Source organism: Dreissena polymorpha, chromosome 6, assembly GCF_020536995.1.
Source record: "Dreissena polymorpha isolate Duluth1 chromosome 6, UMN_Dpol_1.0, whole genome shotgun sequence".
NCBI lineage: Eukaryota > Metazoa > Mollusca > Bivalvia > Myida > Dreissenidae > Dreissena > Dreissena polymorpha.
In genome coordinates this window covers 57978978-58123156 of record NC_068360.1, presented here as the reverse complement: position 1 = coordinate 58123156, position 144179 = coordinate 57978978, and the positions used below count along the sequence as shown (strand labels likewise).

The following is a 144179-nucleotide window of genomic DNA, read 5'->3' as shown; positions in this document are numbered from 1 at the left end:
CTATCCGAAGGTAAAGCCTCGTCATTTCGGATGATGACCGAGTATGGCATATGTAAAACACAATCTGAACTATATTGAAAAAATCGAATTATTTTGTCGATGTCGAATGAACAAGAGATATTGTTTCAATGTTATTTTATTTATTTTGGTATGTGTGATTTAGTTATGCAATAATAGCGAAAATACACATTTTCTCGGACATGATCATCTGCTGCGCACTCGGGCAGGAACGGATTTTTCGAGCGCCCGCAGATGATCATGCCCTCGAAAACGCGTATTATCCCTATATTAAAACCTGCTAACCTGCTATAAATGTTATACCAGGCACCATTGTATAAAGCCGATAACAGCGTAGAGGTATGATACACACATACTTTGCACATTTTCATTTATTTTCATTGGTATGCACATTTTGAAATTCCTAAGGAGGACCACTTTATATTCTACATATTAAATATCAAACAATCAGACCATGCGGTTTCCGAAGTGAATTTTTTGTAATGTCCCTATGCGATTTAAGTTCGTTAAGGCCATATACCCTCTGTGATGTGTTTTTACCCATTTGTTTATAACATGAGAATGATTAATAAGTCTTGCATAGACAATTTGATATGCCTTTGCTTCATTTAGTAAGAAATGTATAAACAGACCTCTCTTACGTGCCAACCTTGTTACCAACGCTAGATCTCCTCATATCAACGCGATATATGAACGATATTTAACTGCAATTGGTCAAATTTTAATTCTTGTATAATTCTAAGCAGAAACTAGGGCTTAAGTTTTCAAAAAACCAAAAATGTACACGTTTTAGGAATGAATGTGAGGTTGTTTGATAGGAATGAGATCAAATGAATCACACAGTCACGTGTTTAATCGTACATGTAAATTATATTATATTATGGGTGCAGATACTTGATATTACTCGAACATAAGCTTTTTTACAAACAATTTTTGGACATGTATAGGCCTTATTTTTTAAATAATGCTTATACTATTTCTTATATTAATCTCGCATAAAGTACAACACAAATGACATCTTTGTATGGCATAATTGTATGCACGTTTCAATAAATTTGATCCATAATATATAAGAGACTAAATTTAACATAGTTTGAGTGTCACTTACAATATGAAAAAAATGAAAATCAGAATATAAATACTGGTCTAAACATGTTGTATGTGATTGTCCAACTAGAATTATACAAGCCTATATCCATAACTGTTAAAAACGCATAAATAAAAGAAAACACAACTAAAACGAAGTAAAATAATTGGTTATCAAATATAGCAATTACAAACATATATTCAAAATATTTCAAACAGTGACATTAACATTGAAGTTTAACAATAATATTAAATGTGTCAATGTAAATAATAAGTTTCTCCTGGTTCCCGAATGAATACTGTATATCAAACGGATCGTCAACAATGCCGGTCGCAAGATTTGTGGAATATAACTTATTTTGTCACAAATCATTTATGCTATTATTCGTTAGAAAAACACGTTTTAATTAACATAAAAGAGGACAGCATAAAATAAAACGCTTTTTTACAAAGGTAGAGTATTGACTTTCTATACACTAAAGTATTGAGAATAACAGGTTACTGCCTTATCGATCTGTATATATCAAGTGATTCTTTGAATAAAAAATGCGCGGCTTGCGGGCATTAACCTCTTTGCCGACATTTTGATTTGATCGCTACGACACTGCATTACATAAATTAAAAAAGAAGCTATCTGATTAAACGGCATGTGTTTGTGGAAAGTAAAAATGACATGAGAGCGGCTCAACTAGGGGACTTGATGATTAAGCGTCTTGGTAAACTTAAAAATATGTACACTGCTGGAATGAACAACTTTGTGTATTACTAAAATGCAAATACTTTGATATGAACGATATAAAGTGGATTCCTTTACCGATTTATGAACCTGTAGTAAGTGTACTGCTTACCGAAAATTTGGCTTTTTTTATTTGGAATTATTTTATTTTAGGCTATATATGCAAGTGTTTTTGACAATAATTCATATACATATCTCAAGTATAACCGAGGAATTATAATTGACAAAGTCACGGTTACATTCAAACAACATATACATATGTTTACATTTGATTAGCATTTTAACTACGTAGACAACGTGAAAGCTTTAACATAATTAAAATGCAAATTAAATGTACTGTGAACAACTCTAAAATATTTGGTTTCAACATTAATAACGGTTGCATCAGATGCTTGTTCTGAGAATTTTTAGAGGTAATTATTAATTTTCACCGAAGGATGTCTTTAACCTTAGCAATGTATAAACAAATAAAATAACGATTTTATGCACGTTTGTCGTATATTTAACCAATACAGGGATAGGGCAGGATGCTTCACTGAGCCCCATTTAGTTAAAGGGGCCTTTTCAAAGATTTTGGCATGTATTGAAGTTTGTCATTAAATTCTTTATATTGATAAATGTAAACACTCGATCTAAAAAGCTCGAGTAAAAAACAACAATACAATGAAAGAAAGAAAAAAAGTAACCCTCAACTGGACTGTTCCACTGACACCTGGAGTAAAAGTCTATCGCTTAGACCACTCGGCCATCCGCGCTCATAGAATGAGTGATGAATTTTACACTATATAAAAGCAATTTCTGTAGTATCACAAACTATAACGGCAACAACAAAACTCTCCAAATTATTCAATCGTTTTGCGATGCAACGCTTTATAATTTTCAGCGTTTTAAATCGTCAAAAGATGCATATAATGGCTATTTTAGAGCATGGTAAATGTTTAGTATTACTGTTTCCTCACAAATATAATAACTATAATGACAATTTTTGACTCTGAAACAATTTTTGTTTTAATTTTGTCAATTAACCGAAACGAGAAAATGCCCCTTTAACGACGTGATGTTCCTGAAACACCTCAACTTGGTAGTGTGTCATACGAACGTCGAGTAAGTATGCAGACTGTAACGTTGCATTGAACACATGACGTCGGTTCTGATGAATACCTTGCGTTACCACTAGATCACATAACAGCCTTTCATCATATACAACTGTAAAAAACTTGTGCAAAGTTTCAACGAGCATGATCTGCTTAATCATAATAATAGTCAAGTGTGCAAATAAAATAGCAGTAGGAGGTTGGCTGTATAATGCGGAAAAATATTTTGTTAGGAACAAATAATCAGAGAAACACATGAAAATGAAACCAATAATTCATAAAACTGAAATTATACACATTTTCAATAATATACAGGCGGTGCGTCCCGAGTGGAATCTGTAGGTGTAATGGAACATGTTTAAAGAGAACTTTGTCCCACAGGATAGCATATTCTTACAAATGAATTATGACTGTTATAAGGGTGGCCACACGCCAGTATTAATCAAAATACAAGCTATTAGTAAGCATTTAAATATACCAATTTAGTAAAGCTAAGTTCTCATTATAAGATATGTATTCTTAAGCATAAGATACTTAATCCTGAGTATTCTAAAATCTCAATATTCTCAAACCTTAACAAAGATAGACAATTCATTGAAATAAGGAAGTGTCACCCATGGTAATTACCTGCCTTGATTGCGACACTCACTCATTCACTATGGTTACTACAGCTTGAAAACATTTACCTGAATCTCATCAATTCAATTAGCCCGGTTGAATGCTATACTTTTACCGGTTGTGTTTGTTTGCTTGATTTTTCAATTAAATGACACGATAATCATACGTCAATGGCATATTCTTATTATTTTACATGGTTTAAATACGGAAACTATATTCTACGTTTTCAGAATTGATGATACTTGTGTATGCAGTAATAGGTTGACATATGTCTCGATAATATAGTTATCTTTTTAAAGATTATGAAGACATGAAACCTTATGACATATTCGTTGATGCATTTCGAATGATCAGCTTTTGAATAATTAACGTACCAATATTAAGGTTTCTGATGAAATGTGCTTCTTGAGGTGAACACTTTCAAGTTAATTAAACAATTGTGATACAGTACACTTCTTTAACTAAAGTTCTGGCAAAAGAATTATGGAATGCAACTATCTTATCCAGCAATATCAGTATCAAGTATGAATGGTACATATTCTACTTATTTTATAGTATGTAATCATTAGACACCGAAACATTCTATTTTCGTTTTTAAGTGCATATATGAATGATTTAGCGACGTTTTTGTATAACATTTGTGGTCTTATTTTTTAATAGAATGAACTGGTATCCAATTGACTTCTAAAATTGTTTACAATTAATTTAAGGACAATACTATATATAAATATAATTATTTTTAGCCTTTTAGCATCTTTTTTAAATACATAGTGTGGCTATTTCAAAGAAAATGAATGTGTGTACAAATAATGCTTAAGCCACAGGGTAAGGACATATTTGTCGCTTTTAGTCTTAAATGGCTGCAGTATACCACGTTTCATTATCAATCCAATAAATTATTCGCGTGCAATCATAATGCTGCTGATATCATACGCGTGAACATAGAAAACATGTTTGAAATAATATAGCACGTGTCTCTTTTCGTAGAAAATCCACTCAACTGAAGGATTTGGATTATTGAAAACTGATTTGAACCTCCATTGAGTTTGCATTGACCGTTCCAAGGTTATGGGCCCACTTGTGTTCATGTTTGTGCGTTTGTTATGTACATGTGTGTATTGTATAGTGTCTTAGTTAAATGCCTCAGTGTTTTGCAACTGCTTTTTACAATAAAAGTACCAGATTCTATATAAAAAAAACTTTCTTTTCTGCTGATGCAGCTTAAGTTTCGCGTCATGTGTATTTTATAAGATGAAACAAGAAAACATTACATAGTGTTTCTGCGGTCGGTTTAAGCCGCTAAAATAAGTATTTTTTCGATCCGCGCATAGTTGTTTTCAATATTCTACAATAAGAGATAACACATTTGCTAATGTGTTTTTTTTCTTCCGGGTTTGTGTGATATCAACGTAAGAATTTAACTCACCTGTTGTGACGTATCTTTCACCTGTATACCTAATCTGACATTGATAAAATAGCTGTATTTAACCTTGCTTGGGTTAGGCTTGTGTCATAACTTGACGAGGCAGCCACTACAATCGCCGATGTTGCTTTAGTCTGAATACAGATTGCATCAATTATGGTATGTGCTTGTTTTCCTTTTATATTATTCATTATGTATCATGTAGGTTTTATTCAGAACTAATGCGTGTTTGCACGGTTTCAGTCAGTTTTAATACAAATCATACACAGGCAAATATTGGTCAAATCTAGGATGCATATGAAAGAATTTTGAACTGTTAATATTGACATGTCGTTATATGCATTTTTGTCGCATTTATCCCATAATCCCATTTATCTTAATATCATTAAGGCTAATCATTGCCATTTCATAATAAATCTGAATCTATTACAGGCGTGGCTGTTGCTTGCATTGTCGGTGTCCATGGCGACTGTGAGCGCACAAATACCTTGTCCTAATAACATGGTATGTAGCTGCACGGATACGAATATTGAGTGCCACGATAGGGCGTTAGTAGCTGTACCTGTGTTCACGTCAGATTCGCACTATACGACACTTCACCTCGAAAACAACATGATTGAAACTCTACCAGACGATGCCTTTAAAAATTTGCAAAAGGTGATGATAATCTTTCTGAGGAACAATACGATTAATACCGTCAGTCGTAACGCGTTTCGAGGAGTTGAAGCTGGAATCCTGCACCTTGACCTAGCGCAAAACAACCTCACAGAATTTCCACTTGCGGCGGGGGCACTTGAAAATCTCATGCGTATTGACGTATCCAACAATCCAATTGATGAAAACCACTTTGATGAGCATACGATGTACGACATAGGAGACAAACTGACGCGTTTGGATTTTGGTTCAGACAGCCTCCATCAATGGCCAAATACTTTGCGACATCTGCAAGCTCTTGAAGTTCTTAATGTAACGGGAGGGTCGTTTTATACGCTGCCCCCAACGGCATTTCATGGGTTTGAAGGGACGCTAAAAACACTGTCCATACAGCACACACAGCTGATTGCGCTTCCATTTGCCCTGTCAAAGCTCCGTTTTCTTGACCACCTGTACTTTGACCACAACCATGCAATCGGAGACTCTGGGATTCTTATAACCTCTTTGAGCAACGACACTCTCACCAATCTACAATACGTTTCTCTTGTTGACGACAACCTCACATACTTCCCTTCCCTGTTGCGGTTCCTTCGCAACGTTCACACTCTCATCCTGGATTCTAACAGATTGGCCTTTGTAAGTGATTCATCGGTAGCGGTGGCTGTTGGAACAGCAATAACCACCCTGAGTCTACGCAATTGCTCGTTGTCAAGAGTTCCAGGCGCTTTGTCAAAGTTGACAAACTTAACGAAACTGGACCTGACCGACAACCAAATTCGCAGCTTTGAAAATAGCGATTTTCAAAATATGGGAAGGCTTACAACTTTGACAGTCACCAGGAATCCTTTGGAATTCATCGCCAACGAAACGTTTAAGGACCTAAGGTGTCTCCAACAGCTTGACATCATGGAGTCCAACATTAAGACAATGCCAGAAGCAATAAGATTTCTCCGAAACCTTACGACCCTTACGCTGCCACTTGACAAGATAGAATGCACGTGCAACATTGTCTGGCTTAAACAGTTCATGGAGGTCTGCAACACGAACCTAAAGATAGCCGGGTCCTGCGAGACCATAGATTCTCCCGTAGCAGACTATTTGAGAGCACACATCCCCAACTGTCCTAACTACGCCAGTCAAACCCAGTGTGTTAGCTCCACATGCACTTAAACATAACGCCTCTGTGCAACAGTAGCATCAACACATTGCATTGATTTAAATTACATTCGAACATTGAATTAAAGAGTAGCATTTACATATGTGTTTGTATATAAAACGTTACTTTGTGAGATTTGTAGTTGTTTTTTAAGCATTGCGACCATATGCAATCCGAGCTTTGGTTGCATAATAAATAGCATATTTTACTTTATCATGTTCTGTGCAATTACGAAGTCATGCTTCTGAAAATGCTGCCTTACATATGATTTCTCGAGAAGTATAGCAAATTCATAAACATACGTTTAGAACTTTGCAATCAAAACTGAGGTACCCTTTCTATAGAAAACATTTTAATGTATGAATAAATTACATAAATATTACTTTTATCCGAGCCAGTTTAAATGCATCATTTATCTGTAGCATCAGTATGTGATGTGTTTTGATCATTTTCAAAACGTTTGACCTCTAGGGAAAACTCGGTGGAGAATTCGCCTCGCATTGTTCTTTATATTCATACTCTTTTATAATAATACACAATGTACTGTTCTTTTAATTCAACTTAAGCAACGAGGAGAAAAATACTTGCGTGTAGTTTCAACAACACGATCAACTGACTTCAGAGAAAATAAAACGACTGTGGTAAAATAATTTCTATGGTAATGAACATATCTTATGTACTTAAAGAGAACTTTCAATTTTTGGATGGTTGCACAGAGAGGCGTACGAACTATGGCTGCGGAAACGAGTTATGAGACAAATGTCAGATATAAATTGCATTATGTACACCAAAGTTAATTATCATATATTATGTAACTTTTAAGTTGTTTTATTACTATTCTTATTTGAAGGTCATGTGCTCTGTGATTGGATTTCTGGTTAAGAAAGGAACCGCATTATCCCCACTTTGCCGAGTTTAATTATACCAAGTTTTATGAAACTATGTTTTATACTTTTTGAGAAATCGTATTTCCAAGTTTCACTAGCCTCTCTTTGGCTTCACAAATAACCACTCGTCCCTCGGTCGAGTTTTCGCCATTTTTGCGTTATCAAAGTCAATGCGAGAAGAATATAAATACAAATTACGAGGTCTAATTAAAAAGGACTACATCTATCACATTTATTGAATTACGCAAAGCTGTGAAACTGTTAAAGTGTATACAGTATTCTATGTAGAAAATACATTCTTCATACCGAGATGCGGAAAGTGTGTCTGAAGAGGCTTAGAAGAAATAAAGTACTGCATCCTTTAGCGAGCTCTACTTTTCTTTTCGGGCCTTACCGTTTAAACTATCTCCAACTGGGCATCTTCCATGAATTCAATAGATCGTATTAATTTACATTTTTTATTATTTATTTTAACATTTCAATCCAAGGAAAGGACTAAAATTAATCTGAACATAAACTACACCCCCCTTTAAGGGCATATAAACAAACTATATAATACATGTATATGAAGTTAATGACACATTATCGGTATGTGTGCATTTAACACGCATACATTGGATGTTTATTGATGTATTGGTAGTTTCGTAAGTTTATTGAACTTTAATTTTCAGATGTGAATTAGTTGACGGACTTTTATTTACGTTTTTAACTTGTTAAGATCAAATGATATGACGCATCTGGAGTTTGATAAATGGTTCAGAATAACATCGGCGTTTCATATTTAACATTAAAATGTCGATGCCTCATAAAAAGTGGTTAAAATATGTTTCAACTTAAGTATATATTAACCTAGGAAGTCGCCAACGATGACATCAAAAGTTTTTAAACCTAATTAAATACATTATATACCGTGTGTTACATGACACGTAGAGTGTCGTCTTCTATCAAGAAAAATACTATCGTTAAAATCAGCAAATTATAAAGCAACTTCATAAATAATATAATCAGGATTAGCCCGTTTGTGCGGTCAGTACGTAAGCTGCATTAACATATTCCGTATTGCAAGCAGAGAAACTTCAGATCATAAGTTGTCATTATATTTCTAGACCTCGAGCAAGTTGACGTCATTGACCAATTCAACACACTTATGTGCTCAATGGCATTACTTTGACGGTGACGTGCTTAACTACACAGTAGTTGTGCTTAATGTTCTATGGGGAAAAACTGTTAACTTTTTTATACATTTACATTTACTACCGCTGATTTATTAAACAGCTCTTCATCACAGAACGTATATTGACAGGAGTTGAATCATTGCTGTAGTAAATTCAATTTCATGCAAAAACTAATCATCCGATTTATTGGTATATACGTTATCTTGTTGTTTATTAATTCCTCTTTCAAAAAAATATAATTTCTAGTATATTTCCGTTGTTATTAATAGATTTATTGCGCGTAAAACACAAAAAATAAACATTTTATGTTTTACCCCCGCGCGTTTAACCGTGTCGTAACTTAGTCACGTGACCGGTAGCTATCGATGAGCGTACATCGAAGCGCCGAGGTTATACATTTTGATGTACCCACTAACGTATTTTTTAAAATTATACCTTCATTTCTCGGCCGATTTTGACAAATTATATATCATTAGAAAGCCTACGTTTCGTAGTTTTCAGATATATAAATATATTTGAGGGTTTTCTTCTGATTTGGGCAGCCCGGCGAGTTATAACTTTACTTTTGCAAATATCATACCGTTTAGTATCTAGATTTACGGTTAACATGTTCGTACTTTATACCGATTTGTAGCGTTTATATTTGGAGTTCAGTTTTTTAAACTACATCTTGCTTAGAAGAATAAATTTCTGTATACGATAGAAAAAAGGGTTTAAAAATGAAAGTAAATAAGGAATGAAAGCGTACGAAAGAAATGCGCGATCCTAACGCTCCGAACGTTTGGAGTTTTAGAATCTAGATTGACATGTTCGTACTTTATACCAATTTGTAGCGTTTATAATTGTTGTTCAGTTTTAAAAATTACATATTGCTAAGGAGAATAGAATTAAGGAGAATACTTTCAGCAAGGCTGCTGTATTGTTCTCTTTTTTCAAAGGAACGGCTCAACGAATTCAGCTCTTGTTTATAACACAGACAGGGTGTTAATTTTATGATGAGACAGCGTATATAGCGGACCCTCTTGATGTTTACAATTTACATGCTGCAATCATAAAGTTGTGAAGGCAAAAAAATAAAGTAATTATTTTAAGAGCGAAAATATAAGTCGTATCGTATGGACTGGAAAGGCATCGCTTATATTTTTACAATTTCAACATAAAAAGGCACTTCAGTTATAGCCTATACTATATTATATTACAATGCAATGTTTGTTACATTTATTAAAACAAAAACAACAACATCCATCTTAATTTAATCCATTAAGACGACAATTACTATAGGTTGAATGTATACCTTTGAACGATCAATTCATAGCAGAGCGTCGGGGCTTAGGTTTGGGAGCGCCCAAAGTACAAAATTGGTAAATACACGTTTTATTAATACTGGAATGACAAAAAATATCTTATGTAATCACAATTCAAATCTCAAGCTTAATTTACTCGTTGATCAAAGTGTTGTTGAACATTAAAAAACGTATGTCTTCCGTCAAAATCTACATAAGTTAAGTTTGCAAATGCAATGTTACTGAAATGTTGATATTTTTGTTTTAAGCGCTTTACTATCATACAAATGTATTCAGCTGTCTTTTGTCCGGGCTTCATAGTTTGTACAAAATCATTATCTAACAGATTTGTTTCGGTATGATCTAAGTCACTTTAAATATGCCTCAATAAATTCATTTTGATAAAAATCTATACTTTCTTATTTAATTACATCGTCACTTACGAACACAACAAGGTCTACAGTTTACAAACGCGGTTCTCAGCAGGAAGGTTTAACAGGAAACGGATAAAACTGCGTTACAGTACGTGTCGTTGTATTTGTATTTCTCTACATATTTGGTTACCATTAACGTTCCAATTCATGCGAAGTGGAGTCACCATATGTTTTAAGAATTGTCTGGTAGAATAATTTCCATTTACTCGTATTAGTATTATCTAAATATCTTTTAACCCAACTGCATTTGATTGCATTCAGAAATAAATCTATATCTGTTAGTCAAATACCTCCATATTCTACTGATTGAATTAATCGAGTTCGCTTTATTTTATCAGGTTTACCGTCCCATATGAAATTAAATATTTCTGATTTTATATCTTCAATGATATCATTTGGTGGGTTTGGGAGAACTGTCAGTGTATAAATTAATTTAGGGAGTGCAAACGGAGTGTAAAGGTTATTCCTAACGTTGTTGCTTCATCTGATGTCCAGTTGAATTTCATTTCTTTTTAAGATAAATATGCCTACGCGTAGTACAGTGCATTTACTTTTGTTTAAGTTAAGATTGATGCCATTCCAAAAAGGGTTAGCGAGTCTATAAGATTATTGAATGAGTCACTACTGTCATTTGAAAACTAAATTGCATCGTCAGCAAATAGAGACTGTTTAATTTCTTCGTCAGGTTCTAGCGATATTCCCTTTATATCTTTACTTGTTTGGATAGTGGTGTGATAGATACTCGATGCATATAATAAATAGCGAGAATGAAAGTGGACATTCTTGTCTTACCCATCATTCGATATTAAAACTGTTTGAGAAAAAGCCATTTATAATTATTTTCCTTATAATATCGGTATAAAATAGTTTAACCCATTTAATTAGACTTTCACCGAAATTCATATTTTCTTAGCAAGAGAACATAAACGAATGGTCCAGTGAATCGAAAGCCTTTTCGAAGTGTGCAAAGAAAATAAGGCCAGAATTGTTTGGTTGGTTGAAATAATTTATGCATTCTTGTATCAAGAGTACGTTTTCACCAATGTAACGTCCTTTAATGAAACCAGATTGGGATCTTGAAATGATTGATGGTAATAGTTTGTTTAAATTCTGTTTGATATACCTTTAGTTGCAATTTTACAATCATTATTCAGTAAACTAATCGGGCGCCAGTTTGATAAGGATTCTAGTTGTTTTCCAGGTTTTGGAATGAGTGATATAATACCTTGTTTTTGTAGCGTAGTTAAATTGTCGTTATTAAATGAATAATTAAGTAAATTAATTAACTGTATTTTAATATAATTCCAGAATATTTTATAAAATTCGATTGTGATGCCAGCAGATCCTGGACTTCTGTTATTTTGCCTTTCTCCTAGTGCTAATCCACATTCATATTCATTAAGTAATCCGTCGCACAGTAGTTTTTCCTCTTGATTTAAAGCATGATGTGTATTTTTAAAAAGGGTGTTATTTTCAACATGTTTTCGTTTATAGAGGGTTTCGAAAAATCATCGTTGTTCTTCTAGTATTTGAGTTCTGTTGGTTATATCTTCGCCATTGACTACTAATTTGTGTACAGTGTTTTGTTTCACTTCTACGTTTTTCGATGTTTGCGAAGTATTTTATATTTTTTCATTGTGTTCAACATGCTGTGCACGTGCTCGTAGTAATATTCCATTGATATGTGTATGATAAATTCCTTCTAATACTTGTTTTTTTATGTTATGTCATTTTAATGGCTTCGGTATCGTTTGTGTTTGTTTCATGTAATTGTTTTTCAAGTGTTTCAATGATTTTGATGGTTTCGGTTTCCAGTTTGTGTGTTTCTTTTTGTTTAAATGATGTGTATCTAATTGTTGTGCTTACGTGTATTTTCTTTAATTACTTCCCATAAAGTGTTTGGGTTTGCAACTTTATTAATTTGAACTGTATTTAATGTTTCTTGTTTTATTTGCGTTTGATATTGTGTATCTAATAAGGTGCTGTTATTGATTTTAAAGTCTCCCGGGCCTCTTTCAGGTTGTGTTTTGTGAAGTTTAAGTTCAATTAGAGAGTGGTCAGTCATAAATCCTGGTTTTTTGCTACATGTGTCAATAATGTTGCAAAGTGACTCAGATATTAAGAAATAGTCTAATCTACAAATTTTTTGATGGTTTTGTGTTTGAGTGCCAGGTGAATTTGCTTTCGTTTGGATATATTGTACGCCAGATGTCTATCATATTGTAGTTTGCAATAATGTTATTTAAAATGTTTCTATTTTTAGAAAGAGTGTAAAGGTTTCCCTTCTTTTTATCTAATAATGGGTTAAAAACAGTATTGAAGTCACCACCGACTATAATGTTTTTATCTTGGTTATTAATTATAAAGGATTGTAATGTTTCGTAAAAAGTGGAATCTTCTATGTTAGGGCCGTAGACGTTGATTAATGTTATTTGTGTTTCGTGTATTTTAATATCTATACTTGCTTGTCTGCCAATTATTATTTCCTTAAAGTTATCGACTGTGACCCCTATATTATTTTTTATCAGAAAGGCAATGCCTTGTTTGTTAGTATGTTGTCCACTGAGAAAGATGTCTCCGTCCCATTCATCTTTCAAGGTTTGTGCTAAAGTAGGTGTCAAGTTACTTTCTTGTAATAGGCATATACTATATGTTTTTTCGTCTAACCATTTGAAGATTTTTATGCGTTTGTCTTTATTATTAAGCGCTTTTACATTCAAAGTACATAATTTAATGATTTAAAGAGATGAAGGGTGATGCAAATTTGTGTGTGCTTGTCCAGTAAGTTTCTATTTTAAAACGTGTCCAGTTGGTTTCTATTATCAGACACAAGATGTCCATACAAATAAACAAAAAAAGAAAACAAAAATTAGGGATACAAAAAGATGAATATTCCATAGCAATGAAGAAGTAAAAAGAAATAATCACAAAAATGAGAAACAAGAGTGCCAAGATGGCCCTAGTTCGCTCCCATGAGAGGAGTCAGTTCATTCAATCTTTACCAAATGTCAAACTACCTAGATATTGTGCAGACAAACATCCTGGTCAAGTTTCATCATTATTGAACCAAAACTCTGGCGCATGCAGTGTTTTTATTTTTGTAAGATTTGACCTGGTGACCTATATTTTGAGTTGACCCCCCGAACTGAAACATCAAACTTTGCTTTCAAAAATAAATATGACAAGATTCATAAAATCAGAAACAAAATTGTAACCTCTAGTGTATACAAGGATTTTGTATAATATAATGAAAATTTGGACACTCTGAGTGTTTACAAGGATTTTGTATAATATAATGAAAATTTGGACAATCTAAGGGCAATAATAATGGCATTTATTATGTGATTTTGCTCATTATCAAACTTGACTGAGATCTTTCAGCAACTTTGATAAAGAATATTTGAGAAATATGAATGCTAGAGTGTTTACAAACCAAATGTGGACGGACGGACGGCGGACAAAGACCAATCCTAAAACCTCACCAGAGCAATCAGGTGAGCTAAAAATTGTGTTTCACCGATCTGAGCCATTTTTCAAATTATCCGAGAAATCAATACAACCAATGTATTGACTAAGTTTCACGATGATTAGGCAAAAAATGTGACTTCTATAGTGTTCGATCACAAGGTTTCTCTCTAGTAACATAAGGAAAACTGCCCCACCCCCTGGTGGCCATGTTTTTTGACTGATCGGGACCATTTGCGAACTCATCTGAGATATATATAAAACCAAGTTTCATGACGATTGGGCGAATAATGTGACTTCTAGAGTGTTCAAAAGCTTTTTTTACTATATAAATATAAGAAAACTGCCCCCCCCCCGGCAGCCATATTATTCAACTAACCGAAACCATTTTCGAACTCAACTCTTGTATCAAGGAAACCAATGTTCTTACCAAATTTCATGAACATTGGGCCAAAAATACGACCTCTAGAGTATTCACATGTTTTCACTATATACAAATAGAGAAAAATGCCCCGCCCACTGGCGTCCATGTTTTTTCACCGATCTGGACCATTTTCAATCTCGTCCGAGATATCAATAAAAACAATGTTTTGACCAACTTTCATGATGATTGGGCAAAAATTGTGACTTCTAGAGTGTTTACAAGGTTTTTCTATAGTCAAATGAGGAAAACTGCCCCGCCCACTGGCGGCCATGTTTTTCAACGGACCGGAACCACTTTTGAACTCAACCAACATATCATTAAGGCAAACATTTTGACCAAATTTCATGAAAATTCGGCAAAAATGTGACTTCTAGAGTGTTCACATGTTTTTACTATATATATATACATATAGAAACAAATGCCCCGCCCACTGGCGGCCATGTTTTTTCACCGATCTGGAATTTTCGAACTAGTCCGAGATATCAATAAAACCAATGTTTTGAGCAACTTTCATGATGATTGGGCAAACATTGTGACTTCTAGAGTGTTAACAAGGTTTCTCAAAATTCAAATACGGAAAACTGCCCCGCCCACTGGCAGCCATGTTTTTCAACGGCCCAGAACCACTTTTGAACTCAACCAACATATCATTAAGGCAAACATTTTGACAAAGTAACATGAAGATTGCGTATGAAATGTTATTTCTACAGTGTTTACAAGGATTTTTTTTGACCTGGTGACCTAGTTTTTGACCCAGCATGACCAAATTTCGAACTCGATCGAGATATCATTGGGGCAAATCTGCTGACCAAGTTTCATGAAGATCTGACAATAAATGTGACCTCTAGAGTGTTAACGAACAAATGTGGACGGACGGACGACGGACGGTCGGACGACGGACAAAGACCGGTCACAAAAGCTGATCAGAGCAATCAGATGAGCTAAAAAAACGACTGGTCACCAATAGAGACATAAAATAAAGCATGGGCATAATCTACATATAGTGGAATGAAACAAAAAAAACAACAATAAATTAAGGAGAAAATAAAAGTAAACAAGGGCTGTTTGTAAAACATGCATGCCCCCCATATAGACTGTCAGTTGTAGTGGCAGCCATTGTGTGAATACGTTGACCTGAAAATTAATAGGGGTCATCTGCCAGTCATGATCAATGTACCTATGAAGTTTCATGATCGTAAGCGTAAGCATTCTTGAGTTATCATCCGGAAATCATTTTACTATTTCGATTCACTGTGACCTTGACCTTTGACCTAGTGACCTGAAAATCAATAGGGGTCCTCTGCCAGTCATGATCAATGTAGCTATGATGTTTCATGATCCTAGGCGTAAACATGCTTGAGTTATCATCCGGAAACCATTTTACTGTTTCGAGTCACTGTGACCTTGAACTTTGACCTAATGACCTGAAAATCGATAGGGGTCATCTGCTAGTAATAATCAATGTACCTTTGAATTTTCATGATCCTAGGCGTAAGCATAATTGAGTTATCACCCGGAAACTATTTTACTATTTCGAGTCACTGTGACCTTGATCTTTGATCTAGTGACCTAAAAATCAATAGGGGTCATATGACAGTCATGATCAATGTACCTATGAAGTATCATGATCCTAGGCCTAAGCGTTCTTGAGTTATCATCCGGAAACCATCTGGTGGACGGACCGACCGACCGACCGTCCGACGGACCTACCGACGGTCCGACATGTGCAAAACAATATACCCCCTCTTCTTCGAAGGGGGGCATAAAAAGACAAAATGTGAAACGGTAGCTTAACTAAACATTACACGGATAAATAGACATATGCAATCAGTAAATAGTAAATTTCAGAATTATTTTTCGAAAAGTTATGTTTAAATTAAGTATTTGTCCTAGTTTTTTTAGAGAAGATATCAATCAATATAATATTATTAACATTTATTAAGTTGATTAAGTTTTCAACTAAAAGTGTGTATTAGATTTTTAACGTCTCATTCGCCCTTTTTTTAATGCAGATATAAGCTTCTACAATGTTATTAAGTAATGAATAACTCTTTATTTAGTTAGATAAAAAATCTTATAAGCTCATACAATGTAATTAAGAAAAGAATAACTGTTTTGTATTTATATAACAAGAGATGTGTTCGTCAGAAACACAATGCCCCCTACTGCGCCGCTTTGAAATAAAATTTCTATTTATCATTTGGCAGGTATAGAAATCATCTACCTTTAAAGCTTATTACTTCCCTTAGATTTTGTCCAATCCAACCAGGGGGGGGGAGGTCTGTAGACAGTCAAAATGACCAAGTCAGACATCACTGACAACCAAGGCCTGTGGTTTATCAAAGAGATCACAGCCAAAGTTCATCATGTAAGTCCAGAGGTATGTAATGAACCCTACCATTCACAAATGTGTACAGTAAAGAAATGTTAATTATATCATTTAAAAAAAATCTTTGACAAATCATTCATTTGAGTTATATCATCGAAATAAAAAATCTGTTCAGCAACTGTGAAAAGAAGTTAATTCTTGGTAAGGAAATATAAAATATGAGATTTATAATTATATAAATTACTTCCCTTGATAATAATTGTCTCTAACAAATCTCTATTTTTAGTAGCAAATAATTAAAATCCACTCTCTATTTTTAGTAGCAAATAATTAAAAGCCACTACCGTGACTGTAGATTCACCACTTAATGTGCAGCTCCATGAGATACACATGCATGCCAAATATTATTGAATAATTATCTCCCTTTAAAGCTTATTACTTCCCTTTGATTTGTAATCTTGACCTTAGACCTTGAAGGATGACCTTGACCTTTTACCACGATTTGATTGTCAAAAACACAATGCCGCCTACTGCGCCACTTTGATTTATTTAAAAATATATATAATTTGGCAGGTCAGATAATTATGTCCATTTAAAGCTTATTACTTCCCTTGGATTTGTTTTTAAGATCCCTATACCTGGACCGATGATGTTCATCTTGAAATGTTACCACTCAAAATGTGCAGCTCCATGAGATACACGTGCATGCCAAATATCAAGCTGCTATATTCAATATTTAAAAAGTTATGGCCAATGTTAAATATTTTTTCGGACGGACGGACAGACTGACATACTGACTAACGGACAGTTCGACTGCTATATGCCACCCTACCGGGTACTGAAGGTACTACTGTTTGAATTCTTATGGAAGATTATTGTTATGTTCATGTGATCATAAGTGCATAACACTAACGTATAATTGACCTAAACTATTTACAAAATTATACATGAAATAGTAGCATTTACTAAAACATCGATAATGCGCTTGTTAGGACAACATTTTTTATTTTCTGTTTTACGGGATATTTTTCAAAAAAATTGAGTCGGGGGGATACATAAAATAAAAGCATGAAAAGTGAGCAGTCGACCCAAAAAATAAAACTTAAACTGTCTAAGCATATATATATTTTTTTTAATTTAAAATCTCAGCCAATTTAACCTTATGTATACTTGCATTTACATTTAAGTGTTTTATATATCTCATTACACTGTTGTAGAAGCTGTTTATAATAATATTAGACATACTTTAATATATATTTATAGGTAAAAGCACCTTTTGCATGTATATAACTTTAATAGAGACTAAACACGCCAGGTGTGTAGTGTAGTATATGTGCAATGTACATATATACATACAATATTTACAACACAACAGTTACTATAGCGGTGTAGAGAAAAAATTTATTAAGATCAAATAAAATGTCTAGACCACACGTTATAGCCGAGAAGTCCATGGTTTCCGGGCAGTAGTTTATAGAGTTTACCGGTATATCTTTCAGTGTGTAGAAGGAAGAACAGTCTTCTCACATGAAATTCCAGTGCAACCTGTTTCTCTTTAAATCGGGGTTGATTTGGGACAATAGTTGACCAGTCGATAAGAGCCTGTGCCAATAGTGTAGGGGAGTATATGTTTGTGTTTGCACCAATAGAGTTCAGAATATTCCATATTTCACACATAACTGGGTCTCTCACATGTTTTAACGACGGACACTGTAGCAGAAAGTGTTCTACTATTTCGTCAGCCTCTTTACAGTTCGGACACACTGGCTCAATGGCGTATTGATTAAAACGGCTCCTCTTCACCTGAAGTATGTATGTGCCAGTAAGAAGCCTAAAACTCACTGGTAGTCTGGTAATTTCAAGTGCAGAAAGACATCCAACTTGTAGCACAGGGTGAAGCTTGCCAGGGGTGTATTCAGTGTTCATGAATTTGAGGGTGGTAAAGGTGTAGGCTATTTTGTCAATATATTGTTTCCAGTAACTGACTATAGTTCTATGAATTTTACATCTCCACTGCGACTTGTTAAGGGGCTTTTCTAGATACTCATCAGCCTCTCCTAGTTCATACTTCGCAAGCAGAGGTCGCACACAGTTAGCATTTGATGCTGATTTTCCTGATTTCACAAAGAGCTGTCTCAGAAGAATTTGCCGTTCAATACTTGTCTCACTTTGACCACATATATTGTTAAAAAGTTCAGGATTTTCAAGTGGTAGATGGCTTCAATTGGCAAGAGCCCTGTGAAGATAAACACACAGGGGTCAGCAGTGTTGTTTGGACGAGACAGTAATTGTTTAATTGTTTTTCGTTGGAAGAGTTAAAGCTGGTTAATTAAAGTACTTTTTGGGGATAATATTTCTATGCCATAAGTGAGGACAGGTAACACGAAACACTTGTATATATCCAGCATTGACTTGAGGTCCAGTCCATTGTGAAAATGGAGACCAGCTCCAAAGAGACTACACAGTGCTCGCCTGGCCTTCAAAATGCTTCCTTGAATATTCACTTCAGCAGTCTTACATACTCATGTTGTCCTAGTAATTCCTAGATGAATCGACAAATGTCTTGTATTGCAACAGTTGTTCTTTCAGAATATTGAATATTCAGAGCTGCGGTTTTAGTGGGTTGGAGAAGGTAACGTTCTTCATTCACAAAAGTGTGGGACAAGTCTATCAAGAGCTGCACGTCTCCATAGTCCTTGCCCATCAGACACATGTCATCTGCGCGCGCAGAACTGTTGACAAGTACAGTGCCAATGCGTCCACCACGTCCAGTGTCCGCTAACCTGTCTAGCAACGGATTGACATACAGTTTATAGAGGTCTGTTTAGAGGATCCCTCCTTGTCGCACGCCTTGTGATATACTGAAGGGTTCGCTAATGTATGCCGTGTACTTGATAACACTGGACGAGTTTTCGTGAAGGGACTTCACTTAGACCTGCATGATAGATTCTTCGCAAAAGTTGTGAGTGATCTACCACGTCGAATGCAGACTAAGCGAAAAGAGGCACAACATGGGCTGGTGTTTTCATGTCAGTACACTCGTGGTAATACTCCTCAAGAATAAAGGCTGCATTTAGTGGTGAGGACCCTGATGTAATGCCTCGTAGCGTTGGGTTTTGCACATTCAAAATACAGTCCTGAATCATGTTCCTTATGATAGTCTCCATTACTTGACACAGAGATGGCAAAACTGTTATTCCTCTATAATTGCCCACCTCCATAGGAACAGCCTTCTTGAACAGCGGGGATAGAATACCTCTTTTTAAACATGTACGTATATCTTTGCTCTTTAAGATAGAGTTGACGATTGCAAGTATACGAGTTTTTAGGATATCTGGGCCAAATGCAATATGCTAAATGTTCACACCAAAGATGTCTGCCGCCTTGCCTTTATGTACAGTTTTCAGGGCTTTTTCAAATTCATCTATTGTCACGGGATTTACTGGACAGTTGCATACAATTCTGGCTATGGCTGATATATCATCTTTCACCTGGTTATGGAAAGTTTCATCAAATTCTGTATTCTCCGAGTTCTTTGCTAATTGCTCGAAATGCTCTTTAAAACCATCTAAAATGCCCAATGTTCCAGAATATCTTGTCTCACCTACGTATAAGTCTTGTTTTAGTGATCCTCTTTGCCTGTTTATCAGCTTATAAAAAGTTTCTTATCGCTTGATCTAGAGTCTATGATCTCTTGTTTTTCATCAGTTAGTTTCTTGGCTGTACTTATTCTACACAAACGTCTAAATTCGTTTTTAGCCTGCTTTCTTTCAGTAAATATTTGGTCATGTGGGTCGCTTTTAATTCCATTTTCTTTCCACTGTTTGTTTATTGTTCTCAAATTCTTTAGGCACTGCGAGATTTCTAGGTTCCATACAGCTTATTTGGGCTTTGTATTTCTAGGACGTTTCTTCTCTCCTTTTACTTCTATTGCTGCATCACGCATTATGTTACAGATATCATTGAGACCAATAGTCTGACCAAATTTCATGAAGATTGGACAATAAATGTTGCTTCTAGAGTGTTAACAAGGCAAATGTTGACGCCGCACGATGGACAAAAGGCGATTACAAAAGCTCACATGGGCACATCGTTCTCAGGTTAGCTAAAAATATTATTGAAATAATAGAATCTCTTAGAAGGTAAAAAAATAATGTGAATAAATTACTCTATTTTTTTTTATTAAAGAAAGAGCCTTAAGGCGAGATTACATTAAAATGTTTACATAGTTTTTTCCATATCATATTTCTAAGGCGGACCAAAATGATGGTCGTTTCCTATTCTACGGCAGAGTATTACTAATAAAACCGCGTGGAATTGATCAAATGAAGCAATGTTATATTTGTTTTAAATTGATACAGATAATAACGCTTGATATGATATGGCAGAATTTCCATAAACAATATTGAAACAAAATTTTAATATTTATAGCATAAGTAAAGCTTGAATAATATGGGTAATCTTGAGACATTTAATAAACAAGAGGGCCAAGATGGCCCTAGTTCGCTCACCTGAGAGGAGTCGGTTCATTCAATCTTTACCAAATGTCAAACTTTACCTAGATATTGACCAGACAAACATCCTGGTCAAGTTTCATCATTATTGAACCAAAACTCTGGCGTAGTGTGTTTTTGTTTTTGTAAGATTTGAAATGGTGACCTATATTTTGAGTTGAGTTGACACCCCTTACCAAACATCAAACTTTGCTTACAAGGATTTTGTATAATATAATGAAAATTTGGACAATCTAAGGGCAATAATTATGGCAATAATTATGTGATTTTGCTCATCATCATCCTTGACTGAGATCTTTCAGCAACTTTGATAAAGAATGCTTGAGAAATGTAAATGCTAGAGTGTTTACAAACTAAATGTGGACGGACGGACAGCGGACAAAGACCAATCCTAAAACCTCAGCTGAGCAATCAGGTAAGCTAAAAAGTGTGTTTCAACGATCTAAGCCATTTTCCAACTTGTCCAAGAAATCAATAAAACCAATGTATTAACTAAGTTTCGCGATGATTAGGCAAAAATGTGACTTCTAAAGTGTTCGATCACAAGGTTTCTCTCTATATAGTCGCAAAAGGAAAACTGCCCCACACCCTGGCAGCCATGTTTATTGACCCATCGGGACCATTTGCAAACTCATCTGAGATATATATAAAAACAAATCTATTCACCAAAAGTCATGATGATTGGGCAAAAAATGTGACTTCTAGAGTGTTCACAAGGTTTTTTTTACTATATACAGCCCACTCTCCTTATCTCGTCATCGGATATCTCAATATTTTTTCTCGATATGTCGAAGTAAGCTCAATGTCCCAACGTTTTTCCTTCTTTATCTATATAAATAAACATCGCATATCTCGATTTTCGTTATGTCGAATAATTCGATATGTCGATATAAAATTTTGTCCCCGAGTCCCGATTTTACATGTATTTACTGTGGTTTATCTCGAAGTACGAATAACTGTTCCAGTGTCGGCAAAAGGTGAGAAATTTTGTCTTTGATACTTCACCGTCCCGCTTCGCCCGGCTGCTCCCGATACTGTGCGGTAGGAAATTGATCCGTTAATTGCATCAATGATCACACGTGTGTTATTTCGTTAGGCATTAACACTTGAGTAAGGCCTGTCACTTTAACAGTCACTCTGGGGATATTAAGTAATAAAGACAAGACTCAAAATGGCTTTTCATTTTTATTTGATCATGGACTAATAATCGATTTAACTTTGCATTTCAAACTACAAACTGTACATGTACAGTTCAGTATTCAGGAACGTGATTTACGCATGTTCAGATGGAAAACCCTCGTCTTGATTGGACGTCAATTGCATCATAACTTTAAATAGCAACATTACCGGATGTTTACTCGACAGTTTAGAAAAATTATAACCGCATGTGTTCATGCAATTCTGTAATACTTAAAACGTCATTTTAAGCATTTAAATAGCAAAATTAATCGTGCCTCGTAAAAACGCGTATATATCAGGTAGAGAGTATTATGCCACACGGTGACGGTTTAGTTAGACCACTAAGCAGGTATTTAGATGTTAAAAACAAGGTAAATGTTCGTCTCATTTTTTCTTTGAAAACGCCTTATCGGATATCTCGAACTCTCGTTATCTCGATATTTTTTCTTGTTCCCGTCGACTTCGAGATAACGAGAGTGGACTGTAAATATAAGAAAACTGCCCCCGGCGCATGTTATTCAACTGACCGGAACCATTTTCCAACTCAACTCTCGTATCAAGGAAAGAAATGTTCTTACCAGATTTCATGAAAATTGGGCAAAAAATGTGACTTCTAGAGTGTTCACATGTTTTACTAAATACATATAGAGAAAAATGCCCCGCCCACTGGCGGCCATGTTTTTTCACCGATCTGGATCATTTTCAAACTCGTCAGACATATCAATTAAAACAATATTTTGATTAACTTTCATGATGATTGGGCCAAATGTGTGACTTCTAGAGTGTTTACAAGGTTTATCTAAAGCCATATAAGGAAAACTGCCCCGCCCACTGGCGGCCATGTTTTTCAATGGACCGGAACCACTTTTGAACTCAACCAACATATCATTAAGACAGACATATAGACAAAGTTACATTAAGATTGGGCATTAAATGTGACTTCTACAGTGTTTACAAGCTTTTTCTTTTTTTTCACCTAGTGATCTAGTTTTAGACCCAGCCTGACCCAGTTTCAAACTCGATCGGGATATCATTGGGACAAATCTTCTGACCAAGTTTCATGAAGATCGGACAATAAATGTGGCCTCTATAGTGTTTACGAACAAATGTGGACGGACGGACGGACGACGGACAAAGACCAGTCACAAAAGCTAACCTGAGCAATCAGGTGCGCTAAAAACAAGAGCTGTCACCATAGGATGACATATGCCCCCTATAAATGCTTTGATAGAAGTTATAGCATTTTTCGAAACTTAAACGCAGATTTCGAAACCTAAACGCGGACCCTAAGGTCAAGGTCACAGGGGTTAAAATTTGTGTGCGTATGGAAAGGCCTTGTCCATATACACATGCATACCAAATATGAAGGTTATATCTCAAGGGACATAGAAGTTATGAGCATTTTTCGAAACCTTAACGCTGATTTCGAAATATAAACGCGGACCCTAAGTTCAAGGTCAAGGTCACAGAAAGAAAAAAATTGTGCGTATGGAAAGGCCTTGTCCATATACACATGCATACCAAATATGAAGGTTATATCTCAAGGGACATAGAAGTTATGAGCATTTTTCGAAACCTAAACACAGATTTTGAAACCTAAACGCGGACCCTAAGTTCAAGGTCAAGGTCACAGGGGTAAAAAAAATGTGTGCGTATGGAAAGGCCTTGTCCATATACACACGCATACCAAATATGAAGGTTATATCTCAAGGGTCATAGAAGTAATGAGCATTTTTCGAAACTTAAACGCAGATTTCGAAACATAAACGCGGACCCTAAGTTTAAGGTCAAGGTCACAGGGGTAAAAAATTGTGTGCGTATGGAAAGGCCTTGTCCATATACACATGCATACCAAATATGAAGGTTATATCTTAAGGGACATAGAAGTAATGAGCATTTTTCGAAACTTAAACGCAGATTTCGAAACATAAACGCGGACCCTAAGTTCAAGGTCAAGGTCACAGGGGTAAAAAATTGTGTGCGTATGGAAAGGCCTTGCCCATATACACATGCATACAAAATATGAAGGTTATATCTCAAGGGACATAGAAGTTATGAGCATTTTTCAAAACCTAAACGCAGATTTCGAAACCTAAACGCGGACCCTAAGTTGAAGGTCAAGGTCACAGGGCTTAAAAAAATTTGTGCGTATGGTAAGGCCTTGTCCATATACACATGCATACCAAATATGAAGGCTATATCTCAAGGGACATAGAAGTTATGAGCATTTTTGGAAACCTAAATGCAAAGTGTGACGGACAGACGGACAGTCCGATCACTATATGCCTCCTTTTCTTCGAAAGGGGGCATAAAAACATCCAAACTCGAATAACAATTAACACATAAATGAAACACAACTACACTGTACTATTATGAAAACATTAATAATCAAAGGGGAGTTACTACTGTAAACTTAAATGCAATATTTTAGAAGAGTTGTCTCGCATGTTACATGACCTTAATTCATGATTGTTTGCAAGCCTTTTTACTATATAAATATAAGGAAAACTGCCCCGTACCCCTGGCAACCATAGTTTTCAACAGACCGGAAACGGTAACCATTTTCAAACTTAACTCACGTATTTAGGAAACAAAAGTTCTGACAAAATTTCATGAAAATTGGGCCAAAAATGTGACTTCTAAGGTGTTGACATGTTTTCACTATATACATATAGAGAAAAATGCCCCGCCCACTGGCGGCAATGTATTTTCACCGATCTGGACCATTTTCGAACTCGTCCGAGAAATCAATTAAACCAATGTTTTGACCAACTTTCATGATGATTGGGCAAAAATTGTGACTTCCAGAGTCTTAACAAGGTTTCTCTATAGCCAAGGAAAACTGCCCCGCCCACTGGCGGCCATGTTTTTCAACGGACCGGAACCACTTTTGAACTCAACCAACACATCATTTAGACAAACATTTTGACAAAGTTACATGAAGATTGGGAATGAAATGTGACTTCTACAGTGTTTACAAGTATTTTCTTTTTTTGACTTAGTGACCTAGTTTTTGACCCGGCACGACCCAGTTTCGAACTCGACCGAGATTTCATTGGGACGAAGCTTCTAACCAAGTTTCATGAAGATCATACAATAAATAAACAGACGGACGGACGTACGACGGACAAAGACCGGTCACAACGAATTTGTACGCATGATTTTTAAGCATAATCTTATCAATACGTTGCGAGGTTTTCGCTTTTATGAAAACAAATCTAACAATCCTAAATATATATTTCTTACTCATCCGGCAACGTGCCTTCTTAAACTAGAACCCATTAAAATAAATTGTACTATGAATTTGATGGGGACACAGCGATGACGAAAACTTGTATATACAAAAGTAAAAGTACAGAATTTTATAACATGTAATAGCAGTTGCATTTATGGCATTTTTGGCAAACATTAAGGAAATATATTCAAAACATATCAAAACTAGGGATCAGTTTACAGCCTGCAAGTGTTGTTTGTGCGAACAATTTATGAACAAAGGTTACGCATACCTAGCTTTGTGTCCCCTATTTTGTTCAATGTCTCAAGATGATTCCAGTATACCACATTTTTTCGTATCGAAGTGTTTACTGACACAGAAGAAAAGTTCATAAAATATTGATATTCTTAACAAGTGGAACAAATGCCCCAACGGCGCTTCTCTGAGTCCCAAAAAACTGAACTGTTTTGAGCTTGTATTGTCTCATATAAGAAAAAATAGCAAGCCCATCTCCATCAAATCTGATGAAACTGAACCCTTTTCTTACGGCACCGAACTCATAAGATCAATATGAACGTTCTAAGTAAAATGTACGCTATACATTGACTGAGCAGTAAATACGACTTCTTAAATGTTCACAAGGTTTCACTAGAGATATATAAGGAAAACCTTTCTGCACCATGGCAGCCTCGTTTTAAACAGACAGAACAAGTTTCCTACTCGGTGGAGATATTATAAGAACACATATTCGGAGAAAGTTTCATTATGAGCACTAACAGGACTATGAGAATGTACAAAAGCTTCATGCTGTACAGTACTTTGTTTGTTAGAAAAAGAACACAATTATTAACTTTTATGTAAAAAAAAACCGTAGGAAAATATAGGAAAGTTAAGAGACAAAAACGAGGAGGTTTAAACAGGTAAAACATTCTTTGCAGCATTTTTTAAGTTCTAATATCCGACATAAATCATCAAATGTGTTGTTATCTCACTGGAGCAAAATAGTCCCTTAGCAAATTATAAGTCAGTTAATAATAACTGCCCAATGGCATATACATAAAAGAGAAGCAATATGCTTTATTTTATTCAGAGTTAGCTCTTCTTACATTTTTTTTGTAATCCTATACATACTGTGGCAGCGATAGTTTACAAAATTTTATATACAAATACAAACGATATGAGCTTCTTATGTTTATATGTTGTTAGATTTTTCACGATCCTTAAAAACGTTTGACATTATAAAATAACTCAAATAAATGTGATTAAAAAGTGTCGTGAGACGTACATTTCTTTACTTAACAATACACATGTACAAATGTTAAGTTAGAAGACACAAATGTAGTTCATGCTATACTAAGATGCAGACTAGGGGTACGTTTTTTTGCACTTTCAATCGTCTCAGTATGAATGACATATACATCACAAACATTACTCAAGACATCCAGTCAAGTAAGCAGTCGTGTTCATCCTTAAAAGAAGACTGAGGTGGGTGCTGGAGACGAATCCCTTTCCGCAAACACCGCAAAAAGTGTATCCGCTCTCTACCGTTACTCGCCATATGAATACTGAGCTGCAGTCGAATGCTCTTCAAACAGGCAAATTCATATTCGTTGAATTGATATTCTCCGCCAAATCAACTGTGTGCATGGATCAGCGCAAATCCTTTGATATACATAACAATCATTACATCTATGGTAATAATTAATAGGTAATAATTAAGATTAGTGTACCTATCTCCTTTAAACACAAGATGCAAATGTGTGGATCATCTCCTGTGTGAATCCTCATAATTATGCTTAGTGAGTTGAGATCTGCAAACAAATCCCTTTTCACTTAGGCTTCAACTGTGTGGCTTCTCTCCAGAGTGAATACTTATATGCCTATTGAAACATTGGCAGTAGCGAAAGTCTTTTCAACACAAGCTGCAAATGTGTAGCCGTTATCCGGAGTTAATCCCAATATACCAATTGAAACATTGGCAGTAGCAAAGTCATTTCCACACATGCTGCAAATGTGGGACCGTTATCCCGAGTGAATCCTCATATGCTTTGTGAGGTGAGACCTTGTGACAAATCCCTTCCCACAAAAAGTGCAATTGTGTGGCCACTCTCCCGTGTGAATCCGCATATGCCGAGTAAGATGTGAACTGGTGACAAATCCCTTCCCACAAACACTGCAAATGTGTGGCCGCTCTCCCGCGTGAATTCTCATATGCTCATTGAGTTGAGTTCTGGAAACAAATCCATTTCCACAAACATGGCAAATGTGTTGCAACTCACCTTTGTGAATCCCCATATGCCTTGTGAGTTCAAAGCTGGAGACAAATCCCTTTCCACAAACACTGCAACTATGTGACCGCACCCCGTATGAATCCGCATATGATCAGTGATATAGGAACTATTGACAAATCTCTTTCCACAACCGCAACTTTTGGCCGCTCTCCCTAGTGAATCCTCATATGCCTTGTGAGATTATAACTGTCGACAAATCCCTTTCCACATACACTGCAACTGTGTGGCCGCTCTCCCGAGTGAATTCTCATATGCCTTCTGAGATGAGAATTGGAGACAAATCCCTTTCCACAAACACTGCAACTGTGTTGCTGCTCTCCCGTGTGAATCCTCATATGCAATGCGAGTTGACATCTGGCGGCAAATCCCTTTCCACAAACACTGCAACTGTGTGGCCGCTCTCCCGTGTGAATACTCATATGCAAGGTGAGTTGCCATCTGGTGGAAAAGTCCTTCCCACAAACACTGCAATTGTGAGACCGCTCTCCCGTGTGAATCCTCATATGCCTTGTGAGATTAGAACTGTCGGCAAATCCCTTTCCACATACACTGCAACTGTGTGGCAACTCACCTGTGTGAATCCTCATATGCCTTGTGAGTTTAAAGCTGGAGACAAATCCCTTTCCACAAACACTGCAACTATGTGACCGCACCCCCGTATGAATCCGCATATGATCAGTGATATAGGAACTATTGGCAAATCTCTTTCCACATACACCGCAACTTTTTGGCCGCTCTCCCGAGTGAATACTCATATGCCTTGTGAGATTAGAACTGTCGGCAAACCCCTTTCCACATACACTGCAACTGTGTGGCTGCTCTCCCGAGTGAATTCTCATATGCTTTCTGAGATGAGAATTGGAGACAAATCCCTTTCCACAAACACTGCAACTGTGTGGCCGCTCTCCTGTGTGAATCCTCATATGCAATGTGAGTTGACATCTGGTGGAAAAGTCCTTCCCACAAACACTGCAATTGTGAGACCGCTCTCCCGTGTGAATCCTCATATGCCTTGTGAAATTAGAACTGTCGGAAAATCCCTTTCCACATACACTGCAACTGTGTGGCCGCTCTCCCGAGTGAATCCTCATATGCAAGCTGAGTTGCCATCTGGTGGCAAAGTCCTTCCCACAAACATTGCAATTGTGAGACCGCTCTCCGGTGTGAATCCTCATATGATTAGTGAGGTTAGAACTGGAGACAAATCCCTTTCCGCAAACACTACAACTGTGTGGCAGCTCACCCGTATGAGTACTAATATGCTGGGTGAGTTGCCATCTGGTGGCAAAGTCCTTCCCACAAACACTGCAATTGTAAGACCGCTCTCCCATGTGAATCCTCATATGCTTAGTGAGGTTAGAATTGGAGACAAATCCCTTTCCACAAACACTGCAACTGTGTGGCCTGCTCTCTCATGTGAATCCTGATGTGCTCAGTGAGATTAGATCTGGAGACAAATCCCTTCCCACAAACACTGCAACTGTGTGGCAGCTCACCCGTGTGAATCCTAATATGCTGGGTGAGTTGCGATCTGGTGACAAATCCCTTTTCGCACACGTTGCAACTGAGTGGCCACTCTCCCGAGTGAATCCTCATATGCTCAATGAGATCAGAGCCATGCAAAAAGCCCTTTTCACAAACACTGCAGTGATGCCGTCGATTGCTTCTGTGAATCCGTATAGGCTCAGTCAGATTGCTTGACACAATAAATCCACTGTAGCATACCTTGGACTTATGGCCCCGTTCACTTTTCATCATTTCCTGTTTGACTTGTGGAGAGCTTCCATTGGGAGAACTTGTGCCGGCTCCACTGTGGACATGTTGGTGTCTTTTAAACTCCTGCATCTCTAAGAACACTTCCCCGCATACGGAGCATGTACATGTATATTGACTCTCAGCAATCTGATAGATGTCTGGAGTACCTTAAAACAACAAACATGTAATTAACAGAATGTAATCTCTATGAAGGTAAAATATTAACAATCCTTTTTATTAAATATTGCAATGACAGGCAAGGTCAAAGTGAAATGTACAAATAGTTTGTATATTTCCATAGCATACAACTGAGGCAGACAGTTTTGCCAAAAATGGAAGTCATTTTCATTTCTCAACCAGTACATTCCTAAGGAAACCCTGATGAATTGGTTGACATAATAATACTTGTTAAAATATGACAAAACTTACATAAAACAATTGATACAAAACTGGAATATTTTCACTTAAAACCTTCGACAAGTATCAATAATTTAGACAAACTTAAAAAAATACTTAAAAAGAATTTATACGCATGATATTGAAGTATAATCTTAACTGATACGTTGTTTTGTTTCTTGTTTAATGAAAACTATTCTTATATGCTCAATATGTTTTTCTTTACAAAAATCCTACCAAGACAATCATTAAAAGGAAAATAAAATTTGAATTTTATAGGAGTATATGGAACACAATACATGTTATCGTAAAAAAAATAAATCAAGAAGTTAATAAAATGAATATCAGTTGCGTGTAAGGCCTATTTTGCCCAAAATAAAGGAAACAAGAAACCGTCGGAGACGGGTGATTCTCCCCAAAGGTTTTTTTGTCACAATATTGCACTGTATATTCAGATAAAAGGAAACGTCTTGAGGGCACAGTAGTTGTGGGGACAATAATTTATTTAAAGAAAATTTTCAAAGGGCCATAACTCTGTGAAAAATCAAACGACCAGAACCCGCTGATAATATGCACATCTCCTATTGGTAGTGAAGCTTCCCATAAAGTTTCATTCAATTCCGGTCATTAGTTGCTGAAAAATAGCCCGGACGAAAATTGTGCACGTACGGACAGACAGACAGACAGATGCACACATGGACAGACGAAACGGCAACTATATGCTCCCCCTACATAAATTTTAGGGGAGCATAATAAGTTAATAACATTCGAAAATAAAAAAAACGGCTCATAAGAATCAGTTGACAGCCTGCAGTTGTTGATTGTGCAAACAATATGCGAACAGAGGTTCAACATACCTAGGCGTGTGTCCCCAATTTCTATCTTGACATCGTCATCTGTAATAGGTTTCTGGTCAATCAAAAGGCCTGTATGAGAAGTGTGGCTGACATGGGAGTCATTTGTGTTCGCCATGGAATCAACAATGTGCTCTGAAATATGTTGTGACAGGCTACCCAGGTCCGCCAGACCGTGCCCGCAGGTGTCGCACCAGAACTTTCCCTCATCTTTGCTAAAACAACTGTCATATGATGTTAACATGCCTGGACTTTTACAGTAGCTGCCAAGTGATACCAATATCTCTCGATCGTCACAGGGGTTTCCATTTGTCAACATATCTCGATCAACATTGGGATTTGCATGTGTCAACATCTCTTGATCAACACAGGGATTTGCATTTGACATCATCTCTTGATCAAAACAGTAATTTTCATTTGTCAACATTTCTTGATCCGCACAGGGTAAGCTTGTGATGTCCACGTCTCTCGATCAACACAGGGGTACACATTTGATGAAAACGTCTCTCGATCAATACATATGACAAGTGCTTGTACGGGTGCTTGTGATGTCAACTTCTGGATAAGACGAAAATAGTACAATGATAACCAAACGTAAAAGAAATTTTGCACTCACCATCATATTAAATGAATATAGTTGGAATATCAAATACCTATCACACTAAAGATATTATTTCATGATGGAAATTCCATGTACAAAACTTTTGATTTTTGACAACATATACACATTTAAAAATATCAAATAAGAAAATTAATGAAAATATTAAAGAAATCTGCGAGCAATACGTTTAACTCAAGAATCAGGCAGCCCTGTTGACCCGTACTTTGTTGTTGATATATTACTTGTTACCCTAGCAGTTCACATGGTGTCAACCAGTCAATGACCATAACATCAGTCTAGAACAATAATGTGTTTTTTCGGCGTAACTGTTTTACCAACTTGACCTTTACATAACACCAGCAGACACGAATGACTATATTCGAATATGGAATATTCGCTACATCATTTCGTATGTGCATAGCGTAAAGGATGAAGCACTGTTCAGTGTAAGGAATTCCAGACTACTCTCTGCATGTTCAAACAGCGCAAATTGTGGCCCATTTAAATTTACGCCTTAAAATCCATTTCGCAGATTTCAGTGTCTGTACTCAGTCACTAATTAAATCGTCAGGGGAAGACATAATTGACAATCAATAAACACAGTTTTTCTCTCAATATGATAAAAAACAAACACTACCGAAATCATAGTGTCAGGATGAGAGGAAAACTTTCAATTATCTAACCACAAATGTTTGCCGTACTCGGTCAGAATGTCTGGAAATCGTTCCTGAACGCCTGGATAGGCTACCCTTATTTGCCAGTTTGCTATATTTGCTTTTTGGAATTCATTTTGTTTCGAAAAGCATTATGCTAAAATGTGCTATTTACACTTTGCAATGATATTTTTAAAGACCCACTTCATGCGAAAAAGGGTCTAATGCCATATGCACCCATCATATCTATAACCCACCCAGCCTGTGCATCTCTCAGTCAGGTCAGGAGATACATAATGAGACCATAACACCTTAAGTGATTTTATAGCAGACAGCAACGCCTCTGACCAGACTGTGCAAATGCACAGGTTGGGCTTGAGCAACGCTAGATGAAAATCAAATAAGACCCATTTTTACATGACGTGGCAATGAAATTGTGATTCAAAGGTGTCGAAAGAAAAATGTGTGTTAGTCAAATATAATCATACAATATATTTCGATGGTGAAGAAATAAACTAAAACAAGAGATGTGTTTCACAGTCAGAAACACAATGCCCACTACTGCGCCGCTTTGAAGCCATATATTTGACTTTTGACCTTGAAGGATGACATTGATCTTTCACCACTCAAAATGAGCAGCTCCATGAGATACATATGCATGCCAAATATCAGGTTGCTATCTTCAATATTGCAAAAGTTATGGGCAATGTTAAAGTTTTCGGACAGACAGACAGACGGGCGGACGGACAGTTCAACTGCTATATGCCACCCTACCGGGGGCATAAACAAGCCATATGAGGACACATACATGTACATTTATGATGTGAATTCCTGCAGTATCATTTTTATCTACTTCTACTAATGTGTGGTTTTACTACACATAATAACACACATTTCATACAGTGAATATGCGACTAACAAGTGAAAAATCCCCACAATAGTTCAACTTTTGCTTTCAATTTAATTTTTCAGAAACAAAAATTTCAAACTTTATTTTATAGACAGCATTTATGCCGAATATATTTTTAAAAGATATTTCTTGTTTTAATAGTTGTTTTTTTATATTTGGTTTAAGCGATGATAAAGCATTTTTGTCCTTGGTATACCTGTAGTTATTGGTGAATTCATGTTCAAAATGTTATAAATGGAGAACTATTAATATAAGCAAACTTAACCTTATACTATTGCGTTATCATCACCCTTGCAATTGAGAATACACGAGAGAGATTGCCGCTACCTGTCGAGAACAAAAGATCGTTTCCCAGACATATCAAATTTAACCCTGCTGTACTAGCAAGCACTACCAACGAGGTTACGCAACAGACGCGTGATAGTGTATTGTACACTCGATATTCCACTATACTCAGCAGTACTTTTAGTTTCCTATATCTATTAATAGCCTCAGATTTTGAATAACCTGTGCTTCGCAAAAAAAAACACGTAATTAAGACGCAGCAAAAAATGAATATAGCTATTTTAATCATTCATAAACATTCTCTTCCGTTCCACGTATAAATAAAAAATGGTTTATTGATTTTTTACTATGTATGCTCCGTTCAAAAATATTCCATTTAACACATTATGTGTCAATAACAGTTGAAGAACTGAAACCTCTGGCATAAATTATACAACTCTTTCTCAGCGGGGATGTGGCAGTGATCAGGTTTATTGTACATAACGAAACTGGCTTGAAAAATATAGTATTAACCTTAGTTGTTCGCAAGCGTACAACTAAAAATGACTAGAGCTATTTTATGTTAATTGAAATATCATGTTTACTCCATTAAATTTGATTATGTTGGATTGTCGAATTTAAATTTAAGCGTGGTAATCAATGTAATGGCTTAGTCATAAACAAGAGGGCCTGAAAGGTCCAGAGTCGCTCACCTGAGATATCAAGATATTATTCGGACAAATCTCCTGACCAAGTTTCATGAAGATCAGAAAATAAATGTGGCCTCTAGAGTGTTAACAAGTTTTACTATAGCCTGTATAAGGAACAAGGGACAAAATTGTCACAAAACCAGGTTTTCATTGTGAAAAAAAAATCTGATAAAGGGAGAAAACTCAAACTGAACTTTTGAAATGACCAACAAAAATTAACCCCCTTTGTAATTTTTTTTTTTTTTAAATCTATTTTTAGTCGTGGCGACCTTGACATTGGAGATATTGACGTGATTCTTTCGTGGGACACACCGTCCCATGATGGTGAACAAATGTGCCAAATGATTTTAAAATCTCACAATGAATGACATAGTTATGGCCAGGACAAGCTCATTTATGGCCATTTTTTACCTTTGAACTCAAAGTGTGACCTTGACCTTGGAGATATCGACGTAATTATTTCGCGCGACACACCGTCCAATGATGGTGAACAAATGTGCCAAATGATTTTAAAATCTGACGATGAACGACATAGTTATGGCTCGGACAAGCTCATTTATGGCCATTTTTGACCTTTGAACTCAAAGTGTGACCTTGACCTTGGAGATATCGACGTAATTATTTCGCGCGACACACCGTCCAATGATGGTGAACAAATGTGCCAAATGATTTTAAAATCTGACAATGAACGACATAGTTATGGCCCGGACAAGCTTATTCCGCCAGCCCACCAACCAGCCCGCCCGCATTCGCCAATCTAATAACCAGTTTTTTCCTTCGGAAAACCTGGTTAAAAATGCCCCGCCCCCTGGCAGCCATGTTTTTTCAACCAACCGGCATCATTTTTGAACTCATCCAAGATATTATTGGGATGAATCTTCTGACCAAGTGTCATGAAGATCGGACAGTAAATGTGGCCTCTAGAGTGTTAACAAGATTTTACTATAGCCATATAAAGAAAAATGCCCCGTCCCTTGGAAGCCATGTTTTTCAAGCAAACATAATTATTTTCGAATTCATACAAAATATGATTGAGACCAATCTTCTGACCAAATTTCATGAAAATTGGACCATAAATGTGTCCTCTAGAGTGTTACCAAGGTTTTACTATAACCATATATAGCCATATAAGGAAAAATGCCCCGCCCCTGGTGGCCATGTTTTTAAAGCAACCAAAACCATTTTTGAACTCATCCAAGATATTATTGGGACAAATCTTCTAACCAAGTTTCAAGATGATCGGAAAATAAATGTGACCTGTAGAGTGTTAACAAGGTTTCACTATAGCCATATAATAGCCATGTAAGGAAAAATGCCCCGCCCCCGTGGTAGCCATGCTTTTCAACCAATTTGCATCATTTTTATCTTGTCCAAGTTATTATCAGGATAAATCATCTGACCGAGTTTCATTAAGATCAGACAATAAATGTGGCCTCTAGAGTGTTAACAAGATTTCATTATAGCCATATATAGCCATATAAGGAAAAATGCCCCGCCCCTTGGCAGCCATGTTTCTCAAGCAAATGTAACCATTTTCGAACTCATTCAAGATATCATTGAGACCAATCTTCTGACCAAATTTTATTAAGATTGAACAAAAAATGTGGCCTCTAGAGAGTTAAAATGTTCACGTCGCACAACAGACAACGGACGACGGACTAAAGGCGATCACAAAAGCTCACAATGAGCACGTTGTGCTCAGGTAAGCTAAAAAGAAGAATGTTTCAGTAATGCTTTTTTTTGAAATTTTGCAAGTATTTATTACTACAATCATTGAAGTTGATGACCCTTACATTTTTTGCTGTCTGCTGACAATTCTGATGACAAATAGCACTTGCCCAGCAAACAAATTCCTAAGTTGGACAGGAAGGGCATAGCAATTCAACACCCCTACAGTACAGCCAATGCGGAACAAACATAATCCTTGGTCACACCACGGCCAAAATGTTAGTACTAGGCGGCGGCTTTGTGTTCATGCGACGTATCGCCGAGGCACACGGCACCGATCCGCACAACAACGCCGAGTCTGTATTAACCTCGCGTACTTTTGCGGCATAAATCCGCCGCTTATGTATGCGGCGGATTGAGTGCAAAGATATACACCTATATGTACATTTGCTTAGCGTGGAAACCTAGATTTAGGCTACTGTAATTATTTTCACGTTTTAATAAGCGGATATGATTTTTATATGATGCTTTATAGACTTTTTATATGATATATACTAGAGTTGCGACACCTTAAGGGTTTCGCCGGATGGAATGAGTGGAGAGATCAAATCAAATTGAAAATCGATTATTTCTTTTAAAAAAATTGTTACCGAAAAATATGTGGGTACAAAAAAAAAAAATTTGGGTGCGAAAACAAATTTGAGTACGAAAGAAAGAGTACAAACAAAATAAGGGTACGAAAAACTATTTAGGTACGAAAAAAATGGGTACAAATAAAAAATTAAGTACGAAAAAAATTGGGTACGAAAAATAATTGAGTATGTACAAATGGGTACGAAAGATTTTGGTACAAACAAATGCGTCCGAAAAAAATGTGGGTAGGAAAAAACAAATTCTGTTCTGAAAACAAATTAGAGTACGAAAAAATATAGGGAACAAAAAAATTAGGATACGAAAAAATTTGGGTACCAGACAAAAAAGGGTACGAATAAAAATTTGGGGAAGAAAAAATTTGGGTACGAAACAAAAATTGGGTACGAAAAAATATTGGGTACGAAAAAAAAATTGGTACGAAAAAAAATTGGGTATGAAAAAAAGAATTGGGTACGAAAAAACTTGGGTACAAAAAAAAATTTGGAACGAAAAAAAATGGGTAAGGAAAAAAATTTGGGTACGAACACATTTGAGTACGATAAACATTTGGGTACGAAAAACATTTTGGTACGAAAAAAATGGGTACGAAAAAAACTTGCGTACGAAAACATTTTGTTACCAGAAACATTAAAATCAAATTTAAAATTACCTAGCGCGTGAATTGTCTCTTGGGGGTGAATTGTCTTGGGGATGCTATTAACGCTACATGTACATGTACTTCCGGCCAAGCCAGTGTTTATGGCGATTGCGCAAAAACACATCATTTTATCAAAAACTAGTTTTCCCAGAAATGACGAATATGCCATCATGTAGATAGCGTTCTGGTCCATATACATGTCAATTTTCAGCAAAAGTTATCGGCCAGTTTCCAATGAGTCGTCAAATCATGGCTGTAACCAGGAGCTTAACGAATTTTTGTCACCATTATCATTCTTTCAATTGAATGTCATCAATAGATGACGTCCAATATATCACTCATTCCATACGAAAAAATGTGGGTACAAAAATTTTGGGTTCTAAAAATTTTTTCCAAAACAAATTGGGTAGGAAACAAGGGCTGTTTGTAAAACATGCATGCCCCCCATATGGGCTGTCCGTTGTACTGGCAGCCATTGTGTGAATACGACTTTTGTCACTGTGACCTTGACCTTTGACCTAGTGACCTGAAAATCAATAGGGGTCATCTGCAAGTCATGATCAATGTACCTATGAAGTGTCATGATCCTAGGCAAAAGTGTTCTTGAGTTATCATCCGAAAATCATTTTACTATATCGGGTCACCGTGACCTTGACCTTGTGACCTAAAAATCAATAGGGGTCATCTGCGAGTCATGATCAATCTACCTATAAAGTTTCATGATCCTAGGCATATGCGTTCTTGAGTTATCATTCGAAAATCATTTTACTATTTCGAGTCACCGTGACCTTGACCTTTGACCTAGTGACCTGAAAATCGATAGGGGTCATCTGCAAGTCATGATCAATCTACCTATAAAATTTCATGATCCTAGGCATATGCGTTCTTGAGTTATCATCCGAAAATCATTTTACTATATCCGGTCACCGTGATCTTGACCGTGTGACCTAAAAATCAATAGGGGTCATCTGCGAGTCATGATCAATCTACCCATGAAGTTTCATGATCCTAGGCGTATGCGTTCTTGAGTTATCATCCGGAAACCATTTTACTATTTCGGGTCACCGTGACCTTGACCTTTGACCTAGTGACCTCAGAATCAATAGGGGTCATCTGCGAGTCATGATCAATCTACCCATGAAGTTTCATGATCCTAGGCGTATGCGTTCTTGAGTTATCATCCGGAAACCATTTTACTATTTCAGGTCACCGTGACCTTGACCTTTGACCTAGTGACCTCAAAATCAATAGGGGTCATCTGAAAGTCATGATCAATGTACCTATGAAGTTTCATGATCCTAGGCCCAAGCGTTCTTGAGTTATCATCTGACAACCACCTGGTGGACGGACCGACCGACCGACCGACCGACCTACCGACCGACCGACATGAGCAAAGCAATATACCCCCTCTTCTTCGAATGGGGGCATAATAAAATTTGGTAAGAAAAATATGTGTACAGAAAAAATTGTGGGTACGAACATTTTGGGTACGAACAATTTATGCCAAAAATATTTTGGGTACGAAAAAAAATGTGGGTATGAAAATTGTGGGTAATAAAAAATGTGGGTAGGAAAACAAAATTGGGTACAAAATTTTGGTTCCAAAAAAAATGTGTGCACTAAAACAATTGGTTATGAAAAAAAATTTGGTACAAACTATTTATTTTGGTACAATTTTTTTTATTCGGAAAGATGGGGTACCTGTAAGTATATCGGGGTGCCCAAAAGTATCATTTGAAAATTGGTGTACGGTGAAGTATATTTCAAAGTACCCGGGGTACGGGGAAGTAGTATCTGGGGAAGACCTTGACCCATTCAGTGTTAGTATCCCAACAATGAGACCATGGGCCCAAACTGAGCATAACGGATGCCGACACTCGGCTGCGGCTGCAGTTTTGAATAATGCAAGCTTTTCAGAATATTTTTTTAATAGGTCACAGTGACCTTAACCTCTGACCTAGTGACCCAAAAATGGGTGTGGCGTGTAGAACTCATCAAGGTGCATCAACATATGAAGTTTCAAAAATGTAGGTGGAAGTACTTTTAAATTTTAAAGCCAATGTTAAGGTTTTAGCATGGCGGACCCAGGACGGCAGAAAGACACGATGGACACGACGAGCTGGCTATGACAAATACCTATGGTTTTCTCCGAAAACAGCCGAGCTTAAAAATGAAAGTACTTTATGAAACATAAATGCTTAATTAATATGCCCAATGTTAGTTTTGAAGATAAATATTCATAAACAAATCAGCCAAGATATCGTTAAAACAAATGACCTGACCAAGTTTCTTGAAGGATAGAAAGTAAAGGTGATTTATAGAGAGGTAAAATGATTTTACTATACCCATGTAAAGAAAACTGCCCTGCCGCTAACGGCCATGGTTTTAAGCAGACGGAACGATTTTTGAACTCGACCCAGGTATAAGATTAAGTTATCAAAATATCAATGAAATCTGATTAGGAATTAGTATAACACTGACAGATATTAACATTGTATTCTTTTTATTCTACAATCGATAATAAAAGGTTCATGAGGCCATCCTTAAAAATTCTTTTGTTTGGCATAACCCGACCGACCCACTAAAATTGGCCCGACTTAATTTTTTGTTGTCACTTTCAAAAAAAATTTTTTTTTTGCTCGCCGAAAATTCTTTCCGCTAAATTTTGCCTTTCAGCTTTTTATCCTTTCCAGTTATTTGTGTCATTTAATTGAATTCTCTTTCAAGGATTTCTAGAATAGCAATGAACAAAACGCATACCGGTATTTATTTGAGTCGCCTATTCATTTGACATATGCATATGCGATTAATAAGACTTTAAATACAATTAAACCGCTCCTGTTTTTCTCGTATTCCCTTTAATTAAAATACGTTGCTGTCGTTCAGGATAGTTCGCAAGTTAAAAACAAATTGATAAATTATCACTGTTCAATTTAATTCGGCAATCGGCAGAGATGTGTAATATTATCGCCATATAACTAATTATTTTATTATACTCTTTAATTCAGACCGGTAAATATTCGGAAGAAAGATGAAAAGTGGTCAGCTTAGAAATATTTATTGATGGGTATTGTCACATTTTTGTTTCATTTGTTTATCTCTAGCGACTGGCCGCCATTTTGAAGGCAGACTGCGATATTTAATGTGTATTCAAATTATACAACATCTGCGCATAAAGGACCCAATATTATCCGACTGCTCCACCCTTTCTCACGTTTCATTCTACAACGTCATGTCATGTGAAAGCAAGTTCAATGTTGATTGGCCAGCTACCATGTGCACTTCAATAAAAATAAGGTCAGGTCAAGCGATGTCTAATCATGTACAGACCGGGTTTTGTTTAGTTAATTGTTCGAATTGCGAACACTTTCATTGAAACAAAGAGACAAATACAGGGTTTTCCCCAGGCCATTTAAGGGCCCCTTGCCGGGGCGCTTGAATTTCTAAATCCGAGTCCCCAGGGCGCTTGATATTTTCCGACCTGTGTGTTTTTCAGTGAAAGAAAGTGGAGATTGTAAAAAAACAAAGGTTCCTCTATCAGTGTATCAATATTCCCTGTTTTAAAAGAGCACACGGTACCTACTTTCACAAGTAATCGCCATAAACACCACATGGGGTAATGGATAATCCACTGATAAGAGAATAGCATGACGCGCGTATAGATTATTCTAGCCAAATTACACAGTCATTTAAATGCTGCCAAGGATGTATCAGGTAACTTTCCAGTCGTCAAACTGTTATGTTCATCGTCCAATTGGTTACGCTAATGCTTATGAGGGCGGGGTTAACTATCGACCATTATTTTTTATTGACGTCCGGCACGATGTAAGTTTATCGCAGCTTGATTAGCAAGAATTTGTACCATTTACGTAATAAAAAAGTACATTTAAGATGGTTTCGGGCATCATCATCACACCTTTTTACTGAAAACAAGTGTTACCTATGACTCTTGTAATTAATACAAGAAATTAACTGAAAGAGGTAAAGAAATAATTACTTATAGCGAGTAAGTTGTGCAAATAACTCCCGGTTACAATTATGCGATAACAAATTAATTCCAGTACATGTATTTTTCATCATGTCCATTTATAACGTTTTGCTGGCATTTATTCGACACGTAATGCTTTAACAAATTTTCGTTGAATTAATTACGCACACTGGTAAATTTTTCGTCCGATAATCGATACTTAGAAGACTGATGATGGCAACCAGCCGTAATCCTCGTGAATTTCATGCATAATTCCGTCAAAACATTTATTTGACTTAAGTGTTTAAACAAATTATCGTTAAATTCATAACACAACTGTTAATATTTATTAAAATCTCAAATGGGAATAATTAAATTTGTCATCCGATACCCTTTCCCGTATGTCGACGTTAACGCGTTTTTAATCCGAAACACACTTCCGAATGTAAATGTTACCGCAACGTTAAAATATTCTTGCTGCAAATTTATTTTGTGTCGAATCATTTTCTCAATTAAAAAGAGCGCGAAAATTATGCAGCATGTACAACGTCGCGTGTATTGTTATAACAAGCACACAACACGTCAGAGGATTGACGCATGTTCAGAGGCAATATTTCATCAAATCTATAAAAAGTCACTTAAAATTTATTTGATACTATTGAAAAATGGCAAGGTTTGTTCAAAAGAAATAATTGAGAGCTTTTATCGTAAATATTTACCAGAAAGTGATTTATAAAAACGGAATAAACGGGATTATCGGATAATAAATAAAAACTTGAATAGTAGTATGTATGCAGTAATAGAGTCGGGTTGAAACGGATGTATTGGAGAATCGTTCGAGTCAGGATTTTACTGTCAGTACGGGAAAGTTTTAAAACAATTCAACAATATAAAAAAGTATATATATTTTTAAATGACAGGGGGATTTTTTGAAGAGTCATAGCGCACCAAATGACGTCTTTCGACGCTGTTTTTTTTTTAGTTAAAACGCACCACAGAGCGTTAAATGACACGTTAAATTTTTAAAAAGTCAACGTCGGGAGGGGATGCCACTCCTGAACCACCCCTATCAGCCCCGGGGCGCCTGACAAAAATCCTGTGGAAAGCACTGAAATATAGAAAACCAGTCCGGATTAAAATGGTGGATGTTTTCAACCAAATTTTACTAGATTTTCGAATTTTTGCATTTTAGATTTTTCTTCAGCCAAATTCTCAATATTTTTGCAAATGGCGCAGATGGCGCAAATGGCGAATGATAGCACTAGCATTGCGAACGTGTTATTATTGGAATAAATGCTCACTATTACAGGGCTCTCGCTGTCGTTCCCCATTTGCGAAAATATAGCGAATTTGGCTCAAGAAAAATATCATTTGCGAATATGCTAAAATCTCATTAAATTTCATTGAAAACATCCACCATTTTAATCCGGATTGTTTTTTTAAAACTATTTTTCTCTTTGTTTCCATGAACGTTTTGAAGCGCATATGGTAGCTGGCCAATCAACATTGAGTTCGCTATGGGGTAATATGTAATTAATGCGCAGATAATGGAATACACAGTTAAAATTGTCGTCTGCCTGCAAAATAATGGCTGATGGCAAAAGTAGTATAAAAAAAAAGCAAATGAAAATAAGTGTAACACTCAATAAATTATTTTAAAGCTGATCACTTTACAACTTTCTACCCGCTATCGATCTGAATTAAAGGATGATAATTAAATAATTAGTTACATGTCGAAGATGTTACACCTTTCTGTTCTTGATTGAAATTAATATGTTATTATTACTTTGTTGATTTTTACTCACAAACTATGCTATTGTAAAGTAATATGTCAACCAAATAGTAAATCTATTACTTATTTGCTAGGTCACTTGTTTTCATTTTCTGTAGTCAAACAATATGCACATTTTCATGTGCAAAATGCGTACAATTTTTCGGACTCTCGTTTTCCGATAAAGTATTTTTTGTCGATTATATTATATTTTCGATGTTCTTTATACAAAAAATAGACTTAGGAATACACTTGCGGTGATACGGACGGAAAGAAAAATATTTAACTTGGAGCTTTATTTGATAATTACCTTTCAGTTTGGTATATGTTGGAGATCAATTTCAGAAAAAAAAATACTAAAAAAAAAAAAAATCTCTACCTACCTACCCACCCAAATTTACCTGGGTCGGGTTATGCCAAACAAACAATTTTTAAGGTTGGCCTGAGAGAATCACAATATAATCGTTTAATTAATAAAATCATAAAAAATGTGGGCAACAAATCATTTTTGTTTCAAAAAGAATTATACACTGTAATTATATGTAGCACACAATTGGAATTATTTCAATATTGATTGCAAATGAAACGGTGCTGTACATTAAGATTGTTGACACTATTTCAGCTTTTATAGGAGTCATAAACAAGATGTGTTTGTGAAACAATATGTCCCCCATATATTTGACCTTCGACCTTGAATGATGACCTTGACCTTTCACCACTCAAAATGTGCAGCTCAATGAGATACACATGCATGCCAAATATCAAGTTGCTATCTTCAATATTGCAAAAGTTATGGCCAATGTTTAAGTTTGACGTAAACAAACAAACAAACAAACCAACAAACAGACAGGGCAAAAACAATATGTCCCCAAGTATAGACTGGGGGACATAACAAGAGCTGTAAGAGGACAGCGCGCTCAACTATTAGAGTCCTTGACAGTATAACAAAACCTATCATGGGGAAATTGTTCATTTTAAATAAGGTCAATGTAATATAGTCATTATGTAATTGGAAGAGGACCATGCATGTAATCGAAACATATTGACAGGCTTCCTGAAAAGACTGGACCGCCGGTCTTGTCCGGCAAAATTCTTTATGGGCGGGCGATGTTTCTAATATCGCCGGTCCTTGTGACAGGCCAAAAAAAACTATGACTAAATACCGAAAAGTCTAATACTTGCCATAAGAACAAATACATCCCATTAGAATATCACTTTTGGTAAATTTCGAACCTGTTTTTCTTTATGGAGTGTTCTTATACACAGGCTGCACATTGCAATAAATATGAGTTAAACTTTACTTAATTCTTCAGTTATAAACTCGCGGTGTTAGATCAGGCCAATTTTTGTACGGACAGGCTAACTTTCCCATCAGCCTGTCCGACTGACAGGCGCTTTTTGGGACTTTTCAGGAAGCCTGTATTGATTGTTTATGTTTTAAAGAAGTTGTACTTTATAGACGATTCTGAGTTCAGGTATATTTTCCACAATCAATTGAACATTTGTAAAGACATAAAACAAACTAATAAGATTTTATTTCAAGTTTGGGTGGTGTCCATTGTGGTATGTCAGGTTAGGGTTGTTTTGTCAAAGCATGAATCAAATTGATGATAAACAAGAAACAATCGGAGCCAGGTGATGCTCCCCAAATTTTTTTTGTCACAATATTGCACTATATATTCAGACAAGAGTTCCGCGGTCGGAGATGACCGCATTGAAGCCGGATTTTTGATTTAAATGACAGGAAAGTACCTTTTGTGTTTTTGTCAATGCAATACTTAAATTACTGAAATATTGTTCAAAGGTCAAAATGAAATGTAAGTACTTTTCAAGGCATGAGCAAACCTTGTGTTATGTTTTGAATGCATATAAAAAATTTAACATTTTAACATTGAAGGTCACAGTGACCTTGACCTTCAAATGAATGACATTGAAATGAGCAGTGGTGATCTTCTAGTACTGGCCAACCTTTATGTCAAGTTTGAAGACTCTAGGTACAAGCATACCAAAGTTATAACATGGAATAAGAACTTTAACATTTTTACCTACCAAAGTTATAAGAACTTTAACATTTTTACATTCAAGGTCACAGTGACCTTGACCTTAGAATGAATGACCTTGAAATGACCAGTGGTCATCTAAGTGTGCTTGCAAACCTTCATGTCAAGTTTGAAGACTCTATGTCCAAGCATACCAAAGTTATAACAATTTTAACATTTTAACATTTAATTTCACAGTGACCTTGACCTTCAAATGAATGACATTGAAATGACCAGTGGTCATCTTCTAGTACTGGCCAATCTTTATTTCAAGTTTGAAGACTCTAGGTACAAGCATACCAAAGTTATAACATGAAATAAGAACTTTAACATTTTTACATTCAAGGTCACAGTGACCTTGACCTTCAAATGAATGACCTTGAAATGTCCAGTGGTTACTTACTAGTTCTGGCCAACCTTCATGTCAAGTTTCAAGACTCTAGGTCCAAGCATACCAAAGTTATAACAACTTTAACATTTTTACATTCAAGGTCACAGTGACCTTGACCTTCAAATGAATGACCTTGAAATGTCCAGTGGTTACTTACTAGTTCTGGCCAACCTTCATGTCAAGTTTCAAGACTCTAGGTCCAAGCATACCAAAGTTATAACAACTTTAACATTTTTATATTGAAGGTCACAGTGACCTTCACCTTCAAATGAATGACCTTGAAATGACCAGTGGTCATCTGTTAATCCTGGCCAACCTTCATGTCAAGTTTGAAGACTCTAGGTCCAAGCATACCAAAGTTATACCATGAAATAAGAACTTTAACATTTTTACATTCAAGGTCACAGTGACCTTGACCTTCAAATGAATGACCTTGAAATGACCAGTGGTTACTAACTAGTTATGGCCAACCTTCATGTCAAGTTTCAAGACTCTAGGTCCAAGCATACCAAAGTTATAACAACTTTAACATTTTTTATATTGAAGGTCACAGTGACCTTGACCTTCAAATGAATGACCTTGAAATGACCAGTGGTCATCTGTTAATCCTGGCCAACCTTCATGTCAAGTTTGAAGACTCTAGGTCCAAGCATACCAAAGTTATACCATGAAATAAGAACTTTAACATTTTCGAGCACGCCGCCCGCCCCCCCGCCCGCCCCCCCCGCCCGCCCGCCCGACAACATCAATCTATAAGCCGAGATTTTTTCGAAAAAAATCCGGCTAATAAAAGGAAACGTCTTGAGGAGCATAACTTTGGACAAAATAAAACGATGGATTGTTTAGCAACTTAAAAATTTCAAAGGACCATAACTCTCTAAATAAATCATCTAACCAGAACCCACTTATAACATGCGCATCTCCTAGAATTAGTTAAGCTTCCCATAAAGCTTCATTGTATTCCAGTCAGTATTTGGGGAGAAATAGCCCGGACAAGAATTGCATGACATGTATATGTACAGTTTAAAGAAAATTTCAAAAGGCCATAATTCTGTGAAAAATCAACCGACCATAAACGGCTGATAATATGCACATCTCCTGTTGGTAGTAACATAAATTTCAGGTTGATAAACGCAAGAAGGTAAAGGTAGTCGATGAGATATAAGAATAATACAGTTAGTAAGGCTCGTACCCTGGGTACGGTAAATATACTAAAACGTACCCGGGAATTTTAAAACTTAATCGGTTGTTGTCTGCTATTTTGTAAAAATTAATTATGTTCACATTTATGTCAATTTTCTGTTAAATGGCCTTTATATTATCAAAACTCATTGTTAAAATCATTAATGTGATTTAATATTAAATCTTAAATTGTTTAAAGACTCGTCATTGTATGACGTCGTCAAGTATAATATTATTCCGCGACGTCGCACGTTCACGTTTTACAGTCATAGATTTTTTTAAAGAAACATTATTTGGTTTGCGAGGTCTGTTAAATGGGGAACACCATATTCGGTATTTATATTATGTTTTAACAACTAATTAATGCTGTGTAATAAATATTGTATAAGATATTGATTTAAAATGTTTCAAATTTTTATTTATGAAACCTTTTATTCTAATGAGTGTATGCTATTATATTATAGTATACTTTGAATAGCATATCTGTTGTACTATAATCTTATTATTCATTTTTTATTGTTAATTTCATTTATTGTAGAGAATAGTCAATGTTAGTCGTCAATACTTGTCGTCAGTGTTAGTCGTCAATGCTTATGATCATTGTCGTAAAAGTAAGTTAATAATCCTTATCGTCATTATACATGAAGGAAATAAAAGCAAAACCAATGACGCATTCTTGATTACTTGATTATTACTACAGAGTCCTCGCAACACTCATACTCAAAAAGCATGTTGATGCAGTTTTTTTAAAAGAAAAGTTTGTTTAAGGTAAACAATATCGTTTTACGTTAATGGGTAGCATGATTTACAACATCGGGTTTTGGGCAGATATACAACTCGGATACAATCTAATATTTGCGGGTATGTTTAAGTTTATTTACCGTACTCGGGGTACATGTCAGTAAAGTTAAGAGTACCCGGGTTATATGTAAGTAGTACCCGGGCCGACATTGACCAATCGAGCCTTAGTAAGTGAGTGATGGTGTATTGGATAACATGCACTGAGGGTGTATACACCATCAGTTTCTAACAGTGTAAGTTATAATTAAAAAAACTCATCCTTTATATAAAAATACTAGTTAGTCATTAGCATAATTATAAATGTGGTCTAAATACTTATAGCTGTCAATGTACCATAACAAACAATAAATTAGCAGTTAAAGAACTTCAATATTTTTTAATATAAACATATTTTTATACCGTTAATTAAAGTTATCAAAGGTGTGAGTGTGCTATATACATGTACAGTGTGCTTTATTTTTCATGAACAAGTCAATTGAACATGTTAGAGGTGCATTGATCCATAAGATTAAAAAAGGTAATTAACCACAGGGCTTATTAAAATTCAAAGGATGACATTAATCAATTGTAATTACATTGTACCAGCTTTTTATTGTTGTACTGTGTATATGATGATGGTATAAAAAGTGATTTCAGAGATTCTAATAATCACTATTTAAATTAATGCTTTTTTCAGACGTCAGGTCCCTTTGCCGTTTGTTATTGTTCATATAATTTATAATACTGTTGAAAGTCAATATGAACCCTAAGCTTGCAATATTTTAAATAATAATAACCACTTACATTGTATTAAGTTGTCACTTTGTTGTCTGGTGGAGAAACTTTTAATACTTATTTCTGTTGAGCTGCACTGGCTGAACCAAAAGAATAATGTAGTCGTTTCTAAATAATCACGAAACAACCTACTAATGCATATGTTTGCCAGTTAGGCCTACTGAGTTTGTTTATTTTCATTCATATATTATCGGCCTTGGCAAACAGCGTAGACCCAGATAAGACGCCGCGTGATGTCTGCAATTTCGTACGCTGAAGATTTCCATATCCACAGGTGTTTTTATGTCAATTGTTAGTGTTTTTTTAATAGATCGTATACTTATCTACTAAACAACGTAGTAGGGTTCACTTTACATCATTTTTGATGATGTTATTTTGTAAATACTTTCTCGTGTTCTTTTCAAACGATTATTGGCAGCCATTTTGATTGTAGGTTGTATACTTCCGAAATTATGTGTTTAAATGACTCTAACAAATGTTTTTAGTTCAGAAATTGTAATTTTAAGTATCGATTTCTCCATCCATTTTTATATTTTGTTAATTTTTTGCGTTTAAATTTGATTGTTTGTTGCTTACTTGTGAACTATTTTTTAATGTATACGCTAGTGGATATGTAATCAGGTTACTGTATCTACATCAATGAAATTTAACGGTTGTTTGTTTTTGTTTGTTTTGTTAATATTTTCTAAACGGGTTCAGCTCCGTATGTTAAACGCAATATGAACTTATTTATTAATTTGGGAATAAAATCGCAATATGTATTATTTAAAATAAAATTTGAAGTGTCTAGCGCGTTAATTGTCTTCTGGGGGTGAAATGTCTTGGTGTTACAATTAACGCTATTAACGCTTCCGACGCGAACTCATTTAATAGCATTTGCGCAATAAAAAACACCACTTTTTCGTGATTTTATCAAAAACTGGATTTCCCCCAGATATGACAAATACGCCATCGTGTAGATCGCGTTCTGGTCCATATACATGTCTAATTTCAGCAAAAGTGTTGGGCTAGTTTCCAAGCGCCTCAAATCGCAGCTATACGCCAGAGCTTAACGAATTTTAGTCGCTATTATCATTCCTTTAATTGAACGTCGTCAATAGATGACGTCCAATGTATATCACTCATTCCATAATATCAATCAAATATATTCGACACGTTATGCGCCTTAGGATATAATCACTGAATTAATCACGCACAACTGTTAATGTTTCGTTTGATTCTCAAATGAGAATTAGCCAATTTGTAATCTGAAGCACGCCTCCCAATTTAAATGCTAACGCGACATTGACAATTAAATTATAGACTCAAATAAACAGTGCTTAATCCCTTGTCTCAATAAAAAGCGTGCAAAAATTATGCAGACATGTAGAAAGTCGCATGGAAAGTATGGGTGTATTTTGTGTTGTATAAACACATGAACATCACATCAGGCGATTTACTTGTGTTTAGTGGAAAAAAAAACGCAGCTATTGGACGTTATCTCATCACATCTTTAAATACAAAACAAATGCTAAAATTTATTTGACACTTAAGAAAATTGGCGAATGTTTGTATTTCTTGAAATTCATGAGAACTTTTATCGTAAATATCTAGCAGAATTTGCTTTAAAACTGGAACAGGGTTCGACACTTAGGCACGTCCGACAGACATTGTCTAGTAAGATCGGTGGTCGGGCTAGTAAAACTGCGGGCTAGCTTGTCCGACTGGTCGTATATAAATAAAAAAAAATCTATACTGATTCATATAACTATAAATAACTGCTGTGAAAACCTTAACTTTTAATGTGTAAAATTACTCTTGTATCCGTTATTTACATTAAAACAAAACTAGTATATTTAAATAAACGCAGAGCATTCACATGATTCATCGCTATTTTTAAATGCAAAGGAGAGCTTCCTGCAGAAATTGCTTGTTTCAATTGGTCAAGTTGTCATGAATATTAATTAATTTCTGCAGTGACGTAAAACTGTAAAGCATGATTTTACGACTTCTATCGAAAATCAGTATCGTCAATTTAAACATTTTTGCGTAGCAGACAAGATAATGTAATTTAAAGAATGGGTGTGTTCAAGTTCGGATTTTTGTCCGACAAATCAGTTAAAAAAAGAATCCAACGCTTAACTGACACGAAACGTTAATATGAAGAAACACGAACACGTCAATTTTATCCTAGATGGAAAATCGAGTCAGTTCCCATGGCTTGAATTTGACGAAGAAAAGCAAAAAAAGGGTTATTTTATTGTTTTACTATATGCATAAAAAATCTGGTGTTCACTGATTATTTACTGATAAATCCTGATTAAACAGTTACATGACACAATTATGTTCATTTGCTATGTCATTTATGGTCTAGTAGACAGCAGGTTCGGGCTAGTACATTTTAAGAGGAGCTGGTCCGACGGTCTTGCTGTAAAAAAAGTTAATGTCGAACCCTGTGGAATATACGAGATTATCAGGTTATGAGTAGCAACAGGAATAAAAGTAAGTATGAAGTAATATATACATTAAATTAATTATGATTTTAAATATTATTATAATTGTTCTTTTAAAATTTATTGACTAGCTAATCACTTTTAAAAGATTTTTATTTTATGATACGAATCCACTTCGCGTCATATCGCGGATTGCTTAGGCGGAAAGATGCGAAGCATCGCGGCGAAATGCGCCACGCCTCCGCATACTGACGCGGCATCAAGGGCTGACTTGGCATCGACTTGTTGCGCCTTGACTCCGCGGATTGAGAAATATGTTTGTTCCGTGTTGGCTGTACTGTTTTTCGTGTCTGCGTTATCTGTCTGCATGTTGTCGTTGCTGTCCATATTGTTTTTAAATGGTTTCATACTCTTTAAAGTAATAGACATTTTTTTTAAAGTAAGAAAAAAGGTTGAAGATCAGCACATTTTGCCACCTTACTTTCCCTTTCAATATTATTTTAATTAATACGTTATACATATACTGAAAACAGGGAAATAGATTCTAATTATTTTATCCCAACAAGCAAGTATTATTATTTCTACAATTTTAATAAGCTTTAAAAATAAAATATGATATTATATTATAATATAATACTGTTTTAAACAATATCCCACCCATAGCTATGAAGAGGGGCCGAAAAAGCTTGGTGCTGAAAGAACTGTCACCCGTTTAAGGGCCAGAGGAAAAAGGAATTCAGCTTGTGACAAGCTAAAGATAAATCCTTAAAATTCACTATATGTAAAAAAAACTAGGGCGAAACGACCCGGGGCGAACGGGTATTAGGGCGAAACGACTCAGGGGCGAACAAGAATATGGGCGAAACGGGGGCTGTTGGGGAGGTATAAAACCCGGAACTATCCGGAAATCTTTATGGTAAAACCCGGATCCGATATAAATGGTTATAACTTCATTATTATTCGTCCGATATTAATTATAATGGTACCGTTGTAAAGAAGATCCTCTACAGATTCTAACCATATCAAAATATTTTATGGCAGGGTCGTAGTCGGCCTGTAAATCGCGGACAAAGTCGGCCTGTTTTAACGTTTTTTTTTACACACGCAAATGCCGAAAAGAAAACCCGGATCCGATATAAATGGTTATAAATGCATTATTATTCGTCCGATATTAATTATAATGGTACCGTTGTAAAGAAGATCCTCTACAGATTCTAACCATATCAAAATATTTTATGGCAGGGTCGTAGTCGGCCTGTAAATCGCGGACAAAGTCGGCCTGTTTTAACGTTTTTTTTTACACACGCAAATGCCGAAAAGAAAACCCGGATCCGATATAAATGGTTATAAATGCATTATTATTCGTCCGATATTAATTATAATGGTACCGTTGTAAAGAAGATCCTCTACAGATTCTAACCATATCAAAATATTTTATGGCAGGGTCGTAGTCGGCCTGTAAATCGCGGACAAAGTCGGCCTGTTTTAACGTTTTTTTTTACACACGCAAATGCCGAAAAGAAAACCCGGATCCGATATAAATGGTTATAAATGCATTATTATTCGTCCGATATTAATTATAATGGTACCGTTGTAAAGAAGATCCTCTACAGATTCTAACCATATCAAAATATTTTATGGCAGGGTCGTAGTCGGCCTGTAAATCGCGGACAAAGTCGGCCTGTTTTAACGTTTTTTTTTACACACGCAAATGCCGAAAAGAAAACCCGGAACCGATATAAATGGTTATAACTTCATTATTATTCGTCCGATATTAATTATAATGGTACCGTTGTAAAGAAGATCCTCTACAAATTCTAACCATATCAAAATATTTTATGGCAGGGTCGTAGTCGGCCTGTAAATCGCGGACAAAGTCGGCCTGTTTTAACGTTTTTTTTTTACACACGCAAATGCCGAGAAGAAAACCCGGAACCGATATAAATGGTTATGACTTCATTATTATTCGTCCGATATTAATTATAATGGTACCGTTGTAAAGAAGATCCTCTACAGATTCTAACCATATCAAAATATTGTATGGCAGGGTCGTAGTCGGCCTGTAAATCGCGGACAAAGTCGGCCTGTTTTAACGGTTTTTTTACACACGCAAATGCCGAGAAGAAAACCCGGAACCGATATAAATGGTTATAAATGCATTATTATTCGTCCGATATTAATTATAATGGTACCGTTGTAAAGAAGATCCTCTACAGATTCTAACCATATCAAAATATTGTATGGCAGGGTCGTAGTCGGCCTGTAAATCGCGGACAAAGTCGGCCTGTTTTAACGTTTTTTTTTACACACGCAAATGCCGAGAAGAAAACCCGGAACCGATATAAATGGTTATAACTTCATTATTATTCGTCCGATATTAATTATAATGGTACCGTTGTAAAGAAGATCCTCTACAGATTCTAACCATATCAAAATATTTTATGGCAGGGTCGTAGTCGGCCTGTAAATCGCGGACAAAGTCGGCCTGTTTTAACGGTTTTTTTACACACGCAAATGCCGTAAAGAAAACCCGGAACCGATATAAATGGTTATAAATGCATTATTATTCGTCCGATATTAATTATAATGGTACCGTTGTAAAAAAGATCCTCTACAGATTCTAACCATATCAAAATATTTTATGGCAGGGTCGTAGTCGGCCTGTAAATCGCGGACAAAGTCGGCCTGTTTTAACGTTTTTTTTTACACACGCTAATGCCGTAAAGAAAACCAGGAACCGATATAAATGGTTATAAATGCATTATTATTCGTCCGATATTAATTGTAATGGTACCGTTGTAAAGAAGATCCTCTACAGATTCTAACCATATCAAAATATTGTATGGCAGGGTCGTAGTCGGCCTGTAAATCGCGGACAAAGTCGGCCTGTTTTAACGGTTTTTTTTACACACGCAAATCTAGATGACAATATACAATATACGCACCGTGAAGAAACTAACTCACAACTTATATACAGAAAATATTTGAATTAAATCATTAAAGGCACTTCTAGCAGAAGAACCTGGAGTTCGTAAAGACTTTTATTAAAAAGTAAGGAAATGAACTTTCAATTATTACTTTAATCAGCAATTCAACAACAAACGGGCCATATTAAAGGGTTTCATGTGACCTAATGAACTGAACTGTTAGCCCAAAAACCCCGCCCAAAACAGATTGTCATCCTATTCGTTGCCATCCTTGCAACCACAATTTACCTACGAAGGTCAGATCGGGATTCGAACCCGAAACCACCCATTAGCCATCTAAATAAGATATGATTCCGGCCTGGGTTGCTCTACCAATTAAGCTATTCTGACCTTTTGAAAAATATATGGGTAAACTGCAATGCTGTTGAATAGCATGATTAACTTGCTTAGAAAAACGTTTCCAAAGAATTACATGTACATTTCATTGAAATTGTTTTATGATTTAGAACGATATATTTGCAGTTTAAAAGGTCACACGAGGCAATGTTTGAAAAGCCCACAAAAGCTTCCGTTTGTAAAATGGTGATAATTTGCCGACCGTGTAGTTCATATAAACCCTTATTTTGCACAAATCGGGAAGAAACATTTATGGATCGAAAACCAACTGCAGATAAGAGCAACATAACAGTCCTTGTAACTAAGTAACTTTTTTGTTTTAAAATCGCACAAAAGCTGCTGTTTGTAAAATAGATAAAATCACCTTATGTCTGCACTCATCTGAAGTATATATGGTTCGAATACCATCTGCGGATAAGAGCAACTAAACAGTCCGGGGCAATTGCACTTTACCGGTACGCACTATAACCCAAGCCCTTATAATTAGTGTTAAGTTGCGCAAATTTCGGAATCCATGATGGCAGCGTACCGGTAAAGTGCAATATAGCCAACATAAATAAGGAGTTAAAGCGGGACTGCACGATTTGTGTCAAATATGTTAATCAGCAATTAAACAACAAACAGGCCATATTAAACGGTTTCATGTGACTAGACGAACTGATGAACTGAACGGTTAGCCCAAAACCCCGCCGAAAACAAATTGTCACACTATCCGTTTCCAGCCTTGCAACCACAAGTTTACCTACGAAGTTCAGATCGGGATTCGAACCCGAACCCACCCATGAGCCATCTAATGATACCGGCCTGGGTTGCTCTACCAATTAAGCTATCTGACCTTTTGAAAAATATGTAGGTAAACTGCAATTCTGTATTATAGCATGAATGACTTGCTCAGCAAAAGTTTACAGTTATTCGCACATCCCTGCTCATAGCAAAACACAATTGACTAACATAAAATCTTTTTCCGTAAATTTATAAATCTTTAATCGAAACATCTTCATTCATTTTCATAAGATAATGTTTTATTAATTTTGCATTGCCTTGTAGCTTTACATTTAAATTAGGAGATTTGTGACGTATATCGTGTGTGGTCATTTCAGTGACGAAAAAAACTAGTTTAACCTCAAAATATTTAACATACAGTCCACACAGGCTAAACAGGGTCGACACTCTTCGCTGTTATGACATTTTTCGTTTAAATGAAGTCTCTTCTTAGCAAAGATACCATTAAGGCGGAAAGTGTCGTCCCTCATAAGCCTGTGCGAACTGCACAGGCTAATCTGGGACGACACTGTACGCACATGCATTATGCCCAGTTTTCTCAGAATACGACACATAGTTTAAACGCATTTTCGATAGAATTAGCGACGACATATGAACGTGGTTTGTTTTTAACAGTTAATTATTTATTCAAAGCATCATCAAATGCAAAACGTATTTAGGATTGTTTGTTTGTCATGCATTATTGTAAACTTCGATAAGATTAAAAAAAGAGCAGACATGTGTATGTGGTTAAAAAAATGTAAGATAAATTGAAAGAGAGCATAATGTGGATGTGCATTTCGTTTGACTCTCTGGATTTTAATGACAAGTCGGACGTGGCATTTTAGTTAACAGTAAAATATTTGTTAAAAATTCGAACGAGCCCAAAACGCATTTTGGATCTTGTGTTTGTCATGCATACTAGAAAACTTCCATAGGCATAAAATAACTCGCTTCTACGTGATCGCGGGTTTGTAAAAAAATGGTCAGAATGGTTAGCGTTCGAAACAAACGTTATCAATAATGGTGTGGTTTAAATTAAATTGCGAAAAAGTGACTGAAGTACAAAAATGGTTGTGCATATCATTGTAAATATACCTTTAGACTTTTTTTCGTTGTATATTCGGAGTCCAATGCAATCAATGACGATTTGTCCAGTATACTTATTGAATTATCTGTCTATTTGTAAATCCAGTATGAAATTTATCAAACCCATTTTGATACTTAAAATACTTTCAAATATATATGCATTTAAATACAAGCAAAGTTCGGATTTCAATACACATATCTATACTTAGATTCTCAAAACCATACCCATATCAGTAATTTTAGTCGAAAAACTCACCCCGTATTTTCGGCACATCCCTATATACCCGTATATAGGAAGTTATCCCCCCCCCCCCTTTTTCCGGGGCTGGATGTCGAAGGCATAAATTGCATTTTATTGGACGAGATAGATTAATTTGTTATAATGGAAATGACACCATAAAAGTAACTGTACTGGAGGATATCATTACATTATATCTAAATAGATATCATATTTATAAACATTAAGATATAATTGTTGTACCATAATCACATACCTTTATCTCAGTGCTTGTTCATCTCAAATTACCATGTGCAGTATGGACACAACCATTTTTCATCTTGGTTTGTCATTGTGTACCCAACACATCTTTTGTGAAACCATCTATTCATTTTGCATCTTTTATTGTCACATTCCACCATATCGCCAACTATATCAGGCAACTTACAAGCGCAAAAAATCTTAATAGAACAACTTTTTGCTACTTTACACGGCATTTTTGGCATTTTTTCTATTTTTGGAAATGTTGTAAACTGTTGTTTAGTAATACATTCTAATAAATGTGCTCTCATTCTTGGTATATCATATCTGATAATTGAAAAATCTACATCATAATTGTTGTGTAACACCTCAGTAAGATTGGCAATAGCAAAAACACCACAATCTGTGTAATTAGGTTGACGTTGTACGTCGGGTATTTGTACTTGTACACTGCGCTCTCCATTTTCATAGATTTGAGCGATTTGAATTGAAATACTACTGTTTAGAGTTCTTGGAGATTTTAAACTGTCCACCACAATAACATGTCGATCTTTCTGTGATTGGTATGATAATACCCAGTGATTACTGGCGTTGTAATGTATTTGGGCGGACGGGGGATTTTGTTTCGTTAAACGTTTATTTATATCCCAGGTACCTAAATCATGATTAAAGTACGGAGCAAGAAGTGTGTTCTGCATCCCACTGTCAAGCGCGAATTGTTCTTTTAGCATTTGCTGACATTTGTTTATTATTGGGTCGTTCAGCCACCCGGATGGATTTTTAACTAGCTCTAAATCTATTGTAGATATATTTGCAATTTCTACATTATCGTCTTCCGCGTCATCAATGATCATTTGATTAAAACACGTCTGTTCACTGGTAAATGAATCATCGCTGCTTATATTTAAATGGTTTTCTTCTTCGAGAACGTCTTCTGCAATTGAACTTAAATTGTTGTCAAACTTTATTTGTTTACAAGAAGTGAATGAATTGTTGGTGTTCCGGCTTCTTTTTTTAGACGTTGGTGTTTTTGGGGTTGATGCTATTAAATTGGCGAGCTTTTGTTTCAGCGATGTGTCGCATGATTTTCCAGTTGGTGTCATGAGTATTGAATCGGGTGCTGGGTTAATTTCGAAGTCGGCTTTTTTCGGTTTCTTTTGTCCCGTTTTTTTGGCAACACGCGGTTTGCTATTTTTTCGAAGAAGCGTGAGATTTTTAACCGTGCGTTTATCACAGATTCCATCAATATTCAGAGTCATTTTAACCGCTAGTAGGTGATAACAAAGTCCAGTTGACGGACAACTACATGTTTCTTTTGGCATGATTGTCACCAAACGTTTGGAGCCATGTATTCCCTCAACAATAAAGGTTTTCATGGATGGGATTAATTTTATTTTATCATTATTTATAATAAATTCCGCCAAAGCTTTTTGGGACATATTCTTTTCAATACCCTTCCTTTCCCCTAATTCCTTATCGTCAATACAAGTAATGTTTTTATCTTTAAATATTTCCAAATTATTTTTTTCTCCGTCGATGACATTTTCTCTTGTTATTAAATTGGTTTCAATCGGTTTATCAGTAATTTCACCTGATTTTTGGAAATGCTCTAGTGCTTCTTTCGCTTGTCTTAAAATATCATCCGGTGTACCGGATATGTGGGGTACATTAATTTCACTTCTGTCTAATCTGGCGTATTCACAGTCTTTTCTTAATTTAAAATTACCAAATCCTGCTCGACCACATTGTATGTCTGCATAAACTGATTTTTGACACATTAGTAAGTTTAAACATATTAAATCTACCGGTAGCTCTTTCCTGTGTTGTATTGCTTTTATCATATTATTAATTGATTCGGCGGGGTTACTGGTTATTCCTGAGTAGGGATTGTATATGCCTAATTTTTCTAACACCCAACGACCAGAATTATTCAAAATGGTTTGATGCAAATGTCTGTCAAAATAGTTCTTAAATTCCTGGCTCCACTCTTGTTCTATTTTAGATTTATGGTCAGTGTAATCGTCTTCAGTTGCACATTTCATTAAGTCTTGCACATGTTTAGTGTACACGGAGAAATCATCACTTTTTGCATTAGTTTTCTTAAGCCAAGTAGTTACGTCTGTTCGTATGTGATTCCAGCAGTGAATAATTTGTATGTTGGGTAGCGAATTCTGAATTGCTAATTTTATTCCGGCCTCGCGATCACAAATTAGCGGAAAATGTGTTCTTTTTAAATTTGGAATATGTTCCTTTAAAACACTGAAAAACCTTTCATGGAATTTTGCGTCTCGCCGTTCGTGCATCATGAATGCTACGGGCACTATTTTATTGCCTTCAAACAAAATATGTTGATATGACAGAACACTAACAAACAAGTGCCCCATTTTATAAGTTGTGTCATAAAACATTTTTAGGGGTGTATCGGAGTCGAACATTAGTAATTCATTGAATTCTGTCAGTATTTCTTCCAACCCCGATATGCACACCAGGGATGGAAAGACGTCAATTTGTTTGTTAAAATTTTCTAAATCTATTGAAATTTCACAGAGATTATATATTTCGTCGTTGCTATAACGTTTTTCACTTCTACTTTTGTATAAATGATTTTTTACCTGGCGAACGTTTCTTGCTGTTTTTACACCAAAATCTGTACCTTTCTCAGCTTTGCATTTCAATTCTTTGTCTATAAAATTAGCACTAACGGTTTCATCATCAGCACGTGACTTGATATGTTCAATAACAGAAGGATTTGTTCTTATAAACACCGTTTCCTTACTCTTAGAATTCCCATGTGCTAGTGGTGTATATATGGTGGGGTCTCCAAGGTAATGTATAATTGCAAATTTTCCATTTTCTAAGCGTTCGTATATATGCTTTTGAAAAGATTGTGAATGTTGGTTTTCGACTAATTTAATTTTGAAAAATGACTTAAACATCGTTGGTTTTTTCTTTGGAAAGCGTCTGCGACCGTTATTTACCCACATATATTTGTCCACGCGAACGTCTTTTTTCATTGCTAATGAGTCTAAAGCTACCACATATATATCCCCACCACTTATGTTGAAAGGCATGTCAGTTGATACCTTACCTTGCCCAGCCTCACAAGCACCCATTATGTCGTCAACAATCTGTGCAGACAATGGTTCCTTCTGGTTTGAATGTACTACTGCAGTACCGCCCCCACCGGACTGTCTTTTTCTACCGTGCGGAACTTTGGTAGCATCTTCAATCCATCGGACTATCTCATCAAGTTCGAGATGAGTATATGGAGAAGCGTGCTGCTCGTGTCGCGTCTCACCACCACCATCACCACCACCACCACCACCACCCCTTCTACCACAACCCCATCTACTACCACCCGTACTACCACCACCACCACCATCAACACCCCTACTACTACCACCACCACCACCACCACCACCCCTTCTACCACCACCCCTTCTACCACCACCCGTACTACCACCACCACCACCAACAACAACATCACCGCCACCACTACCACCATCACCCGCCACCACCACCACCACCACCCCTACCACCACCACCACCAGCCCTACCACCATCACCGCCACCACCACCACCACCCCAACCACCCTTACTACCACCACCCCCAACACTACCACAACCACCCCTACTACCACCACCACCACCACCACCCCTACCATCACCCCCAACACTACCACAACCACCCCTTCTACCACCACCCCTTCTACCACCACCCGTACTACCACCACCACCACCCACCAACAACAACACCACCGCCACCCCTACCACCACCGCCACAACCACCACTACCACTACCACCACCCGTACTACCACCACCACCAACACTACCACCACCGCCACCACCACCCGTACTACCACCACCACCAACACTACCACCACCGCCACCACCACCCCTACCACCACCAACACCACCACCAATACCACCCCTGCTACCACCAGCCCTATTACCAACACCACCACCATCACCACCCCTACCACCATCAACACCACCCCTACTACCACCACCCTATTACAATACCACCACCATCAACACCACCGCCACCCCTACCACCACCACCGCCACCACCACCACTACCACCACCACCACCCCTACTACCACCACCACCGCCACCACCACCACTACCACCACACCTTCTACCACCACCATCCCTACTACCAACACTACCACCACCACCACCATCAATACCACCCCTACTACCACCATCCCTACTACCAACACACCACCCCTACCCACCACCACCGCCACTACCACTACCACCAACACTACCACCACCCGTACTACCACCACCATCCCTACTACCACCCCACCACCACCCACCAATACCACCCCTACTACCACCACTCCTATTACCAACCACCACCACCATCAACACCACCGCCACCTCTACCACCACCACCGCCCACCACCACCACTACCACCACCACCACCCCTACTACCACCACCACCGCCACCACCACCACTACCACCACCCTTCTACCACCACCATCCCTACTACCAACACTACCACCACCACCACCATCAATACCACCCCTACTACCACCATCCCTACTACCAACACCACCACCCCTACCACCACCACCGCCACTACCACTACCACCAACACTACCACCACCCGTACTACCACCACCATCCCTACTACCACCACCACCACCACCAATACCACCCCTACTACCACCACTCCTATTACCAACACCACCACCATCAACACCACCGCCACCTCTACCACCACCACCGCCACCACCACCACTACCACCACCACCACTACCACCACCACCACCCCTACTACCACCACCACCGCCACCACCACCACTACCACCACCCCTTCTACCACCACCACCACCCCTACCACCACCATCCCTACTACCAACACCACCACCACCACCACCACCACCACCACCACCAATACCACCCCTACTACCACCAACCCTACTACCAACACCACCACCCCTACTACCACCACCACCACCACCACCCCTACTACCACCATCCCTACTACCAACACCACCACCACCACCACCAACGCCACCACCACCACCACCACCCCTACCACCACCACCGCCACCACCACCACTACCACTACCACCACCGCCAACACCACAACAACCACCACCACTACCACCACCACCCCTACTACCACCACCACCACCACCATGTGACGTTACGCCCTGACCTGATAGAACATCACTGTAACGCCGGGGTCCATATTCGTATGTCGGTGTTGTATGTGTAGGCGCGGGACGGCTGGACTGAGTATCAGGCCCTGGGTAAGTCGGTCTAGTTGGTTTCGTTAGAGACGTGACGGCTGTTTCTATGTTGCTTGCAACCGTGTTCGTACCATCTATGGTCAGATGCAGACCATCTCTGCTGAGGAGATAGACATTGGCTCCTGCAATGAGACCAAGCTAAGATTGTTAAAAAAATGAACAACTATTGTTTTTAGAGAAATGTATAGATAAACAATAATAAGAATAGCAGTTAAGTTTTTCTTCAAAATTTAAAATTTCGCATTGTTTACGAAACACCCATGTGTTACGAATTTGCGTTGTTCGCCATAATTAAAGATGATGGACATTTAAGTCGAGGTCGATATTCCATGATACCACCATAGTTATGTTGAATACATAATATATAATAACAGTGCCACAAGATTGATCACCAATGTCAACATCTATATTTTTCCAATGTGTGTTAGCAAAATAGTTTTTGAATGTCAAAACATCCTGATATTGGCGGTCTTCGAACCCATAACCTCCCGTTCTATATGCGACCTCTCAAACTCTGCCGCACGGAAGCTTGATGTAAGTAGGCCAATAGTTAACAAACTTTAAGAGAGCGTAAAACATTAGCCAATTGTAGCGTCTTTTCATATTACATATTCAGGGAAAATTGAAGTTACTTGCGGGCGAAAGAATAGTACTATCAAACTCAAATATCCAAAAGCATTATCGATAGTTAAACGTGTGGATCGATATTACGGGTTCACATAGTATAAGAAGATACAGTAAAACGTAAGTTTGTTTACCGAACATGGTGTGGAATTCCGGATGTTCAATGACACGAACCCACGGCACCTTGCTGGCAAACTCGCGTAGCAGCTTGTTGACAACGCCAGCATCGTAGTTCCAGTGTTCTAGGAAGTCTTGTCGATAACCGTTGCCATTGAAGCGGTTCCGTGCCCTTGGGAGTAGTTCGGATATAAGGATAGTCGCGCTTGGTGTAGCGTTGTGTACCCCTTCACAGAGTGCCACGATGTCCTCAAAAACTCGAACCGGGGTCTTTGTGCCGATGTCATTTGCACCGACGACGAAAACAACAACCTGTAAATATGGTTTAATGTACAATGAACGGGATTTGATGTGAAGAAAAAACAATATATTCATGTTCCGTTCATACAAGAGAAATTGAGAAAAATAAGATTCAGGTGAGATGGGGACAAAGAAGGATGAAAATTCTTATCGCGCATGCATACGACCAGTTTCTTAGGTTTTACCTTAAATTGGTGGGGTCATCACAGGGGAGGGGCTCAGGCGGGCACAAATATTGACCAAGCGTGACCAAATGACCGTTACGAAGGGCATTCATAACGTTGCATATAAGTGACACGAGTGTGGTCCTTTATGAAAATTTAGGTTTAGGGGACTCAGAAAATTTAGTTGAAAATCCTAACAAGTATTATTAAAGTACGGAATCCGGATAGTGCTATTAATAATCTCGCCCTACTTTATATACGATTGTGATAAAACAAGTAATATCAAGAAACATGATAATTATAATGACGATTCTATAGTGTGCGGTCATTTATTTTTCAATTACAAATGTTTCACTATGAGTTGTGTATTAGGCAGCAGCGAATTTACTGTGTATCTCATTTCTGGAGAAAATCATATAATGAATTCACTGATAAGGATCTTGTGTATTCATTTAGGATACAATGTATTCATGGCTCAATTCTCACTATTACAGGTTTGGCACACCGTACTGTGTACGAATAAACAATGCATATTAAAAACTTCAAAAACAGAAACACAGTTGAAAGCGAGTTGATACGGATTTATTTGTATTATTCAGTATAATACTTACAAATATACACAATCAATTTTTGCAAAAGATGTTATTGAAATTCCGTAGTATGGTTCTGATATTCTAGATGTGGTCAGAAGATATGACCAAACATTTACAAGGGTGTTTTAATGATATAATAGAATAACACTAACACATACAAGCGTGTTTGTATTTACATTGCCTCGATCAAAATGCTCAACCTTATTCAACATATGAATATTTTTTTTTCTTAACCAAGGAAACATACATGCTTTATGAAATGAACACTTTTTCAGATACGGAATACTATATAAATACTGTGTTTGACGGTAATAGCCGTTTTACTGAGACAGTGAATTGTTATCATGAATAACAATTTACACATAAATATTAACCTTTGTATGGGGGAATTAGGTATTCAGATTCAGGAACAATTGGGGTTAATAGAATCAGATATTCCAATGGCCATAACTTTCTACATAATAGACAGTACATAACTTTCCGCAATTACGCACAACTGCATGTCGCCCTGAATAATGTCCATGAGTTGAAAGAAAATCAATTGAAATTGCAAGGAGATGCGTTCACACAAAAATTATTCTTATACTAAGTATATTGAAGATATAATCATAGGGTCATTATTTCAGTTTAATGGCATGCGATGTTTAAATTTCCGAATAAATGAAGTGTAAAAAAAATGAAATTATTGAATACTAACTATTTACTACATTTAATCTTTAAAAAATCACAATTTGGAAAACTCACGTGTTTTCGCAAATATTGCAAGTTCGCGACTCATTTTCACAATTCTGAAGAATTCGCGACTTCAGAAATTTCACAAATTAGGCATGTTTCTTCAATGGCCATTATATACTTTCTTTAGCGCGTTACATGACTTAACGAGTGTTGGTTTCTATTCAAATCTGCTAAATACTGCGCTCTTAATTAGAATCGCATAAACGGTTTTGGTGGCATTGTTGATGACGTAAATTACTTAGATTATAAGACTTATACTACTAAATGCTGATTGAGCAAATACGACGTAAACAGATCATAATTTCAACAAAGTCATAATCTTGATGCAATTTATGTTTTTATGAACGTGTTTACACGAGCATTAATTTGTACCCGCGCTTTCGGTAAATCTAGTAACCGTTGATAGATATATAAATATATTTACGTAAAACAATGACACTGCGATAAGATGCACTAACGCGCATAATATAAAATGGTTTAAGAAATCAAGTATATTATGACCAGGTCGGAAATTAACTCATTAGCAATGGTTACCCACGCTTGATTTATAACTAACAGACCCTAAAAACAACGACAATATTTACATAGCTTACAATTAAAGACTATATCAGTTATAAATTATGTCAACCCTCCTGAACATCAACATACAACGGACAGTGAACGAGTACATGTATTTCATCCTCGATCTTATCTGTACAATGAAAACAAGTTCTGTTACATAGCTCATTATTTTCATTCCGGTCGGTCTCTAGCCTGACTACTGAACATACTAATATTCGCGAATAAACCTGAGTTCACAGAAATGAATGCTATTTACATTATTATTTCATGTTTCAAAATTAGTGTGCACTTAATCAACTAGATCTAATAATTAGCACTTACTCATTCGTACAATAACAAAAAATCTGTATAAATTAAGACTCGTTTCATGAAGACTGAAATCAAAATCATGATGAGAGCTCGAATATACGAATTTGAGTTTGTTAGTGAATTTTACTTTAAACGAGAACATTGCACTATGAATGCATACTAATTCGTTGATTTTGGACCAATTCGTACAAGTTTTTACCCGCAGCCTTGGAGCGTTCAAGTCTCTCTCTCTCTCTCTCTGGTGTTAAATGCAATATACGTTTACAATCTCATATTTTTGTGCAGTTATTTCAGCTTGTGGTCTTGTTTACATAAGACGTTTAAAACGATTTTACTACTAGCGAAAGGCAAGTCAGTCTTTCGTTGATTTTTTTGTTCTAAAAAGTGCTTTCTGCAATGCGTGCTTATACTTTTGTAAGATACGCTAAAGAGAAGTACAATTCCTATTACCAAAATATGAATCATTTTCTGCACACGTGAAATGCAAATTATTTCATTGCGAATGAGATGCTAATAGACTGATGTAATGACAGCGATGAATTTAAAGAATCTGTTTGTCTTACATGTACACTATACATGAAAGGAAGGTATCATTACTCTCGTTTATTTTATATATATTATTATGAAAAATTATTTCGTTAAAGGCATAGTCAAACGGAAATACTTTTCATGGTTATTATAATATATCATTCCTTCACTAAAATGAATGATATATCTTTGGATAATTGTCAATTTTGTGGTTTAAATTTGAAATGTCATAATATGTAACGTCTCTTACAGAGTATATTATATATACGATTTTGTAGTGACTGTCATGTTTTATACATAGCACACACAATGCACCCATATCCGATTTTTCGTCATTTAAAGTCAAAAGTTTCAATTGGTTGCATCAAAATATCACTCACTACAAGTTGGTTTTTAACTACTTCAAAAAATGAAAATGCCCCTTTAATTGACTATAGAGGATTTGACACCATTGAGTTAATGCTGTTAGTACAGATGACATAATAGTTTCAGATTTTAATTCGCACCGTTCGCTTAACTCAACGTTCAATGGCACGCGAACTTATTATTGTAACTAATGCAAGCTAAAAATAATATGTGAATATTTTCTAAAAAAACCACTATCCTGCGAAAATGGATCTTATTTAATTGTGGTTCCCTCTTATGTTGTCCGTCGACTTTAAGAATAATGTGTCAGTAATAAAAGTATTGTACATATTCACATGCTTTGTAATAAATGAAAGATGCAAATGTGTCCAATTCATCTTTTTCAGTGCGCTTAATGTAGCTTCTTTAATATCCAACTTAATTAGCGCCGTCTTTATTAAGGCTATGTCTATTTTAAGAACAGATTACGGGGCGCCTAGATTACAGTGAAGTTTATACTAATGTGCAACAATGATGTGGGTCCACTCTCGTTGTTTATTTTATATGTACATAACAATTTGGCAATAAATGACATCAGTTATTTTCAGTAAATCCAATTTGTTCATAACAGTAGCCAGGTGCCTGAGATAGAGCTGATAAATAGGGATAACCACAGCAGGTGGCTAATACACAGTGTAGACTTCCCCTGTTGTATTATTGGAATTGTTTTTTATCTGATTGGCATTTATGAAGTGTATTAATTCGGGTCTGTTGGCGATCATTTTATGTGCAAAACTGTGTTTCTTACTGACTTTCAATCGTTATGCTTTTAAACACAATTTCATGAAACCATTTAATTAAATACATTGGCGCGTTGGAACATGAATTGTAAATCAAGCTGAGTGGTATCAGTTTTTAAATCGCATAACTCGCTTAAATCTACGTTCAATATCACGCACGCTTAACAAAATTATAAAAACATCACGTGATTCATTATATTGGTTTAAAAAAGTATGTACACATATGATATGTATTGTTATATTTTGTTTTTGTTTTTAATCAACAAGAAAAAATAAAACATTGTCATATATATAGCGCTTTACCTTTGCAAAATTCTACATTACATAAAGAAGTATCGTATTTGTTAAAGTGAACATGCTTGACATATTTATAATGCATTATTACAAGTAATATAGTGCACACGGAATGTGACCTTTAACTTTATGCAATCCACATTTTTAAGCGTCGTATTGTAACAGTAGCAGACAACAGGCATCAGGTTAATAAGAATAACTGATGTATTTATAGAACGTGAATAAAATCACCAAGTAACATGTTTTGAAATTACAAATAATAGTATAACATTATTCATCTATCAATAGTCATTAAAAGCTATGTTTAAAAGCAAATAATATCAAAATGTTTGCCGAAATAAACAATTGTGCTGTGTTTGTGTCACGCTCTATTGGTATTTAAGTCGGTCCATACAATCACCGAAAAGCACCGAAAGGCACTCAATTTCTCTCTCTATATATGCAATATATCGTTTCTAGCGTGTGTTAACGGGTTTAATTAGTTATTAATGGTTATATGAATGTATGTCTATACTACATTTTGCCCAAAATTGGATTAATATCGGCAATATACCGACCGAATAGCAATTCATGTCAAGACCGAAAAGCAATCAATTTCTTGTATATAAATGAAAAATTGCGTTTCTATTGTGTGAGTAACGGATTAAATGAGTTATAAATGGTTATATTTTATGCATACTTATACTACCTTTTGTTTATTATGATGTATTAATGCCCAAAATTGGATAAATATCGGCAATATACCGCCCGAAAAGCACTTCATGTGACGACCGAAAAGCACTCAATTTCTCGCTATATATATGAAAACTTGCGTTTCTATTGTGTGTAAACGGACTAAATTAGTTATAAATGGTTATATTTCATGCATATTTATACTACCTTGTGTTTATTATGATGTATTAATGCCCAAAATTGGATAAATATCGGCAATATACCGACCGAAAAGCACTTCATGTGAAGACCGAAAAGCACTCGATTTCTCGCAATATATATGCAAAAATGCGTTTCTATTGTGTGTTAATGGACTAAATTAGATAAAAATGGTTATATTTCATGCATATTTATACTACCTTGTGTTTATTATGATGTATTAATGCCCCATATTGGATAAATATCGGCAATATACCGACCGAAAAGCACTTCATGTGACGACCGAAAAGCACTCCCGCGACAGCACAGAATCACCGAAAAGCACTCAATTTCTTCATATTTTCATGAAAGTAAGCCATAAGTGCCGTTTATAATGGATTGAAAACATGTACGTATTAATTAAGTAATTAATCACTTCGTTAAATATTGATTTAAGTGTAAAGATCACGCACAAAAGTATTTTTATTTGCAACCGAAAAGCACTATCGCGCCAGCATAGAATCACCGAAAAGCACTCAATTATTCTATATATACATGAAAGTAAACTATAAGGGCCGATTTTAATGGAGTGAAAAAATGTACATATTTATTTAGTCAATAATGACTTCGTTAAATGTTGATTTAAGTATAAAAATAAAAAAGGCAGTTCTTCTTTTCATTTGCATCAAATTAAAGGTTAAAGACCGAATGTTTAAAAAAAAACTGCTATTTTATGAATATATATCAAGCACGTACACTTAACCAAAAAATACGATATTTCTTTATTTAATGTAGAATTTTGAAAAAGTAAAGCGCTTTATACATAACAATGCTTCTTTCTGGTACTTCTTGAGTAAATAAACAACAATGTACAGCATATTATATTTGTACATAATTTATAAAAAGAACTATGCGCGTCCCATTGAACGTTGAGTTAAGCGAGAGTTGAGAATTAAATTACACATTCATTGTTTCATTATTTCTTTTTTACATTGAAATGATTAAAAAATTAAGTCAGAAAACCAGCTTTGCTGCATTAAATGACCTTTAACAAAACGCCATCAGACCCGAATGAATACACGTCATTTATTCCAAGCAGGTAAATAACAAATACTATAATAAAACAGGGGAAGTCTACACTGTGTATAAGCAACCTGCTGTGGGTATCGTATCAGCTCAATACACAGGAACATGGTCATAATGGCTACTGTACTGGAAAAATTGGATTTACAGTCAAAATAACCAATTTCGTTTAAGTCTACACTGTGTATTAGCAACTTGCTGTGGTGATCTTATCAGCTCAATACACAGGAACATGGCTACTGTACGGAAAAAAATGGATTTACAGCCAAAATAACTGATTTCGTTTATTGCTGAAGTGGTGTGTATTTAAATTAACAACGAGCATTGATCCACCTCACCGTTGCACATTATATTAAATTAATTAATTTAATGAACTAATTAAAGGCGGCGCTAATAAAGTGTGAAGGTGGAAATTAAGAAATAAGATATATTTTCGCATGACACTGAATACACACGATACATGGATAAAATATAAATAAGACACATTTGAATCTTTCATTTCTCCAACAAAATAGCACGTAGTCACATATATCAGATAGCTTAAAGACCAGAAAACAATATAAGTTAGACACATTTGCATCTTACATATCTTAAAAAAAACAAACATGTGAATCTAAAGCAATACATTTATTACTGACACTACCTTTTCTATATGTTGGCGGACAGCATAAGTTCAAAGAAGGAACCACAATTAAATAAGATCCATTTTCGAATGATAATGATTGTATAGCAAGAAGTCATATATTAATTCTAGCTAAACTTGCATTAGTTAAAATAATTGTGTTCATTAAGTTCACATCAATCTGTTCTGTAAAAAGAGATAGAACAGATTAAAGACGGCGCTAATAAAGTGTGAAAGTGCGCGTGCCTTTGAACGTTGAGTTAAGCGAGAGGTGCGAATGAAATTACACATAATTAAAAACTGATAATATTGTGTCACCTTGCATTGTGCTAACATCAATAACTCAAAAGTGTCTCGATGCTCGCGCAATAAATGGTTTTAATGGAACCATTAAAATCGCTATTATTAATACAAAGCACATGAACTAAAATTCATGCTGCAATTTCTATTTAAGAGTTTCACGTCAATTAGAAAAACTTAAAACATTTACATCAATTTACGTATAAGATGATAAACAGCATGAAGTGCTTTTCGGTTGGTACATTGCCGATATATTTATAACTTGCTACCAGTTGATTATAACTATATATTTTATTTGATATTTTACATGACTGTCTTAGTCCTCTAAGCCGAAATGATCCGTAAACTAAAAAAGTTTCTTTGTGTCGTATTACTTAAACTAAATTTTGATTCACATCGTGCATCGAATCATTTCTGTCGGTCATGTCGGTTGATATTCATTATTTTTCTGGGATTGTTTTAGTATGATGCTGCTGCCTTTGCAAATATAACAGAATAGTTTATTTTTGACTTAAGCATGTGAAGCTCATCGTTATTAACATACATATAAATAACAGCATGCGTTGAAGTACACCCAAAAACACACATAATTTTAAAGAATAAATAATCTAAATAAACACGAAATATATTTCGTGAACATATTTCGTGAGAATGGTACATGGATGGGTTTAATACACAGTGGTCACACAATGTTATGCATATAGGTTTACAAAAATATAGATACAGTTACATATTTCTGACCTTATTTTTTTTTGTGAAAAATGTACTTCTATTTAACACTACATATATATGACATTTTCTCTTATTTTAAAGCATGTTAAACAATACATGGCTAGCTTTCTTAATACAGTTTTGTTTGTGCTATTAAGTAGTTTAATAAACATGAACATATTCGGTCGGATTCTATAATATTTCGGAATTAATGCATTCCTAACATCATTATAATAAGGACATTTAAGAACAAAGTGAAATTCATCCTCGATGTCATTTAGGTTACATAATATACATTTGCGTTGATCTCTGTCAATAAGTGTATATTCAGTTATTATCCTTTATAAAAGTGCGGCTCGTGTGAATTTGTGAATAGCAGAAGCATTTGTCTGCTTAATTAAGATCCGTGTTAGTGTTCGTGTGTCGTATGAATAGATATCGTTGCAGGAAATTACAATGATCCGTAAATTTAAGATCTGTACAGTATTGACGAAATCAGAATGAAGTATCTGGCTTATTTGGTATTTTTCCACACATGTTTTTCTTAACTTTTATTTAATTTAAATCCGTTTATAGGAACTCTATATATATATATATATAGCGAGAAATTGAGTGCTTTTCGGTCTTCACAGGAAAAGCATTTCGGTCGGTATATTGCCGATATTTATCCAATTTTGTAGTATAGACATACAATCATATAACCATTAATTAACTAATTAAACCCGTTAACACACACTAGAAACGATATATTGCATATATATAGCGAGAAATTGAGTGTATTTTCGGTGCTTTTCGGTGCTATTCGATGCTTTTCTGTACTTTGCGGTGATTGTATGCACCCGTAAATAACTATGTATAGACATCGTGAACAATACATAGTGAGCAATCTACCCATATATACAATATATAATCATATCATAATATATATATATATATATATATGTACTGTGCACGGTACTTACCGAAAAGAAAGGCGCAACTTCAAAAACGTCCCTCTCGTACATAAACTGGAGCGTTTTATATCCAGAATACGAGAACACTGTGTACGATCCCTTACACAAATAATCAGACAAGTACTTTGTCTGGCTATGTCCCACTACTAAAGGCATTGTAAGTAAATAAAATCAAACACAACAATTCGAGCACAAGGTCAATTAACACACTTTATATCAACACCGATTCATAAAATGTTTATATGATTTATATCGTGATCAAAGCTAGACTTGTATTGCAGTTATGATTTTTTTCTTAACAAAAAACTTCTTATTTAAGTATTCGGATCGGAACGGTTTGACAACAAGCTGTATATCTACCCAAGACCCAAATCTTCGATTGACAGTAAGTAAGAACAACATGCCAAGAGCAGATATACAAGGGTGGCACTAACCTGTGATCGCGACCATTGTATCCTTAATTGGCAGTTGTTGTTACTGTGTCCCCGGAAAATTTCAGGGTATTGCATGAACCATGTCACGAAATTGACATTTAACTGGTAATATCAATGTCAAAAGTAGCAGTAACAGACATAGTTACCGTGACTTAGTGGTCTAAGGTGCCCATCTACCTACCCAGGGGTTGTGGATTGATATGGCATCTTTTCATATTGGTATTAACACGGCCGTAGGAATAGGTCCATTGTTTACATTACAATGGTATCAAATAATGTATGGTCGGTTGGGAAAGTGATGATTTTATCACCTTTTCCGGGTAGTCCTATAGGCATTTGCGCGTGTACAAAACGTTAAAATAGGCCGACTTTGACCGCGATTTACAGGCTGAATCTGAACCTGCCTTAAAATATTTTTAGATGGTTAGAAACTGTGGAGGTTCTCCTGTACTACAATACCATTATAATTAATATCGAGTCAATAATACTGTTTTATAACCCCGTTTACCTTCTCCGGGTTTTCCTTAAGGCATTTCCGTGTGTAAAAAAAACCGTTAAAACAGGCTGACTTTGACCGGGATTTACAGGCGGACTCTGACCCTGCCATAAATTATTTTGACATGGTTAATAACTGTGGAGTATCTTCTTTACAACGGTACCATTATAATTAATATCGGACGAATAATAATGCATTTATAACCATTTTCGCTTTGATGCTTCGCCTTATTTCATATTATGCTTTCTCACAATATTTTTTACATATTTAGAAACAGTGGAACAATACCGTAACAACGGTACCAAAAATGTATGGTCGGCTGGGAAAAGGATGCTTTTATAACCCCTTTTAGCTTTTCCGTGTTTTCCTCAAGACATTGTTCTGTGTTAAAAAAAACACGGTATTTTTCGGTCAACTTTTACCGCACAGCGATTTACAGGTTAACACTGTCCCTGCCATAAAATATTTTAACATTATTAGAAACTGTAGAGGATCTTCTTTACAACGGTACCATTACAATTAATATCGGACGAATAATAATGCATTTATAACCATTTATATCGGTTCCTGGTTTTCTTTACGGCATTAGCGTGTGTAAAAAAAAACCGTTAAAACAGGCCGACTTTGTCCGCGATTTACAGGCCGACTACGATCCTGCCATAAAATATTTTCATATGGTTAGAAAATGTAGAGGATCTTCTTTACAACGGTACCATTATAATTAATATCGGACGAATAATAATGCATTTATAACCATTTATATCGGTTCCGGGTTTTCTTTACGGCATTTGCGTGTGTAAAAAAACCGTTAAAACAGGCCGACTTTGTCCGCGATTTACAGGCCGACTACGACCCTGCCATACAATATTTTGATATGGTTAGAATCTGTAGAGGATCTTCTTTACAACGGTACCATTATAATTAATATCGGACGAATAATAATGCATTTATAACCATTTATATCGGTTCCGGGTTTTCTTCTCGGCATTTGCGTGTGTAAAAAAAACCGTTAAAACAGGCCGACTTTGTCCGCGATTTACAGGCCGACTACGACCCTGCCATACAATATTTTGATATGGTTAGAATCTGTAGAGGATCTTCTTTACAACGGTACCATTATAATTAATATCGGACGAATAATAATGAAGTCATAACCATTTATATCGGTTCCGGGTTTTCTTCTCGGCATTTGCGTGTGTAAAAAAAAACGTTAAAACAGGCCGACTTTGTCCGCGATTTACAGGCCGACTACGACCCTGCCATAAAATATTTTGATATGGTTAGAATTTGTAGAGGATCTTCTTTACAACGGTACCATTATAATTAATATCGGACGAATAATAATGCATTTATAACCATTTATATCGGATCCGGGTTTTCTTTTCGGCATTTGCGTGTGTAAAAAAAAACGTTAAAACAGGCCGACTTTGTCCGCGATTTACAGGCCGACTACGACCCTGCCATAAAATATTTTGATATGGTTAGAATCTGTAGAGGATCTTCTTTACAACGGTACCATTATAATTAATATCGGACGAATAATAATGCATTTATAACCATTTATATCGGATCCGGGTTTTCTTTTCGGCATTTGCGTGTGTAAAAAAAAACGTTAAAACAGGCCGACTTTGTCCGCGATTTACAGGCCGACTACGACCCTGCCATAAAATATTTTGATATGGTTAGAATCTGTAGAGGATCTTCTTTACAACGGTACCATTATAATTAATATCGGACGAATAATAATGCATTTATAACCATTTATATCGGATCCGGGTTTTCTTTTCGGCATTTGCGTGTGTAAAAAAAAACGTTAAAACAGGCCGACTTTGTCCGCGATTTACAGGCCGACTACGACCCTGCCATAAAATATTTTGATATGGTTAGAATCTGTAGAGGATCTTCTTTACAACGGTACCATTATAATTAATATCGGACGAATAATAATGCATTTATAACCATTTATATCGGATCCGGGTTTTCTTTTCGGCATTTGCGTGTGTAAAAAAAACCGTTAAAACAGGCCGACTTTGTCCGCGATTTACAGGCCGACTACGACCCTGCCATAAAATATTTTGATATGGTTAGAATCTGTAGAGGATCTTCTTTACAACGGTACCATTATAATTAATATCGGACGAATAATAATGAAGTTATAACCATTTATATCGGATCCGGGTTTTACCATAAAGATTTCCGGATAGTTCCGGGTTTTATACCTCGCCGGCGAAACGACCCGGATTGGTTAAATGATAACAAATAAATTTAAAGTTCTAAAAACTGCAGATATATTAAAGAGAGATACCAATGCTTATTGACAGGAAATGCTTTTACAGGCATGTTTATAACTGCTTACCGCATCCCACAGATAAAACTGCTTGTATAAATGCTTCAATATTAAACGTATTCGATTGCCATTTGTTGTTTGGAAGCGGTCAAACGGTAAAAGGATTTGAAGTCAAAACGGTCTTCTTCCCATTAGTGCGGGGCTCCTCTGGAGCATCGCACTGTGTCGAGGCTCCAGAGATAAAATGGCCTCAAAGATAAGATAAGATAAGATAAGATTTATTTTGAGTCGGCAAGGGTTAAACAACAAACATAAGCTCAGACAGCTTGTACAACCGACTATAAAACATGATGAATAATAAATAACAAGTGTATAAAAGCTGAAAGACTGGAAACAATTTGTTCTACAATTAAAAGGCAGATATACACATAAATATATAGCATGATATTACAACATCAGATATGGTACTAAAAAATTTAGATTTGTTTACATTAAAAGTCAGATAATTTTTTAAGAGAAAGAATAAAATATCAACTAAGACACAGCATGCAGAGCATAAAAAACATATCAAGCATAAAGAGCATACATAGCATGCAGAGCATACAAAGCGTACAGAGCGTACAAAGCAACCTGAGTATACAAAGCGTAGGGCACATAAAGTATACATAGCATACATAGCAATTCAACGCAAATAAAGCACATAAAGCATGCCAGGCATACAAAATATACTAGGCATACACAGCACACAAAAATACACCTAGCAAACAAGGCATATAGAGTATATAGAGCAAGAAACACATGCAAAGCACACAAAGTATACATGCAAACAATGCATATAAAGTATATAAAGCACACAAAAAACATGCAAAGCACACAAAGAGTACAAAGCATACAGATCACACAAAGCATATAAAGCATATAGGGCCTACAAAGCATATATAGCATGCAAAGCACACAAAGCATACAAAGCTAAGAAAAACACTAACAGCATATAACATTTAAGTAAAAATAAAGCATATAGAGCATGCTAAGCAACCAAAGCACACAAAGCTAAGCAAAACTGACATTATATAACATTATAGCAGAAAGTGTACTTGAAACTAAGTGATGTGATGCTCCCTTGCTGTGGAAATCCCATTCAGTCTACAGCATTTGCACCTACAGATTGCTTAGACGGCAACACAAATAAAGTGATTTTTTCCTAGGAGTTCGTGGCAACTGACGAGGCGAGTGACGTTATAACAACGTGTTACATTTCCACTGCTCTTTAAGTCTGTTCAATATAATAGCATTAGTTATGAGCCATAACAATTAGAACGACGTTATTAATATCCTTTAATGTAGATACCAACTTGCCAGTGATGAAGCATGAGAAAGTTTAGAAAATCAACGATTTATCACAATGATGATAATCAAATTTTAAATTAGAAACGATAACCTGTTGAACTTTTCATAGACGCACAGACACGGAAAGCCGCGATGTATCAGTCATTAATCGACATAAAGTTTAAAGCCACTGACGCTCGATTTGTCATTGTCGGCTTGGATACTACTTACATGTTCCCCGGGTACTCTTAAGTATACTTACATGTACCTCGGGTACGGTATATATACTTAAATGTACCCGGGCGATATTAGACTGTACCCGAGTTGTATTCCCGCCCAAAATCCGATGTCGTAAAACGTGCTACCGATTACTGTAGAACGAGATTGTTTATCTTAAACACACTTCTCTTTAGAAAAAACACTACATCAACATGCTTTTTGAGTATGAGTCTCGATGATATAGAGGCCATTTTAAAGAAAATAGACATTAATGTGAACAAAATTAATAAAAAAAATAGCTGACAACGGTCGATTTAGCGTTCAAATTCCTGGGTACGTTTAAGTTTATTTACCGTACCCGGGGTACATGTAAGTATACTTAAGAGAACCCGGGGTACATGTACGTAGTACTCGAGCGGACAGTGATCAATCGAGCGCCACTGACAGGTAACTTAACAAAGGGGCCAAACTAATCACCCTGACACATTCCTAAGATGGCAACACAGTTTATCAATAGTGATTTGCAATGTACACCTTTCAAAAAGAAGGAATTGTATATTTTTTAAACATATCTTACATAAAAACATCTCAGCATCTTCATTAATTAAAACTTAAATGCAAACACCAAGATACTTGTGTTGTTTGTATTATGTTCTCGGTATATTGCATTACAGCTAACACCTCATGGCTAACATCTGATTAATAATAAAACATTGCGAGTGTATAAATCTTTAGCTACAATGGCCGTTTGCAACTGTCGGAGATCTCGGTACCAAACGAATCATACATTTTTGTATTTTAATCCTGCTACAGTCTAAAAACCTTTAAGGTGATTATGATATTGCTTGGAGAATTTTCGTTTATATAGGTTGAATCATTACGGAATTGCTCCAGCAGAAAGCTAAAATCTGTCAACATTCGTGTGATGTGATTCAGCTGATAACTCCCGATAATATTTTGTTAGCACCATTTGTAGCTTGTTCAGAGTTGTATGACGTAAACCACTATGCACGAAGTTAGCTACAGTACTCAATTGAGCATTGTTCTGAGAAAACTGGGCTTAATGCATGTGCGTAAAGTGTCGTCCCAGATTAGTCTGTGCAGTCCGCACAGGCTAATCAGGGAAGACACTTTCCGCCTAAACTTGATTTTCGGTAAGGATGGACTTCCTTGAAACTAAAAATACCATAAAAGCGGAAAGTGTCGTCCCTGAATAGCCTGTGCGGACTGCACAGACTAATCTGGGACGACACTTTACGCACATGCATTTTGCCCAGTTTTCTCAGAACGCGACTCAATTATTTACGCAATAAGGGAATTAACAAGAGTTTGGTTGTATCTACGATACGATTTTGTCTGATATAACCTAGTGTGCGTTACTGGGCTTAACACGAACTGCACACAGAATTCACACGTTGTTCAATGTCCGTTTCGGAATCCGGAGAAGCCCATAGAATTCTAATACATGATATTTTGTTTGGCTTAATATATTACACGTTAATTGTTATGTCTGATAGATAAACTGCATGGTGCTTGGATTTAAACTGTATAAGGTATGTTTTGGCTGCGTTTTGTTTCAGCGTATTGTGAAGAATTCAAAGAATAATATCATTGTGGAAGGCTTCAACACGGGTTCGAATGATAGGGTTAACCCATAGTGGACTCTCCCATCCTTCTAAATTAGATAGTCATCCATCCAACGACGACCCGTATAAAACATCTAACGATATAAGTGTACATGATTGTTTCCAATGTATCTGGAACAAATGCATGCAACAATTGAATATCTTCCAAAAAAAAAAAAAAAAAACATAACCCGCTTCGAGATCATTGATAATTATTTTTTAGTATTTCATAAATGATGCATAAACAATTACATTACTTAGAAGAATGCACCGTTCTAACGGAAAGTGTTTTAATCGGTAGAACTTATAAGTATGTAGCGGAAAGCCTAATTACACTTTTTAATACGTACGTGGGACATCATATTTAACATGCTTTTTCTAATGCGGCTCATTACTTCCCCGGTTCAAACAAATGTCACTTTGAGCAAGGCAAAATATGTTACCTTTATTTAATTAATTAGACACGTGTCGTTCTTTTGATCCGAAACACTGCTTTGATCCTGATTTTACGATTTAACTTCAAGGTTATATAGCAAAGAATAAAACGCCCGTTTTTATATGCATTACTTTTCAGCTGTCAATCAAACTTAGTGATGAGCCAATCAGATATCATCGACATTTTAGTCGCCAATTAAATACGGTATGAATAATATAGTATGAATAGGGCATTTGTTTATAGAGTTCACAAGGATGCCAATCGTGCCCGGAAAACATTTAGCGGGGAAAATGCGAGAAACAGGACCTCGTTCCAGAGACGACTGTTGGTTTTTAAGTACCCTGTTGAGGTACCAAATACTCATTGGAAAGATGAGTTAATTGGTAAAGGTTTATTGGGAGATCAACTTCAAATTAAGCGTTTACAAACCATAAACTGCAATGTAAGATATCCATCACTGATTGTATTTCACCATGGGTAGATGAATTACAGTAGGTCATACTGTGCATTAAAATTATGTCCATTCAAGAAGATAAATGCACTAAAATGCAACTATTTCGACAAAAAGTACTCTCGCTCATGACTTACTAGTAACTAGTTAGGTAAATACTATCGAACCTCTTCAAACGTCATTAGTTGACCGATTTAGTGTTGGGTATAATTGTGATCGGCAATGTGTTGATCCGCATCAGTTTCTGCATAGCAATGTAGCCTTATATCAAGTGAATTTTTGACGGAGTTTTTTTAGTTTATTACGTGTAGCTGAAAATTGTTCAAGGTTATGGCATCGTTAAGTTAAAACTTGTTACATTAAAACGGTCTAAATGACTTTATGAGCAGTCTTAAAATAGTCGGTTATAATGACAGCAATAACATTAGCATCAGGGGTCGCATTAGTTCATGTTCAACCTTATTTATGTTCAAACGCTTATTTGATATCCTTTTATGAGGATAAACTAATACATAATAGGTTATAATTGCATATCGGCGGGTATTAATTTTCTTTCGCCATCTACTGTGGACATAATGTATATATAAATGTATGCACCTACTGATTTGAAGATCTTCAAAACAATATCGTATGTGGATGCTGCAGGAAATTCGAGAATACTAGTTATATGAATGTCATTGTCGTCTAGCTCTAGACTGCGTGCCATACGTTCGAATTCACTTAAAGGGGCCTTTTCACAGATTTTGGCATTTTTTAACTTATTCATTAAATGCTTTATATTGATAAATGTAAACATTGGATCGTAAAAGCTCCAGTAAAAAATCAGGAATAAAATTAAAAAAAGGAAAAGAACATTGCCCGGAGCAGGTTTCGAACCAGTGACCCCTGGAGTCCTGCCACAGCCCTGAAGTAAAAACGCTTTAGCCTACTGAGCTATTCCGCCGAATACACATTCTTGACGTATTTTATACCTTATATAAGCAATATTCGTAGTTTCACAAAATTTAACGACAAAAACAGAACTCTCCAAATTATTCAATCGTTTCGCGTTGCAACGCTTTATAATTTTTAGATTTTAAAATCGTCAAAAGATGCATATAATGGCTATATTAGAGCATGGTAAATGTTCAGTATTACTGTTTCCTCACAAATATCATAACTAAAACGAAAATGTGCGAATCTGAAACAACTTTTTTCAATTTTGTCAATTTACCAAAGCGTGAAAAGATCCCTTTAATGTTTTCCGAAGGGTTGTGGTTCGCACTCTGTTTTATACTTTCTCGCGAAGCTCATGTAGCGACTGTTCAACACATAGGTGATTTGCTGTTCAAACGCTTTATAAGGACATCGGATATCGTAGCAATATCGCTATCAGAGAGGCTAGCAGGATGATCCGGTTGAGACTCGGTCGAAAATATACGTGTCTTTTTGAAGTCAGCCTGTAAGACTACTACTAAGAGCGGTCCTCTTAGAGGTATCATGCGAAGTCACTGCAGGCGTTTTTAACGCCACATGAGTACTTACTGCGCGTTTTACTCATACTTTTAGTGTATATATGTTGTAACCAGTGGTCACAAAGAGCTCCTATGTCTAATTGATATCGTGGGTATACATGTTCAACAAACTGCATTTCGACTAAGTTCCTTTTTTGTGCAGGTCGGATACGTACTTCTGCAGTACGATACATTTCATGGTAAAAATGGAAACATTACATTGTGCATAAAATAATGTGTATGCTCTCTACGCCTGAATCTTTACATAAAATTAAGGTTTAAATGTGTCTCTGTATGATTTCAAAGAAGCAAGACGACGGTGGCAAAACCACTGGCGTTATGGTATTTTTTACCCTTGTGTGTTTATGCATATTAAACATTGGACTTATTTGGTAAATAGGGTACTTTTTATTTAATTTTACAATTCAAGCCCACGTCAACGTGTTTATAGGTTGACAAATACGCGTTGAAATGTTTTTATATGCCGAATAACGCGGGAGCTGGTGCCAACGCCTTCTCCACAAACACTGCAACTGTAAGACTGCTCCCCCGTGTGAATCTTTTATTATGTATGTTCATGTTAAAATCACAATTCATTATATCTCGTTTGACTTGCGGGCAGCTTTCATTTGGAGAACTTGTACCTGCTCCACTTTGGACATGTTGGTGCCTTTTGAACTCCTGTATCGCGAAGAACTCTCTCATATACGGAGCAGTCTGGTGCGAGACGAGATCCCATTGAAACAAACAAGAGAGCATGAAAGGCCAAACGTCGCCCAGATTCCAAAGAACTGACCTGCTCTGTGCAGCCAAAGATGTCATTAAAACGAATGTTCTAACCAACTATCATGAATAGTAAACAACCTGGCGGCCACGTTTTTTTCAACAGACAAGAACAATTTTCATTCACATCTAAGATATCATTAAAACAAATATTATGACCAAGTTTCGTGAATATTGGAAATAAATGTGCATTTAAGAGAGTTAACAAGTTTTTACAATGGCCATATAAGAAAAAAGAGGGCAATGATGGCCCTATTTCGCTCACCTGAGAGGAGTCGGTTCATTCAATCTTTACCATATGTCAAACTTGACCTAGATATTGTCCAGACAAACATCCTGGTCAAGTTTCATCATTATTGAACCAAAACTCTGGCGTATGGAGTGTAATTGTTTTTGTAAGATTTGACCTGGTTATCTATATTTGGAGTTGACCCCCTTACCAAACATCAACTTAATTGCTTACAAAAATAACAAGGGCTGTTTGTAAAACATGCATGCCCCCATGAGCTGTCAGTTGAAGTGGCAGCCATTGTGTGAATACGTGTTTTGGCACTGTGACCTTGACCTTTGACATAGTGACCTGAAATCAATAGGGGTCATCTGCGAGTCATGATCAATGTACCAATGAAGTTTCATGATCCTAGGCGTAAGCTTTCTTGAGTTATCATCCGGAAACCATTTAACTGTGTCAAGTCACTGTGACCGTGACCTTTGACCTAGTGACCTGAAAGTCAATAGGGGTCATCTACGAGTCAAGATCAATGTACCTATGAAGTTTCATGATCCAAGGCCTAAGCGTTCTTGAGTTATCATCCGGAAACCATTTTTCTAAGTTGAGTCACCGTGACCTTGAGCTTTGACATAAAAATCAATAGGAGTCATCTGCAAGTCATGATCAATGTACCTATAAAGTTTCATGATCCTAGGCGTAAGCGTTCGTAAGTAACATGCATCATCCAGAAACCATTTTATTATTTCGGGTCACAGTGACCTTGACCTTTGAGCTAGTGACCTGAAAATCAAGAGGGGTCATCTGCGAGTCACGATAAATGTACCTATGAAGTTTTATAATCCTAGGCATAAGCGTTCTTAAGTTATCATCCGGAAACCATTTTACTATTTTGGGTCACCGTGACCTTGACCTTTGACCTAGTGACTTGAAAATCAATAGGGGTCATCTAGAATCATGATCAATGTACCTATGAAGTTGCATGATCCTAGGCATAAGCGTTCTTGAGTTATCATCCGGAAACCAATTTACTGTGTGGGGTTACCGTGACCTTTGACCTAGTGACCTCAAAACCAATACGGGTCATCTGCGAGTCATGATCAATGTACCTATGAAGTTTCATGATCCTAGGCATAAGCGTTCTTGAGTTATCATCCGGAAACATCTGGTGGACGGACGGAAATACATACGGACGGACCGACATGTGTAAAACAATATACCCCACTTCTTCGAAGGGGGCATAAATATTATGGCCAAGATTCATAAAATCTTAAACAAAATTGTGACCTCAAGAGTGTTTACGTGGATTTTGTATAATATAATGAAAATTAGGACAATCTAAGGGCAATTATTATGGAATTAATTATGTGATTTTGCTCGTTATCAAACTTGACCGAGATCTTTCAGCAACTTTGATAAAAAAAGCTTAAGAAATGTGAATGCTACAGTGTTTACAAACCAAATGCGGACGGACGGATTGCGGACAAAGACCAATCCTAGTACCTCACCTGAGCAATCAGGTGAGCTAAAAAGTGTGTTTCACCAATCTAAGAAATTTCCAACTTGTCAGAGAAATCAACAAAACCAATGTATTGACTAAGTTTCACGATGATGAGGAAAAAATGTGACTTCTATAGTGTTAGATCACAAGGTTTCTTTTGTCATGTAACAGCTTATAACATATCGTTTATTCTTATGAGTTGTTTCTAATGATGGAAATTAATAAGGGGTTATTTCAATAATATGCATATGCAATGTTAGAATGAAGTTTGAGATTTTAATAATACATTTTTGGGAGATATTTGTTATTTACAAATAATTTAAGAGTACATATAAACCAAGCCCTGGTTTAAGATTTATTTCAAGTTAGAACACAAATGCGTTTACACCCTGGGTGGGGTATAATTGGGATCAATAAAATGAAAAGTCAATTAGATAAAAGGATCGAAGGACCATATACTTAACAATGAGTTCAGGGTCAGGATATATAGACACGAGGTTAATTGTACCCACACATGGTCATTAAAATAGCACAGATGAAAGGGTCACCAAAAAGCCTTATTTGCATGAGATACACAAGTTATGGCACTGACAAATATAACGGGATTACTCTTTACCAATATAAATTAATTAGATTTCAGTATATTATGCAAGCAAGTAAAGACATGAATATAGTGATCCTTCTAGAACATTCTGACAAGTCAACCAATAAATAATTAGCACACTAGCTAAGGACCAATCAAAGTTTTAAAAGGAAATACATGTATATGCAAATTAACTTAAATACAAAATGTAGATGTTGAGCGAGGAAAAATAAAATCTGCGGTTAGATTTGAAAAAAACTTGGAGAGTTGTCACGTCTTCTTGACGTGGCGGCCATGTTGGCTTCCGCGCTGTAAAATTGTATTTCGTGTACATAAGCAAGCGTTGTGTTAAAAGAAATATTCGACATAAATAAATCGTGATGAAATCAGAAATGAACTTTGGTTGTTACTGTGTGTTATCAACGAACAACGTGTAATTACGTGACACTCTCTAGTCACATAAGGAAAACTGCCCCACCCCCTTGCGGCCATGCTTTTTAACCAATCGGGACCACTTGCGAACTCATCTGAGATATATATAAAACCAATCTTTTCACCAAGTTTCATGATGATTGGGTAAATAATGTGACTTCTAGAGTGTTCACAAGCTTTTTTTACAATATAAATATAAGAAAACTGCCCCCCGGCAGCCATGTTATTCAACTGACCGGAACCATTTTTGAACTCAACTCTCGTATCAAGGAAACAAATGTTTTGACCAAATGTCATGAAAATTGGGCCAAAAATGTGACTTCTAGAGTGTTCACATGTTTTCATTATATACATATAGAGAAAAATGCCCCGCCCACTGGCGGCCATGTTTTTTCACCGATCTAGACCTTTTTCGAACTCCACTGAGATATCATTAAAACCAATGTTTTGACCAACTTTCATACTGATTGGGCAAAAATTGTGACTTCTAGAGTGTTTACAAGATTTCTCTATAGCCAAATAAGGAAATCTGCCCCGCCCACTGGCGGCCATGTTTTTCAACGAATCGGAACCACTTTTAAACTCAACCAACATATCATTAAGGCAAACATTTTGACCGAATTTCATGAAAATTGGGTCAAAAATGTGACTTCTAAAGTGTTCACATGTTTTCAATATATACACATATAGAAAAATGCCCCGCCCACTGGCTGCCATATTTTTTCACCGTTCTGGACCATTTTCAAACTCGTCTGAGATATCAATAAAACCAATGTTTTGACCAACTTTCATGATGATTGGACAAAAATTGTTACTTCTAGAGTGTTTACAAGGTTTGTCTGTAGCCAACTAGGGAAAATTGCAACTATATACCTTTAGAGAAAAATGCCCCGCCCACTGGCGGCCATGTTTTTTCACTGATCTTGACCATTTTCGAAATCGTTCGAGATATCAATAAAACAAATGTTTTGACCAACTTTCATGATGATTGGGCCAAAGTTGTGACTTCTAGAGTGTTTACAAGGTTTCTCTATAGCCAAATAAGAAAAACTGCCCCGCCCACCTACGGCCATGTTTTTCAACGGACAGGAACCACTTTTGAACTCAACCAACATATCATTATGGCAAACATCTAGACCAAATTTCATGAAAATTGGGCTAAAAATGTTAGTTCTAGAGTGTTCACATGTTTTCACTATATACATATAGACAAAAATGCCCCGCCCACTGACGGCCATGTTTTTCACCGATCTGGACCATTTTCGAACTCGTCCGATATATCAATAAAACCAATATTTTGACCAAATTTCATGATGATTGGGCAAAAATTGTGACTTCTAGCGTGTTTACAATGTTTCTTTACAGCCAAATAGGGAAAAATGTCACAATATACATATAGAGAAAAATGCCCCGCCCACTGGCGGCCATGTTTTTTCACCGATCTGGACCATTTTCGAACTCCTCCGAAATATCAATAAAACCAATTATTTTGCCAACTTTTATGATGATTGGGCAAAAATTGCGACTTCTAGAGTGTTTAAAAGGTTTCTCTATAGCCAAATAAGGACAACTGCCCCGCCCACTGTCGGCCATGTTTTTCAACGGACCGGAACCACTTTTAAACTCAACCAAGATATCATCAAGACAAACATTTTGACAAAGTTACATAAAGATTTGGCATGAAATGTGACTTCTACAGCGTTTACAAGGTTTTTCTTTTTTTTTGACCTAGTTTTTTGACCCGGCACGACCCAGTTTCGAAATCGACCGAGATTTCATTGGGACAAAGCTTCTGACAAAATTTCATGAAGATCGGACAAGAAAAGTGGCCTCTAGAGTGTTTACGAGCAAATGTTAACGGACGGACGGACGGACATATGACGGGTCACAAAAGCTCACCTGAGTAATCAGGTGAGCTAAAAATGCGACGCCCCAGGTGGCAATGTTTTTCAACCAACTAGAACAATGTTTGAACTCGTCCAAAAATATCACTGGGACAAATCTTCTGACCAAGTTTTACGAAGATCAGACACTAAATGGCCTCCAGATTGTTAACAAGGTTTTACTTTAGCCATACAGCCATAAAAGGAAAAATGCCCCGCCCTCTGGTGCCTATGTTTTTCAACCAACCGAAACTTTTTCAACTCATCTGAGATATCATTGAGAAAAAACTTCTGACCAAGTTTCATGATGATCGAAGAGTAAATGTTGCCTCTATAGAGTGTTAACAAGGTTTTACTATATAGCCATATAAGGAAAAATGCCATGCCCCCTTGTGGCCCTGTTTTTCAACCAACACAAACCATTTTAAACTCGTCCAAGATATCATTAGGATGAATCTTCTAAGTTTCATGAAGATCGGACAATAAATGTGGCTTCAAGAGTGTTAACAAGGTTCAACTAAAGCCAAATATTATATAATATTATACCATATAAGGAAAAATGCCCCGCCTCCTGGTTGCCATATTTTTAAATGAAACAATAACATATTTCTAAGGCGGACCAACAACGTTTCCAATTCTACGGCAGAGTATTACTTATAAAACCGTGTGGAATTGATTGAATGAAGCAATTGTCATAACTGTTTTAAATTGATAATAACGCTTGATATAATATGGCCGAACTTCCATAAACAATATTGATACAAAATTGAATATTAATAGCATAAGTAAAGCGTGAATAATATGGGCAAAATTGAAACATTTAATAAAAAACGAATTTTTCGAATGATGTTTAAGCATAATCATATCATATACCTTGTAATGTTTGCGCTTTTATAAAAAACAAATCTTATTATATTAAATATATTTTTCTTTTTAATCCGGCAACGTGCCTGCTTAAACTATAATCAAATACAAGATTGTACTATGAATATGATGGGAGCATAGCGATGACGAAAATTTGTTTATACAAAAGAATACATAATTTTTTTACATGTAATATCAGTTGCATTTATGGCCTTTTTAGCAAATATATAGGAAATACATTCGAAACATATGAAAACTAGGAATCGGCTGTTTGCCTGCAAGTTTTGTTTGTGCAAACAATTTGTGACCAAATGTTCCGCATACCTATAGCTTTGTGTCCCCTTTTTTATCTTTTCATCTCCAAAAGTTATAGGTGCCCGGTAACTCATTAAACCTGAATGAGATGAGTGGCGTACATAAGAGTCATTTATATTTGCGATGGAATCAACTATGTGCTCCGCAACATGTTTGTTCAAGCTAACGAAGGCAACCAGATCATGCCCGCAGGTGTCGTACCACAACAGCTCCTCATCTTTTCTATAAAAACTGTCATGTAATGTGATGTAAACATGTCTGGACCTTCACAGTATCTGTCGATTGAGGCCAATACCTCCGGATTGCCACAGAGTTTTGTCAACATCCCTTGATCTAGAAAGGGATTTGCATGTATCGACTCGATCAACACAGGAGCTTTTATTATTCAACATCTCTTGATTAACACAGGTGTAAGCATATTATGCCAACGTCTCTACAGCAACACAGAGGATTGCGTGTGATGTCAACTTCTGTTTACGACAAAAAAGCATTTCACGTCTTTGCTTTTTTTTAACCAAACAAGAGATGTGTTTGATCAGAAACACAATGCCTCCTACTGCGCCGCTTTGAGTTTTTTTATCACTTGACAGGTTCATATAATTTGCTCCCTTTAAAGCTTATTACTTCCCTTAGATTTGTTTTTTTACCTTTGACCTTGACGGATAACCTTGATCTTGACCTTTCACCATTTAAAATGTGCAGCTCAATAAGATACACATGCGTACTAAATATCAAGTTTCTATCTTCAATATTGCAAAAGTTATTGCAAAAGTTTAGCCAAGGTCAAAGTTTGTGACAGACAGACAGACGGACAGACAGACAGACAGACAGACAGACAGACAGACAGACAGACAGACAGACAGACAGACAGACAGACAGACAGACAGACACATACAATGACAGTCAGACACGCCAAAACAATATACAACCGATCGTTCGATTCGGGTGCATAAAAATCGTGCGGATAAGAGAAACTATTTAGTTAGTATGTGTTGACGATGCCTCTGCTGATGATTATAATGATGATAAGGGGGGATGATAATAATAAGGTTGAAGAGATAGAAGAGATGTGCATATAATTTAAGTTATTTTGCTTTTAAACTATACATGCTCTAGTTGTCCCTGTTTGGGTTAGGCCAGCTTTGTTTCAAGGAATAGAATTTAACGAAACAAAGTAGAGGGCAAATATGCAATCTTAAATACCAAACTTAACATATCTGGACATTGTTGTTTAAGACATATGTTTGGCAATGAAAGCTACATAAGCGATAAGAAAAATTCGAAGATAAAAAGGGGCATACATTGTGTACGTTGAAAATTGTATGAGAACTACTGAAACAAATATGCATCTACGACACAGACGGTCAGACAGCCGGACGGACGTTCAAGATGATTCCAGTATATCACATTTATTTCGTATCGAGGTGTTCTCTGTTCTGTGCAGCCCAAGATGTCATAAGAACAATCCGACGGACAAAAGTCGATCACAAAAGCTCACCATGAGCACATTGTGCTCAGGTGGGCTAACAAAATCGAAGAAGTTTAAACAGGCAAACACTTTCTTTGCAGCATTTTTTAAAATTCTAATATCTTACATAAATCATCAAATGTGCTGTCGCACTGGAGCATAATACACCCTAAGAAAATTACAAGTCAGTTCATAATAACTGTTCAATGGCATATACATAACAAGAGCTGTCAGAGAAAAACGCGCTCGACTATTCGAGTGTTTGACAGTTTAACGTAAGCCATTATGGAGAGGGGGGTATAATGTGGGTGTGTGGTTATTTAAGTGATGATCTTTCAACAAGGAAAAAATAAAAAAAAATTGGGGGAGGGATTCTTGGGTGGGGCATGGGGGATGGTTTGGGTGGAGTGCATTGTGGTATGTCAGGTGTTTTGTCAATGTATGAATAAAATGTGATCATAAATAAAGAATTTATGGCAATTTAAGCAAAATGTTGAATTAACTAAGTATAAAGGGGCCATAATTATAAAGGGCCATAATTCTGTCAAAATGCTTGATACAGTTGTCTGCTCTTGTTTATAGATTGAGGTCATGTTGGCAAATAAGTATTCAAAATATACAAGGAATATGTCAAAGGACATAGGAAATATTTGGGGTAGTACGCAAACTTTAACATGATAAATCTAAGTATAAAAGGGGGCAATAATTCTGTCAAAATGCTTGATACAGTTGTCTGCTCTTGTTTATAGGTTGGGGTCATGTAAACAATTATGCAAAATATAAAAGCAATATATCAAGGGACACAGGAAATAATTGGGGTAGTACGTAAACTTTAACATTTGCACACTCACGCTAACGCCAACGCCGGGTTGAGTAGGATAGCTCCACTATAAATATTTCACATATAATAAGCGAGCTCAAAAGATAAACAATATGGCTTTATTTTATTCAGAGTTAGCTCTACTTACATTTTTGTTTGTGTAATCCTTTACATACTGTAGTAGCGATAGTTTACAAAATTTAATATACAAATACAAACGATATGAGCTTGTTATGTTGTTAGATTTTTCAAGATCCTTTAAAACGATTTGACATAATTACTAAACAAATGTGATAAACAAGAGGTGTGTTTGTCAGAAACACAATGCCCCCTACCGCTTTGAATCCATATATTTGACCTTTGACCTTGAAGGATGACCTTGACCTTTCAACACTCAAAATGGGCAGCTCCATAAAAAACACGTGCATGCCAAATATCAAGTTGCTATCTTCAATAATGCAAAAGTTATTGGCAATGTTAAAGTTTTTAGACGGACGGCCAGACTGATTGACAGATATACAGACTGACAGATAGTTCAAAAACTATATGCCACCCTTCTCATGCCTTTCCACAGGCCATTTACCGATCCCTCGCCGGGACGCTTGAATTTCGAAATCAGAGTCCCCGGGCGCTTGTAATTTTCCGATCAGTTTATTGTTCAGTAAAAAAAGTGGAGATTGTAAAAAATCAAGGTTTCTCTATCAGTGTATCAATATTCCCTGTTTTAAAAGAGCACTCGATACCTACTTTCACAAGTCATCGCCAAAAACACCACATGGGGTAATGGATAATCTTTTTATTCTAAATGCTTTAATCGAGAAACAGCTACAGAATAAAAATAAACTCTTCTGTTGTTACATCGATTACCGGAAAGCATATGACGTCATAAATAGGGGTCATCCTGGTATAAAATAAGTCGATTAGGAGTTGATGGCAAGTTAATGTCTATTATTCGTTCGATGTACAATTAGGTGAAACTCCAAGTTAAACACACGAGTTCCCTTTCTAACTTATTTAGTAGCAACGTTGGCCTTTTGCAAGGAGAAATAACATCGCCGATCATGTTCTCACTTTTCGTGAATGATATAGAATTCAGTCTTCAAAACGGATTAAACGCTGGTATAACACTTGATCAATTATCGGTTTATCTACTCCTATTTGCGGACGATGCAGTTATTTTCTCCGAAACCAAATAAGGCTTACAGGAATCTTTAGTCAACCTAGAAATATATTGTTATAAGTGGAACTTACTGTCAACATTTTTTTTATTATTCAATATAAAACAAATAATGTAAACATGTGCATAAGCAAGAACAAAGTTATAACATGCAGCAATGATAATGTTAAACATATTATACAATATATGCTAATATTTATATTTTTTACCTATATATAATAATTAAACTATATATGAGTTGCATAAAGTGGGGTAGATAAACAACTTGACTAGATTATGAAAGTTTAATGTGTTTCCAATTTTGTTCAAAAATGTTAAGTGTATCGTTGTTGAGGGCTATTTCCTTTTCAATTTGGATCTTTAGTTTTAAATAATTTATAAAACAGTTTAAAGTAGGTTTTTGTTTTTTATATTTCATGCTGAATATAAAATATTTCATTAATATAATAATGTGGTTAACAGTGTTATTAATTTCTGGTATTTTACAAGTATTTACACCGACACTGATATTTGAGAGAGACAGTTTTATTATTAATTGTTGTTTCCCTAGAAGAGTTGTCAATTGATTCCATAGAGATTGAATTTGTTTACACACCCAGAAAAGGTGTTCTATTGTTTCAATATGTTCACAACACATATCACATAGATTTGTGTTGGATAGTTTGCACTTAAAAAGATATTTACTTGTAGCTATGATTCTCTGGATGTATTTATATTGAAAATTTCTCAGTGTGCTACCAGTAAGTGATTTATATGGCATGACATATATTTGTTTCCAATTAAAATCTTTTTCTCCAAGAAGGTTTTGCCATTTAGTTTGAGCTTTGGGGATTTCGGCAGGGTTTTTAATTTGAAGAGTGTAAAATCTTTTGTTCGTTTTGTTTTGTTTTGCAATTATGTTTTCTACGAATGTTTTTTTAGTACATGGTGTGTTATTTGTATTGGTAGCAGCTTTAATATGTATGGGTATACTTTTGATCAATGTGTAGTACATCAGGAAATTACTTGTAGGTATTCCGTATATATAGCATAAGTTTTAAAAAGAGTAGAAGTCGTTTATTCTGTTGTCGTATAATTGATCTACATATTTAATGTTTTGTTCAAACCAATGTCTATAGAACAACGTTTTATTGTTAGTAGTTATATCTTTATTGTTCCATAAAATGACTTTACTGTTTATTTTGGTTTCTAAATTTTGAGTAACTTTACACCATGCCGAAAGAACATTCGATAGAAATATGTTTTTGGTTGAAATTTCATCTAAGATGTTATTGTCGATATTACATTCAAAAAGTAGGGAGTCACCATATGTTTTTAGAATTTTTTGGTAGAATAATTTCCATTTACTCGTATTGGTGTTATCTAAATATCTTTTAACCCAACTGCATTTGATTGCATTCAGGAATGAATCTATGTCCGTTAGTCTGATACCTCCATGCTCTACAGGTTGAATTAATTCAGTTCGCTTAATTTTATCACGTTTACCGTCCCATATGAAATTAAATATTTCTGATTTTATATCTTCAATAATACCATGTGGTGGGTTTGGGAGAACTGTTAGTGTGTAAATTAATTTAGGGAGCGCAAACGTTTTCAACACGGTGTTTTTTCCGATTAGTGTTAGTTGACGATGCTGCCATGATTTTAAACATTTTTTAAATTTTTGTAATTTAGGCAATATGTTTTTTAGAATTGTTTCATTTTCATTGTTTGTAAAGGTTATTCCTTACGTTGTTGCTTCATCTGAAGTCCAGTTGAATTTCATTTCTTTTTTAAGATGAATATTACTTTGTTTAAATTTACCTACACGTAGCACAGTGCATTTACTTTTCTTAAGTTTAAGACCCGATGCCAATCCAAAAGCGATTCTATAAGATTATTGAATGAGTCGCTACTGTCATTTAAAAAATAAGTTGCATCGTCAGCAAATAATGACTGTTTAATTTATTCGTCAGGTTCTAGCGATATTCCCTTTATATGTTCATTTGATTGGATATAGTGTGATAGATACTCGATGCATATAATAAATAGTGAGGATGAAAGTGGACATCCTTGTCTTACCCCTCCTTCGATGTTAAAACTGTTTGAAAAGAAGCCATTGTTAATAATAATGCTGTTTATATCGGTATAAAATAATTTAACCCATTTTATTAGACTTTCACCGAAATTCATATTTTCTAAGCAAGAGAACATAACAGAATGGTCTAGTGAATCGAAAGCCTTTTCGAAGTCTGCAAAGAAAATGAGGCCAGAATTGTTTGGTTGGTTGAAATAATGTATGCATTCTTGTATCAGACGTACATTTTCACCAATGTAACGTCCTTTAATGAAGCCAGATTGAGATCTTGAGATGATTGATGGTAATACTTTTTTTAATTCTGTTTGATATACTTTTAATTGCAATTTTAAAATCATTGTTTAGTAAACTAATCGGGCGCCAGTTTCATAAGGATTCTAAATTTTGTCCAGGTTTTGGAATGAGTGATATAATACCTTGTTTTTGAAGCGTACCCCGGTAGTTAAGTTTTTGTTGTTAAATGAATAGTTAAGTGAATTAATTAAATGTGTTTTAATATCATTCCAGAAAATTTTATAAAATTCGATTGTGATGCCATCAGATTCTGGACTTTTGTTATTTTGCATTTCTTTTAGAGCTAGTCCACATTCATATTCATTGAGAAATCCGTCACACAATAACTTTTCATCTTGATTTAAAGCATGATGTGTATTTTTAAAAGTGTTGTTATTTTCAACATGTTTTCGTTTATAGAGGGTTTCGAAGAATAAACGTTGTTCTTCTAGTATTTGAGTTCTGTTTGTAATATCTTTGCCATTAACTACTAATTTGTGTACAGTTGTTTTGTTCACTTCTACGTTTTTCAATGTTTGCGAAGTATTTGTATTTTTTCATTGTGTTCAACATGTTGTGCACGTGCTCGTAGTATTATTCCATTGAGTTGTGTATGATAGATTCCTTCTAATACTTGTTTGTTTGATGTGATTTCATTTTCAATGGCGGTGGTATCATTTGCGTTTGTTTCATTCTATTGTTTTTCAAGTGTTTCAATGGTTTTGATGGTTTCAGTTTCAAGTTTGTGTGTTTCTTTTTGTTTAAATGATGTGTATCTAATTGTTGTGTAACGTATATTTCCTTTAATTACTTCCCATAAGGTGTTTGGGTTTGCATCTTTATTATTTTGAACTGTGTTTAATATTTCCTGTTTTATTTGTGTTTGATATTGTGTGTCTAACAAGATGCTGTTATTAATTTTAAAGTATCCTGGGCCTCTTTCAGGTTGAATGTTGTGCAGTTTAAGTTCAACTAGAGAGTGGTCTGTCATAAATCCTGGTTTAATGTTACATGTGTCAATAATGTTGAAAATTGACTCGGATATTAAAAAATAGTCAAATCTACAAAATATTGTTGGTTTTGTGTTTGAGTGCCAGGTGAATTTTCTTTCGTTTGGATTTACTGTACGCCAGATGTCTATCATATTGTAGTTTTCAATTATGTTATTCAAAATGTTTCTATTTTTAGGATGAGTATAAAGGTTTCCATTCTTTTTATCTCTTGATGGGTTCAGGACAGTATTGAAATCACCACCGATTATAATATTTTTATCTTGGTTATTAATTATGAAGGATTGTAATTTTTCGTAAAATGTGGAATCATCTATGTTAGGACCGTAGACGTTCATCAATGTTAATTGTGTTTCGTGTATTTTGATATCTATACTTGCTAGTCTGCCAATTATTGTTTCGTTGAAGTTATCGACTGTGATCCCTGTATTGTTTTTAATAAAAAAAGCAATGCCTTGTTTATTTGTATGTTGTCCACTAAGATAGATGTCTCCGTTCCATTCATCCTTTAAGATTTGTGCTAAAGAATGTGTCAAGTGACTTTCTTGTAGTAGGCATAAAGTTTTTTTTTCGTCTAACCATTTGAAGATTTTTATTCGTTTGTCTTTATTGTTTAGCCCTTTTACATTCAAAGTACATATTTTAATCATTTAAAAAAGTTGGAGGGTGATGTGAGTGATAATTTGTGTGTGCTTGTCTAGTTGGTTTCGTTTTAAAAAATAGAGAAGAGCTATTCATCCTAAACAATTTGTTAAGTGTAATTGAGATATGGGTCTTTTGAGTACACTGTATGCGAAAATTCATGATCCAAGTTCCAGTAATGAATGTTTCATAAACAATACATTGTATTTTGCTTGACAATATCATTTGTGAGAACGTATTTTTCTCTCTATGCAACCATATAAAGATTAAAAAGAAAAAACAACAAAAAATATATATACAAAAAAGGATTAATAGTAACATATAAATAATGAGAGATAGATTGGAACAAAGACCCATTCGGGTCAAACTATAAATTTCCATGGAGCAATATAAAAACAGTTAATATGTACTGTAAGGTATATAAACAGTGAGACATAAAGAGTCGCCAAAACAATAATACATGCAAATGCATGTTGAATAATAATTCTCAATATAAAAACAAACGCATAGCTGAAAAAAGAATAAAAATTGAAATTAAGACAAACAAAACACAAAAAGATCTGTTTTGTATAGCTCAATAACATTGACCCAGTACTCGTGAACTAGATTAGTATTTAACATTTTACGCAAAATAACTCCCTTACTTCACAGTCTGTTTTATTCGTGCACGTTTTGCGCGAGTTTTTGTGGCAATAAAAGTATACTTAGTGAGGATAGCCACACATGATTTAAAATTGTTTCTAGTTCACTTCGTAAATAAATTTGACACTTCGTAACGGCATTTTATATATTAATATAGTAAGGTCAGTGGCAGATTTATCTATAATGCAACAATAAAATAACATTATACATGTACTATAAACTATTTGTAATGTGCGACAGAAAAACTCACCAAACACATTTCAAAATGCATGCACATCTTTAATGCAACAAAAAAATAACATTATACATGTACTATAAACTATTTGTAAAGTGCGACAGAAAAACTCACCAAAAACATTTCAAAAAGCATGCATATCTTTAATGCAACAATAAAATAACATTATACATACTTTATACTATTTGCAATGTGCGACAGAATAACTCACCAAAAACATTTCAAAATACATTGTACATGCACATGCCCATTGAATGATATTTATCGGTATACAAATAAACACCGTTGTAATATATTTGACAATATGATATTTCGAACGATATAGCATACGAAAACACTGTGGATAGAAAAAACACTGAAAACTAACAGTGCATAATGACAATTGTCAATTGTTCGTATAGCTCGTAAAACTTACTCTGGCATTCGTGACCTCCATTTGCATTTTGCTTTTCACGCAATAACTGATTTCTATATTTAAAAATCTGTTTATTCGTGCACGTTTTGCACGAGTTGCACGTTACAATAACAGTACGCTTAGCGAGAAAACGTATCAATTGATAACAATTGCTTCTAGTTCGCAAATTTATTTGATTTTCTAAACGGTAGTATATTTATACAATTAGATCAGTACCAGATTTATATTAGCGAGCAATGGGCCACAGTATTAATTTCGTTTGCATGTAAGTATGGATGTACTCAGAATTGGGGGGTTATATATCCTGCCAAGTCGATGATTATGTAAGTGCGTATGAAATAATGAACTAAAGATATGTTGGCAGGTAAGTATGGATGTACTCGGGGGGGGGGGGGGGAGGAGCCGGAAGGTGGGTGCGTAAGAACATTTGACAGGTAGGAACATAAAATTACACAGTAAGTTAGGTGCTTTCACAAATAACATAAGCACATCCGGAGACGTACAAGAAGGTTAGCATTCTAAACTAAATGAAAATGATCGTTAAAATAACTCCGATTTGCGTATTTTAAATTTAGTTATGAGTACATGTAGTGGGAAATATTTTATATATGTGTGTGTTAACACAACAACATGAAAGATTAAAATGTAGTTAATGCTTTGAGACGCAGGGACGCAAGCACCTCTGCGTTTGTTTTTGTTAGGTCGTCATTGACGTAAATGTTTGTGCCCTTCAAACGATTTGCTCGTTGCATGACATCGATTTTGGTTTGACGTCGAACAAATTTCACAATCACCGGACGATTCTTGTTCGGTACGTATTTTCCGAGCTTGTGAGCAACATCTAGGTCTTTGGATACAAGCTGGATATCAAGATGATGGTTTATCATTCTCGCTGTTTGTTCTGCCACTGCCATAGATGATTGGTTTTTACTGGATTACTGTCAATATTGATAAAACAAAGATAATGGTTTTTCGAAAGGGAGGTGTCTTGAACAAAAATTATAATTGGACATTCAAAGGCAATGAAATTGAAATAGTCAGTGACTTTAATTATTTAGGTATCGTTCTATCTAGTGGCGGATCATACATACCAGCAACAAACACCTTGTATGGTTAAGCGACAAGAGCAATGAATAGATTGTTCTCTATAACAAAAGAGATGGAAGTCCCATAAAATGTCATGTTCAAGTTATTCGATTAATATGTCGTGTCAATGTTGAATTATAATTGTAAAGTATGGGGGTTTATAACTGCCAATAATATTGAACGCGTTCACAGGAAATTTTGTAAAAGATTATTAAATGTAAAGATGTCAACTAATTCATTGTCATTGTATGCAGAAGTTGGTCGTTTCCCTTTAATCATTGGACGTTATTTAAGAATTGTTAAATATTTTCGAATACTATATCAAACAAAGCAAAGTAACTGTATTCTACACACTGCTTTAAATATGCAAAGAGCAGAAATTGCTAATAGAAATAATACAGTGAATTGGTCACCAAAAGTGCGCGATATACTCAACCACTCAGGATTTAAAGATGTATGGTTATTCCCTGAATCTATAAATATCGACAAATTCATCCCTTTATTAAAAATAAGATTGCGAGATCAGTATGTAGCTGAAACAGAGGACTAACATTCATTCTTCAACGTCGTTAAATATGTATAAAGAATTTAAACCTACATTCGAAAGTTCGCCGTATTTAGATATACATGTAATTGAAAATAAAAAACATAGGATTATTGCCAAAATGCGTCTCTCATCCCATAACGTGTTAATTGAAACAGGCAGACATCATAATATTGACAGGAACGAAAGAATATGCCCCATGTGTAACTGTAACGATATCGAAGATAAGTACCATTTCATACTAATATGTCCGCAATACCTAGAAGAAAGAATCAAATATATTCCAAAATTCTATTACAAGCGACCTAGTATGTTCAAACTTATTAAACTCCTAAATAGTATTAAGAAAACGACACTTAGAAAATTAGCCATCTATTGTATAACATGTTTAAAAAAAGGGGATAACAATTTGTTTATTATCACATGATATGTTAAGAAGAACTATAGCTTGTACTAACAATTGAGTGTACTATGCTTGTTACATGTTGTTTGTTAACCATGGAAATGTCACATGTATTCAGAGCTCCAGATAATTTTTTCAGCCGAGGGGTATTTCACTCATGAAGTTTTTAATTGATGGGTAAAAATCGAAATTCCATATTTTAAGGAGTACTTATGTTCAAAGGATCAGAGTCAATTTGTATTGTTAACTCGCTATAACAAGCAATCTTGTACACAATAAAGCAATCACTTTTGGTTTTATTTAACAGTTTTTCAGTTGTTTTGCCCCTGGCTTATAAGCAACCATTAATCTTTTTTTTTCGTTTTGACCTTTTTTCCGTCATGTTTTTTTCTCTGCACCGATTTTATAAAATCTCTTAATATACTGTCAATAATAGGGCATACTATTTTTTTGTTGTTGTTACTACTGACGATGTAAACTTAAACAATCGACCATTTTTAACTTGCTCGCCATACCTTTTTGGTTTATTTACATGACAATAAAACACAAACTCATGCAGACGCTGCGGCATACGTCACAAAATGAAAAGCGCTTTCGGGACAGAGACTGCCAGTCAGGACGGCACAGATCGTGACGCTCATATGAAAACAAGCAAGCAGCAAGCTTTCGCATTCAAATCAGGGACCAATACATTTGTTGTATAGGTCCCTGAGTAGATACATTGATTGCAAACAGGATTTCAATATATCTAACAGGCTAACAGGTTTAACATGTGCTAAGTCACGTTATCTGAATAGTAAGCTGGTGGTATCCGTAAAACTTGTTTATTATATGTGTATTTTGGCTGTAAAAAGTGCTTGAAGAAAAAATAGTTTTCCATAGTGCCACACAAGAGATGAACTAATAGCAAAAATTATATGCTTGAAGTTGGGCGATTCGGGTTTTATCGAATGAGATGTCAAATGTTTTCACCACGAGGGTATATCGATTCTCAACAATGCAGCGGTGAGTCCTAGGTCAACATCGGCCTTTACCGTGAATCAAAATGAAATGATACCGTTCTGAATGAGGAGTAAATCAGGTCGGGAATCACATTCTATACGCAGATGGTGATGTCACTTCGCGTTTTCAGATGTGGACGCAATGACGGAAACCAGTCATGGTAACATGGAGTTATATGCATGTATAAACGGCTAATACGCATTATAATTGCACGCGATACGTATTCCGAATTTAGTCAGGAGTTTTTTTACTTAACAAATTTTAAAGTCATGCGTATTTCCTTTTTTTGCATGCGTATTTTACGCAAATACGCATCTTATCTGGACCCCTGCATGTATTGATACCTATATATGTATTCCATGTCACATTATAACTTGTAATTTAGAACACTCTCACTCTCCAGTGATAAGTGATTTATTAATTGATGTATGTAATTTGAACATTGTAATTATTTATATTCAGCACGCATGTCTGTAAATTTAACATGCATTTGTATATGACGATAAGCTTGTTATGCTTAAGTCAAAATAAATATTCTGTTCTGTTCTGTTAATCCGCTGATAAGACGCGCGTATCGATTATTCTAGCCACATAACACAGTCATTTAAATGCTGACAAGGATGTTTCAGGTAACTTTCCAGTCGTCAAACTGTGATGTTCATCGTCCAATCGGTTACGCGAATGCTTATTAGGGCGGGGTTAACTATCGACAATGTTTTTTAATTGACGTCGGGCACAAAGTATGAGTTTATCGCAGCTTGATTAGCAAGGAGTTGTACCATTAACGTAATATAAAACCGGTAACTAGAACAGTACACTAAAGACGGTTTCGGACATCATCGACATCACACCTTTTTACTGTTAACAAGTGTTACCTATGACTCATAAATAATACGAAAAATTAATTGCAAGTGGTAGAAAATTAATTACTTATAGCGAGTAAGTTGTGCAAATAACTCCCGGTTACAATTATGCGATAACAATTTAATTCCAGTACATGTATATTTTATCATGTCCATTTATAGAACTGATTCACCTCGTTTTTCTGACATTTATTCGACACGTAACGCGCTTTAACAAATTTTCGTTGAATTAATTACGCACACTTGTAAAGATTTCGTCCGATAATCGATACTTAGAAGACTGATGAATTATGCAGCATGTACAACGTCGCGTCATTTGCATAGATAGCGTGCATGTATTGAGCGTTTTAACAAGCACACAATACGTCAGGGGATGGACGCATGTTCAGAGGCAATATTTAATCAAATCTATAAATAGTCACTTAAAATATATTTGATACTATAGAAAAATGGCAAGGTTTGTGCTAAATAAATAATTGAGAGTTTTTATCGAAAATATTTACCGGAAAGTGATTTATAAAAACGGAATAAACGGGATTACCGGGTAATAAATAGAAACTTGAAAAGAAGTAAGTATACAGTAATAGAGTCGGGTTGAAACGGATGTATTGGGGAATCGTTCGTGACGGGATTTTACTATCTGTGCGGGAAAGTTTTATAACATATTTTTAAATGACTGGGGGATTTTCTTGAAGAGTCATAGCGCATCAAATGACGTCTATTGACGCTTTTTTTCTTTGAGGTATAACGCACCACAGAACGTGAATTGAAAAGTTAAAAATCTACGTCGGGAGGGCACACCCCTCCCGAACCACTCCTTTCAGCCCCGGGGCGCCTGACAAAAATCCTGTGGAAAGCACTGCAAGTTCTGCATCATAAAGTGTCATGAGACATGCTTTACGTAACAATTAAAATGTTAAGTTAGAGGACACACAATTTATGTAGTTCATGCGATAACATGATGCAGACTAAGGGTACTTTTTTGCACTTTCAATCGTGTCAGTATGAATGACATAAACATGACAAGCATTACTCATGGCACCCAGTGAAGTAAGCATGTCGTGTAAATCCTTAAATGAAGACTAAGGTGGGAGCTGGAGACGAATCCCTTTCCGCAAACACCGCAAAAGTGAATCCGCTCTCTACTGTAAATCGCCATATGAATACTGAGGTGAGAGCTGGAGTCGAATCCTTTTCAAACAAGCAAATTCACATTTGTTGAATTGATATTCTCCACCAAATCAACTGTGTGTATGGATCGGTGCAAATCCTTTGATATACATTACAATCATTAAATGTATGGTTCTAATCAATAGGTAATAATTAACATTAGTGTAACTATGTCCTTTCAACACAAGTTGCACATGTGTGGATCCTCTCCTGTGTGAATCCTCATAATTATGCTCAATAAGTTGAGATCTGGAAACAAATCCGTTATCACGTACGCTGCAACTGTGTGGCTTCTCTCCCGAGTGAATCCTTATATGCCTATTGAAACATTGGCAGAAGCAAGGTCATTTCCACACATGCTGCAAATGTGTAGCCATTACCTCGAGTGAATCCTCATATGCTTTGTGAGGTGAGACCTGGTGACAAATCCCTTCCCACAAACACTGCAATTGTGTGGCCGCTCTCCCGTGTGAATCCTCATATGCTTTGTAAGATTCGACCTGATGACAAATCCCTTCCCACAAACACTGCAATTGTGTGGCCGCTCTCCCGTGTGAATCCTGATGTGGTAAGTGAGATGAGAACTGGAGGCAAATCCCTTTCCACAAACGCTACAACTGAGTGGCCGCTCTCCCGTATGAATCCTCATATGCTCAGTGAGTTTAGAACTCGAGCCAAACCCCTTTTCACAAACACTGCAACTGTGTGACCGCTCTCCTGTGTGAATCTGCATATGCCTTGTGAGTTTAGAACTGGAGACAAATCCCTTCCCACAAACACTGCAATTGTGTGGCCGCTCTCCCGTGTGAATCCTCATATGCTCAGTGAGGTTAGACCTGGCGACAAATCCTTTGCCACAAACACTGCAAATGTGTGGCCGCTCTCCTGTGTGAATTCTCATATGTTCAGTGAGTTGAGTTCTGGAAACAAATCCCTTTCCACAAACATCGCAAATGTGTGGCAACTCACCTGTGTGAATCCTCATATGCCTTGTGAGTTTAAAACTGGAGACAAAACCCTTTCCACAAACACTGCAACTATGTGACCGCTCCCCCGTATGAATCCGCATATGATCAGTGAGGTAGGAACTATCGACAAATTTCTTACCACATACACCGCAACTGTATGGCCGCTCTCCCGAGTGTATCATCATATGCCTTGTGAGTTTAGAACTGGAGACAAATCCCTTTCCACAAACACCGCAACTGTGTGGCCGCTCTCCCGTGTGAATCCTCATATGCTGAGTGAGGTTTGAACTGGTGACAAATCCCTTCCAACAAACACTGCAACTGTGTGGCAGCTCTCCCGTGTGAATCCTCATATGCTTAATGAGGTTAGAACTGGAGACAAATCCCTTTCCACAAACACTGCAACTGTGTGGCCGCTCTCCCGTATGAATCCTGATGTGCTCAGTGAGTTTAGAACTGGAGACAAATCCCTTTGCACAAAAAGTGCAGCGATGCTGTCGATTTCTGTTGTGAATCCGTATAGGCTCAGTCAGATTGCTTGATACAATAAATCGACTGTAGCATACCTTGGACTTATGGCCCCGTTCACTTTTCATCATTTCCTGTTTGACTTGTGGAGAGCTTCCATTGGGAGATTTTGTGATGGCTCCACTGTGGACATGTCGGTGTCTTTTAAACTCCTGCATCTCTAAGAACACTTCCCCGCATATGGAGCATGTATATTGACTCTCAGCAGGCTGGTTGATGTCTGGAGCCCCTTAAAATAACAAACATATATTTAACAGATTTTATCTCTATGAAGGTAAAATATTAATCTGAGTAAACAATGCTTTTTATTAACAAGGGCTGTTTGTAAAACATGCATGCCCCCCTATATGGGCTATAAGTTGTAGTAGCAGCCATTGGGTGGTGGTGCAGTTAGCCTTATATTTGGTAAAATTTAAATAAATTACAAGGGAGGCAAATGCTGTAACAAAAAGAACATGCATAAACGGTAGTTGTTTTCCTTGTTTGAACCATGCTTAATCCTTAAAATGCCTATTTCAAGTAAATGTGACCTTCACCTGTGACCTTGACCTTTTACACAGGGCCCTCAATCCATTTTAGGGGAAGTGGGTCGCTAACCATAGCAGGGGGAATTTTCGCGACTTTCCCTTTTTGGGGGATTTTTTACTTACTATCTAATTATTACATTTGTACATGTTTGCACTATATTCATTGCTTATTTCATAATTAAGTATGTTTGACAAGATTAAATTAAAATAGAATTGAGATATAATAATCATGAGACATCTATTTATAATTTTTTTTTTTTTTAAGGGGAATTTTTTCCCCAAAAAGGGGAAAAAAGTATACTTTTCAGGGGGGAATGCGGCCGAATTTCGGCCGTGGATTTGAAAAATTGAGGGCCCTGTGACCTAGTGACCTCAAAATCAATAGGGTTCATCTGCGAGTCATGATCAATTTACCTATGAAGTTTCATGATCCTAGGCCCAAGCGTTCTTGAGTTATCATCTGACAACCACCGGTGGACGGACCGACAGACCGACCGACCGACATGAGCAAAGCAATATACCCCCTCTTCTTCGAAGGGGGGCATAAATATTGCAATGAAAGGCAAGGTTATAGTAACATGTACAAATAGTTGTTATATTTCCATAGCATATTGCTGAGGCAGACAGTTTTGCCAGAAATGGAAGTCGTTTCCATTTTTCAACCATACATTCCTAAGGAAACCCTGATGAATTGATTGACTCACAACGTTGAATTGTCATATGCGTTTAAAAACATTGGTATACATAATAATTCTTGATAAAATATGACAAAACTTCAATAAAACATTTTTATACAAAACTGCAATATCTTCACTTAAAACATTAGACAAGTACCAATAATTTAGGAAAACTTAAAACAAGAGGGCCAAGATTGCCCTAGTTCGCTCACCTGAGAGGAGTCGGTTCATTCAATCTTTACCAAACGTCAAACTTGACCTAGATATTGTCCAGACAAACATCCTGGTCAAGTTTCATCATTATTGAACCAAAACTCTGCCATATGGAGTGTTTTTGTTTTTGTAAGATTTGACCTGGTGACCAATATTTTGAGTTGAACCCCCCCCCTTACCAAACATCAAACTTTGCTTACAAAAATAAATATTATGACCAAGATTCATGTAATCTGAAACAAAATTGTAACCTCTAGTGTTTTTGTATAATATAATGAAAATTTGGAAAATCTAAGGACAATAATTATGGCATTAATTATGTGATATATATAAAACCAATATTTTTTTCACCAAGTTTCATGATGATTGGGTAAAAAATGTGACTTTTAGAGTGATCACAAGCATTTTTACTATATAAATATAAGAAAACTGCCACCCCCCCCCCCCCGGCAGCCATGTTATTCAACTGACTGGAACCATTTTCGAACTCAACTCTCATATCAAGGAAACAAATGTTCTGATCAAATTTCATAAAAATTGGACCAACAAATGTGACTTCTAGAGTGTTAATGTTTTCACTATATACATATAGAGAAAAATGCCCCGCCACAGGCGGCCATGTTTTTCACCGCTCTGGACCATTTTCAAACTCGTCCGAGATATCAATAAAACAAATGTTTTGACCAACTTTCATGATGATTGGGCAAAAATTGTGACTTCTAGAGTGTTTACAAGGTTTCACTATAGAAACCGTTTCTACATAGCCAAATAAGGAAAACTGCCCCCGGCAGCCATGTTATTCAACTGACCGGAACCATTTTTATACTCAACTCTCATATCAAGGAAACAAATGTTCTGATTAAATTTCATGAAAATTAGGCTAAAAATGTGACTTCTAGAGTGTTCACATGTTTTCACTATATACATTTAGAGAAAAATTCCCTGACAACTGGCGACCATGTTTTTTCACTGATCTGGACCATTTTCGAACTCGTCCGAGATATCAATTAAGCCAATGTTTTGACCAACTTTCATGATGATTGGGCAAAAATTGTGACTTCTAGAGTGTTTACAAGGTTTCACTATAGCCAAATAAGGAAAACTGCCCCGCCCACTGGCGGCATTGTTTTTCAACGGACCGGAACCATTTTTAAACTCGACCAACATATCATTAAGGCAAACATTTTGACAAAGTAACATGAAGATTGGGCATGAAATGTGACTTCTACAGTGTTTACAAGGTTTTTCTTTTTTTTGACCTAGTTACCTAGTTTTCGACCCAGCATGACCCAGTTTCGAACCTGATCGAGATATCATTGGGATAAATCTTCTGACCAAGTTTCATGAAGATCGGACATGAAATGTGGCCTCTAGAGTGTTTACAAACCAAATGTGGACGACGAACGGACGGACGGACGGAAGACAGACAAAGACCGGTCACAAAAGCCTGAGCAATCAGGTGAGCTAAAAAAAACTTAGCAAGAGCTGTCACCATATGATGACTTATGGCCCCTATAAACGCTTGAAGAAGTGATGAGCTTCTTTCGAAACCTAAGCGCAGATTTTGAAACCTAAATGTCGATCCTAAGTTCAAGGTCACATTGATCAAAATTTGTGTGCGTATGGAAATGCCTTGTCCATATACACATGCATGCAAAATATGAAATTGCTATCTGAAGCGACATAGAGGTTATGAGCATTTTTCGAAAAACCTAAACGCAAAGTGTGACATCCAGACGGACGAAAGGACAGTCCAATCACTATATGCCCTTCTTCGGGGGCGTAAAAATAATGTATAGGCCTGACATTATAGTATTGTCTTAACTGATATGTTGTTTTGTTTCTGGTTTAATGAAAACTCTTATGTGCTCAATATGTTGTTCTTCACAAAAACGCCTACTAAGACAATCTGCAAAAAGAAAATAATTTGAATTTTATAAGATTTTAGGGAACAAAAAATCATCTTATCGTAAAAATAATAAATAAAGAAGTTAATACAATGAAATGTAAGTTGCATAAAAGGCCTTTGTTGCCAAAAATACAGGAAAAACATTCTAAAATAGAACAAGAAAATTCGTTGAATTGAAATCCCCCACCAATATGCTTCTGGGAACAAAAGTGTTATATTTGACACTCAAAAAAGCATTTTTTCAAGATACAAAGGGCCACAACTCCTTTATTATCAAATGGTGTACAATGCCATTTGGCGTGCATCATCCTCTTATCCATATATATATTCTCATACCAGTTTTCAATGAAATCCGCCAAAGCACTTCCAAGATATGGCTCTGGACACAAAAAATCATTTTCCAAGATACAAAGGGCCATAACTCTGTTATTAACAGATGGCGTACAATGCCATTAAATGTGCATCATCCTCTAATCCATATATATACTCATACTAAGTTTCATTGAAATCCGCCAAAGCACTTCCAAGATATGGCTCAGGACACAAAAGTGACACTCAAAAAAGCATTTTTCAAGATACAAAAGGCCATAACTCCTTTATTATCCAATGGTGTACAATGCCATTTGGCGTGCATCATCCTTTTATCCATATACAGTAGACTCTCTGTAAACCGGACAGTCTCGGGACCGGCCTGATCGTCCGGTTTTCAGAGAGTTCCGGTTTACCAAGAGTTTTCATATTGCCGAAATATACATGGTATGCATTGTGTACAGAATCACATAGAAATAAAACAAACCATATACATTTACATGTACCATGTGATAACTGTACGCAGGTACTGATGATGTTAATTGCATTCTTAAAAAATGTGTTTTTAATCGATTAAAAGCAAAACAAATTCCATACCGACTTGATTTGATTAATCCCAAAGTGAGCGTGGTGCTTTATGCATGTAAGTACGTGGATTTTGTCATATAGGCGAGTGACGCCACATATAAGATTGTTGTAGATACACGATTTATTATTCAAACTCACATGTACCACATTTCATAAAACATACACACACGCAAAAAACAGCGTCATAATTATTTTTAAGATATTCATAATCTCAAAACCTACAAATTCTTGAAGTTTACGATTTCACGAAAAAGTCCAAGATCACTCTCTGCTTGAAAGCACATTTCTCCTTTACGATCTTATTTTCTACAATGTTGGGGAGGGTGTCTGCCGTTACCAGGAAGACGCCATTCTCTAACGTTAGCTCTACGCGTCTGCGTTTAGCTGGAGGCTGCGACATTTTAGATGCGTTCGAAATTAGTAAACGGCAATGAATGAATTTGCATACAGATGGATGGATATTTATCATATTTCTAACAGTTTATCTGACAAACAATTAAACAACCATTTAAGCGTTAAAAACATGGCTATAAGATCTTTTAAAATACTCGAGAAGATCACAAGAAAGTGATCGTCGCAACGGCATGCATTAATTTTTTTAATTAAATTGTTTATCATAGGCGATAATAAATAATTAATAAAACGATCGAGTCAATCACTTTTTGGTGTTACAGCACGTCTATTATAGACATTCACAGTTTGTTTTACATAACATAATCGGACTCCCATAGCGCGGTAACGATTTGACACCTTTATGGTATGTTTAATCCGATTATCGATAATTGCCCGAGCAAAATGTGTGACAACACACTCACTGTGCTGACCAGGGCCCCGTTTCATCAAAATTTGCGATGCGATATTATCGCCGATCGCCGATCTTTTACCTGCGATTGCGATATTTTTTAAAAAGCGTTTCATCAAACATATCGCAGATTCTTGCCGGTAGTTTGCCGGTAGTTTAGTGCTATGAGCGATAATCGCTCACAGTCTACTATCAAAATGACGTAAAAAACGGGCACCTGCTGAATCTCGCGCCACCTGTCATATTTGACAGACGATCAAACAACAACAATGGCAGATCTCGTAGAGAATAGGAGCGCCTCTTGGCAGCCAAGAGAACTCGAGGAACTGCTCGAGGGCGTCAAACAAAATTATGAAGTGTTGTGGGGCAAATTGTCCGGCACATTATCAAAGAAAGACAAAGACCGTGCATGGTCGGACATCGTCCAATCGTGAGTTAAAATTTACATTGACATGGTCATAATTTTCTTGTTCTTTTTACATTAAATGGAGGACCATCTTGAAACATAATTAAATTGGTATGGACACATTAACGTTACACAGGTTGTGTGTAATGATTATCCTAATAATCTAAAATCACGAATTTCAAATGCAGCGTGACTGCCATGCACAGAAAGAAATATTTTGAAATTGTTTACTTTTCAGCATTGATATTCCTTGACATTGTGATAGGGTATATTCACACTAATGAAAATTTGTCCTCCTCCTAAGTTTAGTTGATCTATAATTACCCTGAAAAATGGAATTGATCTTTTAATGAAGTGTTAATGAATAAAAACGTATTAATTGTTTTAACATCAAAGTGCAAGTGCCCATGGAAAGATGTGATCATACCTTGTAATCTAATCTGTAATCTTAACAAACTGCATGTTCATGGGGAGTGACGTCCATGGGGAGTAACAACTGGTTACCTTTTGATAGTGTTGGCTTGAAATAGTCTGATATATTGTATGAATTATATATTAAATATAACAAAATAAATTGACCATGTCTACTGTACTTATATAGACTTCCAAGTACTCTCCCTCACTCCTACCACTATTTTTGGTAAAAAATGAAAGAACATATTGAGATGTATTCATTTGTTTAATTTGAAACTTTTGCAGAATAAATTCCGTAGGGGGGAACGAGAGGAACGTAGAAGATTCAATGAAAAAGTGGTGTGATTGGAAGGTAAATATACCTTATATGTTTGTATAGGAAGAAGAATCCATGATGGTAGTAATAAGTTTTATAAATGAATAACTTAGCTGTACTTAAACTTTGCCGTAAAGCCAATAACAAATTATGAATCACTTACAACTATACTAAACAGGCCCATGTTTGAAGCATATAACATGAATAACATAAAATTTAAGAGTCAATAATAAAAATCACTTTACAGATAGAAACAAAAGTTATCATCTTACTTATTTATTTGTACAATTACTTATTTGTATATTTATACAATTAAAATGTATTATGAATAGCAAGGTGTAAATATTCGGTTTCCTACTCCATGATTATAGGTTTTCATGCCCCCGGTAGGGTGGCATATAGCGGTTGAACTGTCAGTCCGTCCGTATGTCTGTCCGTTAACGTTGGCCATAATTTTTGCAATATTGAAGATTGCAACTCTATATTTTTGGCATGCATATATAACTCATGGAGCTGCACATTTTGAGTGGTGAAAGGTTAAGGTCATCCTTCAAATTCAAAGGTGTAAAAACTAATTCAAGGCAAGTAATAAGTTTTAAGAGGGGGATAATTGCTTAACCTGTTTTTAGTCAAATTGCGGCTATATTATTGTCAGGATGTAAGTTCAATCCCACCATTACCATTAATATTTTTTCCCTTTTCACACTTTTTATACAATCATTTAGCATTTGACACATTAAGTTTTTGTGATTAATAATCACTAAAAAATCATTACGATCAGTATTTGAATGCACTTTCTTCAATATATATGTAGCTGAAAGTAAATGACATGTTACTATACTGTTACCATTCAGAGGAGGGAGACCATGTACTCATAAATTATTTCAAATTGTATTTTATTCATCTTAGAGCCGGACCATTATGAAGGATGCCAAGAGAAGACGCTTTGTGGAAAGTCCGGACAAAGTGGCCCCTTTGAAAATGCACTTATTGACCCTATGACCTAGTTTTTGACCCGGCATGACCCATATTCGAACTTGGCCTAGATATCAACTAGATGCAACTGCTGACCAAGTTTGGTGAAGATCGGATGAATACAATTTGAAATAGAGTCCGGACAAAGTGGCCCCTTTGAAAATGCACTTATTGACCCTATGACCTAGTTTTTGACCCGGCATGACCCATATTCGAACTTGGCCTAGATATCAACTAGATGCAACTGCTGACCAAGTTTGGTGAAGATCGGATGAATACAATTTGAATTAGAGTCCGGACAAAGTGATGCCTTCCGCCCGCCGCCCGCCGCCCGCCGCCCGCCAAGGGGTTTCACATAATACGTCCCGTATTTTATACGGGCGTATAAAAATAAATTAAAGATAACTTATAAGAATAAAAATTGTGCTGCAGTTGCTGATCTTGACCTTGGTTTATGAGCTGCTATAAAAAAAATAAAAAATAAGGTAAAAGTCTGACAATGAATATGGACACTAAAGTGTGACAGATAAAAAAAGAAAAACCGTAGACTTAAGATTGTCTGTTTGTAACTGTAAGTACAATAATATTATATCAAATCTATCTTACAGTTAAAGTATGTACCTAATATTGTCCAGGTTGTTGTTGACAGACTCCACAAAGTTATGCACAGTTCTGGACACGCTCGAGCGACTGATGCCATGGGTGTCGGCTAGTTCCGAATAGAATGCCCCTTTCGCAAGAAATCTTAGGCTGACGAGGATCTGCAGCAACAATGTTAAAACATTCATAAATAAAATTTGGTCACAGTACTTGAAATATCATTTACAATCAAAAGACCAATAACAAACAAAAAAAAACGATCATGTTGGCCCTAGTAGCTTTACTCCACTGACTCCACTCTGCAGTTGAAAAGATCAGAAAAAAGGAAAACAATTATGATGATGAAAAATGTGTGAACAACTAATAAATTAATACAAAATACTAAAAATACCAGTTCAAACTTACTGTACATGTACGTGACCTAGATTGTATTTATTTCATATTGTTGGTTAACAAAGCCTTGAATTAATCCATAATTTGAATGAGTCTAATTACAACTCAATCGTTGTTCGATTTGCCTATTTATGCCTGCCTATCCAACGGTTATATTATCATACAATGTCATTTTAGTATCCGTGTTGACCTGTTGATATGAGAACAAATTAAGACCGGATGTAAGAAAACAGCACTCTGCTGTACTTGATAACGATCGTAATCCCCGTACTTAGTGTGTCAATTTCTCCCAGCAAATATACAGTAACAAATTAGCAAATTCATGTCGATTGCATTAATGTTACCTTGGTCTCTGGCGAAATTGTTTTTCCGCCACGTTCGGATCTGGCAAGATCCTGCCCCAGAAGCTCCACTAGCTCCTGTGCGGTGGTTCTGTTTACCCGATACCGATTCACAAAGTCGATATCGCGAACCCCGCCTATCTCCAGACGGGGCCGGAACTCCCGCTCTGTCCTTCTCGCGTTATTTTCCATAAAAAAAAACAACACGTCGGCCATATTGAATTTTTTTTTACCGTCTGCGACTGGGTTTGTGTGATCGCATGTTTTAAGCAAAATATCGCAAAAAACAGGTGCTCTTGCGATGTGCGATTTTTGATGAAACGCAAAATAGCCTCATCATTGGCGATGTGCGAATATCGCAACTCAAATCGGCGATGCGATATTTGATGAAACGCAAATTGCGATGCGATAAGAAATGTGCGATATTTTGGCATTAAAGTTGCGATGCGATCGTTGATGAAACGGGGCCCAGGTATTGCTATTTTCACGCCTCGGGCATCTTGAGAATTTAGACCGTCCGGTATACTCAATGTATTTTACGTTGAAAATGACCAACTGTACGGAGATACCCGTCCGGTTTCCGGTTTTCAGAGAGTTCGGTTTATTCAACATTTTTTAATAAAGAAAAAGAAGGAGAAAATACGGGACTGGCCCGACCGTCCGGAAACGGGAGAGTTCCGGTATTCGAAGAGTCCGGTATTGGCAGAGTCTACTGTATATACTAATACCAAGTTTCAATGAAATCCGCCAAAGCACTTTCAAGATATGGCTCCGGACACAAAAAAGCATTTTTCCAAGATACAAAGGGCCATAACTCTGCTATTAACAGATGGTGTACAATGCCATTAGGCGTGCATCATCCTCTTATCCATATATATATATATATATATATATATATATATATATATATATATATAAATATATATATATATATATATATATATATATATATATATATATATATATATATATATATATATATATATATATATATATATACTCATACCAAGTTTCATTGAAATTAGCCAAAGCACTTCCAAGATATGGCTCAGGACACAAAAGTGACACTCAAAAAAGCATTTTTTCAAGATACAAAGGGCCATTATTAAACTCCTTTTTTATCCAATGGTGTACAAATGCCATTTGGCGTGCATCATCCTCTTATTCATATATATACTCATACTAAGTTTCAATGAAATCCCTCAAAGCACTTCCAAGATATGGCTCCGGACACAAAAAATCATTTTTCCAAGATACAAAGGGCCATAACTCTGTTATTAACAGATGGTGTACAATGCCATTAGGCGTGCATCATCCTCTTATCCATATATATACAATTACCAAGTTTCATTGAAATCCACAAAAGCACTTCCAAGATATGGCTCCGGACACAAAAGTGCCGGACGGACGGACGGAAAGACAGACGGACGGACAACGCCAAAACAATATCCCTCCGTCTATGGCGGGCGATAACAAGAGCACCGCATAGCGCGTGTCACCGCTCAGCTGTGGGTGCATTTTTTAACAAGAGCACCGCCTTGCGGGTGCAGACCGCTCATCTATTTTCTTTTGAAAGGTGAAGGGACTCTCATTTTCAATCACAAAGGAGGGAGGGGTGGAGTGAAGAGGGGTGCATTGTGTGGGGGGTGTGGACATTTATTACATTATCTTCCAAAAAAGCGAAAAAAAGGAAAAAAAAATCGGGGGGGGGTAGGGTGGGGGGTGGGGGGGGTCGGGGTGGGGATTCTTGGGTGCGATGGTTGGACGGTATTTCAAACATAAAATAATACAAATAAATATTTGTGTTTTTTAACCGTTTCAAAAAAAAAAATTGGGGTGGTGAGGTGGTGGGGTATAGTGTGAGGGTGTGGTGGTAATTTGTGAGATGATCTTAAAAAAAAAAAAAAAAAAAATTAGGGGGGGATTCGGATGGGGGGAGGGGGGGGTGGGGGGGATTCTTGGGTGCGATGGTTGGATGGTTTTTCAAACATAAAATAATCAAAATAAATAGTTTTGTTTTTTAACCTTTTAAAAAAAAAATTGTGAGAGGGGGTGGGGAGGGGGGGTATAGTGTTAGGGTGTGGTGGTCATTTGTGAGAAGATCTTTTAAAAAAAATAGGGGGGATTCGGGGGGGGGGAGGGGGGGAGGCACGGGCGATGGTTTGGGTGGAGTCTATTATGGTATGTCAGGTAAGAGTAGTTTTGTCAAAGTATCAATCAAATCTAATCATAAATAAAGAAGTTATGGCAAATTTAGCAAAATTTAATAATTTGACCTTGAGAGTCAAGGTCATTCAAAGGTCAAGGTAAAATTCAACTTGCCAGGTACAGTTACCTCATGATAGCATGAAAGTATTTGAAGTTTGAAAGCAATAGCCTTGATACTTAAAAAGTAAAGTGGATCGAAACACAAAATTTAACCATATATTCAAAGTTACTAAGTCAAAAAAGGGCCATATTTCCGTAAAAATGACATCCAGAGTTATGCAACTTGTCTTTTTACTGTACCCTTATGATAGTTTGCGAGTGTTCCAAGTATGAAAGCAATATCTTTGATACTTTAGGGCTAAAGTGGACCAAAACACAAAACTTAATCAAACTTTCAATTTTCTAAGTATAAAGGGCCCATAATTTCGTCCAAATGCCAATCAGAGTTACATAACTTTGCCTGCACAGTCCCCTTACGACAGTTAAAAAGTGTTGCAAATATGAAAGCAATAGCTTTGATACTGTAGGAATAAAGTGGACCTAAACACAAAACATAACCAAATTTTCAATTTTCTAAGTATAAAAAGGGCACATAATTCTGTCAAAATGCCAGTCAGAGTTACATTACTTTGCCTGCACAGTCCCCTTATGATAGTAAGTGTTGCAAGTATGAAAGCAATAGCTTTGATACTTAAGGAATAAAATGGACCTAAACACAAAACTTAACCAAAATTTTCAATTTTCTAAGTATAAAAAGGGCACATAATTCTGTCAAAATGCACGCCAGAGTTATCTAACTTTGCCTGCCCAGTCCCCTCATGATAGTAAGTAAGTGTACCAAGTTTGAATGCAATAGCATTGATACTTTCTGAAAAAAGTGGACCTAAACGCAAAACTTAACCAAAATTTTTAATTTTCTAAGTATAAAAAGGGCACATAATTCAGTCAAAATGAACGCCAGAGTTATCTAACTTTGCCTGCCCAGTCCCCTATGATAGTAAGTAAGTGTACCAAGTTTGAATGCAATAGCATTGATACTTTCTGAGAAAAGTGGACCTAAACGCAAAACTTAACCGGACGCCAACGCCGACGACGACGCAGACGCCATGGTGATGACAATAGCTCATAATTTTTTTTCAAAAAATAGATAAGCTAATAAACGAAAGCTTGTTAGAAGAAAAGGAAGCTATATAGTTTTTTTTAGAGGTCACAGTAACCTTGCCATTTGACCTAGTGACCCCAAAATGGGTGTGGTGTGTAGAACTCATGAAGGTGCATCTACATATGAAGTTTCAAAGTTGTAAATGGAAGCACTTTGGTTTTTGAGCCTATGTTTAAGTTTTATATAAGAGGTCACAGTGACTTTGACCTTTGACCTAGTGACCCAAAAATGGGTGTGGCATATAGAACTCATCAAGGTGCAGTTACATATGAAGTTTCAAAGTTGTAGGTGGAAGCACTTTGATTTTAGAGCCAATGTTAAGGTTCAAGCACGACGCAGACGAGCTGGCTATGACAATACCATGGGTTTGTTCCGAATACTGCAGAGCTAAAAACGGATCATTATAAGAATCAGTTGACAGCCTGCAGTTTAGTTTGAGCAAACAATATGAGAACAGAGGTTAAACATACCTAGGCGTGTGTCCCCAATTTCTTTCTTGACATCGTCATCTGTTATAGGTTTCTGGTCAATCAAAAGGCCTGTATGAGAAGTGTGGCTGACATGGGAGTCATTTGTGTTCGCCATAGAATCAACAATGTGCTCCAAAATATGCTGTGACAGGCTACCCAGGTCCGCCAGACCATGCCCGCAGGTGTCACACCAGAACTTCCCCTCATCTTTGCTATAACAACTGTCATATGATGTTAACATGCCTGGATCTTTACAGTAGCTGCCAAGTGATACCAATATCTCTCGATCGTCACAAGGGCTTTCATTTGTCAACATCTCTCGATCAACATTGGGATTTGTATGTGTCAACATTTCTTTATCAACACAGGGATTTGCATTTGACAACATCTTACGATCAACCCAGTACTTTTCATTTGTCAACATTTCTTGATCCAGATAGGGGTAAGCTTGTGATGCCAACGGCTCTCGATCAGCACAGGGGTAGACATTTGATGAAAACGTCTCTCAATCAATACATGAGATTGCTTGTGATGTCAACTTCTGGATAAGACAAAAAAATATTCTCGTTTTTGACTTTTTGTACAAAAAAGTGCAGAAAAAAGAAACAATTTAAAGAGTATTTGTCGACCATGCTTCTACTGATGATAATAATGATGATAAGGGAGGGGTAACAATAAAGTTGAAGAGATAGGAGAGGATTTTACAAGTAACTTTGCTTTGAAAGTATACATACTCTATTGGACCACTTAAGTTAGGCCAGTTTTGATCCAAGCATTATAATTTGATTAAGCAAAGTAGATAGAAGCTTAACAATATTTCATACCAAATATGATAAATCTTGAGATTGTAGTTTAAGAGGCATATATAAAATCAAATATAACAATATTTGTAATTTAAAAATTCTATGTTAAAAAGAAGACATTTGTATTACGGACATTAAGACACACAGACAGGCGGACAGATGTTCAAGTTGTTCCATCGAACCTCATTTATTTTGTATTGAAAGTGATAATGACAAAGAACATTAATTCATTATCATAGAGGTCCAAATGCGTAAATTGTTCCGAGCTGACAATTCTTCCTTGTAGACATATACGAGAAAAAACAGTCAGCCCACCTATAGCAGCTGGGTTCATTCAAAAATGAAACGGAACAATTTTCAAATTGCATCAAAACCATTCGATGAATAGTAATACTCAGAGTAAAATTAACTATGATCGAGCAATTGATAAGACCTCTTTAATGTTCTCAAGGTTTCACTGCCGCGACATAAGGAAGACTTCCCTACCATATGTCAGCCATGTTTTTCAACATACCAGAACTATTTTCATACAATGCTAAGAATTCATTTAACAAAATATGCTTAACAGCACTTAAATTAAAAACAAGAGGGCATGAAAGGCCCAGAGTCGCTCACCTGAGACAACAAGATATGATTGGGACAAATCTTCTGACCAAGTTTCATTAAGATTGGAAAATAAATGTGGTCTCTAGAGTGTTAACAAGGTTTTAATATAGCCATATAAAGAAAAATGGCCCGCCCCCTGGCGGCCATGTTTTTCAACCAACCGGAATCAATTTTGAACAAGTCCAAGATATTATCGTGATGAATCTTCTGACCAAGTTTCATGAAGATCAGACAATAAATGTGACCTCTAGAGTGTTAACAAGATTTTACTATAGCCATATATAGCCATATAAGGATAAATGCCACGCCCCTTAACAGCCATGTTTTTCAAGCAAACGTAGTCATTTTCGAACTAATCCAAGATATCATTGAGATCAATTGCTGACCAAATTTCATGATGATTGGACAATAAATGTGGCCTCTAGAGAGTTAACAAGGCAAATGTTGACGCCGCACAACGGACAACAGACAAAAGGCGATCACAAAAGCTCACAATGAGCACGTTGTGCTCAGGTGACCTAACGAGATGACAAAAACTACACCATTTGCATATAAAAAACTTAAGAAAAACTAGGAATAAATTTATCAAGTTATTTAATAATAATTGTTAAGAAAACAATATTTTTCTAGGAAAAATACATCTACATTATCACATCTGCGATACTGGTTGAAACATAATTCAATAAAAAAACATTTTTTACAAATAAATGTGTTTACATCTATTTCCATTTGGAAAGGAAATATGAAAATAAATTCCGAATTTGCTATTATTGAAGATATCAGCCATAACTAACTTTTAAAATATATTTTGACGATAGAAAAGAAAGAGCTGTTAAACAAATTGTGAAGACTGAATAAATAAAAGCCCATAAACACTCAAAATCAACAAATATTTCGTACAATATTTCGAAAAAGAAAAATGTTAGCGCATACAAAATCAATATTCCTTGCAGCAATAGCCAAAATGTCAACGCTAGAAGTGGTCGGGTATCACGACTGAGAATTATCAAGATACAAAATGCTCTTTTTTTGCTGGACAATATATTCAACACATGCTCATATACCATGTTAGTGTTCGTATGTGTCGTATGAAGAGATATCGTTATGGGAAATTAAAATGGACAAGGGCTGTTTGTAAAACATGCATGCCCCCCTATATGGGCTATAAGTTGTAGTAGCAGCCATTGTGTGAATACTTTTTTGTCACTGTGAACGGTGGTGGTGGTGGCATCTGCGGCGGCGGCGGCGGTGTAGTAGTAGTAGTAGTAGTAGTAGTAGTAGTAGTAGTAATAGTAGTAGTAGTAGTAGTAGTTGTAGAAGTAGTAGTAGTAGTAGTAGTAGTAGTAGTAGTAGTAGTAGTAGAAGTAGAAGTAGTAGTAGTAGTAGTAGTAGTAGTAGTAGTAGTAGTAGTAGTAGTAGTAGAAGTAGTAGTAGTAGTAGTAGTAGTAGTAGTAGAAGCAGTAGCAGCAGCAGCAGCAATAGTAGTAGTAGTAGTAGTATGCATTACAAAAATGCAGTTAGTCTTACATTTGGTAAAATTTAAATATATTACAAGGGAGGCAAATGCTGTAACAAAAAGAACATGCAAAAACGGTAGTTGTTTCCCTTGTTTGAACCATGCTTAATCCTTAAAATGCCTATTTCCAGTAACTGTGACCTTCACCTGTGACCTTTGACCTAGTGATCTCAAAATCAATAGGGGTCATCTGCGAGTCATGATCAATGTACCTTTGAAGTTTCATGATCCTAGGCCTAAGCGTTCTTGAGTTATCATCCGGAAACCATCTGGTGGACAGACCGACCGACCGACCGACAGATCGACATGAGCAAAGCAATATACCCCCTCTTCTTCGAAGGGGGGCATAAATATAGTGTGCCACAAACAAAATAAAAAAAGAGCTTTTTGGATCTCGTTAAATCTATGTTACCATACCAGTTCTAGCGTAGGAGTTGTGGCTTTTGCTATAAAGAACACTGAATTTTTATGGGTTTACAAGTACTTTGTTTTAAGAAATATTTTGCGAAATATTTGTATTCGTTGATTTTGAGTATTTATTAGGGATGGCATCAAATACCTATATCGGTATTCGAATATTCGCAAAAACATACAATTGAATATTCGCATAAAACGGCTGGATTGATTACCCAAACCAAAATGAATGCTTGCGGCAAGCTTGGGGCAAGCTTGCGAAGCTAAATTATATATTAGCTTTTTTGGATGCATGCTTTTTAGTAACTGTTGAGTAAAAAATTTTAAGTACAAAAATATAGAAAAAGTTAACAAAAATCATTATTTCAAGGAAGCTGATTTCTTTCCCAGCATATTGGGATTCAAATTTAATGGCATGAAACACAGAATCTGAATAATCAGGTTAACATTATTTTTCTGCGTAGCTGTTTAACATAACATAAATTTTGACCTTTCATGACCTTCTCAGAAGCCAATCGAATTTATAATAAATTTTCCGCCAGTATGTCTGAATGAATAAAATCAAACAATCTCTTGGCTAATTCGAGAAAAAGCCCCCCTGAAACATTGACCTTCGAAATGAATAGACATTCGATGATACAATTTCCAAATGATCTCTTCGCAAAGGCTTGGCCAGTGTTTCTCTGCTGTGTAAATCAATAAATAGGTCAACATCGTCTGGTGAAGTTGAAAATAGGACTTGCTTTCAAGGCTATGTTTCCATATTTAATGATAACCACCATATTGTATGTGACACAAATAAAAATACATGTAAAAACAACTGATGTGTTTATGAAACACTATGTCCCCTTTTGAGCGCTTTTGACCCATTTATTTGACCTTTGACCTTGAAGGATGACCTTGACCTTTCAACACTCAAAATGTGCAGCTCCATGAGATACACATGCATGCCAAATATCAAGTTACTATCTTCAATATTGCAAAAGTTATTGCCAAGTGTAAAAGTTTGTGCAAACCAACAAACCAACAGAAAGGGCAAAAAACAATAATTATGTCCCCCAGTATTATATAGACTGGGGAACCTAAAAGTTGTTTTTGCTGATATTTCAATTCACCATTAATTTATCTTATTTTTGGCTAATTTTGCTCTTCTTTTTTAATTATTATTTCATTAAAGTTTTATAAATAACAAGATTTGGTGGATTTCATCATTTTAAATGTTTCACACAATACTATTTTAATTATATTTTTATGTCATCAAAATGAATCAAGTTTTTATGCATGTTAAACTATAATAGAAATGTATAGTAGTTTAAATTTCTAAAATACATTTTCCCAGTCTCAAACTCCATGAAATGATACTTAAATGACAATGTTTAATCGGATAAACACTGATCCCCAGCTGACCTGGGCCTGGCTTTCTGCAGCCCGAATATTCCCTGACAATGCCGAGCCCTCATACAAGAACCTGATTAAAAAACCATCTGGCTTTAGATTGGTTGCTAATAATTCACAGGAAGTTAATTGTTTATTTGAATCAAGAGTGTTTAAACAACTGACTGACCTAAATTGTAGGTATAATTTCAAGCAACATAAGGACTTAAAATTGTAGTGAAGAAAATGCCTTGCAATTCTGATAGCAAGGGAGTATTATGTGAAAAAAACAATGTGTAATAATGTGTAACAAATACAGTGTGGCAATGAACAATAAGTTTGTTTCAAAAGAGGTTCAAAGTGGCCGGTTACTGTGTTTTGGTCTCTGATGATTCTTCACCAAATTCCTGTGTTTTTGGAATACTACAGAACAGCATAAAAGGTTTGTATTTTTATTTCTTTATTCCTTTTTAGTTTAGATTATTAAATAATATAATTTGAATTATATTTATGTACAAATGTACTGTGTTTCAGTGGGAAATGTAGAAGGATGATGGAAAGTCAATGTTGTGTGCCAATTTGATGGAAAAACAACACAATTTCAAACAAACATAGATGAAAATACAAATATTGCTTATATATATATATAAACAACATTTCAGATTATATCATAGGATGGGGAAAAAAAGGGAGACTGCAACAGCCGAGCAGCACTAAAGCAGACAGTGTACAAACCAACACCAGTACTGTGTGAGCTTACATATGGTGTAGTGGAAGCCAATAAGTTTAACATGAAGTCTCCACCCAATGGCTTGCAGTTGGACCACTGTGATCAAAGTCTGCAAGGGACTTATCATTGGGAGGAATGTTTAACGGTAAAACAACAAGCAGCACATAATGTATTAACGAGAGCGCCAATGGCGTTGAAAGCATAGTTGCAAGATACAGGGAAGTTGCTGCTGAAGTAAATGTTTAGGTCAAAATATACTTAATAGTTTCCTTATATGTTTCAATGTAAAAGCGACAAATTTGAGCGAAAATAAATACAACATTTTGCACAGAGACCCCCATAACCATTCCTTTTCTTGACAATCATTCTTAGCTGAATCGATTTAAGCAAATAAAAAAGATATGTCATGTTCAAACCAAAAAAGAATTCGACTCAAATCAAAATCGACTGTTTTTGCACCTTATTTTTCAGCTGTTTTCTAATGGATTGTAACCTTTTGCAGTACCATTTTTTACTTTAATCTCTAAATTTATTCTATTTCAGGTATTTAATAGTGAACACCTATGCTTACCCTATCAATATCTCCAAACGATAAAACCAGAACAACAGTCTAAAGTGAAAAACATGCCTTCGAGGAAAATATGTTGATTTGTTTAGACAGGGACCTATACAGTATAGGTCTCTGGTTTAGAGAGTACAGACTTCATGACTCAATTATTCATGACTCGATTATTCAGTTTATTGTAACCTTAATTATTTCTGACATCACGCGTCGCCTCCCTTGTTGGTTCATGCTACCAAAATGTTCTATTTTGAGAAACGGAAATTCCAAATCGTGAAGAATGTGAATGGTTACAAAATAACATAACTATGAAAATAAATAGGTAGAATTACATTATTTCACGCATACCATTATGCAACCATCCGTTTTCTTTTCCGACTTGATACATTTACGGCATTCCATTTAATATTTTACAGACACAACACTCGTCCAGAATTTGCGCGAATCCAGATACTTCGTCTGATTTTTTATCAGGTAAGGCTTCATAATGGTCAACCGTTCCATGTCGGTTTTCTAAATGTAGCTCTAACCTAAGCATAGTTGCGTAACCGCAACTATGCTAAAAACTTGCAACTGAAAATTGCCAAATGACATTGACCTTATCTGTTAAAATACCAATTCAAATCTGACCTACTTTTTTGTATAAAAGCGGATATTTGTTGATTTTTGTAGCATATCAATTTCATGTCATAAGTCATGTAGAAATTATCAGGTTTTCTTTTATCACAAGTAAATAATGATATCACTATGCTATAACATGCTTATACTCTGTTTTTACAAATAAACTGTTGCTGCCCTGAACTGTAAAGCTAATTTTCAACTCGCAATGAGTTTCATAAAAAAAAGCAGAACAGCAGATTCCTCAGAGCATCATTAAGGAACACATCATTTATTCTTGTAACATTGTAAGCTTGCTGGGAGGTTGCAATTCTAAGCTTGCGCAAGCTTCCTCCGCAAGCTTGCCGCAAGCTTGCCACATGCTGCAAGCATGTTAGAAAAGCTTGCGATTTTGGTTTGGGTCAACTTCTATTACTCAGTTTTGTATCCAGTAGGGATATTAAACATAAATTGACACAGAAATACAATTGAATATGAAATTGTTGGGTTGAGAAATAGACAGAAAATGTAGCTTTATAATTGTAAAAAAAAACTTTTAAAAAGCCTTTTTATCAGAAAAGAGTGAAACTTGATCTGTATTAACTTCAATTGTTTTGTAAATTATATCTGCTTGCTGAATACGAGGCTGTTTATTAACATTGCTATCAAATAATTGTATCGCTGTCGGCTAATACTATGACCAATACTGTAATCAGGCACAAATAGAATTTTAAAGTAACAATAGCATGTACGTTTATATAAAGAAACATATCAATAAGACTGCAAAGTACACCAAATATTCAAGAACAAATATAAGGAAAAACATTATGTCATAGATTTTTTTATTTGGAATTTTATAACGATATCATGTACCTTTATAAAAAGAAACATATCAATAAGTCATGCAAAGTACATCACAAAGCCTTTCGGTGGTGACAGCGCCTTTTTAATGTGATTTATTATTCGCCAGTCAATTGAAGCCGTTAATTGGCACCCCATTGACAAACAAAAGTTCGGGCCCTTTCTTAGAGTGTGTATATTGCATTGATGCACAATCAACGCTGATACGGGCCGCGTTATCAGTCTTACACGAAGAACGTCACAGCAAACATGTTAATCCCAAATGAATTCATGTGCCAATAAGTAAGCGGCTCCAGGTCATTAAATATTAGGGCAATTACGTGTGAAAAAAATTGTGAATATGCTCATATCAGTTCTGCTATTCGAATACTGACCATTCAATCGAATATTCGAATAATTTTGCCATCCCTAGTATTTATGTTAATTTAAGTGAACAGCTATCCGCTAAAGTGTAAACCATTTCGACAAATTTAAGAATTTTTGAAACTTTTCCGAATGTTTTTACTTCATTTATTCGGTTTTCATTTGATCACACAAAACTATAAATTACAATTGATGATGTATATATCTTGCAGCTAAAATATTATATTTTCCATCGACAATTTTCCAATTAAATTGTAAATCTACATATCAACTAGGCTAAGATATCATTAGGACACACATATAAACAGGTTACAAAATAATTGGGCAATACATTTGACCGCTTGAACGCTCATAACGTTCAGATCTTGATAAGTTGACATTCAAGCCTAATTGATGTCAAAATATGGTCGATGTATGGCAAAAATTAAACCTGTGAACCTTTTTGTATATGCCCATCACGCCTCAGTAAAATCCATTAAAACATCTTTACATAGAGCGCGACAAAATATTGATACATGCGATTCAGATTTAGCTCTGCTTACATGTTCATTTCAGAATCCTGAACATACAAGATTGCAAAAGATTACAAAATATTATAAGCGTGTTTAAAAAGTACATCAAACACAAGCGTTTTTTAAACGAAGATGCACAATGTGTATGGATTGGTAGAGGTTGAGTTCTATGGGAAAAGGTCTAAGTCAGAATTTGTTTATTAATAATTCACACACAGTTGTTCGATTAACATATTCAGAACAACATCTGTATAAGGAATCAGCAATATTATATTAATTTGATAGAATAGAATTGTGAAATGTATGTTGCTCAATGAAGCAAATAATCCTAAGTTCAAAAATGAAAATGTAGTTTATGCTGTACAATTTTGAATAATAAAGGTACTTTTTAAAAATATGAATTGCGTCAATATGAATGTCATAATCATGACCTCAGTCTTGCATTTTTCAAGAAGGAAAATTTAGTAGTGACAACTTTTATAAATAAACGAAACCCTTGATGTCGTTTATTACGTTGGTCTTAAGTCTTAACTCAAGCTTTAATAACGCGAAAACGTACGGCAACTTGAAGAAAGCTCATAGACTCAGTTACATCATTTACAGTTCAAGTACATCTGTAAGAACCATTTTAAACTTGAGCATCGCTGCTTTATTTAATTCCGCTCATAGACCTAGTATCTAAAATAAGTGGCCTATATAATGCTAACACTTGATTTCTTTTGATCTTATGACCTAGTTTTGACCCTTTCTGGCTTTCTGCGACAAGTATGTTTCAAAGAGTAGAATGTTTCTAAAGGGTAGTATGTTTCTAAAGGGTTGTCTTCAATTTGACATTGTTATCTTGTTTATTATCCCACATAGCATAGATTTGAATTCAAAAGATATATCACGGAGACAACTGCAATGAATTAAGAGTCAATAAGGGTGTGTATTTAATGCTTCTGAAATATTAAGCTCTATTTATAATATTCAGTATCACATAGGGAAATTAACATGGTACTTAGAGCGTTGAGTGTTTTCAATTTCAGAGAGAGTTGTGAATGTCACCGAGTAACCGTTAGTACAGTCCAACCTGCCAATAACGACCACTCGAGGGATTTGGTCGTTGTGGTCTTTGTTCACAGGTGGTCTTTATTCGCAGGGTCGATTGAAACTTTGCAAAATATGCTAGTTGGCTTTTAATAGGTACCGTATGATGTATGTGCTCTATTGTTTAAATGTGTGAATACTAAAGCATGTATAATGTAAAAAGGATTGAAACCACAGTTGTGTTTTATAATTACATGTATTATTTCAATTTCCAAACATAAACTAACAAACTAACGCTTGGATGCCATAATGGTTAACTTTAACTGACAATTTACTTATCTATCATCTATGCGCGTTGTATCATGGAGAAATTTAAGAAAGGAATGCATTTAAATTGTATGTGTACAATTTGCATCGTAATTGTAAAGTAACCCTAAATTTCCTTTATAAGTTGATATAAGCCCCAAACGTTTGATATTTTCGGCAATTAGTATATAAATAATCGCGAGCCAATAAAATAAAAAAGGCAACTTCTTACACCTTCGTCAAACTGCCAAATGCATAAAAGAAGCAGGTGGCTTCCAATTAGCAATGTGTGTTAAATAAACAAAAAAAACAGCTATCGAGTAAACTGTCACTTGCCAATATCTCCATAGCGACCGACCAGTGCACTGGTAAGATGTTTATCACGTGACTATCACAGCATGATGGCGGTCATTGTTTTATCGACAGTTGTGAAATCGTTAATTGTTATGATTGAAGTGGTCGTTGTAAGCCTCTTTCAAGGAATACAAGATTTTTTATTTTGCAAACCGATGACAACGTACAAAGTTTAATAAAAAATCCTTCTAAAAATGTATTGTCTTTGTATTAATAAGTTAGTGTATGCTGTTTTGTCAAATCTAAATTATTCATTATTAAACGTTATATTATGATAATTCAAACGATTTTGTTAGTCACTTGACTTTTGGGAATGTAAAATGGTGGTCGCTGGTCATTGACCTGGTCGTTGTTAGCTATCAAATTCGACTTTGGGAATGTAAAATTGCGGTCGCTGGTCGTTGTTGGCAGGTGGGCGTTATTCGCAGGTACAGAATATAGTGAAATCGTTCCGGGGGAAATCAATGTGGTCGTTATTCACAACTGGTCGCTATTCACAGGCGGTCGCTCGGGCAGGTTGGACTGTAGTTTCTAACTCATAAACATGATTCAGAGATGCAACATATGAATAACATTCTGGTCAAGCTCAATCAATTTCATATTCGACCATTGACCTCTCGGTGTGACATTGCCTTTAAAGCAAGAGAATAGGGCGTTGATCACGTCATCTAGTTCAAACGCTGTGATCATTCAGAGTAGAAAGTTTACAACTGCTTCATTAATAGTTAAAATAATCACTTAATTATCAATAAAGACACATTAATTGCTTAATTTATAGCGCCCTCATTCACAGTGGTAAGGTCGTGTGATCTCATCTTTGGATCTAGGAACACAGATTGTGTATGCCTCTATGCAGTAAGCATTTGTGGAAGGTTTTTATATAAAGCGACATAAGCGACAAACAAACAAGTTTTATTAGGAGCAATGACAAAGAACAGTCAGGTATAGCCAACGTTAAATGTAGCAATGCCAAAGCTCAGTCAGGTCAAAATTATACAAATTAAAATTATTAAAACACCACAGCATCTTAAGTTCTTCAAAGCAATGTTTAAATCAAAGTAAACATTTATATTTGCTTTAAACGGAAACAATGTCTATGCACAGTCATGAAATGTTTATATCTGAACAAACGCTATAAACGCATTATAAACAATCTATCTGATGTTTATAAATGAATAAATGCCAATCTAGGTTCATCAATCTTTTGTGAATATACTGTGATTATACATTAATATTACAACATTAAAAGCTCGGAGGATAAGCGCGATTGTTGTAAGCATTGTATGATGAGGACTCAGCAAACTTCTTCTTGCAGACAAGGCACTCATATCTGCGCTCCTTACTCAACTTATTGTGGATCCATTCGGGTAAATCCAGATTTCAACCTTTAAGTATAATGTAGTTGAAAAGCTTTTGTATCATATGCTGAATCTGTGCTGCTGCTCTCCTGTATGAAACTTTGTATGTAAATTCAGCAGTTATCTATCGACAAAGTCCATTCTGCCAATGCTGCAACTGTGTGGCCGCTATCCCCTGTGATTCTGCATATGCCTATTGAGTTTATAGCGAAAAACAAAGTCTTTTCCACACACATTGCACTTGTGTGGCCGCTCTCCTGTGTGAATCTTTTTATGACTTATAAGGTTAGAAGTGGAGAGAAAGTCCTTCCCACAAACACTGCAAATGTGTGGTCACTCTCCCGAGTGAATCCTCATATGCCTTGTGAGTGAAGAACTGTCGGCAAATCCCTTTCCACATACACTGCAACTGTGTGGACGCTCTCCTGAGTGAATCCTCATATGCGTTGTGTGATTAGAACTGTTGGCAAATCCCTTTCCACATACACTGCAACTGTGTGGCCGCTCTCCTGAGTGAATCCTCATATGCGTTGTGAGTTTATAACTGTCGACAAATCCCTTTCCACAAACACTGCAACTGTGTGGTCGCTCTCCTGAGTGAATCCTCATATGCGTTGTGAGATTAGAACTGGAGACAAATCCCTTTCCACAAACACTGCAACTGTGTGGCCGCTCTCCCGTGTGAATCTGCATATGCCTTTTGAGAACAGAGCCTCTAACAAAGTCCTTTCCACACACACTGCAAATATACGGTCGCTCTCCTGTATGAATCCTCATATGCTCAGTGAGGTGGGAACTGGAACCAAACCCCTTTCCACACACATTGCAACTGTGTGGCCGCTCTCCTGTGTGAATCATTATATGCGTTGTGAGTTTAGAACTGGAGCCAAATCCCTTTCCACATACACTGCAACTGTGTGACCACTCTCCTGTGTGAATCATTATATGCCTTGTGAGTTTAGAATTGGAGACAAATCCCTTTCCACAAACACTGCAACTGTGTGGCTGCTCTCCTGTGTGAATCCTCATATGCCTTGTGAGATTAGAACTGTCCGCATATCCCTTTCCACATACACTGCAACTGTGTGACCACTCTCCTGTGTGAATCATTATATGCCTTGTGAGTTTAGAATTGGAGACAAATCCCTTTCCACAAACACTGCAACTGTGTGGCCGCTCTCCTGTGTGAATCCTCATATGCTTAAAGAGGGTACCACTGACGCCAAAGTCCTTTCCACAAACACTGCAACTGTGAGGCCGCTGTCCCATGTGCATCCTCATATGCTGAGTGAGGTTAGAACGGCAGACGTATCCTTTTCCACAAACACTGCAACTGTGTGGCTGCTCGTCCATATGATTCTTCATATGGCGAGTGAGTTGGGATCTTGTAACAAATTCCTTTTCACACACGCTACAGTGATGCCTGTAACTTTTCTTGTGAATCCTCATAGGCTTAGTCAAGTTGCTTGACAAAATAAATTCTTTATTGCATACACTGGGCATATGACCCATTTTACTGGTATTATTTTGCAAATCATATTTCATCATATCCCATTTCATCTGAGGACAGCTTTTATTATGAGAACTTGTGCCTTTTCCACTGTGAAGATGGTGGTGTCTTTTTAACTGCTGTAACTCTAAGAACTCTTTTCCACATACGGAGCACGTGTATTGACTCTCAGCTGTCTGGTAGATGTCTGGAGCTCCTTGAAACAACACAAATATATTTAACAGAATGTAATCTCTTTACAGAAAACACAAAACGACAACCAGCAGTCAGGTGAGCGTCAGGAGCACTCGGACAAAAGCTCACAGTCACTCACCTGTAACTTCAGGAAACTAAACCGCTCTAAGCAACTTTTGATATGTTTCTGAAACCACTTTTAAACTTATAACTTAGCCAAAATATGAGCTAGAAAGTAATTAAGGTTTTACTAGAGCCATAAAAGAAAATATGCCTGGCCCTCTGGTGTCATAATTTTTAACCAACAGAAACCATTTTTTAACAAAGCCCAAATATCATTTGAACAAATATTTTTACCAAGTTATATTAAGATTGGACCATAAATGTGACTTCTAGAAAGTTAACAAGGTTTTACAATAAGCCATAAAAGAACAAGGCTATTGTCAAGCAATATGGTCCCCTACCGGCTCCACCATTGTCAGAAATCCTACCATTTTCAGATTAAAAAAAAAAAAAATTGTTACCATAGCAACCACAATTTTTGACGTAGGAACAAAATGAAATGACGTGCATAATGTCCATATTGCCATCTATCCATGTTGCAAGTTTCATGAAAATATATTAAGAACTTTTAATGTTATCGCGAATCCAGAAAAGTGTGACAGACAGACTCACACACTCACAGACAGACACACAGAGCGCAAACCATAAGTCCCCTCCGGTGAAACCGGTAGGGGACAAAATTGCCCCTCCATGAGGCTGCCATGTTTTTTCAATGGACTGAAACCATTTTCAAACTGAGACCAGATATCATTAGAATAAAGGTTCTGACCATGTTTAATGAAGATTGGACTAAAAATGAAACTTCTAAAATGCTAACAAGTTTTAACTATAGCCATATAATGAAAAATGCCCGCCCGTAACGGTAATGTTTTTCAACAGACCATTTTTGAACTCATGCAAGATATACTTAGAACCCATGTTATGTCAAACTTTTATGAAGATTGGACTATAATTATGTGACTTTTAGAGTTTGAACAAGGTTTTACTATACCTGGAAAAACGCCCGCCCCCTAGCCACTATGTTTTTCAACAAACGGGAACCATTTTCAAACTCAACCACGATATCATAAGAAGAAATGATCTGACCAAGCTTCATAAAAATTGGACAATACATGTAACTAAAGCGTTAACAATGTTTTACCAAAGTCGTTCAATGAAAGATGCCCTGCCCCCGGTGGACAATAATAGTGGCCCGTAGAGTGTAAACAAGGTTTTAATATAGCCATATAAGGAAAAATGCCCCACTCCCTGGTGCCCATGTTTTTCAACAAACAGGAGCCATTTTTTAACTTGCCCAATATATCATTGGGACAATTCTTCCGAGTAAGTTTCGTAAGGATCACACAATAAATATGGCCTAAAGAGTGTTAACAGGGTTAACTAAAGTCATATTAGGAAAAATTACATGCCCCCTGGAGGCCATGTTTTCCAACCAACCAGAACCATTTTCGAACTCGTCCAAGACATTATTGGGACAAAAATTCTAACCAAGTTTCATACAGATCGGAATAAAAATTTGGCCTCCAGAGTGGGAACATAGTTTTACTACAGCCATATAAAGAAAAATGCCTCGCCCCTGGCAGCCATGTTTTTAAACCAACCGGAACAATTTTCAAAACTGAAATATCATTGATTCATTGAGATAACTCTTCTGACCAAGTTTCACAAAGATCGGACAATAAATGTGACCTTAAGAGTGTAAACAAGGCAAATGTCGACTCAAAGGGCGATCACAAAAGCTAACCGTGAGCACATTGTGCTCAGGTGAGCTAAAAATGGAAGGCGTATTCATGACTTATGGAGTACATTCCCAATGAAACCATGATGGATAGATGGACTCAAAACTTTGATTTGTCCTTTATGTTAAACAGAAATTTATACAGATAAAAATCATGATTCAATTTGACCTAAATCTCATAAAAAAATATTAATACAACATTGGAGTATTTTTGCTGAAAACATTAGTTGAAGTGTTAATAATTTAGGTAAATTTAAGGCTTTTTGATGAAAAATGGAATGTGGATGCATGATAAATTGAAGCATAATCTTGCCTGACAAGATGTCTTGTGTGTTTTTTACTTTTGAAAATAGCATTTTGCTAAAGAATTTTTTTCTCCCTCATCTTACAACTTGCCCACTTAAACAATTACCAAATAGTAACAATTGTACTTTGAATTTGATAGAAGCATACATTTGTAGCCAACACAAAATCCATTATCATATTTTTATAGACGTTGATATCATGCTGTATCAGTTGCATTAATGGCAAAAATAAGGTAAAATAATCCATAATATAACTAAGAACAAGAGATGTGTTTGTCAGAAACACAATGCCCCCCTATTGCGCCGTTTTGAAATAAAATTTCAATATATCATTTGGCAGGTTTAGAAATTATTATTATTACTTCCCTTAGATGGTATTTTTTGACTTTTGACCTTGAAGGATGACCTTGACCTTTCACCACTCAAAATGTGCAGCTTCATGAGATACACATGCATGCCAAATATCAACATGCTATCTTCAATATTGCAAAAGTTATGGCCGTTGTTCAAGTTTTTGGACAGACGGACAGTTCAACTGCTATATGCCACCCTATTGGGGGCATAAAAATAGAAATATAGGAATCAGTTGAAAATCCTGCAGTTGCTGTTTGAATAAACAACTTATTAATAGAGTTTAAGCATACCTTGCTCTGTGTCCCACATTTTTTTCTCGACATCTCCATCAGTTATAGGTTTCTTTCGGATCATAAGGTCTCTCTGAGTAGTATGTGGGACATTGGAATCTTTTGTGTTTTCAATGGACTTCTCGACATCTCCATCAGTTATAGGTTTCTGTCGGATCATAAGGTCTCTATGAGTAGTATGTGGGACATTGGAATCTTTTGTGTTTTCAATGGAATCCGCAATGTGTTCTAAAACATGCTGTGTCAAGCTACCCAGGTCCGCCAGACCATGCCCACAGGTGTCGCACCAGAGCAGCTCCTCATCTTTGCTATAAAAACTGTCATATGATGTTAACTTGTCTAGTTGGTCACAGTTGCTCTCAAGTGCTGTCAACATCTCTGTATCGCTACAGGGATTTTCATTTGTCAACACTTCATGTCCAACATAAGGACTTTCACTTTTCAACTTCTCTCCATAATCACAGGCATTTGCAAGTGTCAACATCTTTTGATTAACACATGAGAAAGCATGATCATGGTGCCGTCTATGGATCAAATCAGGGTGTTGGTTGCTTGCAATGTCAACGTCTGAATAAAAAAGTGCAAAAAGTATGCCATTGGAGAAACAATTTGTTTATTAAGTATCAGCACTGCTTCTGCTAGAAAATAATTATGACAATGATGATTAGCGGAATAATGGTGAGGTTGCGTAGATATCAGAGGAAGATATTGAAGTCTACATAATCTATTGGACCTATTGGGTGTGGCCAGTTCTGTTCCTAACTAGCAGTGTTTTTTCACCCATAAAGTATGGGGCCCAGGGCCCTCGTTTGGCCGTTTTGGGGTCCGAAATTCGGCCCCATTCCTTCCTTAAAATAGTATACTTTTTTCTCCCTATTTTAGCTAATAATACCCCCCTCCAAATTTTATTTTTTTACTTTTATACCTATGTTGCCAGCTGGTATCGTTCTATTAACTTTGATTAAATGTATATTTATTAATTAAAATATAGCAAGTTTAAGTGTTAAATTATTGGTGAAAAGATCTTCTAAAATTCCCATTTTTCACCAAACACAACGCGAAATTCCCTCCCCCTTTAAAGGGATCTTTTCACGCTTTGGTAAATTGACAAAATTGAAAAAAGTTGTTTCAGATTCGTAAGTTTTCGTTTTAGTTATGATATTTGTGAGGAAACAGTAATACTGAACATTAACCATGCTCTAATATAGCCATTATATGCATCTTTTGACGATTTTAAAACCTAAAAATTATAAAGCGTTGCAACGCGAAACGATTGAATAATTTGGAGAGTTCTGTTTTTGTCGTTAAATTTTGTGAAACTACGAAGATTGCTTATATAAGGTATAAAATACGTCAAGAATGTGTACTCGGCGGAATAGCTCAGTAGGCTAAAGCGTTTTTACTTCAGGACTCTGGCAGGACTCCAGGGGTCACTGGTTCGAAACCTGCTCCGGGCAATGTTCTTTTCCTTTCTTTAATTTTTTTCTTGATTTTTTACTGGAGCTTTTATGATCCAATGTTTACATTTATCAATATAAAGCATTTAATGAATAAGTTAAAAAATGCCAAAATCTGTGAAAAGGCCCCTTTAAGGGCCCCTGTCCCAATCCACCGAAGTGTAGCAAGGGCCCTGGGGCCTGGTCCCTTTGATCTGGGAAAAAAATTGTCTTTTTGACTGAAATTGCTAACAAAAACGTAACAATTGAGAATATAAGTGATTACGATATAATATTTGCTAAGGCTGGATGGTAGATGAACTAAATATTTAGACTTATTTTATTTTTATTTTGTTTTGAAACCTTCCATTGGTAATTTGTAGGTCCCATCTGGAATCAAATAAATACTTTTTTCCATTAGGAATTGGTCCCTATACTGGCCCGAATATGAATGAAAAACAAACAACACTACTCGTGATTATTTCATGTGATTAAACAAAGTAGAGGTCAAACATGAGACAGTTTGTATCAAATCTGACACAAATCGACATAGTAGTTAAAGGGATGTACATATATATTTTTGGTAATAATTAAAACCGCTAGTAACACAAATAGTTTAACAGAACATCTAAGTTGAAATGAGGGCTTAAATTGTGTATATTAACCGTGTAGGAGAAATTCTAAGAACTAAGTTGTATTACAGACAGATGTAGGAGAAACACTAAGAACTAAGTTGTATTACCGGCAGATGTCCAAGATGATTCCACTGTAGCCCATTTATTTTGTATCTGACCAGGAACACCAGTTCTTAGAAGCTTGATATTCCAAAGACCCTTAGGCGCTCACCTGAGCCCCAAATAAACTTAACTGTTCCACGCAGGTAATGTCTCACATTATTCATATAAGAAAAAAAGACTGTCAACAACTGTTTTTCAACAATGACACAGAACCATTTTCTCCCCGAACCACAATCATTATACGATTATAAATGTTTTGAGAAAAAATAACTATGATTGAGCAATAAAAAAGACTTCTAAATATTCACAACGTTTCACTTCAGCCATAAAATGAACAATTTCCTACCCTGGCAGCCATGTTTTTCAACGGACCAGAAACATTTTCAAACTCATCCAAGATATAATAAGAACAAATGTTCTGACAAAGTTTCAGGACGATTGGACTATAAATGTGACTTGTAGAGTGTTAACAAATTTTTACTTAAGCCATACATGTATAAGGAAAAATACACTTAAGCACTCAGCTGTGAGGGCGAAGTGGGCAATTTCATTGCCCAGGAAATATTAACATCACACATTATGATTAATTTCATGAAGACCAAGTGACTTTAATGATTTACTTTGTGCCAGACATTGACTGATTAAAATTAATTGCTGGACACAGGCGAAGTCTTGACCATCCATTGCCCCATGTACATGTGGTGCAAAGTTGAACATTGAAGTGAACAGTCAGGAGCCATGATACTTCTTGACATTGTTCATTGACTATGCCTTGATTAATTGTGATGATGCCTTGATTAATAGCCTTGTTCTGGCTACCAATAACTATGCTTCAGCAAACTTAAATGGTCCATTAAAACAATACTCAAAACTGCTAAAAGGGGAAGAGGTAACCTAGCAATGGCAATAAATATGGGGCCTGTTTACAGGTCAGATTTGGAATCCCTGGTATAAAATGAGTCTTTTAATGAGTTTTTATTTTAAAACAAATATTTGTAAACATTAATATAAATTTGATTCAATGTTAAATTGCTTTAAATTTACCATGATGTTCAAAGATTCTGAACATAACTGCCTTTGTTACAACTACTGATGTTTTATAATATACCTGTACAGGAAAAATAGTCATAATCTACAATCAATGGCAAATAAGAACAAGATGTGTTTGTGAAACACTATGTCCCCCCCCCCCTGTTTACTCAATCGAGCGATTCCGAGCCAGTTTTCCGATAACAAATTTTGATTGGTTGGCACAAGACATTGTGTATCATGTGAGTAAGTCAAGGGTGGAGAGGCCAGACATATCTTGCTGAACTCATGTTCTCTTTCTTTGTTTACGAGGACATTGTTTTTTTTGTACTACGTCATCAATATATGAGTACTTTATGAAAGAAGCCGAGGAACATCGGAGATAGCAAAAATGAACGGAAATTGCAAGGTTGTAAACATTTATTCAAATTATGAAACGGGTATATCTTCCATAATTCTTGACAACGTTGCACCTTAAAGCTGTGTTATCATTTTTTATGCAAGAGTAACTGAAATCTGTTAAAAATTATACCAGTTCATATGTATAATTATTGGATTTGTCACCTTTTACAAACCTTTAAGTACTGTTTATTCTATTTGCTATGCAGGTGATAAATAACAAGAGATTGCCAAGCAGTATGGTCCCCTACCAGTGAAACTCCACCATTGTCATATTTTTTTATTTGTTGCCATAGCAACCGGAATTCTTGACATAGGAACAAAATGAAATGACATGCATAATGTCCATATTGCCATCTATCCATGTTTCAAGTTTCATGAAAAAATGTTAAGAACTTTGAAAGTTATCACAGGATCCAGAAAAGTGTGACAGACTGACTGACTGACAAACTGACAGACAAACAGAGCGCAAACCATAAGTCCCGTGGGATTTCACAGGTAGGGGACAAAAAAACTAAAATTAAATGACATAAACAAGTATTTAAAGAAGAGATGTGTTTGTGAAACACTATGCCCCCACCATACATTTGACCTTTGACCTTGAAGGATGACCTTGACCTTTCACCACTCAAAATGTGCAGCTCCATGCGATACACATGCATGCCAAATATCAAGGGCTATCTTCAATATTGCAAAAGTAATGACAAAGGTTAAAGTTTTGGGACAGACAGACACACACATACAATGACAGACAGACAGACCAAAAACAATATACCCCCTCTTCTTCAAGGGGCATAAAAAAGAGGTATAATATAAATGAAGAGTAGAAATGTAATACTTTCAATCCTTAATTTTAATGTAACTTACAAAAAATTAAATAAACATATAAATTAATGCACATGTATTTCTTTGCCTAACGTTAAATTGGCAAAATAAAAAGTAATCATTTAAAACTTTAAAGTATAGTAACAAGTCAATTTTTAACATTAACAAGCAATAATAAACTTTATTAAAATGTCTTACCTGAACAACAAGGCCAACAATTGCAAAATTTATTCAAGCTGGTTTTTATTTTGCTCCTGTGTAATTGTGTATGTTCTTATATGCATGTACTAATTGTCCGCCAAGGTTTCAAACTGTCAATATGTCACGAGATGTCAAATCTAATGTTTGCCAAAGGGGATATTGGCAATAGAGAATTAGTGTCCTACATTAATCAGAATTTTTTATCAAATATCTATAAATGTTTATTTATAGATCTTTGTTTCTTTTTTAACCTTTGATTTTATGTACTGTTGTGGAAAAGATATTGTAGTAATAATAATGACAATTTAAAGTCACCATGGTCACTTTTCAAGTGGCATAAGGTGACAATTTTAGGCACAATAAGTATCAGTAGTAAATGTTACTACTCAAAGTCAAACTGTCAAATTTAATAAACATGTATTTTCAAGTTTCAAGTTTTTTATTGGAGCATCGACATAATGCCTTTGACCATTCACATATTCAAGTTAACAAATTATAGTCGAAGTATATAAATGACCTTTATTAATTTGCAAAGTAACCTTATTGTTAGTGTGGGAATAACAATTATGAAAAAATCAGGCTGTCAACTGACGTAAGGTAAAAATATAGGAATAAATATAGGAATTTTTGCACCAAATTGTAGGAGGTTTGGGATTGTTTTGGGTTAAAATATAGGAATTTTATGGTAAAAAGTAATGTTCTAGAGATATGTAGAGAACGTATTCTTACTTACTTGTTTTCCGTCAAAAATCATTAAATTCATGTTTTACTTAACAAAACAGTCCCTCATCTTCACCACCAAGGCAGATATGCTGATGCAGCAACACACTGTGGTCATCAATGTGGACACCTGGATTTTTTTTAACAATCAACAAAACACAAAACATTATTAAACATAGTTTTACAACCTTACATATATGGAAGGGTGTATCCGCCAGTACATGCTTATTGCTAAATGACAATTTCATATTTCGAAATGACAATTGTTACTGCATATTGACTTTGACATGTTATAACTTGCATTTGAATTCTGTTATATTAAAATTGTATGTTTTTTTTGTTTTTTTGCATTTGCTAAAGAAACAATTCATTGTTCATGCGCATTAAAGCTTATGTTAAGTCCCTTCATGAATATTTGAATTGAATGAATTTGTTTTGGTGTAATATAATTTGCGTTCAGCTTTTTAATATTAAAATGTTAATTTATACTACTGCTATTTACTTCTGCGCTAAGTACATTTTACTTTTTTGCTGCTTTGATGATCTTACTATACATGTACAGTTTTAATTTAGGAGCCAATACTAAATTTGACGTTCTAGCGCAAATTATTACACAGGGAGATAACTCTGGCAAGTGTACGATAATTTCCAGCGTGTAGACTACTTTTGTCGAAACAATTATATTGGCGTCAGAGCTTGTTTTGCTGATAGTACATACCACAAAGAGATGTATCGTTCAGAAAAGCTTATTATAAAGAATATGATTACGCATGTATGGTTGCGTTTATAGGTGCGTACGCGCGTGAGTGGTGGTTGTGTTTTGTGCGTTCATGTGTGCTTCCATGCTTATGACTATTGTGCGAGAATATATATATATTGCGAAGCCCCTTTTTGCTTTGCGAGATCATAAGGGGAGCGTAGGTCCCGAAGGAAAACCCACCTGTCCAGTATGTGAGCAACAACTAAACCCACATGCACGGAGTGGGTTCTATCAAGTCTGTAAATGTGAGAATCGAAAATTATTTCTTCATTTATGAATACTCATCATTGGAAATCGATAAATTAATAAAGTTTTTGTAACGCTTTTCCTCGATTATTTTTTAAATACCAGTATTACTAATAAAGCGTTTATAATTCGTAATAATTTATAAAAGCGTGCTTGGCTCAGTGCTAACCCTCTTGCTTCCACAGGACCCTGGTTCGAATCCCGGGGAAGCATTAAAGATTTGTTTGAAAACGTATTAAATAAGATTTTTCTTAACTGCGAAAATCTGTGAACAAGTCCCTTAAAATGATTTCTACGATTTATGAAAATTGAAAATGACGTGCAACTCTTAGAAATTATTTAACTGGGTAAAGTCAACAAAATATTCATTGACGGTTCCAAAGTGCGCAGCTGTGTTAATGATTAACGTTCTGTGTGACTGAAACGCAAAGGCGGATGTACGAAAGTACTGAAATTTTAACCATGCATCGATTTGCTTGGGCACACGCAACTTTTAAGTATGCTTCTCCTGTTTTTCTGACTCGCAGAGACAGGGCTTTTTTGACAAAAATAGCTAGTGCTTTAAACTAACTTGGAGTTTACTGATCCTGATATTTATAGTTCTCCGCTTTATATGAATTACATAGTACAAATTGTCACATTGCATTTGATTAACTTCATGTTGCGTCATGCATGCCTTGCAACTTGCTTAGTACATATTGCTTTCGTCTTGTTGAATTGCTAGTGTAATTACTAGTGTAATTACTAGTGTAAAGTTGGAATGTACAAACAGTATGTTGGTAACAAATAGCACAATACAAAAAAGTATTTGTCATATACCAAAATGCAATTGTAATAAGTAAACATGGAGCTGTCGATAAGCAATATGCATTTGTCATTAAGCAATATGCAATCGCCATTTAGCAACATGAATGGACTGGCGGACATTTCCTTTCATAAACATCAGAGTGCAAAATAACATTAATAATGAAATTAATGAACCGAAAACATGAATCACATACATGTAGTATCATGGTATATAATATAAATTCTGTATTTAATGTATTTTATACATTCTTCAATCAAACATCTTTAGGACATGAAAAGAACACCAAAACATCCTATATGATAAAATGTACATACAGAATTTAACATTTTTCTGGCAGCTTCTGCATATACATGCAAATATATTTTAAATTGAACATCAAAATAATTAATTGAAATTTTTTTCACTGTGTTATTAATACCAATTGTAAAACAATATAATCTCATGGGTATCAAACACACAATGGTAGATGCATACATGTACATGTGTATCTTAAAAACAAGAATTAGATGCTATGGTAATGGCAAAAGGACAATAAAACATAGATCAACAAGACTATTGCCAAGCTATATATGTCCCCTACCGGCTCCACCATTGTCAGAAATTCCACCATTGTCAGATTTTTTTATATATATTTGTTGCCATAGCAACCAGAATTTTTGACGTAGGAACAAAATGAATGACGTGCATAATGGCCATATTGCCATCTTTCCATGTTTCATGAAAAAATATGAAGAACTTTAAAGTTATCGCAGGATCAAGAAAAGTGTGACAGACAGACAGACAGACTCACAGACGCACAGAGCGCAAACCATAGGTCCCCTCCGGTAAAACCGGTAGGGGACAATAATCAGCAGATATACCTTATGTCCATCTAATCACTCCACCAGGCATGATTATGAATTATTTCATTTTTTACATGTATATTACACACATTATCATGAAGTTACACTTTATCCAAAAACTAAGGGTTAGTGTATCACGTATTGTTAGTATGAACGACTTTTGAGTTAATGGTAACTGTATCATGATTCACCTGAAAATAAAACAATTTCTTAAAAACAGCCTCCTAAATTATTCTACAAGACATCCAATGCCCTAAAATATTTAAATAATTTTCAATATTCAAAAGAATTGGAAGCCTGTAGATACGCTCAATTCAGAGAGGGCATGCCTGTGGAAAGACCTGTTACAACTATCTGCTAGAATTTGTTCTCACCTTTGAAATGGTTGTATTTTCTTCATCAAAGGTGTCCATATAGGTATCACAATGGTGTACAACAGCACTCCTGCAAGATGGTGATGCTTTGGAAGAGGAGAGACAGCTTTGTACACTAAATTAAAATATCTAAAGGCAGTATTACTTCTTTTAAGTATTTTTTTAAGAAGAAATTTTCAGAACAAAATAGAGGAAAAAAATAAAAAAATAAATAAAAAAAATATAGGAAATAAAGGTTTTGAAAAATATGGGATAATTCTCCAAAATATCGGAAAATATAGAAATATAGGAGTCAGTTGACCGCCTAAACAATGTTAAAGCGGGTATGCATGATTTTGTCAAATATTTATGAATTTATATAAAATGTGTAAAAAAACTTATTATAATATATTTCAATATAAATTAAAACAAGGGCTGTTTGTAAAACATGCATGCCCCCCATATGGGCTGTCAGTTGTAGTGGCAGCCATTGTGTGAATACGGTTTTTGTTACTGTTACCTTGACCTTTGACCTAGTGACCTGAAAATCAATAGAGGTCATCTGCCAGTGATGATCAATGTACCTATGAAGTTTCATGATCTTAGGCCTGAGCATTCTTGAGTTACCATCCTTAAACTATTTTACTGTTTTGAGTCAGTGTGACCTTGACCTTTGACCCAATGACCTGAAAATCAATAGAGGTCATCTGCCAGTCATGATCAATGTTCCTATGAAGTTTCATGATCCTAGTCGTAAGCATTCTTGAGTTATCATCCGCCAACCATATAAATGTTTCGAGTCACTGTGACCTTGACCTTTGACCTAGTGACCTGAAAATCAAAAGAGGTCATATGCCAGTCATGATCAATGTACCTATGAAGTTTCATGATCCTAGGCATAAGCATTCTTGAGTTATCATCCGGAAACTATTTTACTGTTTCGAGTCACTGTGACCTCGACCTTTGACCTAAAAATCAATAGTGGTCATCTGCCAGTCATTATCAATGTACCTATGAAGTTTCATGATACTAGGCGTAAGCATTCTTGAGTTATCATCTGGAAACCATTTTACTATTTTGAGTCACTGTGACCTTGACCTTTGACCTAGTGACCTGAAAATCAATAGGGGTCATCTGCCAGTCATGATCAATCTACCTATGAAGTTTCATGATCCTAGGCCTTAGCATTCTTGAGTTATCATCCAGAAACCAGAAACCATTTTACTATTTCGAGTCACTGTGACCTTAACCTTTGACCTAGTGACCTGAAAATCAATAGGGGTCATCTGCCCGTCATGATCAATCTATATTATTATTCAGTGTCATGATACTAGGCCTAAGCGTTCTTGAGTTATCATCCGAAAACCATTTTACTATTTCGAGTCACTGTTACCTTGACCTTTGAACTAGTGACATGAAAATCAAAAGGGGTCATTTGCCAGTCATGATCAATGTACCTATGAAGTTTCATGATCCTCGGCCTAAGCGTTCTTGAGTTATAATCCGGAAACCATCTTGTGGACGGACAGACGGACCGTCCGACGGACTAAAATGAGCAAAACAATATACCCCCTCTTCTTCGAAGGGGGGCATAATAAAAGTTAAGAAGAAAATGTGTCGAGAAATGCCAAATAAGCCAGATATTTATAATTCTGAAACCGAAAATTTCTGTACAGTCGCATTCGCCAGCATGTTATCATGCATGTAAGATGTGAATCTAAATTTAGTTTTAGGATCATTTTAATTTCCTGCAACGAAATCTATTCATACGACACACAAACACTTACTCCGTTCCTAATGAAAAGAGGAATGCTTCGGTTATTGTAGGAAAATATGTACGAAATATTTTTGTCACTTAGTCTATCGGCTTGGGGCGCTAATTTGTCTTTGCTGCATTTTATGAAATTCGTCTTCAATGTATAATTTTTCTTTCCCATTTTGTGTTATTGTAACATATTTTTATAAATATATTACAATTTAACACATATAAAATCATGCAAACCTTCTTTAATTAACCAAACAATGTAAAATAAGCTGTTACACTGTTCAATTACCAAACCCTTTAAAATTAGCAAAACCAAGTTCAGAATGAAGACTTTTGCAACAATTTGTTTACCAACATAATCCCCCCTATAAGTACTTATAAGCGTGGGTTGAAATTACCTTTTGAATTTTGAAATGTCGCTATTCCTCACGACGATATACGAACATTTACGAGCAAACCAAGATTGGCTTTGGTACAACGTTACGTTCTCATGAGCCGCCCAAAGCCAATCTCACGCTCCCTCGTAATTGTTTGGATATCGTCGCAGATAATTCACATGGAATATATTGTGACATAAAAAATAAAAGTAAGCATTTTGTATCGTGTTAAATTTATGTTACCATATCACATCTAGTGCTACAACAATGTAAGATTAAATGGCTGAAGTTCATCTTGTAAAGATTCCAAGATAATAAAATCAAAGCGCTGAAGGCAATGAAATTGTTCGCTATTGCATTATCTTAGAGGAAACTCATGTTTCAACATTAGGTTATAGCTTTTTTAATCACAAGTTTGAAATGAACACAAGCCAGTGTTTATTTACACCTTAAAATCCATTCGCAGATTTTCAGTGTTTGTACTTGGTCACTAAATTGTCAGGGGAAGACATAATTGACTATCGATAAACACAGTTTTGCTTTCAATACGATAAAAAAAAAACGCTACCGAAATCACATAGTGTCACGATAAGAGGAAAACTTCTAATTATCTAACTCTAACCGCAAATGTTTGCCGTTCTCGGTCAGTACATCTGGAAATCGTTCCTGAATGCCTGGATAGGCTACCCTTATTTGCCAGTTTGCTATAATATTTGATTTTTGGAATTCAATTTTGTATCGAATAGCTTTGTGCTGAAATGTGCTATTTACAATTTGCAATGATATTTTTAAAAACCCACTTCATGTGAAAATGGGTCTTATGCCATTTGCACCCATCATATCTATAACCCACCAAGGGCTCTCGGAAACGCTTAATCAAGCGCATTTGTACCCATAAATTTGAAAAATGACGCTAATTGGAAGCCAATTAAGAGTCCACAGGACTCTTTTCGAATAACTGGTTTCTTCAAGTCAATCCATTACCAAACAAAACCTGTAAAGCAACCTCCTATTCAAACTCAAGCCAACACAATTTATTTCCTTACACCTGTTTAAAATCAAATAAATCAAGTGTAGTTATGTTTCTAAATTGTTGGATAGTTTTCTCACATCCCATCCTCTAGGGAGCTGAGCCCTGATGCTTTATCTGACTGTATGAGCATAATGAAACATATGCTTATATAAGGCCTATTTTGTGAAAACTTTCAAAATTCTCTTGTCCATAACCATTGGGCCTAGGGCTATCAAATTTGTTATGTAGAGACATCTAATAGTCCTCTACCAAATTTTTCAAATTATGCCCCTGAGGTCAAATTTGACCCTGCCCGAGGGTCACAAAATTGAACATATGATTATATAAGGCCTATTTTGTGAAAACTTTCAAAATTTTCTCGTCCATAACCATTGGGCCTAGGGCTATCAAATTTGGTATGTTAGAGACATCTATTAGTCCTCTACTAAATTTCTTCAAATTATGCCCCTGGGGTCAAATTTGACCCTGCCCCGGGGGGAACAAAATTGAACATATGCTTATATAAGGACTATTTTGTGAAAAATTTCAAAATCTTCCTGTCCATAACCATTGGGCCTAGGTCTATCAAATTTGGTGTGTAGAGACATCTAAAAGTCCTCTACCAAGTTTCTTCAAATTATGCCCCTGGGGTCAAATTTGACCCTGCCCCGGGGGGAACAAAATTGAACATATGCTTATATAAGGACTATTTTGTGAAAAATTTCAAAATCTTCCTGTCCATAACCATTGGGCCTAGGTCTATCAAATTTGGTGTGTAGAGACATCTAAAAGTCCTCTACCAAATTTCTTCAAATTATGCCCCTGGGGTCAAATTTGAACCTGCCCCGGGGGTCACAAAATTGTACATATGCTTATATAAGGCCTATTTTGTGAAAACTTAAAAAATCTAAGCGTCCATAACCATTGGGCCTAGTGCTATCAAATTTCGTATGTAGAGACATCTAATAGTCCTCTACCAAATTTATTAAAATTTTGCCCCTGTGGTCAAAAATGACCCTGCCCCGGGGGTCACAAAATTGAACATATGCTTATATAAGGCCTATTTTGTGAAAACTTCCAAAATTTTCTCGTCCATAACCCAGGGCTTTTTTTCCTTCTTTGCGATTGGCCGTGGACAGACATTTCACAATTTTGACACGGCCAATTCACAAATCTGACATGTCCGTGAATATTTACAAAAACGGACGTTTTAAATCATGAAAAACGGACTTTTTGTGCTCAAAACTGTCAAAAACGGCCATTTCGGAACAAAAAATATAAGTTTCATAACCTCGTTTTTAATTCCTAACACGCAAAAAAATTGTCAACTCGCGTTACCAATGTTTGCTTGTTTTAATCGATTTTAAAGTGTTGTGTAACCGGTAAAACCGGTGAAAATAGTAAAAGCTCTGCCTAGCAACGTCACTAAAAAAAGAAAAATGGCGACGCGGAATGCTCGTTACTACACGAAGAAAATTAAAAAAACGCGAAATAATCCTGATTAATTGAAATTTGGGATAACAGTGAAGAAACAAAAGCTTTCTACAGAATTGAATATATGCTTATAAAGGTCTTATTTTTTGAAAACTGTAAAAATCGTCTTATCCATAAACATTGGGTCTAGGGCTACCAAATTTGGTATGTAGTGATATCTTATAGTTCCTACCAAGTTTTTTCAAATTATGCCCCTGGGGTCAAGTTTGACCCTGCCCGAGGGTCACAAAATTGAACATAATTATGCTTATATAAGGCCTATTTTGTGAAAACTTTAAAATCTCTTGTAAATAACTGTATGGCATAGGGCTACCAAATTTGGTATGTAGTGACATGTAATAGTTCTCTTCTTAGTTTGTTCAAATTATGCCCCTGTGGTCAAATTTGAAACTGTCCAGGGGGTCACAAAATTAAACATATGCTTATAAAGGGCTTATTTTGTGAAAACTTCAAATGGTCTTGTCCATTATAACCATTGGGTCTAGGGCTACCAAATTTGGTATGTAGTGACATCTAATAGTTCTCTACAAAGTTTGATCAAATTATGCCCCTTGGGTCAAATTTGACCCTGCCCTGGGGGTCACAAAACTGAACATACGCTTATATGGGGCCTATTTTTTGAAGACTTTAAAAATCTTTTTGTCCATAACCGTTGGGCCTAGGGCTACCAAATTTGGTATGTAGTGACATCTAAAAAACCTCTACAAAATTTGTTCAAATAATGCCTCTGGGATCAACTTTGACCCTGCCCTGGGGGGTAACAAAATTGAATAAACGCTTATAAAGCGCCTATTTTGTGAAATCTTTAAAAATCTTCGTGTCGAAAACAATTCAGACTATGGCTACCAAATTTGGTATGCAGTAACATCTTATAGTCCTCTACCAAGTTTGTTCAAATTATGCCCTTTGGGTCAAATTTGACCCTGACCCGCGGGTCACAAAATTGAACATTATATACGCTTATATCTTGCTTATTTTGTGAAAACTTTTAAAATATTCTTGTCCTTAACTCTAGGACCTAGGGCTACCATATTTTGTATGTACATGTAGTGAGATATTGTATATAGTAGTCCTCTACAAAGTTTGCTCAAATTATGCCCCTGGGGTTAAATTTGA

The 144179-nt window shown here is 35.9% G+C and overlaps 5 protein-coding genes across 8 annotated transcripts; 1 reads left to right on the top strand and 4 right to left on the bottom strand.

The window, feature by feature from the left end:
• Nucleotides 1-4969: 4969 nt before the first annotated feature.
• LOC127835213 (keratocan-like) lies at nucleotides 4970-6918 on the top strand. The gene is made up of 2 exons (XM_052361536.1): nucleotides 4970-5134; nucleotides 5408-6918. The coding sequence occupies exons 1-2, from the start codon at nucleotides 5132-5134 to the stop codon at nucleotides 6797-6799; spliced, it is 1395 nt and encodes a 464-aa protein (XP_052217496.1). The 5' UTR covers nucleotides 4970-5131; the 3' UTR covers nucleotides 6800-6918.
• A 20840-nt stretch (nucleotides 6919-27758) lies between these two features.
• On the bottom strand, nucleotides 27759-74675 carry LOC127835214 (zinc finger protein 345-like). Of its 3 annotated transcripts, none has more exons than XM_052361537.1 (3): nucleotides 74537-74675; nucleotides 30989-31543; nucleotides 27759-29902 (listed from the first exon to the last, which is right to left on the bottom strand). In XM_052361537.1, exon 3 carries the CDS (start codon nucleotides 29321-29323, stop codon nucleotides 28133-28135), a length of 1191 nt encoding a protein of 396 aa, XP_052217497.1. In that variant the 5' UTR covers nucleotides 29324-29902; nucleotides 30989-31543; nucleotides 74537-74675; the 3' UTR covers nucleotides 27759-28132. The 3 variants fall into 3 exon arrangements, with proteins under 3 accessions (XP_052217497.1, XP_052217498.1, XP_052217499.1); XM_052361538.1 differs by having other exon boundaries at nucleotides 30989-31540; nucleotides 74537-74621; XM_052361539.1 differs by having other exon boundaries at nucleotides 29176-29902; nucleotides 30989-31540; nucleotides 74537-74621.
• On the bottom strand, nucleotides 43252-63211 carry LOC127835711 (uncharacterized). Its single transcript, XM_052362148.1, has 3 exons — nucleotides 62121-63211; nucleotides 61188-61484; nucleotides 43252-43262 (listed from the first exon to the last, which is right to left on the bottom strand). Exons 1-3 carry the CDS (start codon nucleotides 62476-62478, stop codon nucleotides 43252-43254), a joined length of 666 nt encoding a protein of 221 aa, XP_052218108.1. The 5' UTR covers nucleotides 62479-63211.
• A 25296-nt stretch (nucleotides 74676-99971) lies between the features above and the next one.
• Nucleotides 99972-138508, bottom strand: LOC127835709 (zinc finger protein 429-like). Its single transcript, XM_052362147.1, has 8 exons — nucleotides 138437-138508; nucleotides 135420-135536; nucleotides 130060-130626; nucleotides 125960-127331; nucleotides 118987-119047; nucleotides 114241-114742; nucleotides 100928-102159; nucleotides 99972-100843 (listed from the first exon to the last, which is right to left on the bottom strand). The coding sequence occupies exons 3-8, from the start codon at nucleotides 130541-130543 to the stop codon at nucleotides 100811-100813; spliced, it is 3684 nt and encodes a 1227-aa protein (XP_052218107.1). The 5' UTR covers nucleotides 130544-130626; nucleotides 135420-135536; nucleotides 138437-138508; the 3' UTR covers nucleotides 99972-100810.
• On the bottom strand, nucleotides 109496-110729 carry LOC127835217 (putative nuclease HARBI1). Of its 2 annotated transcripts, none has more exons than XR_008028415.1 (2): nucleotides 110072-110729; nucleotides 109496-109827 (listed from the first exon to the last, which is right to left on the bottom strand). XR_008028415.1 is itself a non-coding variant. In XM_052361541.1 (2 exons), the coding sequence occupies exons 1-2, from the start codon at nucleotides 110614-110616 to the stop codon at nucleotides 109675-109677; spliced, it is 366 nt and encodes a 121-aa protein (XP_052217501.1). In that variant the 5' UTR covers nucleotides 110617-110729; the 3' UTR covers nucleotides 109496-109674. The 2 variants fall into 2 exon arrangements, 1 of the variants encoding a protein (XP_052217501.1); XM_052361541.1 differs by having other exon boundaries at nucleotides 110404-110729.
• Nucleotides 138509-144179: the final 5671 nt, after the last annotated feature.

Bases quoted from the DNA above. Each gene is read 5' to 3' on its own strand.
- LOC127835217 (XM_052361541.1), bottom strand. From the start codon at position 110,616: ATGGCCGACGTGTTGTTTTTTTTTATGGAAAATAACGCGAGAAGGACA. The intron at 109,828-110,403 runs GTAACATTAATG...TTGTTGCTGCAG, and splicing joins CAATTTCGCCAGAGACCAAG to ATCCTCGTCAGCCTAAGATT.
- LOC127835711 (XM_052362148.1), bottom strand. From the start codon at position 62,478: ATGAATATATTGTTTTTTCTTCACATCAAATCCCGTTCATTGTACATT. The intron at 61,485-62,120 runs GTAAACAAACTT...GTCTCATTGCAG, and splicing joins GGAATTCCACACCATGTTCG to GAGCCAATGTCTATCTCCTC.
- LOC127835709 (XM_052362147.1), bottom strand. From the start codon at position 130,543: ATGTTGACACTTGCAAATGCCTGTGATTATGGAGAGAAGTTGAAAAGT. The intron at 114,743-118,986 runs GTCAGCTGGGGA...ATTGATTGAGAG, and splicing joins CTGCAGAAAGCCAGGCCCAG to ACGTTTTCATCAAATGTCTA. The intron at 100,844-100,927 runs CTTACAAAGCAT...ACCAGGTCTCAC, and splicing joins GATTTGTCATCAGGTCGAAT to CTCACAAAGCATATGAGGAT.
- LOC127835214 (XM_052361537.1), bottom strand. From the start codon at position 29,323: ATGAGGATTCACATGGGAGAGCGGTCTTACAATTGCAGTGTTTGTGGG.